Source organism: Coregonus clupeaformis, unplaced genomic scaffold (genome assembly GCF_020615455.1).
Source record: "Coregonus clupeaformis isolate EN_2021a unplaced genomic scaffold, ASM2061545v1 scaf0022, whole genome shotgun sequence".
In the NCBI taxonomy this organism is placed as follows: domain Eukaryota; kingdom Metazoa; phylum Chordata; class Actinopteri; order Salmoniformes; family Salmonidae; genus Coregonus; species Coregonus clupeaformis.
The window spans coordinates 910,968-1,055,146 of NW_025533477.1; the positions used below are offsets into that span (position 1 = coordinate 910,968).

The window sequence follows — 144,179 nt, forward strand, 5'->3', positions numbered from 1 at the left end:
GACATTGTCTGGATGGCTGACCATTAATTTAGTCGATTCAAAGCCACGGAGAAGGTGTGTTTGACTCTTGTGATAGCCAACATATGGTCAGCCATAAACATCATGTTATGAGTCAAACGCACCTTATCCGTGGCTTTCTCCAGGGCGGGACGTTCCCACCGACCCTGAGAGTACGAACCCCGTAGGAGGCGTGAAGAGGGATGAAAACTTGAATTGACTAAATTAATGTTAATTAAATTGCCTTGTTTGGTTTGTTTCAAGAGTTCATAAAGAGCTGCGAATTTTAGTATGTTTCGTTGTACTGTAAATACTATGGATTTATTTTTACAGAGTTACTGTATGAAAAATGTATGCACTCACTAACTGTAAGTCGCTCTGGATAAGAGCGTCTGCTAAATGACTATAATGTAATCTGTTCGTCGGACGGTGGTCAGTTCATAGAGTGAGCTACACAGATGCTCTGGTCATTTTAATTGTGATGATTAGATTAAATAATACGTGTGGTGTTTTTATGCCTTTTGTTTGTTTTGGCCAACAAAGCAAAGTGATGTTAATTAGACGATGGGGGTATTGAGATCCGTCGTAGTTAAGGTTTGGTGTTTATACTTACAGTACCAGTCAAAAGTTTGGACACACCTACTCATTCCAGGGTTTGTCTTTATTTTTACTATTTTCTACATTGACTGAAAATATGTCTGGTGTTCAACCTTCCCAAATTCTCTCATGTTACCCCGCTCCTCCGCACACTCCACTGGCTGCATCAGATGACCTGGCCTCCACAATCCCCCGACCTCAACCCAATTTAGATGGTTTGGGATGAGTTGGACCGCAGAGTGAAGGAAAAGCAGCCAACAAGTGCTCAGCATATGTGGGAACTCCTTCAAGACTGTTGGAAAAGCATTCCAGGTGAAGCTGGTTGATAGAATGCCAAGTGTGTGCAAAGCTGTCATCAAGGCAAAGGGTGGCTATTTGAAGAATCTCAAATATAAAATATATTTTGCTTTGTTTAACACTTTTTTGGTTACTACATGATTCCATATGTGTTATTTCAACATTTTGATGTCTTCACTATTATTCTACAATGTACAAATAAAGAAAAGAAGGTTTACTTTATACTATTCCAGGTATTCCTTAAAGAGGTGGGGAAGGTGGTCAGTGACTCCGCTGTCCTGGAGTCGTGAGGGAGCTTGTTCCACCATTGGGGTGCCAGAGCAGCGAACAGTTTTGACTGGGCTGAGCGGGAACTGTGCTTCCGCAGAGGTAGTGGGGCCAGCAGGCCAGAGGTGGAAGAACGCAATGCCCTCGTTTGGGTGTAGGGACTGATCAGAGCCTGAAGGTACGGAGGTGCCGTTCCCCTCACAGCTCTGTAGGCAAGCACCATGGTCTTGTAGCAGATGCGAGCCTCAACTGGAAGCCAGTGGAGTGTGCGGAGGAGCGGGGTAACATGAGAGAACTTGGGAAGGTTGAACACCAGACGAGCTGCAGCGTTCTGGATAAGTTGTAGGGGTTTAATGGCACAGGCAGGGAGCCCAGCCAACAGCGAGTTGCAGTAATCCAGACGGGAGATGACAAGTGCCTGGATTAGGACCTGTGCCGCTTTCTGTGTAAGGTAGGGTCGTACTCTGAGAATGTTGTAAAGCATGAACCTGCAGGATCGGGTCACCGCTTTGATGTTAGCGGAGAACGACAGGGTGTTGTCCAGGGTCACGCCAAGGCTCTTCGCACTCTGGGAGGAGGACACAATGGAGTTGTCAACCGTGATGGCGAGATCATGGAGTGGGCAGTCCTTCCCCGGGAGGAAGAGCAGCTCTGTCTTGCCGAGGTTCAGCTTGAGGTGATGATCCGACATCCACACTGATATGTCTGCCAGACATGCAGAGATGCGATTCGCCATCTGGTTATCAGAAGGGGGAAAGGAGAAAATTAATTGTGTGTCGTCTGCGTAGCAATGATAGGAGAGACCATGTGAGGATATGACAGAGCCAAGTGACTTGGTGTATAGAGAGAATAGGAGAGGGCCTAGAACTGAGCCCTGGGGGACACCAGTAGTGAGAGCTAACTCTCTCTGGCTTTGTTGGCCAAAACAAACAAAATACATAAAAACACCACACGTATGACGAAATGTCGACGTTTTTGTTCACTTTGGTCTACAGCAAAGGTTTTTTCGCTTGTTCGTGCACACCAACTATTTTCTTGAGGCAAGCCGAAGTTCGGTAGCGGAAGGCCAGTGTTGCCAACTTAGCGACTTTGTCGCTATATTTAGCGACTATTCAGACCCCTCTAGCGACACATTTTCAAAAAAGCGACTAGCGACAAATCTATCGACTTTTTCTGGTGTTATTGGAGACTTTTGGAGACTCTGACGTGAAAGCACGTATCGTTCTTACTCTTCTCAACGAGCAGTGGGTGCTGCCGTGGGACCCACCCCACACCCCTGGGCCCCACCCCCGTCCCAAAGCACTCACAGGCGGCGCAGCAGTCCCTCCCAGCTGCAGTCAGAGCAGGAGATGTTCACCCCTCCGCGTCCAGACTGCAAATGAATCTCGCATGCTGGAAGCCGCCACTGGCTGATCCCGCACTGGCTGATCCCACCCTGGCTGATCCCACCCTGGCTGATCCCGCCCTGGCTGATCCCGTCCTGGCTTACATTCAGGGCAGGATGTAAATGTAGGGTATTTTTTACCCACTTTCTGTCTCTCCCACGACGTTATTCCTCTCTCCTACAGCGTTATTCCTCTCTCCTACAGCGTTATTCCTCTCTCCTACAGCGTTATTCCTCTGTCCTACAGCGTTATTCCTCTCTCCTACAGCGTTATTCCTCTGTCCTACAGCGTTATTCCTCTCTCCTACAGCGTTATTCCTCTGTCCTACAGCGTTATTCCTCTCTCCTACAGCGTTATTCCTCTCTCCTACAGCGTTATTCCTCTGTCCTACAGCGTTATTCCTCTCTCCTACAGCGTTATTCCTCTCTCCTACAGCGTTATTCCTCTCTCCTACAGCGTTATTCCTCTCTCCTACAGCGTCCATCACAATTACATGCACATGGCCAATTATGCAAATTAGGTGATGACGTCATTTAGTGACTTCTTGTGACTTTTAGGACAGCCAATAGCTGCTCTCCTTACTGAGGAGTTGGCAACACTGCGGAAGGCTATGGCCCTTCGTCAGTGATTGGTCAACTGTAGGGGTGATGTAAGTTTCTTCTTGATTCAGCCCGAAACTCAACATGGCGAATGACAACAACGATAACTTCAAGAATCGCTTGGACGAGGAGGTAACATGCCGTCTTCACCAGAGGATGATGTATGTTGTATTTTCTATTGTAGTCGAGGAAAAGAGTAGCCATGTTTGCTAACAATAGCTAGCGCTAGCTACTTGGATGGCTAGTGGCTAGCTAGCTTAGCAGCATACTTGTCCAGGGAAAGCAAGCCAACCATCTAAACTAAAGATCTATACAACTTTTGAGCAAACATAATTTTGTCATAGAAAGAAAATCATAAGTTTCCCACATTGGTAACATCAAAGTCAATGTTTGGTAGCAAGGTCCAGCTAGCTAATCATTTGCAACATTATAGTCTATTGTAGTCTCGGTTAATGATATTTGATATGTTGTTTATTGATCATTTTGAATGGTTTGGATATGCGTAATAAATAGCCCTCTACCGTTCATTTTTTTTTTTTTCAAGGCACAAACATCAGTGAATGGGGACTGCCTGTTCACCGGCCCCCAGCCCATCTGCTGCACTGAGCTGCAGTGCAGAATTGGAACCATCTCCATGCAGGACCTGGGCCACCTCCATGCAGGACCTGGGCCACCTCCATGCAGGACCTGGGCCACCTCCATGCAGGACCTGGGCCACCTCCAAGAGCTACTCCACTGGCTTGTTCCTCAGCAGCAGCCGCAGTAGCAGGCTGGGAGGAGAAGGGAGAAAGACCTGCTGACTCAGTCCTTCACACATCAAATAAAAATAAATTGTCACATGCTTTGTGAACAACAGGTGTAGACTAACAGTGAAATGCTTCCTTAAGGACCCTTCCCAACAATACAGAGAGAAAGAAAATAGAGAAATAATGGAAAAGTAAAACATGTAATAATAAAAGTAATAATAGATACACAATGAGTAACGATAACTTGGCTATATACACAGGGTACCAGTACTGAGTCCATGATAACCTGGCTATATACACAGGGTACCAGTACTGAGTCCATGATAACTTGGCTATATACACAGGGTACCAGTACTGAGTCCATGATAACCTGGCTATATACACAGGGTACCAGTACTGAGTCCATGATAACTTGGCTATATACACAGGGTACCAGTACTGAGTCCATGATAACTTGGCTATATACACAGGGTACCAGTACTGAGTCCATGATAACCTGGCTATATACACAGGGTACCAGTACTGAGTCCATGATAACTTGGCTATATACACAGGGTACCAGTACTGAGTCCATGATAACTTGGCTATATACACAGGGTACCAGTACTGAGTCCATGATAACTTGGCTATATACACAGGGTACCAGTACCGAGTCGATGTGCAGGGGTACGAGGTATTGAGGTAGATTAGTACACTGAACAAAAATATAAACGCAACAATTTCACTGAGTTACAGTTCTTATAAGGAAATCAGTCAATTGAAATAAATCCATTAGGCCCTAATCTATGGATTTCACATGACTGGGCAAGGGCTCAGACATGGGTGGGCCTGGGAGGGCATAGGCCCACCCACTTGGCAGCCAGGCCCACCCCACTGGGGAGCCAGGCCCAGCCAATCAGAACGAGTTTTTCCCCACAAAAGGGCTTTATTACAGACAGAAATACTCCTCAGTTTCATCAGCTGTCCAGGTGGCTGGTCTCAGACAGGTGAAGAAGCCGGATGTGGAGGTCCTGGGCTGGCGTGTTTACACATGGTCTGCGGTTGGATGTACTGCCAAATTCCCTAAAACGACGTGTTATCTGGCAACAGCTGGTGGACATTCCTGCAGTCAGCATGCCAATTGCACGCTCCCTCAAAACTTGAGACATCTGTGGCATTGTGTTGTGATAAAACTGCACATTTTAGAGTGGCCTTTTATTGTCCACTGCACAAGGTGCACCTATGTAATGATCATGCTGTTTAATCAGCTTCTTGATATGCTACACCTGTCAGGTGGATGGATTATCTTGGCAAAGGAGAAATGCTCACTAACTGGGATGTAAACAAATTTGTGCACAAATATTCAGCTCATGAAATAAACACTTTACATGTTAGGTCTATATTTTTGTTCAGTGTAGTATGTGAAGGTAGTAACTCTTCTAGTATGTTTATTTTTTATTTAACTAGGCAAGTCAGTTAAGAACAAATTCATATTTACAATGACGGCTTACACCGGCCAAATCCGGACGACGCTGGGCCAATTGTGCGCTGCCCTATGGGACTCCCAATCGCGGCCGGTTGTGATACAGCCTGGAATCGAACCAGGGGGTCTGTAGTGACGCCTCAAGCACTGAGATGCAGTGCCTTAGACCGCTGAGCCACTCGGGAGTGAAGGTAGTAGGAGTCGTAGTAGTAACTCTTTAACAAATAATACAACAAATATTGTGGTTAAACTCAAATATACTAATTGATAAAAAACCATTATTTTTCGACAAATCTTTTTTAAAAGTTATAATCTTTGTAAATGATATCATAAATTGGACTGTTGGAGTTATGTCACACATGCAACTAACAAAAATATATACAAATGTTTGCCCTACCCAAAATTTCAACCAACTAATTGCAGCATTACCGCAAAAATGGAAGAGGCAAGTGGAAGAGGGAGAACTTGTCTGTCGGCCCTGCATTAAAGACCAAAATTGGTTAAAGAAAATTGTGATAAATAAAAAAGTATACCAGTTTCATTTAAGGACCAAAAAATGTACAGCTGTGCCATATAGATTGCAAAATAGTTGGGAAGTGATTTTCGATGTGCCGATTCCATGGCACATGGTTTATGAACTGATACGCAAAGCAATACTGGATTCAAAACTTCGAATTTTTAAATTTAAATTATTATACAAAATTCTTGCAACCAATATAATGTTATATACAGTGGGGAAAAAAAGTATTTAGTCAGCCACCAATTGTGCAAGTTCTCCCACTTAAAAAGATGAGAGAGGCCTGTAATTTTCATCATAGGTACACGTCAACTATGACAGACAAAATGAGATTTCTTTTCTCCAGAAAATCACATTATAGGATTTTTTATGAATTTATTTGCAAATTATGGTGGAAAATAAGTATTTGGTCAATAACAAAAGTTTCTCAATACTTTGTTATATACCCTTTGTTGGCAATGACACAGGTCAAACGTTTTCTTTAAGTTTTCACAAGGTTTTCACACACTGTTGCTGGTATTTTGGCCCATTCCTCCATGCAGATCTCCTCTAGAGCAGTGATGTTTTGGGGCTGTCGCTGGGCAACACGGACTTTCAACTCCCTCCAAAGATTTTCTATGTGGTTGAGATCTGGAGACTGGCTAGGCCACTCCAGGACCTTGAAATGCTTCTTACGAAGCCACTCCTTCGTTGCCCGGGCGGTGTGTTTGGGATCATTGTCATGCTGAAAGACCCAGCCACGTTTCATCTTCAATGCCCTTGCTGATGGAAGGAGGTTTTCACTCAAAATTTCACGATACATGGCCCCATTCATTCTTTCCTTTACACGGATCAGTCGTCCTGGTCCCTTTACAGAAAACAGCCCCAAAGCATGATGTTTCCACCCCCATGCTTCACAGTAGGTATGGTGTTCTTTGGATGCAACTCAGCATTCTTTGTCCTCCAAACACGACGAGTTGAGTTTTTACCAAAAAGTTCTATTTTGGTTTCATCTGACCATATGACATTCTTCCAATCCTCTTCTGGATCATCCAAATGCACTCTAGCAAACTTCAGACAGGCCTGGACATGTACTGGCTTAAGCAGGGGGACACGTCTGGCACTGCAGGATTTGAGTCCCTGGCGGCGTAGTGTGTTACTGATGGTAGGCTTTGTTACTTTGGTCCCAGCTCTCTGCAGGTCATTCACTAGGTCCCCCCGTGTGGTTCTGGGATTTTTGCTCACCGTTCTTGTGATCATTTTGACCCCACGGGGTGAGATCTTGCGTGGAGCCCCAGATCGAGGGAGATTATCAGCGGTCTTGTATGTCTTCCATTTCCTAATAATTGCTCCCACAGTTGATTTCTTCAAACCAAGCTGCTTACCTATTGCAGATTCAGTCTTCCCAGCCTGGTGCAGGTCTACAATTTTGTTTCTGGTGTCCTTTGACAGCTCTTTGGTCTTGGCCATAGTGGAGTTTGGAGTGTGACTGTTTGAGGTTGTGGACAGGTGTCTTTTATACTGATAACAAGTTCAAACAGGTGCCATTAATACAGGTAACGAGTGGAGGACAGAGGAGCCTCTCAAAGAAGAAGTTACAGGTCTGTGAGAGCCAGAAATCTTGCTTGTTTGTAGGTGACCAAATACTTATTTTCCACCATAATTTGCAAATAAATTCATTAAAAATCCTACAATGTGATTTTCTGTGAAAAAAAAATCTCAATTTGTCTGTCATAGTTGACGTGTACCTATGATGAAAATTACAGGCCTCTCTCATCTTTTTAAGTGGGAGAACTTGCACAATTGGTGGCTGACTAAATACTTTTTTTCCCCACTGTATGTAGCTTGTTTTTGGTCGCAGGTCAAGGAATGGTTGCAACGTTTACCTGGAGCTAACTCTGCAGATAGCACTTCCGGGTGATTTGAAAAGTCATAGTCAATCGATCAATAATATAATAATACTTTTAGCAAAAATGTTTATCTTTAATTTACAATCTGTAGAAACAATGAGAATAGAAGGGTTCAGAACTTTTGTGAAACATCACAGCACAGTTGAAAAATATATGGCAAATAGAAATCAAAAATGGATGGTGTTCAGAGATAGATGGGAGGGGTTGAATGGAGCTGAAGGATGAGACTAAACACAAACAAAAGATAACTATTGTAAAATATACTGTGTCCGTAAAATGTATATAGTATGTATAGGCTGGAAGTAGAAGCCTAAGTGTTGTTGTTCATTAGTTTTACTCCAATTAGGGGAGGGGTGGTAGGGTTAGGGGAAAATAATAAAGGACGATATATTTTAAAAAGATGTGTGTGTGTATATATATATATATATATATATATATATATATATATATACACTACCGTTCAAAAGTTTGGGGTCACTTAGAAATGTCCTGTACTGTATATAAAAATGGAGGATTGGAAATGATGCAGACAATTACATAGATGGAATCTACAAACTATCTGCAGTATTAAAGCTGATCTACCCCCTAAAAATATTTATATACACTGCTCAAAAAAATAAAGGGAACACTTAAACAACACAATGTAACTTCAAGTCAATCACACTTCTATGAAATCAAACTGTCCACTTAGGAAGCAACACTGATTGACAATCAATTTCACATGCTGTTGTGCAAATGGAATAGACAACAGGTGGAAATTATAGGCAATTAGCAAGACACCCCCAATAAAGGACTGGTTTTGCAGGTGGTGACCACAGACCACTTCTCAGTTCCTATGCTTCCTGGCTGATGTTTTGGTCACTTTTGAATGCTGGCGGTGCCTTCACTCTAGTGGTATCATGAGACGGAGTCTACAACCCACACAAGTGGCTCAGGTAGTGCAGCTCATCCAGGATGGCACATCAATGCGAGCTGTGGCAAGAAGGTTTGCTGTGTCTGTCAGCGTAGTGTCCAGAGCATGGAGGTGCTACCAGGAGACAGGCCAGTACATCAGGAGACGTGGAGGAGGCCGTAGGAGGGCAACAACCCAGCAGCAGGACTGCTACCTCCGCCTTTGTGCAAGGAGGAGCAGGAGGAGCACTGCCAGAGCCCTGCAAAATGACCTCCAGCAGGCCACAAATGTGCATGTGTTTGCTCAAACGGTCAGAAACAGACTCCATGAGGGTGGGATGAGGGCCCGACGTCCACAGGTGGGGGTTGTGCTTACAGCCCAACACCGTGCAGGACGTTTGGCATTTGCCAGAGAACACCAAGATTGGCAAATTCGCCACTGGCGCCCTGTGCTCTTCACAGACGTGACAGAGTCTGGAGACGCCGTGGAGAACGTTCTGCTGCCTGCAACATCCTCCAGCATGACCGGTTTGGCGGTGGGTCAGTCATGGTGTGGGGTGGCATTTCTTTGGGGGGCCGCACAGCCCTCCATGTGCTCGCCAGAGGTAGCCTGACTGCCATTAGGTACCGAGATGAGATCTTCAGACCCCTTGTGAGACCATATGCTGGTGAGGTTGGCCCTGGGTTCCTAATGCAAGACAATGCTAGACCTCATGTGGCTGGAGTGTGTCAGCAGTTCCTGCAAGAGGAAGGCATTGATGCTATGGACCGCCCATTCCCCAGACCTGAATCCAATTGAGCACATCTGGGACATCATGTCTCGCTCCATCCACCAACGCCACGTTGCACCACAGACTGTCCAGGAGTTGGCGGATGCTTTAGTCCAGGTCTGGGAGGAGATACCTCAGGAGACCATCCGCCACCTCATCAGGAGCATGCCCAGGCGTTGTAGGGAGGTCATACAGGCACGTGGAGGCCACACACACTACTGAGCCTCATTTTGACTTGTTTTAAGGACATTACATCAAAGTTGGATCAGCCTGTAGTGTGGTTTTCCACTTTAATTTGACTCCAAATCCAGACCTCCATGGGTTAATAAATTTGATTTCCATTGATAATTTTTGTGTGATTTTGTTGTCAGCACATTCAACTATGTAAAGAAAAAAGTATTTAATGAGATTATTTCATTCATTCAGATCTAGGATGTGTTATTTTAGTGTTCCCTTTATTTTTTTGAGCAGTGTATATTCTAGTATGTGAAGGTAGTAGTAGTAGTAGTAGTAGTAGTAGTAGTAGTAACTCTTGAAGTACGGGTTAATGAACAGTATCTGTCTGTAGCCCTGGGTTAATGAACAGTATCTGTCTGTAGCCCTGGGTTTGGGCTATATGAGGGGGTTTGGGCTATATGAGGGGGTTTGGGCTATAGGAGGGGGTTTGGGCTATAGGAGGGGGTTTGGGCTATAGGAGGGGTTTGGGCTATATGAGGGGTTTGGGCTATAGGAGGGGGTTTGGGCTATATGAGGGGGGTTTGGGCTATAGGAGGGGTTTGGGCTATAGGAGGGGGTTTGGGCTATATGAGGGGTTTGGGCTATAGGAGGGGTTTGGGCTATAGGAGGGGGTTTGGGCTATAGGAGGGGTTTGGGCTATATGAGGGGGTTTGGGCTATAGGAGGGGGTTTGGGCTATATGAGGGGGTTTGGGCTTTAGGAGGGGTTTGGGCTATATGAGGGGTTTGGGGCTATATGAGGGGGTTTGGGCTATAGGAGGGGGGTTTGGGCTATAGGAGGGGTTTGGGCTATAGGAGGGGGTTTGGGCTATATGAGGGGGTTTGGGCTATAGGAGGGGTTTGGGCTATATGAGGGGGTTTGGGCTATAGGAGGGGGTTTGGGCTATAGGAGGGGTTTGGGCTATAGGAGGGGTTTGGGCTATAGGAGGGGGTTTGGGCTATAGGAGGGGTTTGGGCTATAGGAGGGGTTTGGGCTATAGAGGGGGTTTGGGCTATAGGAGGGGTTTGGGCTATAGGAGGGGTTTGGGCTATAGGAGGGGTTTGGGCTATAGGAGGGGTTTGGGCTATATGAGGGGGTTTGGGCTTTAGGAGGGGTTTGGGCTATAGGAGGGGTTTGGGCTATAGGAGGGGGTTTGGGCTATAGGAGGGGTTTGTGCTATAGGAGGGGTTTGGGCTATAGGAGGGGTTTGGGCTATAGGAGGGGGTTTGGGCTATAGGAGGGGGTTTGGGCTATAGGAGGGGGTTTGGGCTATAGGAGGGGGTTTGGGCTATAGGAGGGGGTTTGGGCTATAGGAGGGGGTTTGGGCTATAGGAGGAGGTTTGGGCTATAGGAGGGGTTTGGGCTATAGGAGGGGTTTGGGCTATAGGAGGGGGTTTGGGCTATAGGAGGGGGTTTGGGCTATAGGAGGGGGTTTGGGCTATATGAGGGGGTTTGGGCTATAGGAGGGGGTTTGGGCTATAGGAGGGGGTTTGGGCTATATGAGGGGGTTTGGGCTATATGAGGGGGTTTGGGCTATAGGAGGGGGTTTGGGCTATAGGAGGGGGTTTGGGCTATATGAGGGGGTTTGGGCTATAGGAGGGGTTTGGGCTATAGGAGGGGTTTGGGCTATATGAGGGGGGTTTGGGCTATAGGAGGGGGTTTGGGCTATAGGAGGGGTTTGGGCTATATGAGGGGGTTTGGGCTATAGGAGGGGGTTTGGGCTATAGGAGGGGGTTTGGGCTATATGAGGGGGTTTGGGCTATAGGAGGGGGTTTGGGCTATATGAGGGTACTGATGGGTTTCCTCAGAATGTCAGCAACAACAGTATTGGCAGGCGTTATAGGCAGGCCTTAGGGGGCCTGGCGCGACCTACCGTACCTCCTTGCCCGTCCAAATAAAATATTGAAATATTGATCATTTATTTGACCGAGACGCGCGCCGACAGAAAGACTCACCAATCTCAGATAAAACATCTAAGCAACAAACAGCACCTCTCTCTGTATGTGTAGACCATGTATCTGATGCTGTGTGGACAGTGGAACAGCACCTCTCTCTGTATGTGTAGACCATGTATCTGATGCTGTGTGGACAGTGGAACAGCACCTCTCTCTCTCTCTCTCTGTATGTGTAGACCATGTATCTGATGCTGTGTGGACAGTGGAACAGCACCTCTCTCTCTCTCTCTCAGTATGTGTAGACCATGAATCTGATGCTGTGTGGACAGTGGAACAGCACCTCTCTCTCTCTCTCTCTGTATGTGTAGACCATGTATCTGATGCTGTGTGGACAGTGAAACAGCGCCCCTCTGTCTCTGTATGTGTAGACCATGTATCTGATGCTGTGTGGACAGTGGAACAGCACCTCTCTCTCTCTCTCTCAGTATGTGTAGACCATGAATCTGATGCTGTGTGGACAGTGGAACAGCACTCTCTCTCTCTCTGTATGTGTAGACCATGTATCTGATGCTGTGTGGACAGTGAAACAGCGCCCCTCTGTCTCTGTATGTGTAGACCATGTATCTGATGCTGTGTGGACAGTGGAACAGCACCTCTCTCTGTATGTGTAGACCATGTATCTGATGCTGTGTGGACAGTGAAACAGCACCTCTCTCTGTATGTGTAGACCATGTATCTGATGCTGTGTGGACAGTGAAACAGCGCCCCTCTGTCTCAGTATGTGTAGACCATGTATCTGATGCTGTGTGGACAGTGGAACAGCACCTCTCTCTGTATGTGTAGACCATGTGTCTGATGCTGTCTGGACAGTGAAACAGCACCCCTCTGTCTCTGTATGTGTAGACCATGTATCTGATGCTGTGTGGACAGTGAAACAGCGCCCCTCTGTCTCTGTATGTGTAGACCATGTATCTGATGCTGTGTGGACAGTGAAACAGCGCCTCTCTCAGTATGTGTAGACCATGTGTCTGATGCTGTCTGGACAGTGAAACAGCACCCCTCTGTCTCTGTATGTGTAGACCATGTATCTGATGCTGTGTGGACAGTGAAACAGCGCCCCTCTGTCTCTGTATGTGTAGACCATGTATCTGATGCTGTGTGGACAGTGGAACAGCACCTCTCTCTGTATGTGTAGACCATGTATCTGATGCTGTGTGGACAGTGGAACAGCACCTCTCTCTGTATGTGTAGACCATGTATCTGATGCTGTGTGGACAGTGAAACAGCACCTCTCTCTGTATGTGTAGACCATGTATCTGATGCTCTGTGGACAGTGGAACAGCACCTCTCTGTCTCAGTATGTGTAGACCATGTATCTGATGCTGTGTGGACAGTGGAACAGCACCTCTCTCTCTCTCTCTCAGTATGTGTAGACCATGTATCTGATGCAGTGTGGACAGTGGAACAGCACCTCTCTCTCTCTCTCTCTGTATGTGTAGACCATGTATCTGATGCTATGTGGACAGTGGAACAGCACCTCTCTCTGTATGTGTAGACCATGTATCTGATGCTGTGTGGACAGTGGAACAGCACCTCTCTCTGTATGTGTAGACCATGTATCTGATGCTGTGTGGACAGTGAAACAGCACCTCTCTCTGTATGTGTAGACCATGTATCTGATGCTCTGTGGACAGTGGAACAGCACCTCTCTGTCTCAGTATGTGTAGACCATGTATCTGATGCTGTGTGGACAGTGGAACAGCACTCTCCTCTCTCTCTCAGTATGTGTAGACCATGTATCTGATGCTGTGTGGACAGTGGAACAGCACCTCTCTGTCTCAGTATGTGTAGACCATGTATCTGATGCTGTGTGGACAGTGGAACAGCACCTCTCTCTCTCTCTCTCAGTATGTGTAGACCATGTATCTGATGCTGTGTGGACAGTGGAACAGCACCTCTCTCTCTCTCTCTCTGTATGTGTAGACCATGTATCTGATGCTATGTGGACAGTGGAACAGCACCTCTCTGTCTCAGTATGTGTAGACCATGTATCTGATGCTGTGTGGACAGTGGAACAGCACCCTCTCTCTCTCTCTCTCTGTATGTGTAGACCATGTATCTGATGCTGTGTGGACAGTGGAACAGCACCTCTCTGTCTCAGTATGTGTAGACCATGTATCTGATGCTGTGTGGACAGTGGAACAGCACCTCTCTCTCTCTGTCTCTGTATGTGTAGACCATGTATCTGATGCTGTGTGGACAGTGGAACAGCACCTCTCTCTCTCTGTCTCTGTATGTGTAGACCATGTATCGGATGCTGTGTGGACAGTGAAACAGCACCTCTCTCTGTATGTGTAGACCATGTATCTGATGCTGTGTGGACAGTGAAACAGCACCTCTCTCTGTATGTGTAGACCATGTATCTGATGCTGTGTGGACAGTGGAACAGCACCTCTCTCTCTCTCTCTCTGTATGTGTAGACCATGTATCTGATGCAGTGTGGACAGTGGAACAGCACCCCTCTCTCTCTCTCTCAGTATGTGTAGACCATGTATCTGATGCTCTGTGGACAGTGGAACAGCACCTCTCTCTCTCTCTCTCTGTATGTGTAGACCATGTATCTGATGCTGTGTGGACAGTGGAACAGCACCTCTCTCTCTCTCTCTCTCAGTATGTGTAGACCATGTATCTGATGCAGTGTGGACAGTGGAACAGCACCCCTCTCTCTCTCTCTCTCAGTATGTGTAGACCATGTATCTGATGCAGTGTGGACAGTGAAACAGCACCTCTCTCTGTATGTGTAGACCATGTATCTGATGCTGTGTGGACAGTGGAACAGCACCCCTCTCTCTCTCTCTCTCAGTATGTGTAGACCATGTATCTGATGCAGTGTGGACAGTGAAACAGCGCCCCTCTGTCTCAGTATGTGTAGACCATGTATCTGATGCTGTGTGGACAGATAGAGTATGGCATGTCAGTTCCATGTGTTACATACAGTAAGACAGAGGGGTGCTGTTTGGCTGCTCGGATGCTTTCTCCGGTCAGATAGTTTCAGCCATTGTTCGGATGCTAGAATTATTTTGGACCAAAGTGCGAAGCGAAACTACTTTTTTAAGGGATTTGTTTGACAATCAGATGAAAACAACATAACTGGTTGTGTTCATGTCACATTAAAAGCTAATATAACATAGGTTATTTGTGACGAGCTTCCTATTGGTTGATTCTGATACCTCCCAAGTGGGAAACTCGGGATCCGACTCTTGCGCCTAGGTTAGCAAGTCGGACGTTTCCCAGTTCCGACTAGCACATGAACGTGGCATTAGCACACCTTCAACTCAGTGCAGAGGGCAACATGTTAATATGTGACCCTAGAAAGGTTAAGGACGTTAAATTGAACCATTTGGGCTATATGAGGGTACTATTGGGTTCCCTTAGAATGGGGTCAGACGGGCAGGGTAACACTGCTGTTGGCACAAAGCGTACGAACGTCTCTGCAAGTTATTCTGTTACAAATAAACACTGCCTAGTTGTTTTACGAATAGTTAATTATATAAATAAAATTGCTTTATTTTTCATTGTAATCAATCGATTTCAACAAACTGGCTTGTTGTGGTTGTTATATTTTACATTAATGTGAATATGTCTGCGACCCAAATGGCCCCTGGTCAATAGTAGTGCACTATATAGGGAATAGGGTCAATAGTAGTGCACTATATAGAGAATAGGGTCAATAGTAGTGCACTACATAGAGAATAGGGTCAATAGTAGTGCACTATATAGAGAATAGGGTCAATAGTAGTGCACTATATAGGGAATAGGGTCAATAGTAGTGCACTATATAGAGAATAGGGTCAATAGTAGTGCACTACATAGGGAATAGGGTCAATAGTAGTGCACTATATAGAGAATAGGGTCAATAGTAGTGCACTATATAGAGAATAGGGTCAATAGTAGTGCACTATATAGAAAATAGGGTCAATAGTAGTGCACTATATAGAGAATAGGGTCAATAGTAGTGCACTACATAGAGAATAGGGTCAATAGTAGTGCACTATATAGAAAATAGGGTCAATAGTAGTGCACTATATAGAGAATAGGGTCAATAGTAGTGCACTACATAGAGAATAGGGTCAATAGTAGTGCACTATATAGAGAATAGGGTCAATAGTAGTGCACTATATAGAGAATAGGGTCAATAGTAGTGCACTACATAGGGAATAGGGTCAATAGTAGTGCACTATATAGAGAATAGGGTCAATAGTAGTGCACTATATAGGGAATAGGGTCAATAGTAGTGCACTACATAGGGAATAGGGTCAATAGTAGTGCACTACATAGGGAATAGGGTCAATAGTAGTGCACTATATAGAGAATAGGGTCAATAGTAGTGCACTATATAGGGAATAGGGTCAATAGTAGTGCACTACATAGAGAATAGGGTCAATAGTAGTGCACTATATAGAGAATAGGGTCAATAGTAGTGCACTATATAGAGAATAGGGTCAATAGTAGTGCACTATATAGAGAATAGGGTCAATAGTAGTGCACTACATAGAGAATAGGGTCAATAGTAGTGCACTACATAGAGAATAGGGTCAATAGTAGTGCACTATATAGAGAATAGGGTCAATAGTAGTGCACTACATAGAGAATAGGGTCAATAGTAGTGCACTATATAGGGAATAGGGTCAATAGTAGTGCACTATATAGAGAATAGGGTCAATAGTAGTGCACTATATAGAGAATAGGGTCAATAGTAGTGCACTATATAGAGAATAGGGTCAATAGTAGTGCACTATATAGAGAATAGGGTCAATAGTAGTGCACTATATAGGGAATAGGGTCAATAGTAGTGCACTATATAGAGAATAGGGTCAATAGTAGTGCACTATATAGGGAATAGGGTCAATAGTAGTGCACTATATAGAGAATAGGGTCAATAGTAGTGCACTATATAGAGAATAGGGTCAATAGTAGTGCACTATATAGAGAATAGGGTCAATAGTAGTGCACTATATAGAGAATAGGGTATCATTTGGGACAGACGGTTAAAGTGCATCCAGGGTTAATATTATTCTGAAGAAACACATTAAACATTACATTTTCATTCAAAAAAATGTTTTCCTTGTTTTACTTGGTTCAATAACTAAAAGTCGAATATATCCGCTTTTTCTTCAGTCTGAAATGCACAAAAACGTTCAGTAATAGTTGGATTTAATGTCCTCTAGTCCCATAGACACCAGGAGGGTTTCTGAAAGAGTTTTAAGATGTTGTTGTTTGTCATCTAATATGAAACACAAAGGTCCTTCATAGATCGTGTTTTACAACCGTAACAGTCAATTTATTTGTCCTTCATAGATCATGTTTTACAACCGTAACATTCAACGTTTATTTTTGTGTCCTACAAATATCAAACCCCCCCAGTGAGTCAAAGCTCTGCCATCCACCAGGCTGCCGGGGGGGGGCACAAGGGACTGCGGTCTGTTGGACACATCTGTGAGTCCCAAATGGCACCCTATTCCCTATATAGTGCACTACTTTTGACCAGAGCCCTGGACTGTCTTAGGTTGTCATAGGCCCTGGGCCCTGGTCAAAGGTAGTGCACTACATAGGGAATAGGGTGCCATTTGGGTCTCAACCCTAAGAATGCCTTTCAAGCGACATAAGACCCTGGGCAGCAACCTAAGACATGGTCTCAGCAACCTAAGCCCCTCTCAGATCTTCAGATCGTCTATTCTGGTCTTGTTGCCGTGTTTAGCAGCGTGGTGTCCAGCCCGGGGTAGAGATGGTGAACCTGGCTCCGACCCCCCGCACGTTCCTCCTCCTTTCTTCCCTTTCAGGTGGTCCGGCTGGCTGCCGACGCTCCTCTCCACCGACAGGTTGTCCCTGTTCTGCTTGTTGTGGTAGGGCTGGTAGGTGGAGTCCGTCTCCTCGGATAGAGGGGACATGTTATAGCTGGGGACAGGAGGGTATGCTGGCTGGACCTGGTAGGCTGGCTGGGCCCCGTGGTAGGGGTCGTAGCTGGGAGTGTAGGGCACGGCCTCCTCCGCCTCGCTGGGCTCCTTGGAGTCTGAGCTCAGATCCTCCCGGTGGTACTTGATACCCTGGCGACACTTAGTGGACCCCAGGTGGTACATCTCTATCAGGTTGAGGAACAGAGACAGACTGGCCACTCCTAGCATGAAGATGATGAAGATAGTTTTCTCTGTGGGTCGGGAGATGTAGCAGTTGACTGTGTTGGGGCAGGGCGAGCGGTCGCAGGTGTACATGGGCTGCAGGTGGAAGCCATAGAGTAGGTACTGCATGACGAGGAAGCCCACCTCGAACAGCGTCTTGAAGATGATGTTGAACACGTAGGTCCTCAGTAGTTCCCCCTTCAGTCGAACCCTACCCCTGTCGTCCCTCACCGGGGCCTTACAGGCGTTGCTCTCCGACAGGGGCGGTTTGTCCCCGGCCCGCTCTGCGTCCTTCTCTCTCTGCTTCTGTTTCTCCTCCATCCTCACCAGGTGTAATATATGACCCAGGTAAATGAGGGTGGGAGTGGAGACAAAGATGATCTGGAGGACCCAGAAGCGGACGTGAGAGATGGGGAAGGTGTAGTCATAACAGACGTTCTCACATCCAGGCTGCTTGGTGTCACAGGTGAACCCTGACTGCTCGTCCCCCCACACCTATCAGGACCACAATGGAAATAACAAGTTGCATTCTTTACATTCAAATACATTTTAGTGTGTGTATTGTTGTACTCCAATGGCTGAGGCAACTGTAAATGTATTTTAAAAAGTGTCAAATGAATTGAATTTCTTCACCTTCTCTGCTGCGGCGCTCAGGACAAGGATCCGGAAGATGAAGAGGACAGTGAGCCAGACCTTCCCCACTACGGTGCTGTGTTCCTGGGCTTTCTCCAACAACTTCCCCAACAGGTTCCAGTCACCCATGGTAGTAGCAGATTACTGTGGCTGTGGGGAGGGAGAGCAGGGGGGACTAGTTACTACACTGACAGCCGGATCCAGGAGAGATACTAGACTAGTTAATGTGTCTGAAGTAGAGAGAGACTAGTTAATGTGTCTGAAGTAGAGAGAGACTAGTTAATGTGTCTGGAGGAGAGAGAGACTAGTAAATGTGTCTGGAGGAGAGAGAGACTAGTTAATGTGTCTGGAGGAGAGAGAGACTAGTTAATGTGTCTGGAGGAGAGAGAGACTAGTTAATGTGTCTGGAGGAGAGAGACTAGTTAATGTGTCTGGAGGAGAGAGATACTAGTTAATGTGTCTGGAGGAGAGAGAGACTAGTTAATGTGTCTGGAGGAGAGAGAGACTAGTTAATGTGTCTGGAGGAGAGCAAGACTAGTTAATGTGTCTGGAGGAGAGAGAGACTAGTTAATGTGTTTGAAGGAGAGAGAGAGACTAGTTAATGTGTCTGGAGGAGAGAGAGACTAGTTAATGTGTCTTTAGGAGAGAGACTAGTTAATGTGTGTGGAGGAGAGAGACTAGTTAATGTGTCTGGAGGAGAGAGACTAGTTAATGTGTCTGGAGGAGAGAGACTAGTTAATGTGTCTGGAGGAGAGAGAGACTAGTTAATGTGTCTGGAGGAGAGAGAGACTAGTTAATGTGACTTTAGGAGAGAGACTAGTTAATGTGTGTGGAGGAGAGAGACTAGTTAATGTGTCTGGAGGAGAGCAAGACTAGTTAATGTGTCTGGAGGAGAGAGAGAGACTAGTTAATGTGTCTGGAGGGGAGAGAGACTAGTTAATGTGTGTGGAGGAGAGAGAGACTAGTTAATGTGTCTTAAGTAGAGAGAGAGACTAGTTAATGTGTCTGGAGGAGAGAGAGAGACTAGTTAATGTGTCTGGAGGAGAGAGAGACTAGTTAATGTGTCTGGAGGAGAGCAAGACTAGTTAATGTGTCTGGAGGAGAGAGACGAGTTAATGTGTCTGGAGGAGAGAGACGAGTTAATGTGTCTGGAGGAGAGAGAGACTAGTTAATGTGTCTGGAGGAGAGAGACTAGTTAATGTGTCTGGAGGAGAGAGACTAGTTAATGTGTCTGGAGGAGAGAGAGACTAGTTAATGTGTGTGGAGGAGAGAGAGACTAGTTAATGTGTCTGGAGGAGAGAGAGACTGGTTAATGTGTCTGGAGGAGAGAGAGACTAGTTAATGTGTCTGGAGGAGAGCGAGACTAGTTAATGTGTCTGGAGGAGAGAGAGACTAGTTAATGTGTCTGAAGTAGAGAGAGACTAGTTAATGTGTCTGGAGGAGAGAGAGACTAGTTAATGTGTCTGGAGGAGAGCAAGACTAGTTAATGTGTCTGGAGGAGAGAGAGACTAGTTAATGTGTCTGGAGGAGAGAGAGACTAGTTAATGTGTGTGGAGGAGAGAGAGACTAGTTAATGTGTCTGAAGTAGAGAGAGACTAGTTAATGTGTCTGGAGGAGAGAGAGACTAGTTAATGTGTCTGGAGGAGAGAGACTAGTTAATGTGTCTGGAGGAGAGAGACTAGTTAATGTGTCTGGAGGAGAGAGACTAGTTAATGTGTTTGAAGGAGAGAGAGAGACTAGTTAATGTGTCTGGAGGAGAGAGAGACTAGTTCATGTGTCTGGAGGAGAGAGACTAGTTAATGTGTTTGAAGGAGAGAGAGGGACTAGTTAATGTGTCTGGAGGAGAGAGACTAGTTAATGTGTTTGAAGGAGAGAGAGAGACTAGTTAATGTGTCTGGAGGAGAGAGAGACTAGTTCATGTGTCTGGAGGAGAGAGACTAGTTAATGTGTTTGAAGGAGAGAGAGAGACTAGTTAATGTGTCTGGAGGAGATAGAGACTAGTTCATGTGTCTGGAGGAGAGAGACTAGTTAATGTGTTTGAAGGAGAGAGAGGGACTAGTTAATGTGTCTGGAGGAGAGAGACTAGTTAATGTGTCTGGAGGAGAGAGACTAGTTCATGTGTCTGGAGGAGAGAGAGACTAGTTCATGTGTCTGGAGGAGAGAGACTAGTTAATGTGTTTGAAGGAGAGAGAGAGACTAGTTAATGTGTCTGGAGGAGAGAGACTAGTTAATGTGTCTGGAGGAGAGAGACTAGTTAATGTGTCTGGAGGAGAGAGACTAGTTAATGTGTCTGGAGGAGAGAGACTAGTTAATGTGTCTGGAGGAGAGAGACTAGTTAATGTGTCTGGAGGAGAGAGAGACTAGTTAATGTGTCTGGACTAGAGAGAGACTAGTTAATGTGTCTGGAGGAGAGAGACTAGTTCATGTGTCTGGAGGAGAGAGACTAGTTAATGTGTCTGGAGGAGAGAGACTAGTTAATGTGTTTGAAGGAGAGAGAGGGACTAGTTAATGTGTCTGGAGGAGAGAGACTAGTTAATGTGTCTGGAGGAGAGAGACTAGTTAATGTGTCTGGAGGAGAGAGACTAGTTAATGTGTCTGGAGGAGAGAGAGACTAGTTAATGTGTCTGGACTAGAGAGAGACTAGTTAATGTGTCTGGAGGAGAGAGACTAGTTCATGTGTCTGGAGGAGAGAGACTAGTTCATGTGTCTGGAGGAGAGAGACTAGTTAATGTGTTTGAAGGAGAGAGAGGGACTAGTTAATGTGTCTGGAGGAGAGAGACTAGTTAATGTGTCTGGAGGAGAGAGACTAGTTAATGTGTCTGGAGGAGAGAGACTAGTTAATGTGTCTGGAGGAGAGAGAGAGACTAGTAATGTGTCTGGAGGAGAGAGACTAGTTAATGTGTCTGGAGGAGAGAGGGACTAGTTAATGTGTCTGGAGGAGAGAGACTAGTTAATGTGTCTGGAGGAGAGAGGGACTAGTTAATGTGTCTGGAGCATGATGGGATGTTAATTGCTTAATTAACTGAGGATCTTTTACTTTGTCCCTCCTTTAGTGAAGTGTTCCCTTTATTTTTGGCTTTTAGCTCTATCTGACAGCTCTATGTAACCGTTGTTTTATTGTGTCTGTCCATATAAAAAAAACTGTTACATAAATATGATGGCTGCCTTGTGTGAAAAGAGTGCAGGAGTCAACTGGCTTTCTATAGACTCACAACAGGAGGGCTAAGATCAGATGAGTATCACAAGCCGCAGTGTGTGTGTGTGTGTGTGTGTGTGTGTGTGTGTGTGTGCGTGTGTGTGTGTGTGTGTGTGTGTGTGTGTGTGTGTGTGTGTGTCTTCACACCTCTCACTCACTACAGGGCAGGTAACGACACAGACAGGTTTATATTAGATTTAAGGATGGGGTATATTTGGGGAGTGTAGACAGGGGGACAGCAGGTTGCAGACAGAGAGAGGCATGTGTGTTTATCTAGAGACTAAAGCCTGTCTAACAGTCATTACAGACTGTAGGAATTAGACAGTGTTTAGTTACGTTTACATTTTAGTCATTTAGCAGACGCTCTTATCCAGAGCGACTTACAGTTAGTGAGTGCATACATTATTCATACTGGCCCCCCGTGGGAATCGAACCCACAACCCTGGCGTTGCAAAGCGCCATGCTCTACCAACTGAGAGACTAAAACCTGTCTAACAGTCATTAGACAGCTAGTAGATATTATCCATTACTCAGTTTGGACTGTAATCAACAGGTCTAGCAGTGGAGTCAGTTGGTGAGATTGGGCTGCTACTGTACGGTGTGGGAAAGAGCACCGGTTAATGACCATATCCACTTCTGGAATACAACAATAACATGAATGACCATATCCACTTCTGGAATACAACAATAACATGAATGACCATATCCACTTCTGGAATACAACAATATTAATGACCTGCATATTACTTTACAATACTGGGGTTCATTTGGAGTTCTCAAATCTTTAGGACACTGTATTAATTTAGATCTTATAAGTTACCAATTTGGAGTAACAATTCCCCTCTCAAATAATGAGAATCTCTCAACACTTAAATAAATAAAATATATATTTCAGAATGATTCACAATATATTTCAGAATGATTCACAATATATTTCAGAATGATTCACAATATATTTCAGAATGATTCACAATATATTTCAGAATGATTCACAATATATTTCAGAATGATTCACAATATATTTCAAAGTGATTTTCATACTGTGTATATGGGAGGACTCTTACCAAGATGTATGTTGTGTTTCTGTGTTACGGGGCCAAGTCCCCACCTTCACTTTAAGCTTTCCAACTACATGAGAGTGGAAGTCTGTAACAGAAAGTAGAATATGGAAGTACCTACCTTGTCAACCTACTGTCCCCAGAAGAGTAGCTCCCTGTGGGACTGAGACCATGTGGCTCCTCTCGTAGCCTCCCTCCTCCCCCGTCCCTCTCTCTCTTCAACCCAGTGGGCCCTCTGTGGCAGGCCGCTCCTCTCCGCTGTCTCTCCTCTCCTGTCCAGGTCCCAGCAGATGGAATGCCCTTGAATGGACAGGAAACACCAGACCAGCCGACCGCTGGCCACAAGGCCGTTCCACACTACGGGACACACCAACACACTCCTGTCTTCACTCCTCAGTCAGTCAAGGCTTCAACCGGGACCTAGAGTTCCTCTCCAACCCTCTCTCCCTTCCAACCAGCTGAACACTGCTACTACTGATACTGCTGCTAGCCTCTTCCTCCCGATCCCCTCAGGGTTACGTTTGGCCCAGGGCTGAGGGCGCTCTCTAATGTCAACTATGAGAGCCCCTGGCCCAACTCCCCTGCCTGTTGAGGTGATTGACAGGGCAGCTGGCCAATAAGCTTGACTTCCTGGTCTGTCTGGCATCAAGTGCAGCTCAGTGCTAAATATAGGGAGAGGGTGTCTCTATCACTGTGGGGCAGGGGGGCATGACTCGGGCTGTGTCCCAAATGGCTCCCTATTCCCTATATAGTGCACTACTTTAGACCAGAGAAGGGCACCCTATTCCCTATATAGTGCACTACTTTAGACCAGAGCCCTATGGGTGACTAGTGCCCTATGAGCCCCCCTGGTCAAAAGTAGTGCACTACGTTGGGAACATGCTGCCGTTTGGGACACAGCTTTGGAGAAGAGCAGCCGTGTAGGTCCTGAAGCCACCAATGACAGGCAGGCGAAGACCGTTAAAGCCTCCAATGACAGGCAGGCGAAGACCGTTAAAGCCACCAATGACAGGCAGGCGAAGACCGTTAAAGCCTCCAATGACAGGCAGGCGAAGACCGTTAAAGCCACCAATGACAGGCAGGCGAAGACCGTTAAAGCCTCCAATGACAGGCAGGCGAAGACCGTTAAAGCCTCCAATGACAGGCAGGCGAAGACCGTTAAAGCCACCAATGACAGGCAGGCGAAGACCGTTAAAGCCACCAATGACAGGCAGGCGAAGACCGTTAAAGCCACCAATGACAGGCAGGCGAAGACCGTTAAAGCCACCAATGACAGGCAGGCGAAGACCGTTAAAGCCACCAATGACAGGCAGGCGAAGACCGTTAAAGCCACCAATGACAGGCAGGCGAAGACCGTTAAAGCCTCCAATGACAGGCAGGCGAAGACCGTTAAAGCTCCAATGACAGGCAGGCGAAGACCGTTAAAGCCACCAATGACAGGCAGGCGAAGACCGTTAAAGCCACCAATGACAGGCAGGCGAAGACCGTTAAAGCCACCAATGACAGGCAGGCGAAGACCGTTAAAGCCACCAATGACAGGCAGGCGAAGACCGTTAAAGCCACCAATGACAGGCAGGCGAAGACCGTTAAAGCCACCAATGACAGGCAGGCGAAGACCGTTAAAGCCACCAATGACAGGCAGGCGAAGACCGTTAAAGCCACCAATGACAGGCAGGCGAAGACCGTTAAAGCCTCCAATGACAGGCAGGCGAAGACCGTTAAAGCCACCAATGACAGGCAGGCGAAGACCGTTAAAGCCTCCAATGACAGGCAGGCGAAGACCGTTAAAGCCACCAATGACAGGCAGGCGAAGACCGTTAAAGCCTCCAATGACAGGCAGGTGAAAACTGTTAAAGCCTCCAATGACAGGCAGGCGAAGACCGTTAAAGCCACCAATGACAGGCAGGCGAAGACCGTTAAAGCCACCAATGACAGGCAGGCGAAGACCATTAAAGCCACCAATGACGGGCAGGCGAAGACCGTTAAAGCCACCAATGACAGGCAGGCGAAGACCGTTAAAGCCACCAATGACAGGCAGGCGAAGACCGTTAAAGCCACCAATGACGGAGTGGAACGGAGGGAATGACATCAACTCCAGGAAGGCTGCTATAGGGCGTGCTGGGGACACACACAGGGCATCTACATTTACATTCACGTCATTTAGCAGACGCTCTTATCCAGAGCGACTTACAGTTAAGCGAGTGCATACATTTTCATACTGTGGATTTAGTGTACACTAAGACATGAAACCCGAGGTTAGGACCTACAACAACATACCGGTACTGACACTTTGCAATGTCAGTCAACGTTTTAAAGAATGTCTACACATTTGAGTTGTTCAAATCATTTATGGATTTTATTCCTTAATGTACAATAATATACATATATACACTGTTACAACCTGTTTAATCGGTCAAATATACAGTGGGGAAAAAAAGTATTTAGTCAGCCACCAATTGTGCAAGTTCTCCCACTTAAAAAGATGAGAGAGGCCTGTAATTTTCATCATAGGTACACGTCAACTATGACAGACAAAATGAGAAAAAAATATCCAGAAAATCACATTGTAGGATTTTTAATGATTTTATTTGCAAATTATGGTGGAAAATAAGTATTTGGTCAATAACAAAAGTTTCTCAATACTTTGTTATATACCCTTTGTTGGCAATGACACAGGTCAAACGTTTTCTGTAAGTCTTCACAAGGTTTTCACACACTGTTGCTGGTATTTTGGCCCATTCCTCCATGCAGATCTCCTCTAGAGCAGTGATGTTTTGGGGCTGTCGCTGGGCAACACGGACTTTCAACTCCCTCCAAAGATTTTCTATGGGGGTTGAGATCTGGAGACTGGCTAAGCCACTCCAGGACCTTGAAATGCTTCTTACGAAGCCACTCCTTCGTTGCCCGGGCGGTGTGTTTGGGATCATTGTCATGCTGAAAGACCCAGCCACGTTTCATCTTCAATGCCCTTGCTGATGGAAGGAGGTTTTGACTCAAAATCTCACGATACATGGCCCAATTCATTCTTTCCTTTACACGGATCAGTCGTCCTGGTCCCTTTGCAGAAAAAACAGCCCCAAAGCATGATGTTTCCACCCCATGCTTCACAGCAGGTATGGTGTTCTTTGGATGCAACTCAGCATTCTTTGTCCTCCAAACACGACGAGTTGAGTTTTTACCAAAAAGTTGTATTTTGGTTTCATCTGACCATATAACATTCTCCCCAATCCTCTTCTGGATCATCCAAATGCACTCTAGCAAACTTCAGACGGGCCTGGACATGTACTGGCTTAAGCAGGGGGACACGTCTGGCACTGCAGGATTTGAGTCCCTGGCGGCGTAGTGGTGTTACTGATGGTAGGCTTTGTTACTTTGGTCCCAGCTCTCTGCAGGTCATTCACTAGGTCCCCCGTGTGGTTCTGGGATTTTTGCTCACCGTTCTTGTGATCATTTTGACCCCACGGGGTGATATCTTGCGTGGAGCCCCCAGATCGAGGGAGATTATCAGTGGTCTTGTATGTCTTCCATTTCCTAATAATTGCTCCCACAGTGGATTTCTTCAAACCAAGCTGCTTACCTATTGCAGATTCAGTCTTCCCAGCCTGGTGCAGGTCTACAATTTTGTTTCTGGTGTCCTTTGACAGCTCTTTGGTCTTGGCCATAGTGGAGTTTGGAGTGTGACTGTTTGAGGTTGTGGACAGGTGTCTTTATACTGATAACAAGTTCAAACAGGTGCCATTAATACAGGTAACGAGTGGAGGACAGAGGAGCCTCTTAAAGAAGAAGTTACGGGTCTGTGAGAGCCAGAAATCTTGCTTGTTTGTAGGTGACTAAATACTTATTTTCCACCCTAATTTGCAAATAAATTCATTAAAAATCCTACAATGTGATTTTCTGGATTTTTTTTCTCAATTTGTCTGTCATAGTTGATGAAAATTACAGGCCTCTCTCATCTTTTTAAGTGGGAGAACTTGCACAATTGGTGGCTGACTAAATACATTTTTTCCCCACTGTACACCATGGACTGGATTAGGGTTGCAAAATACAGTTTACTTTTCCCAAATTTCCAGAAATCCCGGTTAAAAAATTCCAGGAATCAAGAGGGAAGAAGCAGGAAATCCGACCGGGATTTCTGGAAAACCAGGACATTTTGGGAAAGTAACTGGAATGTTGCAACCCCAGACTGGAATGTTTACCCATAGTAGATGGACATTAATACTATAATGAGCTGCTGTACAGCTGAATGAAAAGCACAGGTTAAATTCAATATCTTTATCATTCTTGTATTTTTACTGTACAACAATGTATTTGTAGCCTTTTATTACATGTTTAGTCATTTAGCAGACGCTCTTATCCAGAGCGACTTACAGGAGCAATTAGGGTTAAGTGCCTTGCTCAAGGGCACATCGACAGGTTTTTTACCTAGTCGGCTCGGGGATTAGAACCAGCGACCTTTCGGTTACTGGCACAACGCTCTTAACCACTAAGCTTCCTGCTGCCCCAGGTAGCTTTATGAGAACAATGTGTATGATTAAATTGTAAACTGATAAACTGGAAACTAGACAGGAATAAAGAGGGGATGGAGCAGGAATATATTACAGTACAATAAGACAACTTTCCTACATGAAATATGAAAAATAAAGAATATTATGCAAATAAAATGATTTAATGGAATTACAAAACTGTAGGTAAACGTAAAATGGCAGCAGCCTGTTTTCAACCAATCAAAAACCAGGAGGTTATTGGTTAATCTACTTTGCCTGGCAACGCCCAAACCCGAAGAAATAAAAATGAATTATCTCTCTAATCTTGTCTCTTCATAGGATCCACTGCACATCATGTGACTTCTCAACAACGCCACCATGGACTGTTCCAGAATAATGACCAGTTCATTAACATGCTGATGACTGATGTTTAACATGTCTGAGTGTCTAGAAACACCATCAGTAACATGCTGAGATGACTGATGTTTCTTTTAAAAAATCTAGTATATAACACTATAATGTGGGATATGAACATATCATATACAGTGGGGAGAACAAGTATTTGATACACTGCGGATTTTGCAGGTTTTCCTACTTACAAAGCATGTAGAGGTCTGTAATTTTTATCATAGGTACACTTCAACTGTGAGAGACGGAATCTAAAACAAAGATCCAGAAAATCACATTGTATGATTTTTAAGTAATCAATTTGCATTTTATTGCATGACATAAGTATTTGATCACCTAACAAACCAGTAAGAATTCCGGCTCTCACAGACCTGTTAGTTTTTCTTTAAGAAGCCCTCCTGTTCTCCACTCATTACATGTATTAACTGCACCTGTTTGAACTCGTTACCTGTATAAAAGACACCTGTCCACACACTCAATCAAACAGACTCCAACCTCTCCACAATGGCCAAGACCAGAGAGCTGTGTAAGGACATCAGGGATAAAATTGTAGACCTGCACAAGGCTGGGATGGGCTACAGGACAATAGGCAAGCAGCTTGGTGAGAAGGCAACAACTGTTGGTGCAATTATTAGAAAATGGAAGAAGTTCAAGATGACGGTCAATCACCCTCGGTCTGGGGCTCCATTCAAGATCTCACCTCGTGGGGCATCAATGATCATGAGGAAGGTGAGGGATCAGCCCAGAACTACACGGCAGGACCTGGTCAATGACCTGAAGAGAGCTGGGACCACAGTCTCAAAGAAAACCATTAGTAACACACTACGCCGTCATGGATTAAAATCCTGCAGCGCACGCAAGGTCGCCCTGCTCAAGCCAGCGCATGTCCAGGCCCGTCTGAAGTTTGCCAATGACCATCTGGATGATCCAGAGGAGGAATGGGAGAAGGTCATGTGGTCTGATGAGACAAAAATAGAGCTTTTTGGTCTAAACTCCACTCGCCGTGTTTGGAGGAAGAAGAAGGATGAGTACAACGCCAAGAACACCATCCCAACCGTGAAGCATGGAGGTGAAAACATCATTCTTTGGGGATGCTTTTCTGCAAAGGGGACCGGACGATTGCACCATATTGAGGGGAGGATGGATGGAGCCATGTATCGCGAGATCTTGGCCAACAACCTCCTTCCCTCAGTAAGAGCATTGAAGTTGGGTCGTGGCTGGGTCTTCCAGCATGACAACGACCTGAAACACACAGCCAGGGCAACTAAGGAGTGGCTCCGTAAGAAGCATCTCAAGGTCCTGGAGTGGCCTAGCCAGTCTCCAGACCTGAACCCAATAGAAAATCTTTGGAGGGAGCTGAAAGTCCGTATTGCCCAGCGACAGCCCCGAAACCTGAAGGATCTGGAGAAGGTCTTTATGGAGGAGTGGGCCAAAATCCCTGCTGCAGTGTGTGCAAACCTGGTCAAGACCTACAGGAAACATATGATCTCTGTAATTGCAAACAAGATAAAAATTACAGACCTCTACATGCTTTGTAAGTAGGAAAACCTGCTGAATCGGCAGTGTATCAAATACTTGTTCTCCCCACTGTATAACACTATAATGTGGGATATGAACATATCATATATAACACTATAATGTGGGATATGAACATATCATATATAACACTATAATGTGGGATATGAACATATCATATATAACACTATAATGTGGGATATGAACATATTTTACACATTTTTTTTTTCAGCAGACGCTCTTATCCAGAGTGACTTACAGGAGCAATTAGGGTTAAGTGCCTTGCTCAAGGGCACATCGACAGATTTTTCACCTAGTCGGCTCGGGGATTAGAACAAGCGACCTTTCGGTTACTGGCACAACGCTCTTAACCACTAAGCTTCCTGCCGCCCATATCATATATAACAGTATAATTTGGGATATGAACATATCATATATAACAGTATAATTTGGGATATGAACATATCGTATATCTTTGTACTGGTTAACAACCGTTAATGGAAGTTGTAAGTAATCCATTTTAGGACATCCAGTTTTCCACGTCGCTGCTGCTAACCCTCTTGATGCTGATAGTACTAAAACAACGTAGTAAAGCTTCATCGTTTGCTGTTCACCATTAAAAAGACCTTCAATGTCTTAATGAGTGATCCGTTACTGCTGTAGGAGTAGTCTCCGTGCTGTTGGAGTAGTCTACCTACTGTAGGAGTAGTTTCTGTGCTGTAGGAGTAGTCTCCGTGCTGTAGGAATAGTCTACCTACTGTAGGAGTAGTCTCTGTGCTGTTGGAGTAGTCTACGTGCTGTAGGAGTAGTCTCCGTGCTGTAGGAGTAGTCTCTGTGCTGTAGGAGTAGTCTCTGTGCTGTAGGAGTAGTCTACCTACTGTTGGAGTAGTCTCCATGCTGTAGGAATAGTCTCTGTGCTGTAGGAGTAGTCTCTGTGCTGTAGGAGTAGTCTACCTACTGTTGGAGTAGTCTCCATGCTGTAGGAATAGTCTCTGTGCTGTAGGAGTAGTCTCTGTGCTGTAGGAGTAGTCTACCTACTGTAGGAGTAGTCTCCGTGCTGTAGGAGTAGTCTCTGTGCTGTAGGAGTAGTCTACCTACTGTTGGAGTAGTCTCCGTGCTGTAGGAATAGTCTCTGTGCTGTAGGAGTAGTCTCTGTGCTGTAGGAGTAGTCTGCCTACTGTAGGAGTAGTCTCTGTGCTGTAGGAGTAGTCTCTGTGCTGTAGGAGTAGTCTACCTACTGTTGGAGTAGTCTCCGTGCTGTAGGAATAGTCTACCTACTGTAGGAGTAGTCTCCGTGCTGTAGGAGTAGTCTACCTACTGTAGGAGTAGTCTCCGTGCTGTAGGAGTAGTCTACCTACTGTAGGAGTAGTCTCTGTGCTGTAGGAATAGTCTATCTACTGTAGGAGTAGTCTCCGTGCTGTTGGAGTAGTCTACGTGCTGTAGTAGTAGTCTCCGTGCTGTAGGAGTAGTCTCTGTGCTGTAGGAGTAGTCTACCTACTGTTGGAGTAGTCTCCGTGCTGTAGGAGTAGTCTCCGTGCTGTAGGAGTAGTCTACTTACTGTAGGAGTAGTCTCCGTGCTGTAGTAGTAGTCTACGTGCTGTACGAGTAGTCTCTGTGCTGTTGGAGTAGTCTACGTGCTGTACGAGTAGTCTCTGTGCTGTTGGAGTAGTCTACCTACTGTAGGAGTAGTCTCTGTGCTGTAGGAGTAGTCTCCGTGCTGTAGGAATAGTCTCTGTGCTGTAGGAGTAGTCTCTGTGCTGTAGGAGTAGTCTACCTACTGTTGGAGTAGTCTCCATGCTGTAGGAATAGTCTCTGTGCTGTAGGAGTAGTCTCTGTGCTGTAGGAGTAGTCTACCTACTGTAGGAGTAGTCTCCGTGCTGTAGGAGTAGTCTCTGTGCTGTAGGAGTAGTCTACCTACTGTTGGAGTAGTCTCCGTGCTGTAGGAATAGTCTCTGTGCTGTAGGAGTAGTCTCTGTGCTGTAGGGAGTAGTCTGCCTACTGTAGGAGTAGTCTCTGTGCTGTAGGAGTAGTCTCTGTGCTGTAGGAGTAGTCTACCTACTGTTGGAGTAGTCTCCGTGCTGTAGGAATAGTCTACCTACTGTAGGAGTAGTCTCCGTGCTGTAGGAGTAGTCTACCTACTGTAGGAGTAGTCTCCGTGCTGTAGGAGTAGTCTACCTACTGTAGGAGTAGTCTCTGTGCTGTAGGAATAGTCTACCTACTGTAGGAGTAGTCTCCGTGCTGTTGGAGTAGTCTACGTGCTGTAGTAGTAGTCTCCGTGCTGTAGGAGTAGTCTCTGTGCTGTAGGAGTAGTCTACCTACTGTTGGAGTAGTCTCCGTGCTGTAGGAGTAGTCTCCGTGCTGTAGGAGTAGTCTACTTACTGTAGGAGTAGTCTCCGTGCTGTAGTAGTAGTCTACCTACTGTAGGAGTAGTCTCTGTGCTGTTGGAGTAGTCTACGTGCTGTACGAGTAGTCTCTGTGCTGTTGGAGTAGTCTCTGTGCTGTTGGAGTAGTCTCTGTGCTGTAGGAGTAGTCTCTGTGCTGTAGGAGTAGTCTCTGTTCTGTAGGAGTAGTCTCTGTGCTGTTGGAGTAGTCTCCGTGCTGTAGGAGTAGTCTCCGTGCTGTAGGAGTAGTCTCTGTGCTGTAGGAGTAGTCTCTGTGCTGTAGGAGTAGTCTACCTACTGTTGGAGTAGTCTCTGTGCTGTAGGAGTAGTCTCTGTGCTGTAGGAGTAGTCTACCTACTGTAGGAGTAGTTTCTGTGCTGTAGGAGTAGTCTCCGTGCTGTAGGAATAGTCTACCTACTGTAGGAGTAGTCTCTGTGCTGTTGGAGTAGTCTACGTGCTGTAGGAGTAGTCTCCGTGCTGTAGGAGTAGTCTCTGTGCTGTAGGAGTAGTCTCTGTGCTGTAGGAGTAGTCTACCTACTGTTGGAGTAGTCTCCATGCTGTAGGAATAGTCTCTGTGCTGTAGGAGTAGTCTCTGTGCTGTAGGAGTAGTCTACCTACTGTTGGAGTAGTCTCCATGCTGTAGGAATAGTCTCTGTGCTGTAGGAGTAGTCTCTGTGCTGTAGGAGTAGTCTACCTACTGTAGGAGTAGTCTCCGTGCTGTAGGAGTAGTCTCTGTGCTGTAGGAGTAGTCTACCTACTGTTGGAGTAGTCTCCGTGCTGTAGGAATAGTCTCTGTGCTGTAGGAGTAGTCTCTGTGCTGTAGGAGTAGTCTGCCTACTGTAGGAGTAGTCTCTGTGCTGTAGGAGTAGTCTCTGTGCTGTAGGAGTAGTCTACCTACTGTTGGAGTAGTCTCCGTGCTGTAGGAATAGTCTACCTACTGTAGGAGTAGTCTCCGTGCTGTAGGAGTAGTCTACCTACTGTAGGAGTAGTCTCCGTGCTGTAGGAGTAGTCTACCTACTGTAGGAGTAGTCTCTGTGCTGTAGGAATAGTCTATCTACTGTAGGAGTAGTCTCCGTGCTGTTGGAGTAGTCTACGTGCTGTAGTAGTAGTCTCCGTGCTGTAGGAGTAGTCTCTGTGCTGTAGGAGTAGTCTACCTACTGTTGGAGTAGTCTCCGTGCTGTAGGAGTAGTCTCCGTGCTGTAGGAGTAGTCTACTTACTGTAGGAGTAGTCTCCGTGCTGTAGTAGTAGTCTACCTACTGTAGGAGTAGTCTCTGTGCTGTTGGAGTAGTCTACGTGCTGTACGAGTAGTCTCTGTGCTGTTGGAGTAGTCTACCTACTGTAGGAGTAGTCTCTGTGCTGTAGGAGTAGTCTCCGTGCTGTAGGAATAGTCTCTGTGCTGTAGGAGTAGTCTCTGTGCTGTAGGAGTAGTCTACCTACTGTTGGAGTAGTCTCCATGCTGTAGGAATAGTCTCTGTGCTGTAGGAGTAGTCTCTGTGCTGTAGGAGTAGTCTACCTACTGTAGGAGTAGTCTCCGTGCTGTAGGAGTAGTCTCTGTGCTGTAGGAGTAGTCTACCTACTGTTGGAATAGTCTCCGTGCTGTAGGAATAGTCTCTGTGCTGTAGGAGTAGTCTCTGTGCTGTAGGAGTAGTCTGCCTACTGTAGGAGTAGTCTCTGTGCTGTAGGAGTAGTCTCTGTGCTGTAGGAGTAGTCTACCTACTGTTGGAGTAGTCTCCGTGCTGTAGGAATAGTCTACCTACTGTAGGAGTAGTCTCCGTGCTGTAGGAGTAGTCTACCTACTGTAGGAGTAGTCTCCGTGCTGTAGGAGTAGTCTACCTACTGTAGGAGTAGTCTCTGTGCTGTAGGAATAGTCTACCTACTGTAGGAGTAGTCTCCGTGCTGTTGGAGTAGTTTACGTGCTGTAGTAGTAGTCTCCGTGCTGTAGGAGTAGTCTCTGTGCTGTAGGAGTAGTCTACCTACTGTTGGAGTAGTCTCCGTGCTGTAGGAGTAGTCTCCGTGCTGTAGGAGTAGTCTACTTACTGTAGGAGTAGTCTCCGTGCTGTAGTAGTAGTCTACCTACTGTAGGAGTAGTCTCTGTGCTGTTGGAGTAGTCTACGTGCTGTACGAGTAGTCTCTGTGCTGTTGGAGTAGTCTCTGTGCTGTTGGAGTAGTCTCTGTGCTGTAGGAGTAGTCTCTGTGCTGTAGGAGTAGTCTCTGTTCTGTAGGAGTAGTCTCTGTGCTGTTGGAGTAGTCTCCGTGCTGTAGGAGTAGTCTCCGTGCTGTAGGAGTAGTCTCTGTGCTGTAGGAGTAGTCTCTGTGCTGTAGGAGTAGTCTACCTACTGTTGGAGTAGTCTCTGTGCTGTAGGAGTAGTCTCTGTGCTGTAGGAGTAGTCTACCTACTGTAGGAGTAGTCTCCATGCTGTAGGAGTAGTCTCCGTGCTGTTGGAGACTCAGTGAGTTCCAATACAATGGGTTTCTCAAGTCATGTGCTGAAACAAATGTTCCTTTATCCACCAGTTCCTGCCCCAAGGATGTGAGACCTGCCCCAAGACCTTGTCGATCACCATGAAACAAAGTTCTTCCTCCAATCCAGCATTGAGTTTGTCTGGGTTGGTTTGTTCCTCTTCATATCCTACCACAGGAAGGAATGTTGAGAACCTAGCACCATTCACTAGAATAAATGGATGAAGAACTAAATGAGTGAATGATTGATGTTATTACTAGATGGAGCTATTGAGGATTTCCATACAGTATGATTCCAAGCTGGTTACAGTTCATTAGTTTGAAGCAGTGAAAATGAGTGGGAACTAGGACTAGGCAGCCTATCAGAAAGCAGAGCACCGCTCTCCCTTCTCCATAGGCAGCGAATCAGAACAACTCTCTCCCTCCAGGGCAGCCTATTAGAAAGCAGAGCACCTCTCTCCCTTCTCCATAGAGGTCTTCCTAGCTCCAACGTTGAACTTCGACTGGTCAGCGATCATCTGGTTGATTTCATTCTGTTTGTAGGAGGACAGTTTCTGACCGATCCATGCTACTTTTTTCTCGCTCTGGTTTCCATGGATACACCATAGACAGGCTCTGCCAATCAGGTAGGCCACCTCGGCCAGGTTGAGGAGAACACACACCCCCGACACTGAGAGCATGAACACGGTGAAGATGGTTTTCTCCGTGGGTCGCGACACAAAGCAGTCGACAGTGTTGGGGCAGGGGTACGAGTCACACTTGACCAGACGGAACATCTTGAAGTCAGGGTAGATCAGGTAGAATATATAAAGGAAGCCGACTTCCAGAACGATCCTAAACAGCACACTGATCATATAGGTCCACCAGAGGGCGCCTGTGATCTCAAACTTCTGGTTCTTGAGTTGTTCCAGCTCCTTGGGGGAACCGCGCCCGGACTTCTTCAGGATCTTCTTGTTGATGTGTCTGCGATGGGCTACGTGCATGGCCACTAAGAGAGCAGGCGTGGACACCAGGATGAGCTGCAAGGCCCACAGGCGGATGTGTGAGATGGGGAAGAACTGGTCATAGCAGACAGAGTTGCAGCCGGGCTGCTGGGTGTTGCAGGTGAAGCCAGACTTCTCGTCTCCCCAGACCGACTCGGCCGCCACTACGAGGACCAGGATTCGGAAGATGAAGATGACAGACAACCAGATGCGGCCGATGCCGGTGGAATGCCTGTTTACGCCGCTGATCACGGCGTAAAAGGACCCCCAGTTCATTTTCGATTCCAGGTCTGGAGAGGAGAAACAAGAATGGGTTTAGTTCAGAGTGTTTAAAGCCTTTCCCAACCCCAGGCTGGAAAGGAGAAAGGTCAAGCTGATGATCAGGAGAATAACTGCTCTGCCCAGGCTGGAAAGGAGAAATGTCAAGCTGATGATCAGGAGAATAACTGTTCTGCCCAGGCTGGAAAGGAGAAAGGTCAAGCTGATGATCAGGAGAATAACTGTTCTGCCCAGGCTGGAAAGGAGAAAGGTCAAGCTGATGATCAGGAGAATAACTGTTCTGCCCAGGCTGGAAAGGAGAAATGTCAAGCTGATGATCAGGAGAATAACTGTTCTGCCCAGGCTGGAAAGGAGAAAGGTCAAGCTGATGATCAGGAGAATAACTGCTCTGCCCAGGCTGGAAAGGAGAAATGTCAAGCTGATGATCAGGAGAATAACTGTTCTGCCCAGGCTGGAAAGGAGAAAGGTCAAGCTGATGATCAGGAGAATAACTGTTCTGCCCAGGCTGGAAAGGAGAAAGGTCAAGCTGATGATCAGGAGAATAACTGTTCTGCCCAGGCTGGAAAGGAGAAAGGTCAAGCTGATGATCAGGAGAATAACTGTTCTGCCCAGGCTGGAAAGGAGAAAGGTCAAGCTGATGATCAGGAGAATAACTGCTCTGCCCAGGCTGGAAAGGAGAAAGGTCAAGCTGATGATCAGGAGAATAACTGTTCTGCCCAGGCTGGAAAGGAGAAAGGTCAAGCTGATGATCAGGAGAATAACTGTTCTGCCCAGACTGGAAAGGAGAAAGGTCAAGCTGATGATCAGGAGAATAACTGTTCTGTAGAAGAATGTAGGACTTAGGGAACAACTTTATGTTGACAATGTATTGATGACATGTTGACAATGTATTGATGACATGTTGACAATGTATTGATGACATGTTGACAATGTATTGATGACATGTTGACAATGTATTGATGACATGTTGACAATGTATTGATGACATGTTGACAATGTATTGATGACATGTTGACAATGTATTGATGACATGTTGACAATGTATTGAGACAAGCTGACTATCGATCACACTCGGAAGGGTGGTCATTCTTTATGAGAATGACCATCACGTCAAGGAAACATGTAATGAAGGAATTGGGGGACAAATCAAAGTACATAACATGTTGGTAACGTCTTGATACAATCATTGAAACTGTACAATCTCTGAGTCAATTGTTATTAAAGGCAGGCAATCAATCAGACCTGTAGTGAGGAATAAAATAGTTCTTAAAGATAGATATTTTTGTTCACAAAAATAAATCCCACAGGTGTATGTATCCAACCAACAATCATCAGAAATGCTTGAGCTCAAATCCTGCTCCTCACACAAATCTAAAACACCAGACACATCGGACAGAAAATCATTCTCAAACTTACTAATGTAGACTAAAACAGAACTTTTCTCCTACATAGTCAACAACCCCCAACCTAACACACCCTGTCTGTGTCCCAAATGGCACCCCGTTACCTATAAAAGTGCACTACTTTCAACCAGGGCCCACGAAATAGGGTGAGATTTAGGAAGCAGCCCCAGTAGGTCCTACCAGTCTCAGCCGGCGGTGTCAGCAGCACCGGGTCCGTAAACCACCACCGTCAGGTGTAGCCTGGCCATGGTGCTGGAGCGGTCGGGTCACAGCAACGCCAAACAAGACTCAGCCAATCCCTGGCCTGCGCTTTAAGAACCTTGGGCGATGGCCTAACACGACGCAGCGTCACGCCACGTAACGCTCCGATAGCCAATAGCGAAATGATAATGGAGACATGTGATCCATTCAGCAAGTATTAATACTGACTGACCTCGCAACCTGACCTTCAGACAGACGGAAAGACGGACAAGGCTACACCAGACAGACAGACAGGCCAAGATATATTCTCCAAGCAACAACTCAAACATCCATCTCACAACTAACTTCAGACCGACACCGTCTAAGACCTCTACTCTAACTGAAGAGTTATAGCCGTCTTGAAACGTTCTTTAAACTATGCCAATAATAAAATACACCCAGATCCAACCAAGAGAAGTTATTGTATTCAAGTGAACAGATGTTTCATGTCACTAACTACCCTCTTTCTGCAGAACCATTTTAGAATCTAGTCTGGAATTCTAGAATTCTCAGAGAACTCCAGAACACGTCAACCCTCAGATAGTCAGACCCTCTTCTCTTCCTCAGGAATCTCAACATCATCATCATCATCCAAACGGTTAATAAAGAGAATCAGAGATATAATGATGCATTTTACCTTCAGCTGTGGTGGTACACAAAATGTGTACAAAGAAGGGTTAAATTAAATGAAAATGTGTTTATTTTATAATCGAACCAGAAGGCTCTTGGCTTGTGAACACGATGCGTTGGTAAAATGCTAATCATTCCCGCGACGCTAGCCACTACCCTGCACCGTAGCAGAGCCCAGCGCAGCCCAGCGGTCATATGGTCTTATATAAACTATTACCATACAATGCTGCCCTTTATCAGAGCCCCAACAAGACTCTGTGTTATTCTGATTAAAACGCCCTGGTTTCCGCCTACCCCCAGCAGAACACGCAGAAGAAAGAATCTGTGTGGACACAAAAGGCCTGAGCCCCGTGCCACATCATTTATTGTGCTGGGAGGGCAGAGGGGAGGGGAGGGGAGGTGAGGTGAGGGCAGAGGGGAGGGGAGGGGAGGGGAGCAGAATCATTCAAGAAACTATACATCTGAAACATTTCCAGAAGTGGACAGTCAATGTCTTTGTCTTATATACTGGTTGTTTATTTAGGGATTAGATGGTTCTGATTGGCTCGTTCCCCTGATCTATCCAAAGATCTGGATCGTCTACTCACTCCATTCATGCTAAGAACAACTTTCACACCTCAATCTGGTGTTAGAATGGAATGACTCATCACCTGGGGGGAACCACACTACTCATCACCTGGGGGGAACCACACTGCTCATCACCTGGGGGGAACCACACTGCTCATCACCTGGGGGGAACCACACTGCTCATCACCTGGGGGAACCACACTGCTCATCACCTGGGGGAACCACACTGCTCATCACCTGGGGGAACCACACTGCTCATCACCTGGGGGGAACCACACTGCTCATCACCTGGGGGGAACCACACTGCTCATCACCTGGGGGGAACCACACTGCTCATCACCTGGGGGGAACCACACTGCTCATCACCTGGGGGGAACCACACTGCTCATCACCTGGGGGGAACCACCACAGAAAGGCTCCAGGCAAAATGGTAACTTCTTCCCTAAATAGTGCACTACTGAGTCCCATCCTATTCCATTTATAGTGCACTACTTTCAACCAGGGCCCATAGGGAATAGGGTACCATTTTAGACTCAGCCATAAATTCTCAACATGACGGATGCAGAGACAGACAGACTGACATACAGAAATATGGACACACTTCTGACCTGCAAACCAATATTTCATTTCAGCGTTGGTTATAATTAGGTTAGGGATAAGGTAAGGGCAGTGCTTGACTTGGACTGAAATAGGTGCCGGTACTCATTTTGGATACCGATACTGTTTATATTTAGGTGCAGGAGCTCCACAATACTGTTGAGTTAATATTCTATAAGAGGAACAGGAGCTCAAGCAGTAGAACAGTTGAGGTGCCGGTCCTCAGCTCCGGTGATCTCCTGCCCAAGTCAAGCGCTGGTTAAGGGTCAATTTTCGATTTTACATTTTTGGTTTTACAGGTCAGGAGTGTCCTTTTATAGCCATTCCCGAGATACATGCGCATTCGGAAAGTATTCAGACCCCTTCCCCTTTTCCACATTTTGTTACTTTACAGCCTTATTCTAAAATTGATTAAATAAACATTTTTACTCATCAATCTACACACAATACCCCATAATGATAAAGACAAAACAGGTTTTTAGAAATGTCTGCACATTTATTAACACTTAAAATAAAAAATAAAAAAGTATTCAGACCCTTTGCTATGAGACTCAAAATTGAGCTCAGGTGCATCCTGTTTCCATTGATCATCCTTGAGATGTTTCTACAACTTGATTGGAGTCCACCTGTGGATGTGATTTGGAAAGGCACACACCTGTTTATATAAGGTCCCACAGATGACAGTGCATGTCAGCGCAAAAACCAAGCCATGAGGTCGAACGAATTGTCCGTAGAGCTCCGAGACAGGATTGTGTCGAGGCACAGATCTGCGGAAGTGTACCACAACATTTCTGCAGTATTGAAGGTCCCCAATAACACAGTGGCCTCCATCATTCTTAAATGGAAGAAGTTTCGAACTACCAAGACTCTTCCTAGAGCTGGCCGCCCGGTCAAACTGAGCAATTGGGGGAGAAGGGCCTTGGTTAGGGAGGTGACCAAGAACCCGATGGTCTCTCTGACAGAGCTCCAGAGTTCCTCTGTGGAGATGGGAGAACCTTCCAGAAGGACAACCATCTCCGCAGCACTCCACCAATCAGGCCTTTATGGTAGAGTGGCCAGACGGAAGCCACTCTTCAGTAAAAGGCACATGATAGCCCGCTTGGAGTTTGCCAAAAGGTACCTAATGACTCTCAGACCATGACAAACAAGATTCTCTGGTTCTCTGGTCTGATGAAACCAAGATTGAACTCTTTGGCCTGAATGCCAAGTGTCACGTCTGGAGGAAACCTGGCACCATCCCTACGGTGAAGCATGGTGGTGGCAGCATCATGCTGTGGGGATGTTTTTCAGCGGCAGGGACTGGGAGACTAGTCAGGATCGAGGGAAAGATTAACAGAGCAAAGTACAGAGAGATCCTTGATGAAAACCTGCTCCAGAGCGCTCAGGACCTCAGACTGGGGCGAAGGTTCACCTTCCAACAGGACAACGACCCTAAGTACACAGCCAAGACAACACAGGAGTGGCTTCGGGACAAGTCTCTGAATGTCCTTGAGTGGCCCAGCCAGAGCCCGGACTTGAACCTGATCTAACATCTCTGGAGAGACCTGAAAATAGCTGTGCAGCAACGCACCCTGTCCAACCTGACAGAGCTTGAGAGGATCTATAGAGAAGAATGGGAGAAACTCCCCAAATACAGGTGTGCCAAGCTTGTAGCGTCATACCCAAGAAGAGTCGAGGCTGTAATCGCTGCCAAAGGTGCTTCAACAAAGTACTGAGTAAAGGGTCTGAATACTTATGTAAATGTGATATTTCCTTTTTTTATGTTTTATACATTTGCAAAATTTTCTAAAAACCTGTTTTCACTTTGTCATTATGGGGTATTGTGTGTAGATTGATGAGGAATTTTTAAAAAAAAATCAATTTTAGAATAAGGCTGTAAAGTAAAAAAATGTGGAAAAAGTCAAGGGGTCTGAATACTTTCCGAATGCACTGTAGACTGACAGTTGACCTCTGACTTCACTCCTGCGTTGCCACGGCACCATCAGCTCGTCTGAAAGCGTTGATTCTCAGAGTTGATTCATCTCAGACACCCCCGGACCAAAATAGACATTCTGGAACACAAAGATTTACAGTTAAGGGAAAAGCTAGCCTGGTACCAGATCTCTGTGTAACAGGGTTGAAATAGACATCCTTAGTCGTATGAGTTTTGTCATCATTAAGCAGCCAGGTAATGTATATGGATGTATAGACAGACCCGAGTGGCGCAGTGGTCTAAGGTGCCACTAGAGATCCTGGTTCGAGTCCAGGCTCTGTCGCAGCCGTCTGCAACCGGGAGACTCATGGGTGGCACACAATTGGTCCAGCATCGTCCAAGGTAGGGGAGGGTTTGGCCAGCAGGTTGTTTCCCACGGGGGGTGAAAAAAATAAATAATAATAATATGGATGCATTCACTAACTGTAAGTCGCTCTGGATAAGAGCGTCTGCTAAATGACTAAAATGTATAGTTGTGGTGCCACCTGCTGTATTATTTGAGTAACTGCATCCCAGTGTGTATAATATATGTGCACATGATCACGCAGCATCCAGTCAAAGAGTTGTGAAACTTTGATGGAGCTATCTATCGTGGTCCATGCTGCACCCAGTGTTTTCACTTTTAAAATCTAATTTATGGTAGGCTGAAAACCATATTGTTTTATAATCATCATCGATGTTGGCATGTTATGTGATAGTGTTACAGAGTTGTGTCATGGATTTACCATTTTATGGACATTTACAAAATTGGCACGTTGTGTTATGCTAAAGGCTACGTTCGCCTTGTACTTTCTTTGCTAATGAGGCTAGTCACCTCCCGAAGTTAAACGTATTTTTATTTGATGTTATTTCATGTCACTCAGATTCCTTGGTGGGTTTGCAGTTGTTCTGAAGTTTACACAGTGTTCAAATCAAATTTGTCACATGCGCCGAGTACAACAGGTACAACAACCTTACAGTGAAATACTTACTTACAAGCCCTTAACCAACAATGCCGTTTTAAGAAAGAAGACCAAAGATATGTATTTGCAGGTACTTGCTCCCAGATTATACGGAATAATGTTATGTAATAATGTTATGTTACTGTACCCGTGTAGCCCATGTGCTGTGGTGATGTGTTATGGCCGTCAGAGTCATTATAATTTGAGCGTTCCTCTGTAGCCATGTTATAAATGTAATGTATAAAATGTATATTATAAATATACATTTTGATGGGGATTGCTTGGTGGGTTTGCAGTTGTTCTGAAGTTTACACAGTGTTGTGAATGTATTTGCAGAATAAACAGTGAAAGAGAACAGCACCATGTCCTTTGTTGAGCCATATGAGAGCCGTTACTCCATTGCTGTCATTGTCAAGCCAGTTGGCATAACAAGGAGAGACAAGGAGTTGGCATGACAGCAGAAACAGACCAAGGAGTTGGCATGACAGCAGAAACAGACCAAGGAATTGGCATGACAGCAGAAACAGACCAAGGAGTTGGCATGACAGCAGAAACAGACCAAGGAGTTGGCATAACAGCAGAAACAGACCAAGGAGTTGGCATGACAGCAGAAACAGACCAAGGACTTGGCATGACAGCAGAAACAGACCAAGACTGGCACTTAGGCTACAGAAACAACATGTCTGTTTGTCATGCGATATCAGATGACCCAGAATCAGTTTACTGTACCATTATTCTACATCTCAATGCCCAGGGCTGTTCCTGCATCTGTTGTGACAAAGATGTGGTCAGGTTCATCCCTTGACTTAACTAAATGAATTAGTTTATGTTCTCCTCTCCTCCCGTTGTTGGTTTCTATTGGAACTACAAGTTATGGAGACTTGAGAGAATACAGATCATTATGAGTTATGATTGTTTGAGAAATGCGTTTTGGACTGTATGGTAAATATATAATATAATATATATGGACAATATACTGATATATAATAATATATTTGAATTTTTCTGTCAAATACAAATGAAGACCATTTATTATTTAACACACAGAAACACATCAAATATGTCAGAAAAGGAGCTAATAATATGACAGAAGGCAAAACAAATAACTTTTCACATTGCAAACTTAGTGAAGGAAAAATAACAAGCCACAGCATAGTTTGGGTTAAAGTAATAAAAGGCAAGTTCACAGTGAGGATTATGAAATTATGAGGACTGACTAAAGACAGCTAGTCTGTTAGCTGACAGTCATTTACATGCATTATGAGGACTGACTAAAGACAGCTAGTCTGTTGGCTGACAGTCATTTACATGCATTATGAGGACTGACTAAAGACAGCTAGTCTGTTAGCTGACAGTCATTTACATGCATTATGAGGACTGACTAAAGACAGCTAGTCTGTCAGCTGACAGTCATTTACATGCATTATGAGGACTGACTAAAGACAGCTAGTCTGTTAGCTGACAGTCATTTACATGCATTATGAGGACTGACTAAAGACAGCTAGTCTGTTAGCTGACAGTCATTTACATGCATTATGAGGACTGACTAAAGACAGCTAGTCTGTTAGCTGACAGTCATTTACATGCATTATGAGGACTGACGAAAGACAGATAGTCTGTTAGCTGAGAGTCATTTACATGCATTATGAGGACTGACTAAAGACAGCTAGTCTGTTAGCTGACAGTCATTTACATTCCATTATGAGGACTGACTAAAGACAGAGAAAGTATTCAGATGGCGTACTGAACACGGCGGTACGAATCACCTCAAGATCAAAACGTAATATTCAATATCAGGAAGTTAGACTAAATATTAGCACTTCATATACTCGTGGGTAATAACATTAAATCTGGATAATAACACAAAACAAATCATAAGGCTAGAGAAATGTATCGACAAATATTACAACAACAAGCAACACTCAAACATGACGGAGGGTAAACTAGGAGAATCAATCTCCAAGAGAAAACGCGACTCCTCGACGGATACAAATGATTTATGCTTTTCACCACTGGGACTGGTAAGTGTGGAAAGTGATCTGTTGAAGTCGATAAATGACAAACTGGGCATACTTGAATTAGTCAGTAAGGATGTAAAGGAGTTGAAGGCGAGTCTTGAAATTAGTGAAGAAAAAGCTGCGACAATGGAGAAAGAAACATAAAAGCTAAAAGGGACACTAAGACTAAGTCACTAAGACAGAAACGGACTTTAGGGAACTTAAAAAGGAGAAACATTTTCTGAGAGAAGCCTTACTAGACATACAGACTAGATCGAAGAAAGAAAATCGAGTATTTACGGGTATCCAGGAAAGAGAAGGAGAAGTTCCCGAAAAGGTAGTGAAGGAATTCTTTCTTACAGTGCTTCAAATCCCACTCGATGCTGTCGATAAAATCTAACTCGAACGTGTACACCGTTTCGGACAAAGAGGACAGAGATATGAGCGTCCAATCGTTGCCAAATGTGCATTCTTTAAGGATAAAGTAATGGTTAAAAGCCTAGGTAAAAGACTTGCTGGCACGAAAATAGGCATGAATGATCAGTTCCCCAGGGAGATTGCAGAAAGGCGCAAAGTTCTGTACCCAATCTTCAAGGAAAATAGATTAAAAGGGAAGCGTGTTGCTCTCGTTGTCGATAAACTGTATATTGACAACCAAATGTTCCAAGACACAAAGATTATTCCATGGCTATTCTAAACATTTCAAAGTTCTCATAGAGGAGTCGAATAATGGAACACCCAACACTAGCCATGGTAGGGATTGGAATGGAACACCCAACACTAGCCATGGTAGGGATTGGAATGGAACACCCAACACTAGCCATGGTAGGGATTGGAATGGAACACCCAACACTAGCCATGGTAGGGATTGGAATGGAACACCCAACACTAGCCATGGTAGGGATTGGAATGGAACACCCAATACTAGCCATGGTAGGGATTGGAATGGAACACCCAACACTAGCCATGGTAGGGATTGGAATGGAACACCCAATACTAGCCATGGTAGGGATTGGAATGGAACACCCAATACTAGCCATGGTAGGGATTGGAATGGAACATCCAATACTAGCCATGGTAGGGATTGGAATGGAACACCCAATACTAGCCATGGTAGGGATTGGAATGGAACACCCAACACTAGCCATGGTAGGGATTGGAATGGAACACCCAACACTAGCCATGGTAGGGATTGGAATGGAACACCCAACACTAGCCATGGTAGGGATTGGAATGGAACACCCAACACTAGCCATGGTAGGGATTGGAATGGAACACCCAACACTAGCCATGGTAGGGATTGGAATGGAACACCCAATACTAGCCATGGTAGGGATTGGAATGGAACACCCAACACTAGCCATGGTAGGGATTGGAATGGAACACCCAATACTAGCCATGGTAGGGATTGGAATGGAACACCCAATACTAGCCATGGTAGGGATTGGAATGGAACATCCAATACTAGCCATGGTAGGGATTGGAATGGAACACCCAATACTAGCCATGGTAGGGATTGGAATGGAACACCCAACACTAGCCATGGTAGGGATTGGAATGGAACACCCAACACTAGCCATGGTAGGGATTGGAATGGAACACCCAACACTAGCCAGTGTAGGGATTGGAATGGAACACCCAACACTAGCCATGGTAGGGATTAGAATGGAACACCCAACACTAGCCATGGTAGGGATTGGAATGGAACACCCAACACTAGCCATGGTAGGGATTGGAATGGAACACCCAACACTAGCCATGGTAGGGATTGGAATGGAACACCCAACACTAGCCATGGTAGGGATTGGAATGGAACACCCAACACTAGCCATGGTAGGGATTGGAATGGAACACCCAACACTAGCTATGGTAGGGATTGGAATGGAACACCCAACACTAGCCATGGTAGGGATTGGAATGGAACACCCAATACTAGCCATGGTAGGGATTGGAATGGAACACCCAATACTAGCCATGGTAGGGATTGGAATGGAACATCCAATACTAGCCATGGTAGGGATTGGAATGGAACACCCAGCACTAGCCATGGTAGGGATTGGAATGGAACACCCAACACTAGCCATGGTAGGGATTGGAATGGAACACCCAACACTAGCCATGGTAGGGATTGGAATGGAACACCCAACACTAGCCATGGTAGGGATTGGAATGGAACACCCAACACTAGCCATGGTAGGGATTGGAATGGAACACCCAACACTAGCCATGGTAGGGATTGGAATGGAACACCCAATACTAGCCATGGTAGGGATTGGAATGGAACACCCAATACTAGCCATGGTAGGGATTAAAATGGAACACCCAATACTAGCCATGGTAGGGATTGGAATGGAACACCCAATACTAGCCATGGTAGGGATTGGAATGGAACACCCAACACTAGCCATGGTAGGGATTAGAATGGAACACCCAACACTAGCCATGGTAGGGATTGGAATGGAACACCCAACACTAGCCATGGTAGGGATTAGAATGGAACACCCAACACTAGCCATGGTAGGGATTGGAATGGAACACCCAACACTAGCCATGGTAGGGATTGGAATGGAACACCCAACACTAGCCATGATAGGGATTGGAATGGAACACCCAACACTAGCCATGGTAGGGATTGGAATGGAACACCCAACACTAGCCATGGTAGGGATTGGAATGGAACACCCAACACTAGCCATGGTAGGGATTGGAATGGAACACCCAACACTAGCCATGGTAGGGATTAGAATGGAACACCCAACACTAGCCATGGTAGGGATTGGAATGGAACACCCAACACTAGCCATGGTAGGGATTAGAATGGAACACCCAATACTAGCCATGGTAGGGATTGGAATGGAACACCCAATACTAGCCATGGTAGGGATTGGAATGGAACACCCAATACTAGCCATGGTAGGGATTGGAACACCCAACACTAGCCATGGTAGGGATTGGAATGGAACACCCAATACTAGCCATGGTAGGGATTGGAATGGAACACCCAATACTAGCCATGGTAGGGATTGGAATGGAACACCCAATACTAGCCATGGTAAGGATTGGAATGGAACACCCAATACTAGCCATGGTAGGGATTGGAATGGAACACCCAACACTAGCCATGGTAGGGATTGGAATGGAACACCCAACACTAGCCATGGTAGGGATTGGAATGGAACACCCAACACTAGCCATGGTAGGGATTGGAATGGAACATCCAATACTAGCCATGGTAGGGATTGGAATGGAACACCCAACACTAGCCATGGTAGGGATTGGAATGGAACACCCAACACTAGCCATGGTAGGGATTGGAATGGAACACCCAACACTAGCCATGGTAGGGATTGGAATGGAACACCCAACACTAGCCATGGTAGGGATTGGAATGGAACACCCAATACTAGCCATGGTAGGGATTGGAATGGAACACCCAATACTAGCCATGGTAGGGATTGGAATGGAACACCCAATACTAGCCATGGTAGGGATTGGAATGGAACACCCAACACTAGCCATGGTAGGGATTGGAATGGAACACCCAATACTAGCCATGGTAGGGATTGGAATGGAACACCCAATACTAGCCATGGTAGGGATTGGAATGGAACACCCAATACTAGCCATGGTAGGGATTGGAATGGAACACCCAACACTAGCCATGGTAGGGATTGGAATGGAACACCCAACACTAGCCATGGTAGGGATTGGAATCGAACACCCAACACTAGCCAGTGTAGGGATTGGAATGGAACACCCAACACTAGCCATGGTAGGGATTGGAATGGAACACCCAACACTAGCCATGGTAGGGATTGGAATGGAACACCCAACACTAGCCATGGTAGGGATTGGAATGGAACACCCAACACTAGCCATGGTAGGGATTGGAATGGAACACCCAATAATAGCCATGGTAGGGATTGGAATGGAACACCCAATACTAGCCATGGTAGGGATTGGAATGGAACACCCAACACTAGCCATGGTAGGGATTGGAATGGAACACCCAACACTAGCCATGGTAGGGATTGGAACACCCAACACTAGCCATGGTAGGGATTGGAATGGAACACCCAACACTAGCCAGTGTAGGGATTGGAATGGAACACCCAACACTAGCCATGGTAGGGATTGGAATGGAACACCCAACACTAGCCATGGTAGGGATTGGAATGGAACACCCAACACTAGCCATGGTAAGGATTGGAATGGAACACCCAACACTAGCCATGGTAGGGATTGGAATGGAACACCCAATACTAGCCATGGTAGGGATTGGGGAATAATAAAAAAATATAGAGATAGAAAAGCAATAAAATAAACCAATTGTTAAAATATAGTCCAACTACCCTATACTCCAACTACCCTATACTCCAACTACCCTATAGTCCAACTACCCTATAGTCCAACTACCCTATACTCCAACTACCCTATAGTCCAACTACCCTATACTCCAACTACCCTATAGTCCAACTACCCTATACTCCAACTACCCTATAGTCCAACTACCCTATAGTCCAACTACCCTATAGTCCAACTACCCTATACTCCAACTACACTGAACCTTTCAAGACAGGGAACGATGGAAAATAATTAGTATTCCTTTCCATTCATAGTATTTTATAAATGGATAAGACGGCATTAGAAGAAAGGATAACTAGCAAAACAATACATCTTCAAATATAACTAATTAAAACACAAAAGTACTCAATCAACATAGTGGAGATAAAACATAGCGAACAGAAGACATAGAAGGCACAGTATGTTGCATAATCCCAGAACCAATCTGTGTCTGTGAGCAGGGGTTGTGAGAGAGAGCTTTCAATTTTGTGCAGATGAGGGATATACATTTTAAAATAAAGTATACATCTAATTTATGTTTTATTGTCCTATCATGATGGAACAATCCCCAACCCTTTATCCTAGACACCCACCTGAGCGACCCACACACCAAAGGGAAGTCCCCATCTGTTTTATGGCCCTGCTGTGAGTTGCCTATATGCAGCCAAAACAGAAAGATAAATGCGGTCAGAGACCTACTAGAGCAGCACCGCCCCCTCAGGATTCTGAGCCTGCCTGGCAGGGTTGGTCCTACAAAGCCAGAGCCCCCTGATGGGAGAGCATAATATACAAGGAAATTCTCAAAGCTGCTAATGAGAACCTTGACGACCTTGTATCTAGCCGGTGGGGATTCCGGTGGGGTACCCCCACCCAGGTAGTGGCAGTGCTGGCAACACTGGCTGCAGTAACCCTTGGGGAGGGGGTCTCACTCGGACAATCAGAGAGGGGGCATATTATTGTGGCCCTGGTGGCACAAAATAATCAAAGGTCTGACTGCACAGAGATGCTGGGGGAAATGGTCACAACGGGAGACCAGCGTGTGTGTGTTTCAGGGGAAGGGGGTGGATCTGATCTCCATCACCTAGGACTTGACATTGGTTAATCAAATCTCAAATTGTTGCCAATTTTTGCTCAATCTTGCATGCTTTCTCAAACAGCTGTAACTGTATATGCATTCGTAAATCAGGTTCTTTCTTGAGTTGGGCTCTGGGATGTAACAACCGTTCAGCATCTGAGCTTATGGTTGATTGTGGAGGAAAGGGGTTGAGTGTGTTAGAGTATGTGCGTGTGTGTGTGTGTGCGTGCGTGCGTGTGTGCGTGCTGTGTGTGTGTGTGTGTGTGTGTGTGTGTGTGTCCCACATCTGTTGCAAGAGGGTAAGGATGTTAGGGACAATATAGGATGAATCACAATAATTGTTTGTTAAAATAATAATTGATTGACAAAAATGTAATGTAATGCAATGACAATCCAGGCTATAGGTAACAATCCTATGCATGAACTGCCAACATTATTAGGCATATTAATTGTTAATGATGGAAATTAAGATACGCAAGATATTTGAATAGATATATTTTTAATAGCTATAAAGCAAATTGAGGCGAGAGCATTGGAAATACTTTTAGCGGTTGATCTGCTTCTGCTCTGTGGGTGGCACTGTGTGCTGTTTTTGAATGATGGGTCCTGGGCTCTCGGGGGGCCTAGGGATCCGGGGGGACGGGGTGGTCTGCTGATTACCGGGATGACAACCCAACTTGGGATGGGGAGGGGCTTTAGCGGGTGGAATAGAGGAGAACAATTGGAGGGTTACTTAGTAGCAATGCAAATATGGTACAGCTACAGTGGGGAGAACAAGTATTTGATACACTGCCGATTTTGCAGGTTTTCCTACTTACAAAGCATGTAGAGGTCTGTAATTTTTATCATAGGTACACTTCAACTGTGAGAGACGGAATCTAAAACAAAAATCCAGAAAATCACATTGTATGATTTTTAAGTAATGAATTTGCATCTACTTACAGCTTATACATACTACAGTGAGGGAAAAAAGTATTTGATCCCCTGCTGATTTTGTATGTTTGCCCACTGACAAAGAAATGATCAGTCTATAATTTTAATGGTAGGTTTATTTGAACAGTGAGAGACAGAATAACAACAAAAAAATTCAGAAAAACGGATGTCAAAAATGTTATAAATTGATTTGCATTTTAATGAGGGAAATAAGTATTTGACCCCTCTACAAAACATGACTTAGTACTTGGTGGCAAAACCCTTGTTGGCAATCACAGAGGTCAGACGTTTCTTGTAGTTGGCCACCAGGTTTGCACACAGGAGGGATTTTGTCCCACTCCTCTTTGCAGATCTTCTCCAAGTCATTAAGGTTTCGAGGCTGACGTTTGGCAACTCGAACCTTCAGCTCCCTCCACAGATTTTCTATGGGATTAAGGTCTGGAGACTGGCTAGGCCACTCCAGGACCTTAATGTGCTTTTTCTTGAGCCACTTCTTTGTTGCCTTGGCCGGAATACCCATCCACGACCCATTTTCAATCACCCAAGATTTGACGGTACATGGCCCCGTCCATCGTCCCTTTGATGCGGTGAAGTTGTCCTGTCCCCTTAGCAGAAAAACACCCCCAAAGCATAATGTTTCCACCTCCATGTTTGACGGTGGGGATGGTGTTCTTGGGGTCATAGGCAGCATTCCTCCTCCTCCAAACACGGCGAGTTGAGTTGATGCCAAAGAGCTCAATTTTAGTCTCATCTGACCACAACACTTTCACCCAGTTCTCCTCTGAATCATTTAGATGTTCATTGGCAAACTTCAGACGGGCATGTATATGTGCTTTCTTGAGCAGGGGGACCTTACGGGCGCTGCAGGATTTCAGTCCTTCACGGCGTAGAGTGTTACCAATTGTTTTCTTGGTGACTATGGTCCCAGCTGCCTTGAGATCATTGTCAAGATCCTCCCGTGTAGTTATGGGCTGATTCCTCACCGTTCTCATGATCATTGCAACTCCACGAGGTGAGATCTTGCATGGAGCCCCAGGCCGAGGGAGATTGACAGTTCTTTTGTGTTTCTTCCATTTGCGAATAATCGCACCAACTGTTGTCACCTTCTCACCAAGCTGCTTGGCGATGGTCATGTAGCCCATTCCAGCCTTGTGTAGGTCTACAATCTTGTCCCTGACATCCTTGGAGAGCTCTTTGGTCTTGGCCATGGTGGAGAGTTTGGAATCTGATTGATTGATTGCTTCTGTGGACAGGTGTCTTTTATACAGGTAACAAGCTGAGATTAGGAGTACTCCCTTTAAGAGTGTGCTGCTAATCTCAGCTCGTTACCTGTATAAAAGACACCTGGGAGCCAGAAAGCTTTCTGATTGAGAGGAGGTCAAATACTTATTTCCCTCATTAAAATGCAAATCAATTTATAACATTTTTGACATGCGTTTTTCTGGATTTTTTTGTTGTTATTCTGTCTCTCACTGTTCAAATAAATGTACCATTAAAATTATAGACTGATCATTTCTTTGTCAGTGGGCAAACGTACAAAATCAGCAGGGGATCAAATACTTTTTTCCCTCACTGTATATACATCTTATGGACACAGTCAATTTTACAATAATTCTATTTTGTTTGTTTTTACTCCTGAACTCCCTCTACCCTCAACCTCTCCGATCATTTTCATGATGTCCATCCGGTTTGCTTCTATATGCCATATCTTTCTAACTGTGCTCTTTCCCAAAAGCTCTCAACCTATAACCTATATACTTATTATGGACACAGTATGCTTTACATTAGTTATCTAGTTGTTATTAGTTGTTGTTATTAGTCCCATCCTTCAACTCCATTCAACACCTCCCATCTATCTCTTAACACCATCCATATTGGATTTCTATTTGCCATATATCTTTCAACTGTACTGTGATGTTTTACAAAAGTTCTGAACCTTTCTATTCTCATTGTTTCTACAGATTGAAAATAAACATTTTTGCTAAAAGTATTATTATATTATTGATCGATTGACTATGACTTTTCAGATCATCCAGTAGTGCTATCTGCAGGGTTAGCTCCAGGTAAATATTGCAATCCTTCAGCCATTCCTGGACCTGTGACCAGAAACAAGCTACAAATGGACAGTACCAAAACAAATGATCTAATGATTCTGTCTATTCGCAGCACAATCTGCTGAGCTGGGAAGATTGTATCCCCCATATCAATAACATTCTATTGGTAACAAGAATTATATAATAATTGAAATAGAAAAACTACGTTTTGAATCCGGTGATGATTTGTGTATCAGTTCATAAACCATGTGCCATGGAATCGGTACATCGAAAATCTCTTCCCAAATATGTTTTAACCTGTATGGCGCAGCTGTCAATTTTTTGGTCCTTAAATGAAACTGATATACTTTTTTATTTATCACCATTTTCTTTAACCAATTATGGTCTTTAATGCGGCCGACAGACCAGTTCCTTACCTTCTCCCCCTTCCCTCCTCCATTTTTGCGGTCAGTTGGTTGTAATTCTGGTTAGAGCAGACATTTCCATATATTTTTCTTAGCTGCATGTATGACATGACTCCACCAGTCATATTTATGATATCATTAACATAGATTATACCATTTTAAAATACTTTTTTCCAAAAAGTGTTTTTTTTTTATCAATTAGTATATTTGAGTTTAACCATCATATTTATTAAAATTTTTGTTCTGTCTTTTCTGGTGGATTAAACTGAAATTGCAACCAGCTTTCTATAGCTAAAAAAATTCAATATTCTGCAGATTATTTCATTTTCAAATAACCTAAAGTGAGAGGTTGTAATCTGAATAAAGGGAAAAGGGCCGTTCTTGAACATGGGGTTCTTACTAATCTGCTAGAGAACCAGTCGGATTTAAGTATAGCTTTTGTATGACTGAAGCTTTTAGTGATAGGTCTAATGCTTTAATATTTAATAATTTCAGCCCTCCGAATTCACATTCATTATATAAATAGGCCCATGTAATTTTGTCTGGCTTGCCATTCCAAATAAAGTGGAATATTTTTTGCACATATAATTTTAAAAAACTAGTTGTTCGGTGTAGTCAGGGCCGTAAGTAAATAGGTAAACTGGAATATGACTAAATCATTAATCAGGGTGTATTTTCCTTTCCATGGTAGCAAGACCTTAACTATTTTTGCTAACTTTCTATATATATGTATTGTTTTTCAGTCTCTCGGTCCCAGCTTTGATGCACCTGTACTGACCTCGCCTTCTGGATGATAGCAGGGTGAACAGGCAGTCGCTCGGGTGGCTGAGGTCCCTGATGATCTTCTTGGCCTTCCTGTGACACCGGGTGGCTGAGGTCCTTGATGATCTTCTTGGCCTTCCTGTGACATCGGGTGCTGTAGGTGTCCTGGAGGGCAGGTAGTTTGCCCCTGGGGATGTGTTGGGCAGACCACACCACCCTCTGGAGAGCCCTGCGGTTGCGGGCGGTGCAGTTGCCGTACCAGGCGGTGATACAGCCCGACAGGATGCTCTCAATGGTGCATCTGTTAAAATTTTGTGAGTGTCTTAGGGGACAAATCACATTTTTTTCAGTTTCCAGAGGTTGAAGAGGCGCTGTTGGGGCGGCAGGTAGCTTAGTGGTTAAGAGCGTTGTGCCAGTAACCGAAAGGTCGCTGGTTCTAATCCCCGAGCCGACTAGGTGAAAAATCTGTCGATGTGCCCTTGAGCAAGGCACTTAACCCTAATTGCTCATGTAAGTCGCTCTGGATAAGAGCGTCTGCTAAATGACTAAAATGTGTTGCACCTTCTTCACCACACTGTCCATGTGGGTGGACCATTTCAGATTGTCAGTGATGTGTACGCCGAGGAACTTGAAGCTTTTCACATTCTCCACTGCGATCCCGACGATGTGGATAGGGGGGTGTGCTCCCTCTGCTGTTTCCTGAAGTCCACGATCATCTCCTTCGTATGCTTAAAGTACTTTGCTTCCTCTTTCAATATATTGTTTGGTGAATCATGGATGACTAACATTACAGCATTGTTGCGTTAGGTGTTTGTTTAATGTAAATGTTTCCCTTTATGATGATGATCGGGACCTGTTAGTGGTAATTGTGATAACTGCACTGTGATTTTAATTTCGGAAAAAATTAGGTTTGGGATTTTTTTCTAAACATTAACAATCCCAATGTCGTTTAAACATTTAAATGTTCACACCCCTAGTTGGAACTATTTATAAAATAGTATTATTGGTGATTCATGATATGGATGAGAAGTCCAATGTGCCACCTGGTGGGCCAAGACACTACAGTCAAAACACTGAGCTGACAGGGACGTCAACTATTTGATGATAAGAGTTGGTGTAACTCTTTCAGGATGAGTTGTTCTGCATGGTGGTTTAAAAATCATAGACATCATACATATGTCCTGTGGCTCAATTGGTAGAGCATGGTGCTTGCAATGCCGGAGTTGTGGGTTTGATTCCCATTGGGGACCAGTATGAGAAATAAAATGTATGCAGCCCACTACTGTAAGTTGATCTGGATAGGAGCATCAGCTAAATGAGTAAAACAATTTTTATTCAATCTTATGTTTCTACAGTTTATCAAAGTATGGTCATGGATAATTTGATAGATGTAATGTTTCATCATAACAGAACCACTCTGGACTTGAAATGCTCCTCTGACTATAATAATACAGATCTAAGACATCACATTAGAACCAAAAATAAACGTCTACAGACAGTCACACAAAAACACATTCTTTAATGAAAAAATAAATAGAGTCAACTCAAGGAAGGACAGATCCAAACCACAACAGCAGTGGCAACATGATGTCAACATGACGTTGGTCACACAGAACAGAAAACAAAAATGGCACCTTATTCTCTGTATAATGCACTAGTTTTGACCAGAGCCTTACGGGCCTTAAACAGGGAATAGGGTTGGACACAGACAATAGCTCTCCATTTCACAGCCCGTCTCTGGCCGGGTCCAGTTTATGACACAACCTCTAACAGACAGGGGCGGTGTTCAGTCTGTTAAAAAAATAATACACTGAGCTAGCAAAAGCTCACAAAAACACCCAGTATATTATTATCTCTCAACACCAGCAGATGGACTCGGTCTGCACCCCTCCATGGCTGGCAGGCCGTGAGATGCTGGGCTGGGCTGGGGGTTGGAGAGAAGCCGGGTGGGGTGGGGGCTGGAGGTGGTTGGGCCTCCATCTCTTGGTCCATGATTTTCTCTGGGCCAACAGCAGGGCCAGGTTAGGGTTAGTCGTGTTTTCCCTTGCCCTTGGTGGAGCCCTCGTTCCAGGCCACGTAGACAAACAGGGCCAGAACCACGTGTACGGCCAGCACAGCTACGATGGCAGCATAAAAATAACTGTCTGAGTTAGACATCTGTAGGGAACCTGGAGAGAGGAGGAGAGCAAGAGGGGAGGAGGAGGAGAGAGGGGGGTGGAGAGGAGGAGAGAGGGGGGTGGAGAGGAGGAGAGAGGGAGGGGTGGAGAGAAGGAGGGGTGGAGAGGAGGAGGATGAAAGGAGAGGAGGAGAGAGGGGTGAGAGGAGGAGAGGGGTGGAGGGGGAGAATAAATATAAATAAATAAATTTGGCCTTTGATTGGGATATTTTAGGCCTCAGACAATAAATACTGATTTACCTTCAAAGATGTATGCCTTTGATGCGAAGTACAGTCCTATGGGCAGAGTGACCATCAGGATGGTGAAGAAGAGGAGAGTCTTCAGAGCAGAGACCAGAGAACTGTCATTCCTGCAGGACAGACAATATACAACATCACATCATGTCTGGGTGGTGGCTCTGGGTGGTGGCTCTGGGTGGTGGCTCTGGGTGAGTACATTACGTGAACAGCATGCGTTTGATATTATTGAATGCATAGACCCACTGTTAGCTATGGAAAATAATACATGTTGATAGAGCTAGCTAAAATACCTTAGATCAGTGGTTCACAACTGGTTTTACCTGGGGACCCAAATTTGACAATGACAATTGAGTCGCGACCCAGTATTATGGACGGTTGATGATTCCATTTTGTAATGTTGTATTGCAGCTGCCTACTTGGGCAGGCTTCACTTGCAAAATAGACTGTCTCAATGGGCTACTATTATGGTATTAAAGAAAGTCATTACACAGCCATATTAACTGAGAAAACATATATTGTCAATTGAAGAGAATAAGCCATTTAATTAGGCGACCAGTTCAGGTGTAACACATGAGCAAAATAGAAAAAAAAATATATATCATTAGCAATTCTTAAATCATCAATTACCATGTGAATAGTTTCACAACCTTGACGTTTTTTTTAAAGGTCTTAGTTGTTATCCAGTTCAATAAAATGTAATATTAAATGTCAGAATTAATTACCAATAATAATATATTATTATTATTATTAACATAGTGAACAGTAACTCAGGATACTCTCCCACTACACTGCACCAGAACTGTGGCTGTGTCACTTCCGGGAAGCGAATGCTCACTCAGCGATCACATGACAGCTCCACCAGTTGATCCTCTTCGTTGCTTAGCAACATGATGCTTCCCATCTCCACTTGAAAAGGGGGTCCCGTATCCAGTCGTCTTGTCTCCTGTTCTCCTCCAGGAAGTAGTGGCAAAACATTCCATGCAGCTTGACATGATGCTGTTTAATGGGGGATTTTTCAGTGTGTTTCCGTGCGCTTTGTGGTGCCCCTCTCCCTTGCATTGACACATTGAGCGAATTCAGATTATCAACAATATCTGCTAGGTAGGCAACCTGCCATTCCTCACAATTGAAATGTTCGGGCCAGAGGCGACTTGTTTTCCGAAAGAAACGCAGCAATCTCTGCTCGAAGCTCATAAAAAGGTGACCCAACACTTTACCCCTGAAAGCCAGCGGACCTCTGCATGATAAAGCACCTGCTGGTGTTCGCTCCCCATATCCCTGCAGAAGGCCTGGAAACACCTGCTTTTCGTGGAACTCTTTTTGATATTAGTTGACACACTTGACTCACATCCCGGAGAGTGGCGTGGAGCTCAGGCACCATGTCCATCGCTGCCTCCCTGTGTAGGAAGCAGTGGTTCCACGTCTCACTCGGTGCTCTCTCCGGGACCCGCTTTACTAACTCGGGAGTGCTTTCCCGTCATGGCAGCTGCCCCATCAGTGGACACACCGACGCACCCATCCCAGGCCAGTCCCACGGAGCCCAGGTACATATCCATCGTGTTAAAGACAGCCTCTGCAGTGGTGGACAAATCAGCACTAAAATGGAAATGCTCCTCGAAGTTATCCCAGACGTGTCTGACAAAGACCATTTCGAATTGCATGGTTAGCCACATCTGTGGATTCATCAAGCTGTCGTGCGTAGTGGCCATTTGCACTGATGCACTCTGATGTGTAGCTATATCCTCAGATTCTCCTCCTCATGGTGTCATTGGATAGGGGTATGGTTTTAAGTTTGTTGGCGGCTGACTCCCCCAAGATTTCAGTGCACATATCAACCGCAGCAGGTGTGGGATCTTTTTGGACTTAGCAATGCGCTGGGCTACAAGGTGTGATGCGCAAAGAGACTTTTATTGTACCGTGCATACCTTCAAGGAATCTTGTGAGGCCTCCAGATATTTACATTTTCTTTTTAAAAAGTCAGCTGTCTTATCTTTGTGTCTTGGATGCTTGGTGTCCTGATTTATTATTTATTTTTTTCACCTTTATTTAACCAGGTAAGCCAGTTGGTAACACTAACCAGCCAGTTGAGAACAAGTTCTCATTTCCAACTGCGACCTGGCCAAGATAAAGCAAAGCTGATGCCTTTTCATTTAGGAGGGTTTCATGCTCTCATTAGCTAACAGCTCGTTGCATAGGACGCACTGCGGTCTACACTCACCCTGCCTGTACCATATATACACTGCTCAAAAAAATAAAGGGAACACTAAAATAACACATCCTAGATCTGAATGAATGAAATAATCTTATTAAATACTTTTTTCTTTACATAGTTGAATGTGCTGACAACAAAAATCACACAAAAATTATCAATGGAAATCAAATTTATCAACCCATGGAGGTCTGGATTTGGAGTCACCCTCTAAATTAAAGTGGAAAACCACACTACAGGCTGATCCAACTTTGATGTAATGTCCTTAAAACAAGTCAAAATGAGGCTCAGTAGTGTGTGTGGCCTCCACGTGCCTGTATGACCTCCCTACAACGCCTGGGCATGCTCCTGATGAGGTGGCAGATGGTCTCCTGAGGGATCTCCTCCCAGACCTGGACTAAAGCATCCGCCAACTCCTGGACAGTCTGTGGTGCAACGTGGCGTTGGTGGATGGAGCGAGACATGATGTCCCAGATGTGCTCAATTGGATTCAGGTCTGGGGAATGGGCGGGCCAGTCCATAGCATCAATGCCTTCCTCTTGCAGGAACTGCTGACACACTCCAGCCACATGAGGTCTAGCATTGTCTTGCATTAGGAGGAACCCAGGGCCAACCGCACCAGCATATGGTCTCACAAGGGGTCTGAGGATCTCATCTCGGTACCTAATGGCAGTCAGGCTACCTCTGGCGAGCACATGGAGGGCTGTGCGGCCCCCCAAAGAAATGCAGGCAGCAGAACGTTCTCCATGGCGTTTCCAGACTCTGTCACATGTGCTCAGTATGAACCTGCTTTCATCTGTGAAGAGCACAGGGCGCCAGTGGCGAATTTGCCAATCTTGGTGTTCTCTGGCAAATGCCAAACGTCCTGCACGGTGTTGGGCTGTAAGCACAACCCCCACCTGTGGACGTCGGGCCCTCATAGAGTCTGTTTCTGACCGTTTGAGCAGACACGTGCACATTTGTGGCCTGCTGGAGGTCATTTTGCAGGGCTCTGGCAGTGCTCCTCCTGCTCCTCCTTGCACAAAGGCGGAGGTAGCAGTCCTGCTGCTGGGTTGTTGCCCTCCTACGGCCTCCTCCACGTCTCCTGATGTACTGGCCTGTCTCCTGGTAGCGCCTCCATGCTCTGGACACTACGCTGACAGACACAGCAAACCTTCTTGCCACAGCTCGCATTGATGTGCCATCCTGGATGAGCTGCACTACCTGAGCCACTTGTGTGGGTTGTAGACTCCGTCTCATGCTACCACTAGAGTGAAAGCACTGCCAGCATTCAAAAGTGACCAAAACATCAGCCAGGAAGCATAGGAACTGAGAAGTGGTCTGTGGTCACCACCTGCAAAACCAGTCCTTTATTGGGGGTGTCTTGCTAATTGCCTATAATTTCCACCTGTTGTCTATTCCATTTGCACAACAGCATGTGAAATGTATTGTCAATCAGTGTTGCTTCCTAAGTGGACAGTTTGATTTCACAGAAGTGTGATTGACTTGGAGTTACATTGTGTTGTTTAAGTGTTCCCTGTATTTTTTTTGAGCAGTGTATGTAAGACCATATTTGATGAAGTCGGGGTGGTATTTCCTCTTCTTACAGGGACCGGGTTGTCTGCCTTGTTGTTGACATTGGAAGCAGCATTGGATGAAGAGGGAGCTGCACGTTTTAAAAACGGGTCCATGATTTTACTCTGACAGCTAACTATCCACATGTGCAATGCCTGCAGAACATATCTGCGTAGTTAGCTGTCAATCAAGCTAGCTGGCAGAAGAATATCTGTATTATTTGATTGGACGTGTCACATTTACAACAAAACAATGTTGCAGAATGACATTTTTATTGGATCATCGTGTGTGAAGAGAAATCTGTCATTTCATTGGATCAGTGCAACGCGAAAACCCTCCGAGGTCGAACGTAGCCATTTCACCACCGTGGACTCGCTGCACGTGTAAAGTCAGCAACAATAAGCGGTGCGGAGGCATCCTTTCAAAATAAAGGTTTCGGTGCGGAGGCATCCTTTCAAAATAAAGGTTTCGGTGCGGAGGCATCCTTTCAAAATAAAGGTTTCGGTGCGGAGGCATCCTTTCAAAATAATGTATTTTAAAAAAAGAAAATGGTTTATATATATTTTCTTGCACAAGTCCCGCGACCCCTTAAAATCCTCCCACGACACCCCAGTTGAGAATCACTGCATTAGACATCAAAGACGTGCTGGCTAAAGCGCCTAGCTAGCTAGCTATCTAGTTAATGGGCTTACGTTAACTAACTAGCTAGTTACTGTTAGTAACGTCAGCTAACACGACGACAGAATAATTAGCATTCTCTTACCCTCTAAAATCCGGGCCTCCAGCATACGTGGTGCTAAGTGATGTTTTGGCGAATCCTTCCATTTCTGTGAGAAATACAACAAATAAAGCAGCAAAAATGTATATGAAATTGACAGACGGTGGGCTGTAGTCGCGACCGTTATTTTAACACTTCCGCATTTGATCACGGGACAAACACATGACTTCTTTCCCCTCTTTGGCACAAGAACTGGTTCAGTGCGCCACTTACTTGGTTGGAGTGGTTATGGCACTTGATTCACCTGAGAATCAAATCAAATCAAATCAAATTTTATTGGTCACATGCGCCGAATACAACAGGTGCAGACATTACAGTGAAATGCTTACTTACAGCCCTTAACCAACAGTGCATTTATTTTAAACAAAAAAGTAAGAATAAAACAACAACAACAAAAAGTGTTGAGAAAAAAAGAGCAGAAGTCAAATAAAGTGACAGTAGGGAGGCTATATATACAGGGGGGTACCGTTGCAGAGTCAATGTGGCTAGCACCGGCTAGTTGAGGTAGTTGAGGTAATATGTACATGTGGGTAGAGTTAAAGTGACTATGCATAAATACTTAACAGAGTAGCAGCAGCGTAAAAAGGATGGGGTGGGGGGGCAGTGCAAATAGTCCGGGTAGCCATGATTAGCTGTTCAGGAGTCTTATGGCGTGGGGTAGAAGCTGTTGAGAAGTCTTTTGGACCTAGACTTGGCACTCCGGTACCGCTTGCCGTGCGGTAGCAGAGAGAACAGTCTATGACTAGGGTGGCTGGAGTCTTTGACAATTTTGAGGGCCTTCCTGTGTGTGTGTGTGTGTGTGTGTTGTGTGTATGTGTGTGTGTGTGTGTTGTGTGTATGTGTGTGATGTAATCTCTGAAAGAGCTTGTCAGTAAGCATTTCTTCATGTCAGTATGACTGGGTTTAGTTCAGTAAGCATTTCATTACAAGGTCTACACCTGTTGTATTCGACGCATGTGACAAATACAATTTTATTTGATGTCATCTCTGTTGACTTCCAATGCACTAAACATGTTTGCATGAAGTTTTTCAAAAGCCAGACCAATATTTGCCTACCTTCCAAACAGCACCCTATTCCCTATATAGCACAGCCTTGCCCTGGTCAAAAGTAGTGCACTATATAGGGAATATGGTCTCATTTGGGATGCACATAATGTTTAAAGACACAGCAGGCCTATTAATGACAAATCAAACATAAATAAATAAATGTGACCTTTAGAAACATCAGTAACTGGTTTAAATGTTATTTACATAGGCTCCCAAACAGCACCCAACTCCCTATATAGTGCACTTCTGTTGACCAGAGCCTAAAGTAGTGCACTATAAAGGGAATAGGGTGTCATTTGGGATGCAGAAGTATCCTTCCACCACCATCCCTCTGGGATGCAGCAGTATCCTTCCACCACCATCCCTCTGGGATGCAGCAGTATCCTTCCACCACCATCCCTCTGGGATGCAGCAGTATCCTTCCACCACCATCCCTCTGGGACACAGCAGTATCCTTCCACCACCATCCCTCTGGGACACAGCAGTATCCTTCCACCACCATCCCTCTGGGACACAGCAGTATCCTTCCACCACCATCCCTCTGGGACACAGCAGTATCCTTCCACCACCATCCCTCTGGGACGCAGCAGTATCCTTCCACCACCATCCCTCTGGGACGCAGCAGTATCCTTCCACCACCATCCCTCTGGGATGCAGCAGTATCCTTCCACCACCATCCCTCTGGGATGCAGCAGTATCCTTCCACCACCATCCCTCTGGGATGCAGCAGTATCCTTCCACCACCATCCCTCTGGGATGCAGCAGTATCCTTCCACCACCATCCCTCTGGGATGCAGCAGTAGCTCCGCTTTGGAAAGGATCTAACCATAATGGACAAGGAGGCCAGAGCTGCTCTTTGCCCGCAAGGAGGGAAAGAGAGCTTACTTTGTGGGCCCTAGAGCATACATCGATAAGAAGGAAATACGACGGTATTTAACTTGTTCACCTGTTTCTTTTTTAAATCTTAGATTGTTGACATACTCTCAGACTATTTTGACATGATTGACACAATTTAATATGAACGTGTATTGAAACATTAGAAACATTTTTTTTTTACATTAACCAATTACCTGGATGATTCTCATTGACTGACTGACATGTGACAGGTAATTGGTTAATGTAAAAAAAAAATGTTTCTAATGTTTCAATACACGTTAATATTAAATTAGGATAAAATATGACATTTAATAATATGTTCCATTCCGCTTATAAGAGAGTGGGAGTCAAATGTTCAATTCAGTTAAGTAGTTAACTACTTTTATTGTTACAAGTTACTTCTTATATCCGTTAACACGAGGGGTTTACGCGAATTGTAAAAAGAAAAGCTATTTTTTATTTTGTATAGAGGCAAAGTCAGATTTTATTTTCGTACAAGAATGCTATTCATGCTAAGAGGATGTGCAATTTTGGAAAAACCTGTGGGGCATAGATCTATTGTTATCACATGGTGCAGATAATTCTGCAGGGGGCGCTATTCTCAAAGACACGTTTAAAGGAACAGTATCAACAACTGAGACTGATACAAGACGTCACTGGGTCTTTTTAGTAATTGAAACTGTTGGAAAACAGTTCTTACTTTGTAATGTTTATGGTTATAACTCAAGAAATGCAAATGAAAAACTATTAGAAGATAGAGAAGAGAATGCAAATTCACTCGTAGGTCATTTTCCTTCTGCAAATGCTGATATGTGGTAGAGACTTTAAAATGGTCCTACACAAAACCATAGACAGATATCCTCCTACAGCACGATTCAGGTAATAGATTATCTGTATTCTGTAATTGTATGAATGTTATTGATATATGGAGGTATAGAAAACCTATGGTAAAATATTTATCTTGGAGCAACAAAAACTTCACTCTACAGTCCAGAATAGACCTATGGCTGATATCCATTTAGACATGTCTATGTCCTGGAAAGTTTGCTGTTACTTACAACAGTCATGCTAATCACATTAGCGAACTTTAGCTCAACTGTCCCGTATACGTGAAACCGATCCCATAGAGGTTAAACTGGCTGAATTCCACAAACAACAAACCAATGATTAATTGTTGGTCCCTTCAATACAAACATAATTTCCCCCCTCATAAGTAAGTAATATGGAATAATCTTGCCATAAAATATAAAAACAAGTCACTGTTTTTAGAACTTTGGTTTAGGAAGGACATTTTACTTGTGGGCCAGCTGCTCAACTCAGATGGACATCTGTATACATACAATGAGTTTTTAACAACGTACAGTGAGGGAAAAAAGTATTTGATCCCCTGCTGATTTTGTACGTTTGCCCACTGACAAAGAAATGATCAGTCTATAATTTTAATGGTAGGTTTATTTGAACAGTGAGAGACAGAATAACAACAACAAAATCCAGAAAAACACATGTCAAAAATGTTATGAATTGATTTGCATTTTAATGAGGGAAATAAGTATTTGACCCCCTCTCAATCAGAAAGATTTCTGGCTCCCAGGTGTCTTTTATACAGGTAACGAGCTGAGATTAGGAGCACACTCTTAAAGGGAGTGCTCCTAATCTCAGTTTGTTACCTGTATAAAAGACACCTGTCCACAGAAGCAATCAATCAATCAGATTCCAAACTCTCCACCATGGCCAAGACCAAAGAGCTCTCCAAGGATGTCAGGGACAAGATTGTAGACCTACGCAAGGCTGGAATGGGCTACAAGACCATCGCCAAGCAGCTTGGTGAGAAGGTGACAACATTTGGTGCGATTATTCGCAAATGGAAGAAACACAAAAGAACTGTCAATCTCCCTCGGCCTGGGGCTCCATGCAAGATCTCACCTCGTGGACTTGCAATTATCATGAGAACGGTGAGGAATCAGCCCAGAACTACACAGGAGGATCTTGTCAATGATCTCAAGGCAGTTGGGACCATAGTCACCAAGAAAACAATTAGTAACACACTACGCCGTGAATGACTGAAATCCTGCAGCGCCCACAAGGTCCCCCTGCTCAAGAAAGCACATATACAGGCCCGTCTGAAGTTTGCCAATGAACATCTGAATGATTCAGAGGAGAACTGGGTGAAAGTGTTGTGGTCAGATGAGACCAAAATGGAGCTCTTTGGCATCAACTCAACTCGCAGTGTTTGGAGGAGGAGGAATGCTGCCTATGACCCCAAGAACACCATCCCCACCGTCAAACATGGAGGTGGAAACATTATGCTTTGGGGGTGTTTTTCTGCTAAGGGGACAGGACAACTTCACTGCATCAAAGGGACGATGGACGGGGCCATGGACTGTCAAATCTTGGGTGAGAACCTCCTTCTCTCAGCCAGGGCATTGAAAATGGGTCGTGGATGGGTATTCCAGCATGACAATGACCCAAAACACACGGCCAAGGCAACAAAGGAGTGGCTCAAGAAGAAGCACATTAAGGTCCTGGAGTGGCCTAGCCAGTCTCCAGACCTTAATCCCATAGAAAATCTGTGGAGGGAGCTGAAGGTTCGAGTTGCCAAACGTCAGCCTCGAAACCTTAATGACTTGGAGAAGATCTGCAAAGAGGAGTGGGACAAAATCCCTCCTGAGATGTGTGCAAACCTGGTGGCCAACTACAAGAAACGTATGACCCCTGTGATTGCCAACAAGGGTTTTGCCACCAAGTACTAAGTCATGTTTTGCAGAGGGGTCAAATACTTATTTCCCTCATTAAAATGCAAATCAATTTATAACATTTTTGACATACGTTTTTCTGGATTTTTTTGTTGTTATTCTGTCTCTCACTGTTCAAATAAACCTACCATTAAAATTATAGACTGATAATTTCTTTGTCAGTGGACAAACGTACAAAATCAGCAGGGGATCAAATATTGTTTTCCCCTCACTGTAAGTCACTCGTGTTTGCACAACACCCTCACAAAAGGTACAGGACACATTGCGACATGTCTCTCTGAGTTGGATGGTTACGTAGTGGCTGAGTTAGGATGGTTACGTAGTGGCTGAGTTAGGATGGTTACGTAGTGGCTGAGTTTCCACTAGTTTCCAAATTTCATTAAAATGTAAGGTTAAGAGGGTTAGCTACATTTTAAGAAGATAAATTGTAGAAATAGTCGGGGTTAATGACTCTGTGATGGTGGTAGCTAGTGACGAACCTTAGGGGTGGAGACCTACAGGGTATAAATACGGCTCCCATGCCCGGTAGTCACCTGCCTACGCACCTTCACAAAATATAGAATGTGGAACTTTACACAGCTGACGTTCGTCCTTCTCAGCGTTGCCGGTGAGTGTTGTTCAACTTGACTTTTACTTAATTATTGGCAGTCAAATAGTTTAATTAAAAAACAATAAAAAGCAAACTGCCATTGTTAGCACACTCGCACATTTTAAACTAGAGAAAACATGCACAATCTGTCGTTTAGATTGGAAATCAAATCTGCCGTTAAATCATAATTACCCTAAGGCTTGACATCTTTCTCTATTTTAGTTTTGGCCCGAGGAGCGAGTCTCCCAGACGGCACCACAGAGGTAAGCAGGCTAAACTGTTTATGTTTTGGAGTGAAAGGCTGGATTAGTTAGTAATGTAGAACAGTGATATGGGTCTTTCTCAGGACAAAATTAAATTGTTCACCAAGTACACCTGTATGTATACAGTCACTACGTGGTCAACAATTGGTTGACATGACAGTTAGGGGTGTATTCATTAATCGGATTCCGTTGCAAAACGTTTTGCAATTAACCGTTTACTCCAAATATAAAACGTTTTGCAATGAACGAGAATTTCTATTGGACAAATGCCCTGTTTTGTTGCGTTTGATTCCAAGAGTAACTGTAAATGGCTTTGCAAAACGTTTTGCAACAGAATTCGACTAATGAATACACCCCAGGTGCACTACGCCAGTGGAAAGAGCAGGAAACTTATGGTTTGTTCCCTGTTATCTGTTCTGTTCATATTGTGTCATACCAGGGCACCAGTACACTATGTTACCAATACCTCTCTCTATTTGAGACCAAAGTCCTTTATTACATAACCTGTTTTTTTGTCCAACAGGCTGACTGTTCCCAGTACAGCATGCCCATGTGCCCCCGGAACTATGAGCCAGTGTGTGGAAGCGATGGCACCAGCTACTCTAACGAATGCATGCTGTGCTTTGAAAACATGTAAGCAACCAACTAAAGCTTTCAACAACTTGTTTTGCTCTGTGCAAGTCTGCCTGCCTGCCTGTCTGTGCCTGCCTGCCTGCCTGCCTGCCTCGTTTCGCTCTGTGTCTTTTAATTCCGCTCTGTGTGTGTTCCCAGGGAGCAGAAGAGTGACGTTCACATCAGGCGTAAAGGAGAGTGCTGAACCAGACGTGACCGTCCATCGTCTCAGCGACACACCAGGCCCTCAACATTACTTTGAACCATTTCCTGTTGCCTTGTCAAAACACTGACCTCTATTCTATTGCCTTCTAAACGCTGACGAGTCAGTAAGCTGTCTCAATATACTCAACACCTGTTTCCTTCTCCAAACCTTACGTGCTTTGTCAAAGTCTTCTGTAGAGCACTTAACCCTTCACTAGCTAGTCTTTAAGACTTGTGTAGTGTACTTCTTGGTAATAAAATGATCAACTTGTAAAATGGTATTTTAAATAGAGTAGTCTTCATCGTGTTAGCTTCACTTGTCCACCTTTTTATCTGTAATTAAAACTATTTTAACAGTCACTTGTTTCCTTGTCAACTGTAAGGGTCTGGATGAATGGTTGAAATGTGGAGGAACTGGTTCAGCTGTACCCATGATGTTTGTTTTTGTTTAGTCATTATGACATTATACCTACAAAAGGTACAGTGGGAATGGAAAACGATGTCCTTTAAAACAAAAGGTCAAGTGCGGGCTGCTGAGTTAGGATGGTTACATAGGGGCTGAGTTAGGATGGTTACATAGGGGCTGAGTTAGGATGGTTACATAGGGGCTGGCTGTTATCATTTTAATGCAATTCCCTAGGTGTGAATTAACTACAGTGCCTTCGGAAAGTATTGACTTTTTCCACATTTTGTTACGTTACAGCCTTATTCTAAAATTGATTTAACAAACTCAGCAATCGACAATACCCCATAATGACAAAGCGAAAACAGATGTTTTGAAATGTTCGCACATTTATTGAAAAAAAAAAACATACCTTATGTAAATAAGTATTCAGACCCTTTGCTATGAGACTCGAACTTGATCTCAGGTGCATCCTGTTTCCATTGATCATCCTTGATGTTTCTACAACTTGATTGGAGTCCACCTGTGGTAAATTCAATTGATTAGACATGATTTGGAAAGGCATACACCTGTCTATATAAGGTCCCACAGTTGACAGTACATGTCAGAGCAAAAACCAAGCCATGGGGTCGAAGGAATTGTCCGTAGAGCTCCGAGACAGGATTGTGTCGGAACAGATCTGGGGAAGGGTACCAAAACATTTCTGCAGCATTGAAGGTCCCGAAGAACACAGTGGACTCCATCATTCTTAAATGGAAGAAGATTGGAACCACCAAGACTCTTCCTAGAGCTGGCCGCCCGGCCAAACTGAGCAATCAGGAGAGAAGAGCCTTGGTCAGGGAGGTGACCAAGAAACCGCTACACAAGTCTTAAAGAACCCGATGGTCACTCTGACAGAGCTCTAGAGTTCCTCCATGGAGTTGGGAGAACCTTCCAGAAGGACAACCATCTCTGCAGCACTCCACCAATCAGGCCTTTATGGTAGAGTGGCCAGATGGAAGCCACTCCTCAGTAAAAGGCACATGACAGCCCACTTGGAGTTTGCCAAAAGGCACCTAAAGGACTCTGACTATGAGAAACAAGATTCTCTGGTCTGATGAAACCAAGATTGAACTCTGAATGCCAAGCGTCACGTCTGGAGGAAACCTGGCACCATCCCTACGGTGAAGTATTGTGGTGGCAGCATCATGCTGTGGGGATGTTTTTCAGCGGCAGGGACTCAGAGACTAGTCAGGATTGAGGGAAAGATGAACAGAGCAAAGTACAGAGAGATCCTTGATGAAAACCTGCTCAGGACCTCAGACTGGGGCGAAGTTTCACCTTCCAACAGGACAATGATCCTAAGCACACAGCCAAGACAATGCAGGAGTGGCTTCGGGACAAGTCTCTGAATGTCCTTGAGTGGCCCAGCCAGAGCCCGGACTTGAACCCGATCTAACATCTCTGGAGAGACCTGAAAATAGCTGTGCAGCGACGCTACCCATAGAAATTCTGAGGTCTTGGCTGATTTATTTTAATTTTCACATGATGTCAAGCAAAGAGGCACTGAGTTTGAAGGTAGGCCTTGAAATACATCCACAGGTACACCGCCAATTGACTCAAATGATGTCAATTAGCCTATCAGAAGCTTCTAAAGCCATGACATCATTTTCTGGAATTTTCCAAGCTGTTTAAAGGCACAGTCAACTTAGTGTATGTAAACTTCTGACCCACTGGAATTGTGATACAGTGAATTATAAGTGAAATAATCTGTCTGTAAACAATTGTTGGAAAAATTACTTGTCATGCACAAAGTAGATGTCCTAACCGACTTGCCAAAACTATAGTTTGTTAACAAGAAATTTATGGAGTGGTTGAAAAACAAGTTTTAAATGACTCCAACCTAAGAGTATGTAAACTTCAGACTTCAACTGTATCTTTTCCTCATTATTTTTTTTTTTTTATACAGTCTTATTTTGTTGCGTAAGCTGTCTGCTGCGACCAATGGGCTTCTTAATTAACCCCACAACACTTTCAACTGGAAGGTTCTGTTGTTTCCTTGTGATCTGGCAGGTTCTGTTGTTTCCCTGTGAACTGGAAGGTTCTGTTGTTTCCTTGTGATCTGGCAGGTTCTGTTGTTTCCCTGTGAACTGGCAGGTTCTGGATGACAGGCTGAATTGTGGAGGAACTGGTTCTGCAGCACCATTGACATCTGGGTGTTTTTTTTTGTCATAATGATTCCTACAAACGTACAGTGGGAATGGAAAACGATGTCCTTTAAAATAAAGAAGGTCAAGTGAAATGTTGTGATTGCCATAGTGCATTCTCTTGATTTAGGATGGTTATCACTTCTCATTGCAGAGGCTGCCCCCTAGGGGTGAATTAACTAAATACATTTACATTACATTTTAGTCATAGAACAGAAAAGAGAAAGTTGCTAAGGGAAAGGCTGGATTAGAACCAGCTTGTTAAAAGTAATGGACTAAATGCATCCTTCATCTTTCCTCTCACAGAAGCCACGTTAATACTTGGTTCTGACTTCCATCCTTTGTCCTGATCTTGTGCCCACATTCTGATTGTGCCCACATTCTCTGACCGATGTAGAAAGACACATTGTGATCTCATTGTGATCAGATCTTCCTCCAGAGGTAGTCAGACATACAACACGCCAACATAAGGTTATATATTTTTCTCATTTACAAACATTACATAAACAGTCTCTTCTTATTTTGCATAAGCTGTCTGCCGTGACCAATGGGCTTCTTCGTTAACCCCACAACACTTTTATTTACAAATAGGATTGCCGTCATATTTAGAACTTGGACATAAAGACATTGGACAAACATTGTCTAAGGCACAAAGATAGAAGTTACTTGATACTGACAAAGAAGAGTCCCCTCAGTTAAAACCACACAGTTAGAAAACCATGTGACAGACAGACAAACAGGAAAAGGAAAGGTGCAAGGCTTCGTCATGGCAACACACCTCCTTCAGGTAGAGGCTACTTCATAGCAACATGTCATAGCAACAAGTATTGTAGCCCTGCCTCCCTCAGCTAATGTAGAGCGAGTCTCAGGTAGAGAGAGAGAGAGAGAGAGAGAGAGTCTCTGTCAAGTCTGACTCTGCCAGTCTTTTCAGGCAAAAGTCTCCCACGCAAGCGTCCACACTAGTCCTGTAGATAACCTAACACAGGCCCTACAATATGTCTGGTTGTGGATTAGTGTTTGTCCACACCCAACCTAGCTTGAAACATTCACCTACAAAACAAAGGACTGTGGCATACAGGCCTCCCTGTGCCTTACCTGGGGCTGTCATAGACAGACAGACGATGTCTGGGTCCAGGGGTCTGTCTGCTGTCTGTCTGTAATGTCCAGTCTGTCTCTCTCTACTGCTGTAATGTCCAGCCTGTCTGTCTCTCTCTACTGCTGTAATGTCCAGCCTGTCTGTCTCTCTCTACTGCTGTAATGTCCAGCCTGTCTGTCTGTCTCTACTGCTGTAATGTCCAGTCTATCTGTCACCCACCAGGGCTGCAGCATTGTCTGGTCTGTCTCTTTCAGGGCCCTGCCTATCTATCCTCTTTCAGGGCCCTGCCTGTCTATCCTCTTTCAGGGCCCTGCCTGTCTATCCTCTTTCAGGGCCCTGTCTGCCTATCCTCTTTCAGGGCCCTGCCTGCCTATCCTCTTTCAGGGCCCTGTCTGCCTATCCTCTTTCAGGGCCCTGCCTGCCTATCCTCTTTCAGGGCCCTGCCTGCCTATCCTCTTTCAGGGCCCTGCCTGCCTATCCTCTTTCAGGGCCCTGCCTGCCTATCCTCTTTCAGGGCCCTGCCTGCCTATCCTCTTTCAGGGCCCTGCCTATCTATCCTCTTTCAGGGCCCTGCCTGCCTATCCTCTTTCAGGGCCCTGCCTGCCTATCCTCTTTCAGGGCCCTGCCTGCCTGCTGCATTGTGTCCAGTGTGTCTCTGTCTACAGCAGGAGTGTGTCTATCAGGGTCAATATGTCTTGATGAGGGAGGTCCTTGATGGACCTGCTGTAGTGTAGAGTGTCCAGCTTGGTAAGAGACGTGTCTGGGGTGGAGACAGCGCCCTGCCTGCCGGTCCCAGTATTTTCTCCTCTCATGGACGGTAGGTCTTGATGATGACCTTGATGGGCCTGTTGCAATAGTGTTCAGTCTGTCTCCATAGCCCTCAAATTTAAATCTGGACCTCAAAGCCAGTTCCACTGCTTTTTAAAAATTCTTCCCCTCTAAGCAAGGACTGATGTAGACCTGGGACACCAGGTGTGCAATTAATTATCAGGTAGAACAGAAAACCAGCAGTATTTGAATACCCCTGCTCTAGCCTGCCTGCAGTAAGGTCCCAGTCTCTTTCCCCTCATGGTCTATATGTCTTGATGACGTCTTTAATGGGTCTGCGGCATATAGGACAACAGGCATTGACCTGTCTCTTCAGCTTTAGACCACAGTCGTTACAAAGACACATGTGACCGCAGGTGTAGATGACCGTGTCCACTTCCTGGTCGAAACAGACGGTGCACTCCCCGTTTTTACCACCAGGCAGCTCCGGGGCAGACAGGGGGGGGGAGACAGGGGGGCTGAGAGGGGAGCTGGAGGCCGTCACTGAGGAGGAGATGGAGATAGGAGAGGTGTTAGAACGAGAGGAGGCTCTGGGAAAGAGCTAATAAACATCTTAAAATGAGCAAATTGAGTTTTATAACAGTTACATAGAGCCTTCAAATTTATGTGTGTGTGATCACGGTCGTGTGTAACTGACCCAGGGAGGACTCAGAGGAGGATCTGTTGACGCTGAAGGCCGGGTCAGAATCACTGTCATCTGGACCACTACTACTGCTCTGGGAGGAGGGGGAGGAGGGGGAGGAGGGGGAGGACTGGAGCGTACCTGGAACAAAGAGACACACAGTAAACATCAGTTAGGATTCAATCCCACTTTGTCACGCTCCGCGTTCGTGGAGACCGCATTCATGGTAAGCGCTGCATATGTCGGCTCAGTCGGAAATTACCTTTAAATGTCAAGCACGCTATAATGTGGATGGATCTACCGCTGATCAGAATGAATCCAGGCCATACAATCTATTTGACCTCAGACAAACACACAAACACGTGTTACCTTCTATTTTAACTTTGACAACTTTAGACTTTACATTTTAGAATTCAGATGATCTCTTTTTCAAGAGAAGGAAAGAAATATGGACTCGTTCTATATCCGAGTTTGGTTAGAAGAGGGTTACATCTCTTTTTGAAGAGAGAGACCTAGTGGCAGTATAAACGGCTATACAGAACAGCAACAGAGCAATGACAGACTGATGAACTGCATCGTGGGTGATGAGCGTTAGGAGATGGTCATCACTGATAAACATTTACATACATTCCCTTGTTACTGCAGCAGTAAAGCATCACATCACATAACTCATCTGTTCAGTACAGTCATACGATAGCTAATAACACTACATCAGATATTTGTATCATTACGTAATCTGACGGCTAGATTTCAAACATTTAAAGGAAAATACTTTTATTGGAGTTATTTTTACACTGTTAACAAGCCCCTAGAGAGCTGTAATGAGAGAGAGAGAGAGAGAGAGAGAGAGAGAGAGAGAGAGAGAGAGAGAGAGAGAGAGAGAGAGAGAGAGAGAGAGAGAGAGAGAGAGAGAGAGAGAGAGAGAGAGAGAGAGAGAGAGAGAGAGAGAGAGAGAGAGTTTATAAGGGAGCAGTCGGTGGGAGAGGGCAGATAAGTCAGGTCCTAAAATAACCCAGAGAGGACCATGGGGGCCTCATCACTACGGACCAGCATTCCTCTGGGTCTGGGAAAGAATGAAAGAAAGAGAACTGGGAACTGAAGGGGCTGTTGGAATCCAGGAAGCTGAGGGTGTGACTACTGTGTACTGGTATCATTTCTGACCAATCCTTTGTCCGTTGGATAACCCATACGGTACAAGCATTCAATATGGGTATGGGATTTGTGCTGATTTACTGGATGTTTAGTACCCTGCACCTGAAAACATTGCTGGACTGAGTCTGTTGACAGCTCCATGCAGAGTAAAGAAGGGCCAGAGTGACTGTGATACATTGGTTTTTGCTGAGTATTAGATTTATATACAGTATCTATATGATATAGTATACAGTGCCTTCGGAAAGTATTCAGACCCCTCGACTTTGTCCAAATATTGTTATGTTACAGCCTTATTCTAAAATGGATTAAATAAATAAAAATACTCATCAATGTACTCACAATACCCCATAATTTTAGCAAATGTATGAAACAGAAAAACAGAAATATCTTATTTACATAAGTATTCAGACCCTTTGCTATGAGACTCGAAATTGAGCTCAGGTGCATGTTGTTTCCATTGATCATCCTTGAGATGTTTCTACAACTTCATTGGATTCCACCTGTGGTAAATTCAATTGATTGGACATGATTTGGAAAGGCACACAACTGTCTATAAAAGGTCCCACAGTTGACAATGCATGTAACAGCAAAAACCAAGCCATGAGGTCGACCCTAAGCACACAGCCAAGACAACGCAGGAGTGGCTTCGGGACAAGTCTCTGAATGTCCTTGAGTGGCCCAGGCAGAGCCGAACATCTCTGGAGAGACCTGAAAATAGCTGTGCAGCAACGCTCCCCATCCAACCTGACAGAGCTTGCGAGGATCTGCAGAGAAGAATGGGAGAAACTCCCCAAATACAGGTGTGCCAAGCTTGTAGCATCATACCCAAGAAGACTCAAGGCTGTAATCGCTGCCAAAGGTGCTTCAACAAAGTACTGAGTAAAGGGTCTGAATACTTATGTAAATGTGATATTTCCGGAAGGGGTTTTATTATAAATTAGCAGAAATTTATAAAAACCTTTTTTTACTTTGTCATTATGGGGTATTGTGTGTACATTGATGAGAGAAAAAAACAATTTAATCAATGTTAGAATAAGGCTGTAACGTAACAAATGTGGAAAAAGTCAAGGGGTTTGAACTAGTCTGTTTGGTAACATCGCTAATAGATCAAATCAAATCAAATCAAATCAAATTTTATTGGTCACATGCGCCGAATACAACAGGTGCAGACATTACAGTGAAATGCCTACTTACAGCCCTTAACCAACAGTGCATTTATTTTAAACAAAAAAAGTAAAAATAAAACAACAACAAAAAAAGTGTTGAGAAAAAAAAGAGCAGAAGTAAAATAAAGTGACAGTAGGGAGGCTATATATAGAGGGGGGTACCGTTGCAGAGTCAATGTGCGGGAGCACCGGCTAGTTGAGGTAGTTGAGGTAATATGTACATGTGGGTAGAGTTAAAGTGACTATGCATAAATACTTAACAGAGTAGCAGCAGCGTAAAAAGGATGGGGTGGGGGGGCAGTGCAAATAGACCAGACGCTAACTAGAGGTAAGAGACATAACTAGTCTGTTTGGTAACATCGCTAATAGACGAGACACTAACTAGAGCTAAGAGACATAACTAGTCTGTTTGGTAACATCGCTAACAGACCAGACACTAACTAGAGGTAAGAGACATAACTAGTCTGTTTGGTAACATCGCTAATAGACCAGACGCTAACTAGAGGCAAGAGACAGAACTAGTCTGTTTGGTAACATCGCTAACAGACCAGACACTAACTAGAGGTAAGAGACATAACTAGTCTGTTTGGTAACATCGCTAATAGACCAGACACTAACTAGAGGCAAGAGACAGAACTAGTCTGTTTGGTAACATCGCTAATAGACCAGACACTAACTAGAGGTAAGAGACATAACTAGTCTGTTTGGTAACATCACTAACAGACCAGACACTAACTAGAGCTAAGAGACATAACTAGTCTGGTTGGTAACATCGCTAACAGACCAGACGCTAACTAAAGTCTATTATTCTAAAGTGGAAGTTGGGAGAGGTATATTTGAGTGTTTCAGTGAAACGTAAGTGAGGGAGGCCCCGCTCTCTCGCTTTCCCAGATGCTTAGTTCATTTCATTCCGATTTCCTTTGCATTAGTGTAGCCTTTCTCTGTAGCCTGTCAACTATGTGTCTGTCTATTCCTGTTCTCTCCTCTCCGCACAGGCCATACAAACGCTTCACACGGCGTGGCTGCTTCCACTCTAATCTGGTGGTCCCTGCGTGAATGACCCACGTGGAGTTCCAGGTCTCCGCAGCATCTGGAACTGCCGTTCTGCGGCCAACAAGGCAGAGTTCATCTCAGCCTATGCCACCCTCCAGTCCCTCGACTTCTTGCCGTTGACGGAAACATGGATTACCACAGAAAACACTGCTACTCCTACTGCTCTTTCCTCGTCTGATCATGTGTTCTCGCATACCCGAGAGCATCTGGTCAGCGCGGTGGTGGCACAGGAATCCTCATCTCTCCCAAGTGGACATTCTCTCTTTTCCCCCTGTCTATCTCCTCATTTGAATTCCAAGCTGTCACAGTCACTAGCCCATTCAAGCTTAACATCCTTGTCATTTATCGCCCTCCAGGTTCACTTGGAGAGTTCATCAATGAGCTTGATGCCTTGATAAGTTCCTTTCCTGAGGATGGCTCACCCCTCACAGTTCTGGGTGACTTTAACCTCCCTACATCTGCCTTTGACTCATTTCTCTCTGCCTCCTTCTTTCCACTCCTTTCCTCTTTTGACCTCACCCTCACACCGTCCCTCCCTACTCACAAGGCAGGCAATACGCTTGACCTCATCTTTACTAGATGCTGTTCTTCTACTAATCTCACTGCAACTCCCCTCCAAGTCTCCGACCACTACTTCGTATCCTTTTCTCTCTTGCTCTCCTCCAACACTACTCACTCTGCCCCTACTCAGATGGTAATGTGCCGTCGCAACCTTCACGCTCTCTCTCCCGCTACTCTCTCCTCTTCCATCCTATCATCTCTTCCCTCTGCTAAATCCTTCTCCCTCCAATCTCCTGATTCTGCCTCCTCAACCCTCCCCTCCTCCCTCTCTGAATCTTTTGACTCTCTGTCCCCTATCCTCCCGGCCGGCTCGGTCCTCCCCTCCTGCTCCGTGGCTTGACGATTCATTGCAAGCTCATAGAACAGGGCTCTGGGCAGCCGAGTGGAAATGGAGGAAAACTAGACTCCCTGCGGACCTGTCATCTTTCCACTCCCTCCTCTCTACATTCTCTTCCTCCGTTTCTGCTGCTAAAGCCACTTTCTACCACTTCAAGCCTCTGCCTCTAACCCTAGGAAGCTCTTTGCCACCTTCTCCTCCCAGCTGAATCCTCCTCCTCCTCCCCCTCCCTCCTCCCTCTCTGTGGATGACTTCGTCAACCATTTTGAAAAGAAGGTTGACGACATCCGATCCTCATTTATTAAGTAAAATGACACCGCTGATCCTGCTCACACTGCCCTACCCTATGCTTTGACTTCTTTCTCCCCTCTCTCTCCAGATGAAATCTTGCGACTTGTGACGGCCGGCCGCCCAACAACCTGCCCGCTTGACCCTATCCCCTCCTCTCTTCTCCAGACCATTTCCGGAGACCTTCTCCCTTACCTCACCTCGCTCATCAACTCATCCTTGTCCGCTGGCTATGTCCCCTCCTCAAAAAACCTACACTCAATCCCTCCGATGTCAACAACTACAGACCAGTATCCCTTCTTTCTTTTCTCTCCAAAACTCTTGAGCGTGCCGTCTATAGCCAACTCTGCTAATATCTCTCTCAGAATTACCTTCTTGATCCAAACCAGTCAGGTTTCAAGACTGGTCATTCAACTGAGACTGCTCTTCTCTGTGTCACGGAGGCTCTCCGCACTGCTAAAGCTAACTCTCTCTCCTCTGCTCTTGTCCTTCTAGACCTGTCTGCTGCCTTTGATACTGTGAACCATCAGATCCTCCTCTCCACCCTCTCTGAGTTGGGCATCTCCGGCGCGGCTCACTCTTGGATTGCGTCCTACCTGACAGGTCGCTCCTACCAGGTGGCATGGCGAGAATCTGTCTCCGCACCACGTGCTCTCACCTCTGGTGTCCCCCAGGACTCAGTTCTAGGCCCTCTCCTATTCTCTCTATACACCAAGTCACTTGGCTCTGTCATATCCTCACATGGTCACTCCTATCATTGCTCCGCAGACGACACACAATTAATCTTCTCCTTTCCCCCTTCTGATAACCAGGTGGCGAATCGCATCTCTGCATGTCTGGCAGACATATCAGTGTGGATGTCGGATCACCACCTCAAGCTGAACCTCGGCAAGACGGAGCTGCTCTTCCTCCCGGGGAAGGACTGCCCGCTCCATGATCTCGTCATCACGGTTGACAACTCCGTTGTGTCCTCCTCCCAGAGTGCAAAGAACCTTGGCGTGACCCTGGACAACACCCTGTCATTCTCCGCTAACATCAAAGTGGTGCCCTGATCCTGTAGGTTCATGCTCTACAACATTCGCAGAGTATGACCCTACCTTACACAGAAAGCGGCACAGGTCCTAATCCAGGCACTTGTCATCTCCCGTCTGGATTACTGCAACTCGCTGTTGGCTGGGCTCCCTGCCTGTGCCATTAAACCCCTACAACTCATCCAGAACGCTGCAGCCCGTCTGGTGTTCAACCTTCCCAAGTTCTCTCACGTCACCCCGCTCCTCCATACACTCCACTGGCTTCCAGTTGAAGCTCGCATCTGCTACAAGACCATGGTGCTTGCCTATGGAGCTGTGAGGGGAACGGCACCTCCTTACCTTCAGGCTCTGATCAGTCCCTACACCCAAACGAGGGCATTGCGTTCTTCCACCTCTGGCCTGCTGGTCCCCCTACCTCTGCGGAAGCATAGTTCCCGCTCAGCCCAGTCAAAACTGTTCGCTGCTCTGGCACCCCAATGGTGGAACAAGCTCCCCCACGACGCCAGGACAGCGGAGTCACTGACCACCTTCCGGAGACACTTGAAACCCTACCACTTTAAGGAATACCTGGGATATTATAAAAGTAATCCTTCTACCCACCCCCTACCCCACCCCCCCAAAAAATATTATATATAAAACAAATGAAAATTAAAAATATACTCATATTTTAAAAATATATATAAAGTGGTTGTCCCACTGGCTATCATAAGGTGAATGCACCAATTTGTAAGTCTGCTAAATGACGTAAATGTAAATGTCTGAATAACTTCCGAAGGCACTGCCCAGTATCCTGAGTCTGTTGTATAGTATTATATACTGTATGTGTATAACCTTCCCAGTATCCTGAGTCTGTTGTATAGTATTATATACTGTATGTGTATAACCTACCCAGTATCCTGAGTCTGTTGTATAGTATTATATACTGTATGTGTATAACCTACCCAGTATCCTGAGTCTGTTGTATAGTATTATATACTGTATGTGTATAACCTACCCAGTATCCTGAGTCTGTTGTATAGTATTATATACTGTATGTGTATAACCTGCCCAGTATCCTGAGTCTGTTGTATAGTATTATATACTGTATGTGTATAACCTGCCCAGTATCCTGAGTCTGTTGTATAGTATTATATACTGTATGTGTATAACCTTCCCAGTATCCTGAGTCTGTTGTATAGTATTATATACTGTATGTGTATAACCTGCCCAGTATCCTGAGTCTGTTGTATAGTATTATATACTGTATGTGTATAACCTGCCCGGTATCCTGATTCTGTTGTATAGTATTATATACTGTATGTGTATAACCTACCCGGTATCCTGAGTCTGTTGTATAGTATTATATACTGTATGTGTATAACCTACCCAGTATCCTGAGTCTGTTGTATAGTATTATATACTGTATGTGTATAACCTACCCAGTATCCTGAGTCTGTTGTATAGTATTATATACTGTATGTGTATAACCTACCCAGTATCCTGAGTCTGTTGTATAGTATTATATACTGTATGTGTATAACCTACCCAGTATCCTGAGTCTGTTGTATAGTATTATATACTGTATGTGTATAACCTACCCAGTATCCTGAGTCTGTTGTATAGTATTATATACTGTATGTGTATAACCTACCCGGTATCCTGAGTCTGTTGTATAGTATTATATACTGTATGTGTATAACCTACCCGGTATCCTGAGTCTGTTGTATAGTATTATATACTGTATGTGTATAACCTACCCAGTATCCTGAGTCTGTTGTATAGTATTATATACTGTATGTGTATAACCTTCCCAGTATCCTGAGTCTGTTGTATAGTATTATATACTGTATGTGTATAACCTTCCCAGTATCCTGAGTCTGTTGTATAGTATTATATACTGTATGTGTATAACCTTCCCAGTATCCTGAGTCTGTTGTATAGTATTATATACTGTATGTGTATAACCTTCCCAGTATCCTGAGTCTGTTGTATAGTATTATATACTGTATGTGTATAACCTTCCCAGTATCCTGAGTCTGTTGTATAGTATTATATACTGTATGTGTATAACCTACCCAGTATCCTGAGTCTGTTGTATAGTATTATATACTGTATGTGTATAACCTTCCCAGTATCCTGAGTCTGTTGTATAGTATTATATACTGTATGTGTATAACCTGCCCAGTATCCTGACTCTGTTGTATAGTATTATATACTGTATGTGTATAACCTTCCCAGTATCCTGAGTCTGTTGTATAGTATTATATACTGTATGTGTATAACCTACCCAGTATCCTGAGTCTGTTGTATAGTATTATATACTGTATGTGTATAACCTTCCCAGTATCCTGAGTCTGTTGTATAGTATTATATACTGTATGTGTATAACCTGCCCAGTATCCTGAGTCTGTTGTATAGTATTATATACTGTATGTGTATAACCTACCCAGTATCCTGAGTCTGTTGTATAGTATTATATACTGTATGTGTATAACCTACCCAGTATCCTGAGTCTGTTGTATAGTATTATATACTGTATGTGTATAACCTACCCAGTATCCTGAGTCTGTTGTATAGTATTATATACTGTATGTGTATAACCTACCCAGTATCCTGAGTCTGTTGTATAGTATTATATACTGTATGTGTATAACCTACCCAGTATCCTGAGTCTGTTGTATAGTATTATATACTGTATGTGTATAACCTACCCAGTATCCTGAGTCTGTTGTATAGTATTATATACTGTATGTGTATAACCTACCCAGTATCCTGAGTCTGTTGTATAGTATTATATACTGTATGTGTATAACCTACCCAGTATCCTGAGTCTGTTGTATAGTATTATATACTGTATGTGTATAACCTACCCAGTATCCTGAGTCTGTTGTATAGTATTATATACTGTATGTGTATAACCTACCCAGTATCCTGAGTCTGTTTTATAGTATTATATACTGTATGTGTATAACCTACCCAGTATCCTGAGTCTGTTGTATAGTATTATATACTGTATGTGTATAACCTACCCAGTATCCTGAGTCTGTTGTATAGTATTATATACTGTATGTGTATAACCTACCCAGTATCCTGAGTCTGTTGTATAGTATTATATACTGTATGTGTATAACCTACCCAGTATCCTGAGTCTGTTGTATAGTATTATATACTGTATGTGTATAACCTACCCAGTATCCTGAGTCTGTTGTATAGTATTATATACTGTATGTGTATAACCTACCCAGTATCCTGAGTCTGTTGTATAGTATTATATACTGTATGTGTATAACCTACCCAGTATCCTGAGTCTGTTGTATAGTATTATATACTGTATGTGTATAACCTACCCAGTATCCTGAGTCTGTTTTATAGTATTATATACTGTATGTGTATAACCTACCCAGTATCCTGAGTCTGTTGTATAGTATTATATACTGTATGTGTATAACCTACCCAGTATCCTGAGTCTGTTGTATAGTATTATATACTGTATGTGTATAACCTACCCAGTATCCTGAGTCTGTTGTATAGTATTATATACTGTATGTGTATAACCTACCCAGTATCCTGAGTCTGTTTTATAGTATTATATACTGTATGTGTATAACCTACCCAGTATCCTGAGTCTGTTGTATAGTATTATATACTGTATGTGTATAACCTACCCAGTATCCTGAGTCTGTTGTATAGTATTATATACTGTATGTGTATAACCTACCCAGTATCCTGAGTCTGTTGTATAGTATTATATACTGTATGTGTATAACCTGCCCAGTATCCTGAGTCTGTTGTATAGTATTATATACTGTATGTGTATAACCTACCCAGTATCCTGAGTCTGTTGACCGCTCCATGCAGGGTAAAGAAGGCCCAGAGTGTTTGTGATGAATCGACACACAGCAGCCTCCCTCTGGCCGCCCCATTGACCCCATGATGCACCTCACCGCTGGGTGTCAGGCTGAAGGACAGCACGTCCCCGGAGCACGGCATGGGAAAGCCGCGGTACACCACCCAGTACTCCTTCCTGTCCAGCAGCACCTCCGGGTTGGCAGGAAGTTCCCCAGCGTGGAGGGACCCTGGGTCGCAGGAGGTCAGTCCGAAGAGGAGCGCCCCGAAGTAGGGCAGGCCGAGATGACCGACCTCGACGTAGAGCGTCTCCCTGACCCTTAGGGGGCGATCTGAGAACACCAGCGTCCTTGAAGACTCAAGGAAGTGGGTACACACTGCCGTGCGGTCAGCTGACAGGATGACGTCGGGGCCGCGGACTGGATGGAAGTGGAGGTCGGTGTCGAGCGGTGAGGGGAGCCCGGCTCGGACTAACCGGGGGGCGGAGAATGGGACGGATGATGATGATGTTGTGGAGGAGGAATATGTTGTACAGCAGGGGATCAGCTGGCTGTAGTTGTTGAGCTGTAAAGTGTCAGAATCAGAAACACCTATATTCCCCAGGTACATTTGCATTTGACCTGGTGACATGGTGCTGCCACAATAAACAGAATATACAGACAGAATATATAGTCTATAAACACAATATACAGACAGAATATATAGTCTATAAACACAATATACAGACAGAATAGTTAGACAAAGAACTTACAGTATTTGAGCTGTAGTTGTTGAGCTGTAACGTAGCCATCATAGCAGTGGCCTGGTTGTTGAGTTGTAACGTAGATATCTTAGTGGTGGCCTGGTTGTTGAGTTGTAACGTAGCCATCATAGCAGTGGCCTGGTTGTTGAGTTGTAACGTAGCCATATTAGCGGTGGCCTGGCTGTTGAGTTGTAACGTAGCCATATTAGCGGTGGCCTGGCTGTTGAGTTGTAACGTAGCCATATTAGCGGTGGCCTGGCTGTTGAGTTGTAACGTAGCCATATTAGCGGTGGCCTGGCTGTTGAGTTGTAACGTAGCCATCTTAGCGGCGGCCTGGTTGTTCTCTAGCTGGTTGTTGCTGTAGTTTGCGGAGTCGTGGCTGCTCTGAGGGAGGTAGGCACTGAGATGGGCCGCAGACAGACAACTGGACCCAACACTCTCTGCAAACTTGCTCTCTGGGAGGAGAGAGAGAGCATGGAGGAGAGAGAGAGCATGGAGGCGAGAGAGAGCATGAAGGAGAGAGAGAGAGAGAGAGAGAGAGAGAGAGAGAGAGAGAGAGAGAGAGAGAGAGAGAGAGAGAGAGAGAGAGAGAGAGAGAGAGAGAGAGAGAGAGAGAGAGAGAGAGAGAGAGGGAGAGAGGGGAGAGAGAGAAGGGGAGAGAGAGAGAGAGAGAGAGAGAGAGAGAGAGAGAGAGAGAGAGAGAGAGAGAGAGAGAGAGAGAGAGAGAGAGAGAGAGAGAGAGAGAGAGAGAGAGAGAAGTCGGTGGGAGAGGGCAGATGAGCAGTATGTTCTATTAAAGAGACTGGTGTTCACTAGCAACATTGTTCCTTCTGGAGACAAGCAAAGCAGAACAACAATAATCAAGTCATGAGTTTAGTAGAGAACAAACAAACCCATAGAGGTTGCTTCATGTTACTCTAAACTAAGCAACTCCTATGCAAACATGCTTTAGAGGGAGAAGAGCAGCGCTGAGGGAGATGTTCTGGTATGTTCTGGGAACTATTCCTACAGTAGCCTGAAACCCAGAATCCTTTCTCCGTTTCTACAGTGTGATGTCTAGCAGCGAAACACTACTGAGAAAGATCCTCAATTTCAGTGAAACCTAAAATGTTTGCGCTATGAGCCACTTAAAGGCTTAAATTATTGAAGCGATGCCGTCAAATATAACCGTCTCACTCAGCTCCTATCTGCACTCTCCTGATGTCGGCAAGTAGGCTGCGCTTCATTAGAATTGGAAGCACGGCTGAACTGCCCCATACATTATGAGTTTATATACACAACTCTGGCACTAACAGCCTTTCTGTCTTAGCTGAAGGCGACTGTGTGAGGGTGATACCAGAGAAATCTGGGTTTAAATACAATTTCAAATAATTTCAAATACTTTATCTGGTCTAGATTGAGCTTGCCTGTTGCAATGTTACAAATAGAATAGTCTCAAAAGTCCAAACCCCGCCCATCTGGTACTTTAGGCAGACTAGAGCAAATGCTAAAAGAGTTTGAAAGATTTCAAATAGTGTTTGAACCCAGGTCTGATACAATGAGCTGAGGCGCCTGACTGAGTAGCACCAGCAGCCTTTACCAAACATGGTCAGACCAACGATAAACACAGAGAGAGAGAGAGAGAGGGAGAGGGAGAGGGAGAGGGAGAGGGGGAGGAGAGAGAGGGAGTGAGAGGGGGAGGAGAGAGAGGGAGGGAGAGGAGAGAGAGGGCAGGCGGGGGAGGAGAGAGAGGGAGTGAGAGGGGGGAGGAGAGAGAGGGAGGGAGAGGAGAGAGAGGGCAGGCGGGAGAGGGAGAGGAGAGAGAGGGAGAGGGAGAGGGAGAGGGAGAGGGAGAGGGAGAGGGAGAGGGAGAGGGAGAGGGGGGAGGAGAGAGAGGGAGAGAGGGAGGAGAGAGAGATGGAGGGAGGGAGATGGAGAGAGAGGGCAGGCGGGGGAGGAGAGAGAGGGAGTGAGAGGGGGAGGAGAGAGAGGGAGGGAGAGGAGAGAGAGGGCAGGCGGGAGAGGGAGAGAGAGGGAGTGAGAGGGGGAGGAGAGAGAGGGAGGGAGAGGAGAGAGAGGGCAGGCGGGAGAGGGAGAGGAGAGAGAGGGAGAGGGAGAGGGAGAGGGAGAGAGAGAGAGGGAGAGAGGGAGGAGAGAGAGATGGAGGGAGGGAGATGGAGAGGAGAGAGAGGGAGGGAGGGGGAGGAGAGAGAGAGGGAGTGAGAGGGGAGGAGAGAGCGGGAGGGAGAGGAGAGAGAGAGAGGAAGAGGAGAGGGAGAGGGAGAGGGGGAGGAGAGAGAGGAAGGAGAGAGAGGGAGGGAGAGGGGGAGGAGAGAGAGGAAGAGGGGGAGGAGAGAGGGAGAGGGAGAGGGAGAGGGGGAGGAGAGAGAGGGAGAGGGGAGGAGAGAGAGGAAGAGGGGAGGAGAGAGGGAGAGGGGGAGGAGAGAGAGGGAGAGGGGGAGGAGAGAGAGAAAGGGAGAGGGGGAGGAGAGAGAGGGAGAGGAGACGGAGACAGGGCGATTGAGAGAGAGAGAGAGAGAGAGAGAGAGAGGGCCCCTGGTTGTCTTATCTCTCTTTGTATGTTATCAACACCATAGTGCCCTCCAAGGACCCTGGGACTGAACATCTCCCTCTGCAACTGGATCCTGGACTTCCTGATGGGCCGCCCCCAAGCGGCAACAACACATCCGCCACACTGACCCTCAACACGGGGGCCCCTCTGGGGTATGTGCTTAATCCCCTCCTGTACTCCCTGTTCACCCACGACTGTGTGGCCACGCACGACCAATGCCATCATCAAGTTTGCTGACGACACGACAGTGGTTGGACTGATCACAGATGAAGATGAGACAGCCTATAGGGAGGAGGTCAGAGACCTGGCATTGGGGTGCCATGACATCAACCTCTCCCTCAATGTCAGCAAGACAAATGAGCTGATTGGACTACAGGAAACGGAGGGGCGGAGTCCCCATCCACATCGACAAGGTTGGCATGAGCCCTCAGATCCTCCATTTTTTACAGCTGCACCATTGAGAGCATCTTGATTGGCTAAATCACCGCTTGGTATGGCAACTGCTTGGCATCCAGACTGCAAGGTGCTACAGAGGGTAGTGCTTACTGCCCAGTACATCACTGGGGCCGTGCTCCCTGCCATCCAGGACCTCTATACCAGTATCAGTATCGGTGTCAGAGGAAGGCCCTAAAAATTGTCAAAGAAAAGCCATAGACTGTTCTCTCTGCTTCCGCATGGCAAGCGGTACCGGTGCACCAAGTCTGGAACCAACAGGACCCTAAACAGATTCTACCCCCCAAGCTATCAGACTGCTAAACAAGACTGCTAAATAGCTAATCAAATGGCTACCTGCTGCAGCTGATGTTTATTATCTATCCTGTTGCCTCGTCACTTTACCCCAACCTATATGTACATATCTACCTCAATTACCTCGTACCCCTGCACACCGACTCGGTTCTGGCACTCCCTCTATATAGCCATGTTATTTTCTACTCCCTGTATATAGCCATGTTATTACCTACTTCCTGTATATAGCCATGTTATTTTCTACTCCCTGTATATAGCCATGTTATTTTCTACTTCCTGTATAAAGCCATGTTATTACTCCCTGTATATAGCCATGTTATTTTCTACTTCCTGTATATAGCCATGTTATTTTCTACTTCGTGTATATAGCCATGTTATTTTCTACTTCCTGTATATAGCCATGTTATTTTCTACTCCCTGTATATAGCCATGTTATTTTCTACTCCCTGTATATAGCCATGTTATTTTCTACCTCCTGTATATAGCCATGTTATATTCTACTTCCTGTATATAGCCATGTTATTTTCTACTTCGTGTATATAGCCATGTTATTTTACACTCCCTGTAAATAGCCATGTTATTTTCCACTTCCTGTATATAGCCATGTTATTTTCTACTTCCTGTATATAGCCATGTTATTTTCTACTTCCTGTATATAGCCATGTTATTTTCTACTTCCTGTATATAGCCATGTTATTTTCCACCTCCTGTATATAACCGTTATTTTCTACTTCCTGTATATAGCCATGTTATTTTTTACTCCCTGTACATAGCCATGTTTTTTTCCACTTCCTGTATATAGCCATGTTATTTTCCACTTCCTGTATATAGCCATGTTATTTTCTACTTCCTGTATATAACCGTTATTTTCTACTTCCTGTATATAGCCATGTTATTTTCTACTTCCTGTATATAGCCATGTTATTTTCTACTTCCTGTATATAGCCATGTTATTTTCTACTCCCTTTATATAGCCATGATATTTTCTAACTTCCTATATATAGCCATGTTATTTTCTACTTCCTGTATATAGCCATGTTATTTTCTACTTCCTGTATATAGCCATGTTATTTTCTACTTCCTGTATATAGCCATGTTATTTTCTACTCCCTTTATATAGCCATGATATTTTCTAACTTCCTATATATAGCCATGTTATTTTCTACTTCCTGTATATAGCCATGTTATTTTCTACTTCCTGTATATAGCCATGTTATTTTCTACTCCCTTTATATAGCCATGATATTTTCTAACTTCCTATATATAGCCATGTTATTTTCTACTTCCTGAATATAGCCATGTTATTTCCTACTCCCTATATATAGCCATGTTATTTTCTACTTCCTGTATATAGCCATGTTATTTCCTACTCCCTGTATATAGCCATGATATTTTCTAACTTCCTATATATAGCCATGTTATTTTCTACCTCCTGTATATAGCCATGTTATATTCTACTTCCTGTATATAGCCATGTTATTTTCTACTTCGTGTATATAGCCATGTTATTTTACACTCCCTGTAAATAGCCATGTTATTTTCCACTTCCTGTATATAGCCATGTTATTTTCTACTTCCTGTATATAGCCATGTTATTTTCTACTTCCTGTATATAGCCATGTTATTTTCTACTTCCTGTATATAGCCATGTTATTTTCCACCTCCTGTATATAACCGTTATTTTCTACTTCCTGTATATAGCCATGTTATTTTTTACTCCCTGTACATAGCCATGTTTTTTTCCACTTCCTGTATATAGCCATGTTATTTTCCACTTCCTGTATATAGCCATGTTATTTTCTACTTCCTGTATATAGCCATGTTATTTTCTACTTCCTGTATTTAGCCATGTTATTTTCTACTCCCTGTATATAGCCATGTTATTACTCCCTGTATATAGCCATGTTATTTTCTACTTCCTGTATATAGCCATGTTATTTTCTACTTCCTGTATATAGCCATGTTATTTTCTATTCCCTGTATATAGCCATGTTATATTCTACTTCCTGTATATAGCCATGTTATTTTCTACTTCCTGTATATAACCGTTATTTTCTACTCCATGTATATAGCCATGTTATTTTCTACTTCCTGTATATAACCGTTATTTTCTACTTCCTGTATATAGCCATGTTATTTTCTACTTCCTGTATATAGCCATGATATTTTCTACTCCCTGTATATAGCCATGTTATTTTCTACTTCATGTATATAGCCATGTTATTTTCTACTCCCTGTATATAGCCATGTTATTTTCTACTTCCTGTATATAGCCATGTTATTTTCTACTTCCTGTATATAGCCATGTTATTTTCTACTTCCTGTATATAGCCATGTTATTTTCTACTTCCTGTATATAGCCATGTTATTTTCTACTTCCTGTATATAGCCATGTTATTTTCTACTCCCTGTATATAGCCATGTTATTTTCTACTTCCTGTATATAGCCATGTTATTTTTACTCATTATTCACTGCGTATTTATTCCTCGTGTCACAATTTTTTATTTTGTCTTTAACTCTGCATTGTTGGAAAAGGATCCATCAGTAAGCATTTCACTGTTAGTCTACACCTGTTGTTTTACGAAGCATGTGACAAACAAAATTAGATTTTATTTGGTTATTTTTCTCCTGTCTCAGACTCGGGCCTCTCTCAGTGTTGGAGAGCACGTCTGGATTACCTCCCCATAATGTGAGATGAACTGTCTTTCTCTCTGACTCCTACGCTCGTTGTTCTACAGCTGCAGTGTAATATCGCGCTGCTACAGTTCTCTCAGAGAACAACCCTTTGGACAGGAAGGAATTACTCGACAAGTCTCTGTGACAGGTCAACAATAATGATGGGCCAATGTCATGCTGTTAGTGGAAGCCTAAGATATAAATACTATTTAACAAGGCAGAGACTGACCTAGCAGTGTGACCTCCTGGGTGAGACCATAGATGTCTATGATGGCCCAGAGCGGACATCCTGCACTCAGACCACAGTGGAAGAGGATGGGTTCCCCCTCGTTGATGCTGTAGAACACACGGCCGTGTCTGTCGGCCCAGAAGGACAGGATGTTGTCGCGAACGGCCAGGCGTTCCGGCAGGGCTTTGGCCCAGTAACCCGACCGCGTCACCAGGTCCGGACAGGCATACTTTGGGATGTTGGAGCAGTTGAGCTCGCTAGGGTCCAGACTAGTGAAACCGAACCGCAGAGCGCCGCTCCAGCCGTTGTGAACACCGGACAGACGCAGACACACCTGGGAAGGAGTGGGGATTGTCATGATCACGCTCAGTGCTTTTTATACAGGACATACAGAAAGTTGACTCAGAGAAACAGTGTACAGCATTCATGGAACAGTTAGCTGATTGATTTGAAACTATGGAGAGAGATAGAGATCGAAATCAAAAGTGAAATGAGCGAGAAAGACAGAGATGTCTCCAGACAGAGTTGTTACCTTCTCGTAGAGCAGGTCGCTGACTAAAGGTTTGGATTAGGGCATATCAGGGTTAGGGTATATCAGGGTAAGGGTATATCAGGGTTAGTGTATATCAACCAGGTTAGGGTATATCAGGGTTAGGGTTTATCGGGGTTAGGGTATATCAGGGTTAGGGTATATCAAGGTTAGGGTATATCAAGGTTAGGGTTAGGGTATATCAGGGTTAGGAGTTGGGTATATCAGGGTTAGAGTATATCAGGGTTAGGGTTAGGGTATATCAGGGTTAGAGTATTACAGGGTTAGGGTATATCAAGGTTAGGGTATATCAGGGTAAGGGTATATCAGGGTTAGAGTATTACAGGGTTAGGGTATATCAGGGTTATGGTATATCAAGTTTAGGGTATATCAAGCTCAGGGTATATCAGGGTTAGGGTTAGGGTATATCATGGTTAGGGTATATCAGGGTTAAGGTTAGGGTATATCAGGGTTAGAGTTAGGGTATATCAGGGCAAGGGTTAAGGTATATAGTGAGGGAAAAAAGTATTTGATCCCCTGCTGATTTTGTACATTTGCCCACTGACAAAGACATGATCAGTCTATAATTTTAACGGTAGGTTTATTTGAACAGTGAGGAACAGAATAACAACAACAAAAAACAGAAACACGCATGTCAAAAATGTTATAAATTGATTTGCATTTTAATGAGGGAAATAAGTATTTGACCCCTCTGCAAAACATGACTTAGTACTTGGTGGCAAAACCCTTGTTGGCAATCACAGAGGTCAGACGTTTCTTGTAGTTGGCCACCAGGATTGCACACATCTCAGGAGGGATTTTGTCCCACTCCTCTTTGCAGATCTTCTCCAAGTCATTAAAGGTTTCGAGGCTGACGTTTGGCAACTCGAACCTTCAGCTCCCTCCACAGATTTTCTATGGGATTAAGGTCTGGAGACTGGCTAGGCCACTCCAGGACCTTAATGTGCTTCTTCTTGAGCCACTCCTTTGTTGCCTTGGCCGTGTGTTTTCGGTCATTGTCATGCTGGAATACCCATCCACGACCCATTTTCAATGCCCTGGCTGAGGGAAGGAGGTTCTCACCCAAGATTTGATGGTACATGGCCCCGTCCATCGTCCCTTTGATGCGGTGAAGTTGTCCTGTCCCCTTAGCAGAAAAACACCCCCAAAGCATAATGTTTCCACCTCCATGTTTGATGGTGGGGATGGTATTCTTGGGGTCATAGGCAGCATTCCTCCTCCTCCAAACATGGCGAGTTGAGTTGATGCCAAAGAGCTCCATTTTGGTCTCATCTGACCACAATACTTTCACCCAGTTCTCCTCTGAATCATTCAGATGTTAATTGGCAAACTTCAGACGGGCATGTATATGTGCTTTCTTGAGCAGGGGGACCTTGTGGGCGCTGCAGGATTTCAGTCCTTCACGGCGTAGTGTGTTACCAATTGTTTCCTTGGTGACTATGGTCGCAGCTGCCTTGAGATCATTGACAAGATCCTCCCGTGTAGTTCTGGGCTGATTCCTCACCATTCTCATGATCATTGCAACTCCACGAGGTGAGATTTTGCATGGAGCCCCAGGCCGAGGGAGATTGACAGTTCATTTGTGTTTCTTCCATTTGCGAATAATCGCACCAACTGTTGTCACCTTCTCACCAAGCTGCTTGGCGATGGTCTTGTAGCCCATTCCAGCCTTGTGTAGGTCTACAATCTTGTCCCTGACATCCTTGGAGAGCTCTTTGGTCTTGGCCATGGTGGAGAGTTTGGAATCTGATTGATTGATTGCTTCTGTGGACAGGTGTCTTTTATACAGGTAACAAGCTGAGATTAGGAGCACTAGAGTGTTCTCCTAATCTCAGCTCGTTACCTGTATAAAAGACACCTGGGAGCCAGAAATCTTTCTGATTGAGAGGGGGTTAAATACTTATTTCCCTCATTAAAATGCAAATCAATTTATAACATTTTTGACATGCATTTTTCTGGATTTCTTTGTTGTTATTCTGTCTCTCACTGTTCAAATAAATCTACCATTAAAATTATAGACTGATCATTTCTTTGTCAGTGGTCAAACGTACAAAATCAGCAGAGGATCAAATACTTTTTTCCCTCACTGTATCAGGGTTAGGGTATATTAGGGTTAGAGTTGGGGAGAGACAGAGAGGGGTCTTACCTTCTCATAGAGTCTAACAGGTCTTTGGCTAAATGTTAGTGTTAGTGCAGGGATCGGCGACTGGATTTTTATGGGGGTCCCCAAATCACCAGGAATTCAGCAAAAAATTAGTTTAATTTAGGAAATCTGCTCCCAAGTATTCCCACGAATAACAGCTGACTATAGTTGCCTACCCCTGGCCTGTGTTAGGGTATATCAGGGTTAGGGTTAGGGTATATCAGGGTTAGAGTTAGGGTATATCAGGGCAAGGGTTAAGGTAGATCAGGGTTAGGGTATATTAGGGTTAGTGTTGGGGAGAGACAATCAGGGGTCTTACCTTCTCATAGAGTCTAATAGGACGTTGGCTGAAGGTGATGCCATTGCAGAAGCTGTTCTTCCTGGTAGCTCTTCTCAGCTGACCGTCCAGCCTGATGTTCTTTCCCTTAGCCTGAGGGTGGAACCTGGGCGACTCCAGACCGAGGCTCACTGGGGGGGCCGACGTCCGCCTCTTTACCCCCGGACCCTCGCCACCCCCACCGTTGCCACCCTGCGGTGTGTAGTACTGCCTGCTCACCACAGGGCGGGGCTGCAGAGTCACATCTACTGGGAGGAGGCAATAACAGAAGAAGAAGAGAGGACAGGGATTGGTTAATTGGTTAATTGGTTAATGGTTACAGTGGAAGATCAGTGAGTCAGATCAGGATCAGGATCTGTGTTGTATGATAGCTCCAAAAGGTTTTGTTTTGGGGTGAATTTTGCTGGTGTAAGCAGAGAGCATGTCAACATACATGAATGTATTTACTGTTGGTCTCTGACCATTGGTGTAGAAATACACCCTTACCGCAGTAAACTGTTGGTGTAAACTAGACTAGAGTCTGCTAATGCATTAGATACCACAGTCTGAGAATTCCTCTCCCACACTGACACTACATTTACATTTACATTTTAGTCATTTAGCAGACGCTCTTATCCAGAGCGACTTACAGTTAGTGAGTGCATACATTATTATAATTTTTTATTTTTTTTATACTGTCCCCCCGTGGGAAACGAACCCACAACCCTGGCGTTGCAAACGCCATGCTCTACCAACAGAGCTACATCCCTGCCGGCCATTCTCTCCCCTACCCTGGACGACGCTGGGACAATTGTGCGCCGCCCCATGGGTCTCCTGGTCACGGCCGGCTACGACAGAGCCTGGAGTCGAACCAGGATCTCTAGTGGCACAGCTAGCACTGCAATGCAGTGCCTTAGACCACTGCACCACTCGGGAGGCCTATAAGGCCATCCATCCTGTATCCTGTACATTTAAGAGCCTCTTTTAGCCTGTAACCCATACAGCATGTAACCCATACAGCCTGTAACCCATACAGCATGTAACTCATACAGCATGTAACCCATACAGCCTCTAACCCATACAGCCTGTAACCCATACAGCCTCTAACCCATACAGCCTGTAACCCATACAGCCTGTAACCCATACAGCCTGTAACCCATACAGCATGTAACCCATACAGCCTCTAACCCATACAGCCTGTAACCCATACAGCCTGTAACCCATACAGCCTGTAACCCATACAGCATGTAACCCATACAGCCTGTAACCCATACAGCATGTACCCCATACAGCATGTAACCCATACAGCCTGTAACCCATACAGCATGTAACCCATACAGCCTGTAACCCATACAGCATGTAACCCATACAGCCTGTAACCCATACAGCATGTAACCCATACAGCCTGTAACCCATACAGCCTGTAACCCATACAGCATGTAACCCATACAGCCTGTAACCCATACAGCATGTAACCCATACAGCCTGTAACCCATACAGCATGTAACCCATACAGCCTGTAACCCATACAGCCTGTAACCCATACAGCATGTAACCCATACAGCCTGTAACCCATACAGCCTGTAACCCATACAGCCTGTAACCCATACAGCATGTAACCCATACAGCCTGTAACCCATACAGCCTGTAACCCATACAGCCTCTAACCCATACAGCCTGTAACCCATACAGCCTCTTACCCATACAGCCTCTAACCCATACAGCCTGTAACCCATACAGCCTGTAACCCATACAGCCTCTAACCCATACAGCATGTAACCCATACAGCCTGTAACCCATACAGCATGTAACCCATACAGCCTCTAACCCATACAGCCTGTAACCCATACAGCCTGTAACCCATACAGCCTCTAACCCATACAGCCTGTAACCCATACAGCATGTAACCCATACAGCCTGTAACCCATACAGCCTGTAACCCATACAGCCTGTAACCCATACAACATGTAACCCATACAGCCTCTAACCCATACAGCATGTAACCCATACAGCCTCTAACCCATACAGCCTGTAACCCATACAGCCTCTAACCCATACAGCCTGTAACCCATACAGCCTGTAGCCCATACAACCTCTAACCCATACAGCCTGTAACCCATACAGCCTGTAACCCATACAGCCTCTAACCCATACAGTCTGTAACTCATACAGCCTCTAACCCATACAGCCTGTAACCCATACAGCCTCTAACCCATACAGCATGTAACCCATACAGCCTCTAACCCATACAGCCTCTAACCCATACAGCCTCTAACCCATACAGCATGTAACCCATACAGCCTGTAACCCATACAGCCTGTAACCCATACAGCCTGTAACCCATACAGTCTCTAACCCATACAGCCTGTAACCCATACAGCCTGTAACCCATACAGCATGTAACCCATACAGCCTTTAACCCATACAGCCTCTAACCCATACAGCCTGTAACCCATACAGCCTCTAACCCATACAGCCTCTAACCCATACAGCCTGTAACCCATACAGCCTCTAACCCATACAGCATGTAACCCATACAGCCTCTAACCCATACAGCCTGTAACCCATACAGTCTGTAACCCAAACAGCATGTAACCCATACAGCCTCTAACCCATACAGCCTGTAACCCATACAGCCTGTAACCCATACAGCATGTAACCCATATAGCCTCTAACCCATACAGCCTGTAACCCATACAGCCTCTAACCCATACAGCCTCTAACCCATACAGCCTGTAACCCATACAGCCTGTAACCCATACAGCCTCTAACCCATACAGCCTCTAACCCATACAGCCTGTAACCCATACAGCCTGTAGCCCATACAGCCTCTAACCCATACAGCCTGTAACCCATACAGCCTGTAACCCATACAGCCTGTAACCCATACAGCCTCTAACCCATACAGCCTCTAACCCATACAGCCTGTAACCCATACAGCCTGTAACCCATACAGCCTGTAACCCATACAGCCTCTAACCCATACAGCCTGTAACCCATACAGCCTGTAACCCATACAGCCTCTAACCCATACAGCCTCTAACCCATACAGCCTCTAACCCATACAGCCTCTAACCCATACAGCCTGTAACCCATACAGCCTGTAACCCATACAGCCTGTAACCCATACAGCATGTAACCCATACAGCATGTAACCCATACAGCCTGTAACCCATACAGCCTCTAACCCATACAGCCTGTAACCCATACAGCATGTAACCCATACAGCCTGTAACCCATACAGCATGTAACCCATACAGCCTGTAACCCATACAGCCTGTAACCCATACAGCATGTAACCCATACAGCCTCTAACCCATACAGCATGTAACCCATACAGCCTCTAACCCATACAGCCTCTAACCCATACAGCCTGTAACCCATACAGGCTCTAACCCATACAGCCTGTAACCCATACAGCCTCTAACCCATACAGCCTGTAACCCATACAGCATGTAACCCATACAGCATGTAACCCATACAGCCTGTAACCAATACAGCCTGTAACCCATACAGCCTGTAACCCATACAGCCTGTAACCCATACAACATGTAACCCATGTTTACACTTTTTAATCCCCACACTGTCCCAAATCAGAACATCCACTCTCACCACACCACCTCCCTCTAATTATTCTACCTAAACTCTAAACTCACCTAAAATGTGTTTATTCTCTAGACCATGGTTTCACTAACTCCCCCCAACCCCCCAGCCCCCCCACCCCCAATGCACTTGTTTTTTTTTAATCAGCTTTGAAGTGCTAGGGTAAAAACCAAAATGTGCAGCCAGGGGGGGCCCCAGGACCGAGTATGGGAAACCCTGCTCTGCCCCCAAATGAACCACATGAGGAGAACATGTGGCTTTCACCATGAACGTACCCAGTGGCGGCTCCTGAAAAAATTCTCAGGGGGGGCAATTTTTCTGATGATTTAGGTGACCTACACACATTTTAAAAAAGATATGTCCAGCAACAACATGAAGACAGGGGCAGCATATAAGTCAATACCAGAAGCATTTATTGACTGATCTCAAAAGTGTTGGCTTACCAGGGTTGGTGGAGCCCTCAGTTTCATCTTTGCCTCGCAAAGCTAACTCAAACACTCCGCAAAACTTCACACACTGGATTAGCCGGCTGAGGATGTGGCGGTTCTTGCTAATGTCGTAGTAAATATATTTGTTATAGTGAATATGGAATATGATATGTTGAGTAAAATGTTGTGCTAAGATCTATTTAGGTCAGGAGCTGGTTATAAGTTCTGTTCCTATCCAATAACAATGGACAAAAGGGTCCTATCTTGTCAGCCTTGTCAGCAGGTGGCCAAGGACAACACCCACGCCATAGGCCTCTCAGTTCTTCCAACTCACGAGTTCTTGCTCTGAGGACACACACACACACACACAAACACACACACACACACATCATCAATGTTAAAACACACACACACACACACACACACACACACACACACACACACACATCATCACTGTTAAACACACACACACACACACACACACAAAAATCCCCTCTCTTAGGCTGAACATTTGAAGACAGAGAACCCGACTCAGAGCCAATGCAACAGTGACAGTAGCCTGGAGGGGACCTCGCCCAACTCATCAGGACCAATCAGAAGATCAGAACTACTAGATTCAACCTACTTCATTTATTGCATAAAATGTCTGCACACAATGTTTCGGGGCTCTCTTCAGATAATAATAATATGCCATTTAGCAGACGCTTTTATCCAAAGCGACTTACAGTCATGCGTGCATACATTTTTGTGTATGGGTGGTCCCGGGGATCGAACCCACTACCTTGGCGTTACAAGCGCCATGCTCTACCAGCTGAGCTACAGAAAGTGGATACTCATGGATGCGCATCGCAATTGTAAAATGTCAACACAATTGGAGACACCACGTCATTTTTGGAGACGTTATTGACAGTAAACTATTGTAGATGCGACTGCTAACTAAATAAAACATTTTAGCTGGCTAGCTAATCATCTTAGCTAAATGTGGGGCAAACAATTCAGTTATTTACCGTTAATTTGAGGGATTGGGGTGAAAGAAATCGAGTTACATAGTGATACTTTACGATATACTGTATTGACAATATCGCAATATTTTAGCGCTAGTTGGCTGTACCTGCACCAAAACACCATTATTGTTCCTTCATAGCTTGTTCTCAATCTTTTTCACATTGGGAGCCAATTTGTTTTCAGCACTTTTATTTCCATGACTGATCAAAACTCGTTCTCATGGCTTTCTGATCCCTCTGCAACAGACATATGGTGCGCAATAAAATCACAGTATCGAATCGCAATACGTATAGAATCATGAGACTCGCAATGCATATATCTTATCGTGAGGTTCCTGGCAATTCCCAGCCCAAGTTCATTTGCCACAACAAATCTCTTCGCTAGCAAACGCGATGTCTTCTCCAAAACGGCAATGTGTCTCCAGCAATGTTTACTTTTTTGACGTTCTATGGCATCTCCACTTTCCAAGCATATATGACCACATGTAATATTTTGGTAAGTGATGCAAATAGTGAACTATGTAGGGCCAGGATGTAAAATATATGTAGCTGCAGCAATTTCTCTTATCTGATATGGTAAGTAATGGGGCTTAATTTATAGCTCCCTAAGAGTTTGACGAACGGGTCCGTGACGCGATTCCAGATATCTTTACCTCTGAATAAACTGCCTTTATTATACCATATCCACCCTGTCCAAAGTCTCTACTTGGTCTCAGTTCTCCAGTAAACTTGTGATTATCAACACTAACCTCATCGTTGTGGCGGCGGACAGCTAGCCTGTATCCCTCATCAAGTTGAGTGGCAATGTTATTTTTCCGTTCGTACCAATTTTTTGAAAATCCTCGGGTGTAGGACTTTCCGCCTTTAGTAGAAACCTGTTGAATTATTAAATTTGGTCTGGGAGGTCCTAATTGTTTCGTTGCCAATTTATCTTCATTTGTTCGCCGACAAAAAGGAACTTCTTTCAAAGACACAATCCGCTCTTTTCTCAGTTACGTTCATGGTTACGTTACGTTACGTATGACGAAAGCGCGTAAGTGCAAGCCCTCAGACACCCATAGAGATTGTATTGAAGGCTCTGAAATTTGAAAAAAATAGATTTTACATTAGAGGCTATGAGAGACTTCTGGGCGATTTTCAACCTGACTGAAATCGCCCCAAAAAGGGGGGAGCCATTTGAAGCACGACTTTAGCCTGATTCGGCATTTAGTGGCAGTGTGGCACTGTGGCAGATCAGACGTATAGATTACAACACTGATAACTACTGTTGCCGTGATATAATTGATTAGAAAAAAAATCCCTTCCTTTTCCCGTTTGGCAGTGCGTCGCCCATATCGCCCTATTGAACAGGCCGCCCCTGAACGTACCACAGACACAAGGAGAGAGAGAGAGAGAGAGAGAGAGAGAGAGAGAGAGAGATGGAATGAGAGAGAGTAAGAGGAGAGAGACGACATACAGAGAGAGGGTGGGGTTAGAAAGAGAGACAGAGAGAGTTCTTAAGGACACCAAACCGTATCTATGAGGGTAAATAGTCTCTAGGCCCTCCCACCCCTACGGGAGGGCAGCTCCCCCTCAGCCCAGTCCAAGGTCTTCTCTGTCCTGGCACCCCAATGGTGGAACCAGCTTCCCCCTGCAGCTAAGACAGCAGAGTCCCTGCCCATCTTCTGAAAACGTCTGAAACCCTACCTCTTCAAACACTAACTGTAATTGGCTCTGGATAAGAGTAATGATAGTGTCTATGGGGGTAGTTATATTATCTATGAGGGTAGTTAGATAACAATAATGATAGTGTCTATGAGGGTAGTTAGATAACAGTAATGATAGTGTATATGAGGGTAGTTAGATAACAGTAATGATAGTGTCTATGAGGGTAGAAAGATGACAATAATGATAGTGTCTATGAGGGTAGTTAGATAACAGTAATGATGTTGTCTATGAGGGTAGTTAGATAACAGTAATGATAGTGTCTATGAGGGTAGTTAGATTAGTGTAATGATAGTGTCTATGAGGGTAGTTAGATTAGTGTAATGATAGTGTCTATGAGGGTAGTTAGATTAGTGTAATGATAGTGTCTATGAGGGTAGTTAGATTAGTGTAATGATAGTGTCTATGAGGGTAGTTAAATTAGTGTAATGATAGTGTCTATGAGGGTAGTTAGATAACAGTAATGATAGTGTCTATGAGGGTAGTTAGATAACAGTAATGATAGTGTCTATGAGGGTAGTCAGATTAGTGTAATGATAGTGTCTACTTTCACTGTACTGCTGTGGCTGACCCTGTAAAACAACACATTTCTGTGCACCTATCTGGTGCATGACAGTAAAACATATATATACACTTCTGTGAACTTTCATTGTCCTCCCTCCTTATGAGGAAGAGAAATTAGAAAATATCTTAAAGATATGTGGGTTTTTGGTGATGGAATTTCAAGTCACAATGTTTCTTACAATTGCGAAATAAAAAATGCTCCTAAACTAAATGTGTTGATATTAGTTAGGCCTTTTGATTACTGTGCTGTGATATATTTATGATACCTTTTAAGACCCCTTTTCCATCTGTTTGACATGAAATCAAAACATGTGCTTTTTCAAAATTTTTGGGATGGAAAATGGTTGAAAATTTGACACCCAATTTGGCTCCTATGACATTCACATGTTGGTGCTCAGGGGTCCTTTCATTTTTTATTTATTTATGCTAATTACATTTACGTCATTTAGCAGACGCTCTTATCCAGAGCGACTTACAGTTAGTGAGTGCATAAATTTTTTTTAAAATACTGGAATCGAACCCACAACCCTGGCGTTGCAAACGCCATGCTCTACCAACTGAGCTACATCCCTGCCGGCCATTCCCTCCCCTACCCTGGACCAATTGCGCGCCGCCCCATGGGTCTCCCGGTCGCGGCCGGCTACGACAGAGCCTGGATTCGAACCAGGATCTCTAGTGGCACAGCTAGCACTGCGATGCTAGCACTGCGACCTTGTAAACTACTCAAAACATCTCTCTATAGGAAAGACTCTGGCCCTAGTTACAGGCTGTGACCAGGATGAAGGAAAACTCTTGGCCCTAGTTACAGGCTGTGACCAGGATTAAGGAAAACTCTGGGCCCTAGTTACAGCCTGTGACCAGGATGAAGGAAAACTCTGGGCCCTAGTTACAGGCTGTGACCAGGATTAAGGAAAACTCTGGGCCCTAGTTACAGCCTGTGACCAGGATGAAGGAAAACTCTGGGCCCTAGTTATAGGCTGTGACCAGGATGAAGGAAAGACTACAGGCTATGACCAGATCCCAGGTCCCAGAGTTTCTCTGATCAGGTGGTCACACCATTACATAATGAACTATGTAGCTAAACAACCATTTCCAATACAAACTCTGCTACACATTCTAAACATAAATCTTTCCCCTTGGCAGGCAATGTATTGTTAGCTCACGCTTCCATGGAGGCCTGCAGTACCTGTCATCAACTAGCTCGCTGACAGGGTTATGGGAATGGTAGGCCATAGGAATAACATGAGAGAGAGAGAGAGAGAGAGAGAGAGCGAGAGAGAGAGAGAGAGAGAGAGAGCTAAGGGAGGGAGAGAGAGAGAGAGAGAGAGAGAGAGAGAGAGAGAGAGAGAGAGAGAGAGAGAGAGAGAGAGAGAGAGAGAGAGAGAGAGAGAGAGCTAAGGGAGACGGAGACAGACAGAGAGAGAGAGAGAGAGAGAGGAACCTTCGTAGGAGCATCGTTAAAACCATCGTTAGTAAATTTGCACTTGAAAACAATCGTTATTTACCGACTGCCTCAGACCACTAGAACAGCTAAGTGCGTCATTAGATGCTTTTCTGCCCTTTTTTTGCCCTTTCGCGTCACTTTACAAACAGAAGATCTCTGTTAAACACATAATCAAGACGTTTATCTGTCTCCATGGCTGTGTTTACACAGGCAGCCCAATTCTGATATTTTTCCCACTAATTGGTCTTTTGACCCATCACATCAGATCTTTTCACGTCAGATCTTTTTCAGCACTGATCGGATTGGTCAAAATACCAATAAATGAAATAAAGATCAGAATTGGGAAGCCTGTGTAAACGCAGCCCATGAGAGAACGCCGATAACTTCAGAACGAAGTTGACTGTCGATACAAAGTTGCCAATGTCTCTGCAATTGTTACAAACAAGCGAAGGACAAAATGATGCTTCAAATGAAAACCGAGATTATAGACTATACTAATACAGAGCCTTCAGGAAGTATTCAGACCCCTTGATTTATTCCACATTTCGTTGTATTAGAGCTTGAATTCAAAATGGATTCAATTAATTTTTCCCTCCCCACACAACACCCCATAATGATATAAAAACAGGTTTATATTCACACCCCTGAGTCAATACTTTGTAGAATCACCTTTGGCAGCGATTACAGCTGTGAGTCTTTCTGGGTGAGTCTCTAAGAGCACCTGAATTGTACAACATTTGCCCATTATTCTTTTCCGTATTCTACAGATCTGCCAAATTGGTTGTTGATCATTGCTAGACAACCATTTTCCAAGTCTTGCCATAGATTTTCAAGTAGATTTAAGTCAAAACTGTAACTCTGCCACCCAGGAACAATCACTGTCGTATTGGTAAGCAACTCCTGTGTAGATTTGGCCTTGTGTTTTAGGCTATTTTCCTGCTGAAAGGTGAATTAATCTTCCAGTGTCTGGTGGAAAGCAGACTGAATCAGGTTCTCCTCTAGGATTTTGCTTAGCTCCATTATTTATATTTTTTATCCTGAAAAACTCCCAAGTCCTTAACAATGACAAGCATACCCATAACATGATGCAGCCACCACTATGCTTGAAAATATGGAGAGTGGTACTCAGTAATGTGTTGTATTGGATTTGTCCCAAAAATAAAACTTTGTATTCAGGCCAAAAAGTTAATTGCTTTGCCACATTTTTTGCAGTATTACTTTAGTGTCTTGTTGCAAACAGGATGCATGTTATGGAATATTTAACAAGTGGGTGTATTGATACACCATCCAACGTGTTATTAATAACTTCACCATGCTCAAAGGGATATTCAACGTCTGTTTTTTTTTTTTACCCATCTACCAATAGGTCCCCTTCTTTGCGAGGCTTTGGAAAACCTCCCAAGTCTTTGTGGTTGAATCTGTGTTTGAAATGCACTGCTTGGCTGAGAGACGTTACAGATAATTGTATGTGTGTGGTACAGAGATGAGAAAGTCATTCAAAAATCAACACTATTATTGCACACGGAGCGAGACCATGCAACTTATTATGCAACTTATTAAGCAAAGTTTTACTCCTAAACTTATTTAGGCATGCCATAACAAAGGGGTTGAATACTTATTGACTCAAGACATTTCAGCTTTTAATTTTTAATGACAGACAGACAGACAGACAGACAGAGGCGTGAGGAGAGAGGAGAGAGGAGACAGGAGAGAGGAGAGAGGAGAGAGGAGTGAGGAGAGAGGAGGAAATCAAAGGTGTGTGATGTGTTAGAACTGAACTGTTAGGGGAGACTACCATGAAAGGGTTCTACTATGTCAGAGTAGAATACACACATAGATTATGATACTGTATGTGGGTCTTTCTATAAACTAGGGCACCAATGAGGATTTCCTACACTGGACAACTTGTTACAGCTGTTGATAAATCATTCATAATAATCTGGAGAAAAAAAACAACAACTGCTCATTACATTAAGATAGAAGGGGGGATCATAGCTACAGTGGCTTGCGAAAGTATTCACCCCCTTGGCATTTTTCCTATTTTGTTGCCTTACAACCTGGAATTAAAGTGGATTTTTGGGGGGATTGTATCATTTGATTTACACAACATGCCTACCACTTTGAAGATGCAATATTTTTTTTGTGTTAAACAAACAAGAAATACGACAAAAAAACAGAAAACCTGAGCGTGCATAACTATTCACCCCCCCCCCCCCAGTCAATACTTTGTAGAGCCACCCTTTGCAGCAATTACAGCTGCAAGTCTCTTGGGGTATGTCTCTATAAGCTTGGCACATCTACCACTGGAATCTTTGCCTATTCTTCAAGGCAAAACTGCTCCATCTCCTTCAAGTTGGATGAGGTCCGCTGGTGTACAGCAATCTTTAAGTCATACCACAGATTCTAATAATATAATATAAATAATAATATGCCATTTAGCAGACGCTTTTATCCAAAGCAACTTACAGTCATGTGCGCATACATTTTTACGTATGGGATCGAACCCACTACCCTGGCGTTACAAGCGCCATGCTCTACCAATTGAGCTACAGAGGACCACATTGGATTGGTCAATTGGATTGAGGTCTGGGCTTTGACTAGGCCATTCCAAGACATTTAAATGTTTCCCCTTAAACCACTCGAGTGTTTCTTTAGCAGTATGCTTAGGGTCATTGTCTTGCTGGAAGGTGAACCTCCGTCCCAGTCTCAAATCTCTGGAAGACTGAAACAGGTTTCCCTCAAGACCAGTTTTCTTTCCATTGTTTCCTGTTGAGTAGACACTGAGTATACCAAACATTAGGAACATCTTCCTAATATTGAGTTGCACAGCCTCAATTCGTCTGGGGCATGGACTCTACAAGGTGTCTAAAGCATTCCACAGGGATGCTGGCCCATGTTGACTCCAGTTGTGTCAAGTTGGCTGGATGTCCTTTGGGTGGTGGACCATTCTTGACCATTCTTGACACACTCAAACCGTTGCGTCTGGCACCTACTACCATACCCCGTTCAAAGGCACTTAAATCTTTGTCTTGCCCATTCACCCTCTGAATGGGACACAGAGACAATCCATGTATCAATTGTCTCAAGTCTTTAAAAATATTTCTTTAACCTGCTGGTAACACTCAGCTACTCGGTTCGTTGTTTTTGACCATTCTAAGTTAGATATAAATACTGAACTTATTTTTGCATGGATTCTGCGAAGCAGTTAGCTTTTAACAGCTAGGACCACTATTTCTTGTCTCGGAATCCGTTTGGGCTTGTCGAAGGAGCACAGCAAGAGGAGCACGGCAATCAATGATGGTCACATGTCACGAGCCATGGAAGTTGAAGACAGTGGCCTCCCGCAAAGCAGTCTACACTCCCAATGAAAGGCCCGGAGCGGATACAAAACAACAAATAGTTTCGCCTCCCTGGAGCCTGATCTTCCTGAACCTTTGTCAATGGGGGTACCTGTGTCTGCGGCCGCTGTGTCTACTCCTTCCCCTATGATTTCGAAGTCGACGTCGGCAACCTTCCATCCCTGCTCTGGATCGAGCGGGGCTTCTCCATCTGTTGGAGGCCTGCACCAGATGCAATAGATAAATAGTATAGTTATTTTTCCTCTTGCCGGTCCCTAAAGGGTTCTCCGAATCCTGTGAAGCATGGGAGTGGGCGGATTTCCTCATCCTTCTCGCCAGCTGTGATTTTGGGCAGCTCCATGGTAAGATATGTCATTTTTCCTGGTGCAAAAACACTGTGCTATCCCGGAGCTCAAGTAAATTACATTACTAAGCTGCTCCAGAATGTTCTACGCCAGGACATGGAAATCAATTCTATCGTAGTCCATGTGGGTTTTAATGACATTATGAAGGTCAGCTCTGAACAGTTGAAACTGGATTTTAAAGAGCTGATTGACTCTCTGCTAGACACTAAATAAAAGACCCATCATATCTGGCCCTGTGCCCTCTCTGAATCGTGGTATTGAACATTTTAGCAGGATTCTTTCTCTTCACAACTGGCTACGTGATTATTGCAGCTCAATGGGTGTAACTTTTGTTGACAATTTCAATACCTTTTGGAAACAAAACACGTTTTATAAGGAGGATGGGATCCACCCAAATAATTTGGATTCTTGGATCCTTTCACAGTATTAGAAGGCTGCGTTGAGACAATGACTTATCAATGACCCAAGCCCAGCTCAGTTAATCGCTACCATTGGGTCGCTGAGTTGTCATAATGCTTCAGCAAATGTACAATATCCCAGGGGCGTTGGAAGACATCATGTAACTAACCTAATTTATGTCCCTCTAACTGCCCTGAATGCCTCTGCTGATCCTACAGCTATTGGATGCAGTAATCATGTGCCTATGAACCAGAGTTATACTGTTAGCACTGAGGCTGTGTGCCCTAGTAGGAAGTCCACTGTGTGCAGCTCATCCTGCACTAACATAAATAACATGAGAATATCTACTTCTGCTAAGCTTCCCAGAAAAGCAATGAAAACAAGCAAGCATCCCAGAAAAGTGCTAAAAATAGCCCACGTTAAACTATGTAGCTTAAGAAACAAGGTTCATGAAATCAATAACTTGCTAATTACAGTTGAGGTAAACCTTTTTTGATGTACTCAGAGGACCGTTATGGCACCAGAGGGGATGGCTGCCATTTTACGGTTTTACTGTGTGTTTTTACTCCTTGTTTGTAACTTATTTTGTACATAATGTTTCTGCCACCGTCTCTTATAACCGAGAAGAGCTTCTGGATATCAGAACAGTGATTACTCACCTCAGACTGGATGAAGATTTTTTCTTTAACGAGTCGGACGCGAAGAATTTACTGCTGATACCGGACCCTGTCATTCGCATGAAGAAGAGACATCAGGGCATGCAGATCCGGGTGCCTTGTGATAATTCGTCGGCAAGTGGGTAACCCACCTCTACCATCTGTCCTATTGGCCACTGTGCAATCATTGGAGAATAAACTGGATGAGCTCCATTCGAGACTATCCTACCAACAGACATTAAAATCTGTAATATCTTATGTTTCACCGAATTGTGGCTGAACGACGACATGGATAATAAACAGTTGGCTGGGTTTTCCGTGCATCGGCAAGAAAGAACAGCTACCTCCAGTAAGACGAGGGGTGGTGGTCTGTGTCTCTTTGTCAATAACAGCTGGTGAGTGATCTCTAATATAAAGGAGTATAATAAAGTCTCTAGGTTTTGCTCGCCTGAGGTAGAGCATCTCATGATAAGCTGTAGACCACACTATTTAACAAGAGAGTTTTCATCTATGTTTTTTGCAGCTGTCTATTTACCACCACAAACCAATGCTGACACTAAACCTGTACCCAGCAAGCTGTATATGGCCATATGCAAACAAGAAAATACTAATCCAGAGGCGGAGCTCCTAGTGGCCGTGGACTTTAATGCAGGTGAACTTAAATCCGTTTTACCTCATTTCTACCAGCATGTTAAATGTGCAACCAGAGGAGAAAAAACTCTAGACCACCTTTACTCGACACACAGAGACGCGTACAAAGCTCTCCCTCGCCCTCCATTTGGCAAATCTGACCATAATTATATCCTCCTGATTCCTGCTTACAAGCAAAAACGAAAGCAGAAAATACCAGTGACTCGCTCAATACGGAAGTTGTCAGATGACGCAGATGCTAAGCTAAAGGACTGTTTTGCTAACACAGATTGGAATATGTTCCGGGATTCATCCAATGTCATTGAGGAGTACACCACATCAGTCACTGGCTTCATCAATAAGTGCATCGATGATGTCGTCCCCACAGTGACTGTACGTACGTACCCCAACCAGAAGTGATTGATTACAGGCAACATCCGCACTGAGCTAAAGGGTAGAGCTGCCGCTTTCAAGGAGCGGGACTCTAAGCCGGACGCTTATAAGAAATCGTGCTATGCCCTCTGACGAACCATCAAACAGGCAAAGCGTCAATACAGGACTAAGATTTAATCCTACTACACCGGCTCTGACACTGGTCGGATGTGGCAGCGCTTGCAAACTATTACGGACTACAAAGGGAAGCCCAGCTGCGAGCTGCCCAGTGACACGAGCCTACCAGACGAGCTAAATGACTTCTATGCCTGCTTCGAGGCAAGCAACACTGAAGCATGCATGAGAGCACCAGCTGTTCCCGAAGACTGTGTGATGATGCGCTCCGTAGCCGATGTGAGTAAGATTTTTAAACAGGTCAACATTTACGGATCTGAACAACAGACGGATTACCAGGACGTGTACTCAGAGCATGCGCTGGCAAGTTACTCCTGAGTGGCACAGTGGTCTAAGGCACTGCATCGCAGTGCTAACTGTGCCACTAGAGATCCTGGTTCGAATCCAGGCTCTGTCGCAGCCGGCCGCGACCAGGAGACTCATGGGAGGCGCACAATTTGTCCAGGGTAGGGGAGGGAATGGCCGGCAGGGATGTAGCTCAGTTGATAGAGCATGGTGTTGGCAACGCCAGGGTTATGGGTTGGATTCCCACGGGGGGCCAGTATAAAAAAAATATGTATTCACTAACTGTAAGTCGCTCTGGATAAGAGCGTCTGCTAAATGACTAAAATGTAAATGTAAAATGCAAGTGTCTTCACTGAGATTTTCAAGCTGTTCCTGACCGAGCCTGTCTGTAATACCAACATGTTTCAAGCAGACCACCATAGTTCCTGTGCCCAAGAACACTAAGGTAACCTGCCTAAATGACTACTGACCAGTAGCACTCATGTCTGTAGCCATGAAGCGCTTTGAAAGGCTGGTCATTGCGCAATGCATGGCCAGGCACGGCTCCAACACAACGGTGGTAGGCCTGATCACCAACAATGATGAGACAGCCTATAGGGAGGAGGTCAGACCTGGCAGTGTGGTGCCAGAACAACAACCTCTCCCTCAACGTGATCAAGACAAAGGAGATGATCGTGGACTACAGGAAAAGGAGGTCCGAGCACGCCCCCATCCACATCAACGGGGCTGTAGTGGAGCAGGTCAAGAGTTTCAAGTTCCTTGGTGTCCACATCACCAACAAACTAACATGGTCCAAACACACCAAGACAGTCGTGAAGAGGGCACGACAAAGCCTATTCCCCCTCAGGAGACTGAAAAGATTTGGCATGGGTCCTCAGATCCTCAAAAAATTCTACAGCTGCACCATCGAGAGCATCCTGACTGGTTGCATCACCGCCTGGTATGGCAACTGCTTGGCCTCCGACCGCAAGGCACTACAGAGGGTAGTGCGTACGGCCCAGTACATCACTGGGGCCAAGCTTCCTGCCATCCAGGACCTCTATACCAGGCGGTGTCAGAGGAAGGCCCTCAAAATTGTCAAAGACTCCAGCCACCCTAGTCATAGACTGTTCTTTCTGCTACCGCACGGCAAGCGGTACCGGAGTGCCAAGTCTAGGTCCAAAAGACTTCTCAACAGCTTCTACCCCCAAGCCATAAGACTCCTGAACAGCTAATCATGGCTACCCGGACTATTTGCACTGCCCCCCCACCCCATCCTTTTTACGCTGCTGCTACTCTGTTAATTATTTATGCATAGTCACTTTAACTCTACCCACATGTACATATTACCTCAACTACCTCAACTAGCCGGTGCCCCCGCACATTGACTCTGCAACGGTACCCCCCTGTATATATAGCCTCCCTACTGTCACTTTATTTTACTTCTGCTCTTTTTTTTCTCAACGCTTTTTTTGTTGTTGTTTTATTTTTAAAAATAAATGCACTGTTGGTTAAGGGCTGTAAGTAAGCATTTCACTGTAATGTCTGCACCTGTTGTATTCGGCGCATGTGACCAATAAAATTTGATTTGATTTGATTTGAAATGGGTGGTGGATGGGTATTCCAGCATGACAATGACCCAAAACACACGGCCAAGGCAACAAAGGAGTGGCTCAAGAAGAAGCACATTAAGGTCCTGGAGTGGCCTAGCCAGTCTCCAGACCTTAATCCCATAGAAAATCTGTAGAGGGAGCTGAAGGTTCGAGTTGCCAAACGTCAGCCTCTAAACCTTAATGACTTGGAGAAGATCTGCAAAGAGGAGTGGGACAAAATCCCTCCTGAGATGTGTGCAAACCTGGTGGCCAACTACAAGAAACGTCTGACCTCTGTGATTGCCAACAAGGGTTTTGCCACCAAGTACTAAGTCATGTTTTGCAGAGGGGTCAAATACTTATTTCCCTCATTAAAATGCAAATCAATTTATAACATTTTTGACATGCGTTTTTCTGGATTTTTTTGTTGTTATTCTGTCTCTCACTGTTCAAATAAACCTACCATTAAAATTATAGACTGATCATGTCTTTGTCAGTGGACAAACGTACAAAATCAGCAGGGGATCAAATACTTTTTCCCTCACTGTAACTAGTTTTACTATGGGCTACATGAGCTGGGAGGTTAGTTTATAGCAATACGACCAGATGAATATCAGTTGTTATTACAATGTCATAGATATGAATAAAGAAACAACAACATTAAAACCTTTTGGAAAAAGTGCATATAAATAAATACAAAATATAACCGGAAACAATTAGAAATAGAAATAGGAAACACAAGGTTTAACTTCTATTGAATTCATCTGAGACATCTTGGGGATTCTCTGTGTCTCCCACGCATTGGAGATCAAGCCAAATTAAAAAAAATGGATGAACAATACAAAAATATAATGTAAATAAATTCATTAAAAGTTAGGCTAAACCTAGTTTTTCTTATCTCTAAGACATCTTGGGGAATCACGCTCTACTCTCTCCCTGCCTCGAGACCGTTGGCGCCAGGAAGCTGCGTGCTCGAGCTGCTCAGCTCAGTTCTCCAGAAATGAGGAAAACCCTGAACCGTCTTTATCAACACCGCAAAAAGCGCACTGTATTGCCAAATGCTCTCAATTATTAAATAGAGATGGAGAGCAGTGTGTGAACATTCATTATTTTGCTGTTATGATGTTTAAAATCAGAATATCTTAGATCTTACCTAAAGGTTTATGTGTTGTGTTGCCCATTATATCCACTGATGTGTCTCACCGGTTGACAAGTGAATTCTGAATGCAATGTTTCTCTGTCCATCCATTTATGTCCAATACGGTGTGTCAAAGAGCTACTTATTTGCCTTCTAGTCTGGGTATTTCTGAAGCATTTGAACAGCGCTGTGTCTCCCTACTGAAGCGAGGACATTCTCTGTAATGTTATCTCTGCTGCGACAGTCAGTTAGGAAGGCTGCTCTCTCTCTCTCTCTCTCCCCCTCTCTCTCTCCCTCTCTCTCTCTCTCTCGCTCTCTCTCTGTCTCTCTCTCTCTCTCTCTCTCTCTCTCTCTCTCTCTCTCTCTCTCTCTCTCTCTCTCTCTCTCTCTGTCTCCCTCCCTCTCTCTCTCTCTCTCTCTCTCTCTCTCTCTCTCTCTCTCTCTCTCTCTCTCTCTCTCTCTCTCTCTCTCTCTGTCTCTCTGTCTCTCTCTCTCTCTCTCTCTCCCTCCTTCTCTCTCTCTCTCTCTCTCTCTCTCTCTCTCTCTCTCTCTCTCTCTCTCTCTCTCTCTCTCTCTCTCTCTCTCTCTCTCTCTCTCTCTCTCTCTCTCTCTGTCTCTCTCTCTCTCTCTCTCTCTCTCTCGCTCTCTCTCTCTGTCTCTCTCTCTCTCTCCCTCCCTCTCTCTCTCTCTCTCTCTCTCTCTCTCTCTCTCTCTCTCTCTCTCTCTCTCTCTCTCTCTCTCTCTGTCTCTCTCTCTCTCTCTCTCTCTCTCTCTCTCTCTCTCTCTCTCTCTCTCTCTCTCTCTCTCTCTCTCTCTCTAAACAGCAGTGCTAACTGGCGCACTGTGCCTCCCCCTCCTCTCTTTAGTATCATCTCTCTCTATCTTCTGCATGACTTTAAAGAAACAGTAAGCTTCGCTATGCTCCTCTCTCAGGCAGATACAGAATCTAAGACACAGTGGACTAGACTCAGCTAGTTACTCTGCTGTTTTACTTATCCAGAGCGACTTACAGTTAGTGAGTGCATACATTTTCAACTCAGCTGCTCTAAGACAGTGGTTCCCAATCTTTTTCGGTTGCTGTACCACCAACTGAATTCTGCTCTGCCCGGAGTATCCCTGAAGTACCCCCTCTTGTGCATTTTCCCAGTAGGCCTATGGTCTCATGAGTCTTCTCAAGTACCCCTTGTGGATAGACCACGTACCCGCAGGGGTCCTAGTACCCCTGGTTGGGAACTACTGCTCTTAGACGCAGTGAGCAAGACTCCGCTGGTTACTCTGCTGCTCGGAGTCTAATTAACTATCCCTGGGCTACATGACACAGAACTACTGTCTAATGGAATGATTGGAGCAACTCACTCCGAGGTCAACTCATGACCATTCCATTTAATCTCTGTCACATTATACAACATCAGTTTAATATCAAATAACGGAGTTGAAACATTTCCCACATATGGAAATATTGGATTACAGATATTACATCATTACCTAAATACATTATTCAGCTTTCATCTTCAAGTTACATTTGTTTTGGTGGAGTTTCATGAAGGTCAATATCATTCCCATTCATCTCTGTCTCTATACAACATCAAATAAAGGCTTTTAAAGGCACTGAGTTTAGAGACACACCTATACACAGTGGGCTCCAAAATTATTGACCCCTTGATAAAGCTCAACAAAAATGGCTGTATAAAATAAATCATTTTATATACTGAGCTATACGGGCAAATTATATTATTGTATACTAATACAGTCACTCAGAGAAACAGATTTTGTTTAACAAGTAATACTTTTTAATACTGATTGCCACCCCTGTTTTCAATACCTTTCAATACCACACCTCTCGAGGATAACGGCACTGAGCCTTTTTTTCTAAAAAAAAAATATGAGTTGGTGTCACGACTTCCGCAGAGGCTGCCTCCCCTCCTTGTTCGGGCAGGCTTCGGCGTTCGTCGTCACCGGAGAACTAACCACTGCCGCCCCAGTCATCATCACAATTGTCTTGTCTTGTCAATTACACACACCTGGTTCTAATCTCCTCATTAGTCTGTGTATAAGTGTTCCCTCTGCCCCCCTTGTCCTTGTGGGTGATTGTTTGTTTGTGAGAGTAGTGTAGCTCGGTGGAGCTACTCGTACCATTTAGTTGCCAGGGTAGATATTTCCCCTGTGCCTATGTATTGTATGGAGATACCGTTACAGTGTGTTGCCAGGGATGATAGTTTCCCCTGTGCCTGTTTCGTTTGTCGCTAATCCAGCGTATTTTGTGTAATGAAGGAATAAACTCTGTATTCGGTGATTACCCTCCTGCGCCTGACTCCTTCCATCACACGCATCACAGTTGGAGAACACATTGGGAGGAATCGTAGAGTATTCCTCCATACATAATTGTTCCAGATTCTTGATATCCTTCGTCTGCTCTTATGGACTGCCCTCCAATTCAAACCACGGGTTTCCAATGGGTTTTAAGTCCGGAGACTGAGATGGCCTTTGCAAAATATAGATTTTGTGGCCAATTAAAGGCTTGTGCTTTATATATATTCCATCACTATGAGGTTGGAATGAAACTGTGAAATTGTGAAAATGATGATAATGCCTTTTTAATGTAAGAGTTGTTTTGAATTTTCAGCCTGTTTTGGTGGGATGGAGTTTTGGCCTTCCCCAGCTCTCCTCACCCATTATCAGGGTTAACTAGTAAGATCTCACAGGTTTAACAAGTAAGATCTCACAGGGTTAACTAGTAAGGTCTCACAGAGTTAACTAGCAAGGGCTCACAGGGTTAACTAGTAAGGTCTCACAGAGTTAACTAGTAAGGTCTCACCGAGTTAACTAGCAAGGGCTCACAGGGTTAACTAGTAAGGTCTCACAGGGTTAACCAGTAAGGTCTCACAGAGTTAACTAGTAAGGGCTCACAGGGTTAACTAGTAAGGTCTCACAGGGTTAACTATTAAGGTCTCACAGGGTTAACTAGCAAGGGCTCATAGGGTTAACTAGTAAGGTCTCACAGGGTTAACTAGTAAGGGCTCATTGGGTTAACTAGTAAGGTCTCACAGGGTTAACTAGTAAGGTATCACAGGGTTAACTAATAAGGTCTCAAAGGGTTAACTAGTAAGGTCTCACAGGGTTAACTAGTAAGTGTTCACAAAGTTAAGTTGTAGGATCTCACAAGGTTAACTAGTAAGGTCTCACAGGGTTAACTAGTAAGGGCTCACAGGTTTAACAAGTAAGTTCTCACATGGTTAACTAGTAAGGTCTCACAGGGTTAACTAGTAAGGGCTCACAGGGTTAACTATTAAGGTCTCACAGGGTTAACTAGCAAGGGCTCATAGGGTTAACTAGTAAGGTCTCACATAGTTAACTAGTAAGGTCTCACAGGGTTAACTAGTAAGGTCTCAAGGGGTTAATTAGTAAGGTCTCACAGGGTTAACTAGTAAGGGTTCACACAGTTAACTAGTAAGATCTCACAAGGTGAACTAGTAAGATCTCACATGGTTAATTAGTAAGGGCTCACAGGGTTAACTAGCAAGGGCTCATAGGGTTAACTAGTAAGGTCTCACAGGGATAACTACTAAGGGCTCATTGGATTAACTAGTAAGGTCTCACAGGGTTAACTAGTAAGGTCTCACAGGGTTAACTAGTAAGGTCTCACATGGATAACTACTAAGGGCTCATTGGGTAAACTACTAAGGGCTCATTGGGTTAACTAGTAAGGGCTCACATGGTTAATTAGTAAGGTCTTACAGTGATAACTACTAAGGGATCATTGGGTTAACTAGTAAGGGCTCACAGGGTTAACTAGTAAGGTCTCACAGGGTTAACTATTAAGGTCTCACAGGGTTAACTAGCAAGGGCTCATAGGGTTAACTAGTAAGGTCTCACAGGGTTAACTAGTAAGGGCTCATTGGGTTAACTAGTAAGGTCTCACAGGGTTAACTAGTAAGATCTCACAGGGTTAACTAGTAAGGTATCACAGGGTTAACTAATAAGGTCTCACAGGGTTAACTAGTAAGGTCTCACAGGGTTAACTAGTAAGTGTTCACAAAGTTAAGTTGTAGGATCTCACAAGGTTAACTAGTAAGGTCTCACAGGGTTAACTAGTAAGGGCTCACATGGTTAACTAGTAAGGTCTCACAGGGTTAACTAGTAAAGGCTCACAGGGTTAACTATTAAGGTCTCACAGGGTTAACTAGCAAGGGCTCATAGGGTTAACTAGTAAGGTCTCACATAGTTAACTAGTAAGGTATCACAGGGTTAACTAGTAAGGTCTCACAGGGTTGACTAGTAAGGTCTCACAGAGTTAACTAGTAAGGGTTCACAAAGTTAACTAGTAAGATCTCACAAGGTGAACTAGTAAGATCTCACATGGTTAATTAGTAAGGGCTCACAGGGTTAACTAGCAAGGGCTCATAGGGTTAACTAGTAAGGTCTCACAGGGATAACTACTAAGGGCTCATTGGATTAACTAGTAAGGTCTCACAGGTTTAACTAGTAAGGTCTCACAGGGTTAACTAGTAAGGTCTCACATGGATAACTACTAAAGGCTCATTGGGTAAACTACTAAGGTCTCACAGAGTTAAACTAGTAAGGGCTCATTGGGTTAACTAGTAAGGTCTCACAGGGTAAACTAGTAAGACCTCACAGGGTTAACTAGTAAGGTTTCACATGGTTAACTAGTAAGGCATCAAAGGGTTAATTAGTAAGGTCTCACAGGGTTAACTAGTAAGGGCTCATTGGGTTAACTAATAAGGTCTCACATGGTTAGCTAGTAAGTTCTCACATGGTTAACTAGTAAGATCTCACAGGGTTAACTAGTAAGATCTCACAGGGTTAACTAGTAAGGTCTCACATAATGAACTAGTAAGATCTCACAAGGTTAACTAGTAAGGTCTCACAGGGTTAACTAATAAGGTCTCACAGGGTTAACTAGTAAGGTCTCACATGTTTAACTAGTACGGTCTCACAGGGTTAACTAGTAAGGTCTCACAGGGTTAACTAGTAAGGTCTCACAGGGTTAACTAGTAAGGTCTCACAGGATTGTCTAGTAAGGTCTCACAGGGTTAACTAGAAAGGGCTCATTGGTTTAACTAGTAAGGTCTCACAGGGTTAACTAGTAAGGGCTCACAGGGTTAATTAGTAAGGTCTTACAGGGATAACTACTAAGGGCTCATTGGGTTAACTAGTAAGGTCTCACAGGGTTAACTAGTAAGGGATCATAGGGTTAACTAGTAAGGTCTCACAGGGTTAACTAGTAAGGTCTCACAGGGTTAACTACTAATGGCTCACTTGGTTAACTAGTAAGGTCTCACAGGATTGTCTAGTAAGGTCTCACAGGGTTAACTAGAAAGGGCTCATTGGGTTAACTAGTAAGGTCTCACAGGGTTAACTACTAAGTTCTCCCAGGGTTAACTAGTAAGGGCTCACATGGTTAACTAGTAAGGTGTCACAAGGTTAACTAGTAAGGGCTCACAGGTTTAACTAGTAAGGTCTCACAGGGTTAACTATTAAGGTCTCACAGGGTTAACTAGCAAGGGCTCATAGGGTTAACTAGTAAGGTCTCACAGGGTTAACTAGCAAGGGCTCCTAGGGTTAACTAGTAAGGTCTCACAGAGTTAACTAGTAAGGTCTCACAGAGTTAACTAGTAAGGGCTCATTGGGTTAACTAGTAAGGTCTCACAGGGTAAACTAGTAAGACCTCACAGGGTTAACTAGTAAGGTCTCACATGGTTAACTAGTAAGGCCTCAAAGGGTTAATTAGTAAGGTCTCACAGGGTTAACTAGTAAGGGCTCATTGGGTTAACTAATAAGGTCTCACATGGTTAGCTAGTAAGTTCTCACATGGTTAACTAGTAAGGTCTCACAGGGTTAACTAGTAAGATCTCACAGGGTTAACTAGTAAGGTCTCACATAATGAACTAGTAAGATCTCACAAGGTTAACTAGTAAGGTCTCACAGGGTTAACTAGTAAGGTCTCACAGGGTTAACTAGTAAGGTCTCACAGGGTTAACTAGTAAGGTCTCACAGGATTGTCTAGTAAGGTCTCACAGGGTTAACTAGAAAGGGCTCATTGGGTTAACTAGTAAGGTGTCACAAGGTTAACTAGTAAGGTCTCATAGGCTTAACTAGTAAGGGCTCTTTGGGTTAACTAATAAGGTCTCACATAATGAACTAGTAAGATCTCACAAGGTTAACTAGTAAGGTCTCACAGGGTTAACTAATAAGGTATCACAGGGTTAACTAGTAAGATCTCACATGTTTAACTAGTACGGTCTCACAGGGTTAACTAGTAAGATCTCACATGTTTAACTAGTACGGTCTCACAGGGTTAACTAGTAAGGTATCACAGGGTTAACTAGTAAGGTCTCACAGGGTTAGCGGAAAGTATGAGAACCAAAATCTCTGTCAAAGCCAACATCAGTTTACAGTAGCATTACTTAGACTGTGAGTGATTTCAACAACTGACAGATAGACAGACAGACACTTTATTAATTACCAACGGAGGAAACTGGTGTAACTGGTGTAACTGGTGTAATTAATGTAACTGGTTTAACTGGTGTAACTAATGTAACTGGTGTAACTGATGTAACTTGTGTAACTGATGTAACTGGTGTAACTGATGTAACTGGTGTAACTAATGTAACTGGTGTAACTGGTGTAACTGGTGTAACTGATGTAACTGATGTAACTGGTGTAACTGGTGTAACTGGTGTAACTAATGTAACTGGTGTAACTGGTGTAACTGGTGTAACTAATGTAACTGGTGTAACTAATGTAACTGGTGTAACAGATGTAACTTGTGTAACTGATGTAACTGGTGTAAATGATGTAACTGGTGTAACTAATGTAACTGGTGTAACTGGTGTAACTGGTGTAACTGATGTAACTGATGTAACTGGTGTAACTGGTGTAACTGGTGTAACTGGTGTAACTGGTGTAACTGATGTAACTGATGTAACTGGTGTAACTGATGTAACTGATGTAACTGGTGTAACTAATGTAACTGGTGTAACTGGTGTAACTGGTGTAACTAATGTAACTGGTGTAACTAATGTAACTGGTGTAACTGGTGTAACTGATGTAACTGATGTAACTGATGTAACTGATGTAACTGGTGTAACTGGTGTAACTGGTGTAACTGATGTAACTGATGTAACTGGTGTAACTGATGTAACTGATGTAACTGGTGTAACTAATGTAACTGGTGTAACTGGTGTAACTGGTGTAACTAATGTAACTGGTGTAACTAATGTAACTGGTGTAACTGGTGTAACTGATGTAACTGATGTAACTGATGTAACTGATGTAACTGATGTAACTGATGTAACTGATGTAACTGGTGTAACTGGTGTAACTGATGTAACTGATGTAACTGGTGTAACTGATGTAACTGGTGTAACTGGTGTAACTGGTGTAACTGATGTAACTGGTGTAACTGGTGTAACTGATGTAACTGATGTAACTGATGTAACTGGTGTAACTGGTGTAACTGGTGTAACTGGTGTAACTGGTGTAACTGGTGTAACCGATGTAACTGGTGTAACAGATGTAACTTGTGTAACTGATGTAATTGGTGTAACTGATGTAACTGGTGTAACTGGTGTAACTGATGTAACTGATGTAACTGGTGTAACTGGTGTAACTGGGGTAACTGGTGTAACTGGTGTAACTGATGTAACTGGTGTAACTAATGTAACTGGTGTAACTGGTGTAACTGATGTAACTGATGTAACTGGTGTAACTGATGTAACTGGTGTAACTAATGTAACTGGTGTAACTGGTGTAACTGGTGTAACTGGTGTAACTGATGTAACTGGTGTAACTGGTGTAACTGATGTAACTGGTGTAACTGGGTGTAACTGGTGTAACTAATGTAACTGGTGTAACTGGTGTAACTGATGTAACTGATGTAACTGATGCAACTGATGTAACTGATGTAACTGATGTAACTGGTGTAACTGATGTAACTGATGTAACTGATGTAACTGGTGTAACTGATGTAACTGATGTAACTGATGTAACTGGTGTAACTGATGTAACTGATGTAACTGATGTAACTGATGTAACTGGTGTAACTGCTGTAAGTAATGTAACTGGTGTAACTGATGTAACTGATGTAACTGATGTAACTGGTGTAACTGCTGTAAGTAATGTAACTGGTGTAACTGATGTAACTGATGTAACTGATGTAACTGGTGTAACTGCTGTAAGTAATGTAACTGGTGTAACTGATGTAACTGGTGTAACTGATGTAACTGATGTAACTGATGTAACTGATGTAACTGATGTAACTGATGTAACTGATGTAACTGATGTAACTGATGTAACTGGTGTAACTGATGTAACTGATGTAACTGATGTAACTGGTGTAACTGATGTAACTGATGTAACTGATGTAACTGATGTAACTGGTGTAATTAATGTAACTGGTTAACTAATGTAACTGATGTAACTGGTGTAATTAATGTAACTGGTTTAACTGGTGTAACTGATGAAACTGATGTATTTGGTGTAACTAATGTAACTGGTGTAACTAATGTAACTGATGTAACTGGTGTAATTAATGTAACTGGTTTAACTGGTGTAACTGATGTAACTGATGTATTTGGTGTAATTAATGTAACTGGTGTAACTAATGTAACTGGTGTAACTGGTGTAACTGGTGTAACTGGTGTAACTGGTGTAACTGATGTAACTGATGTAACTGATGTATTTGGTGTGACTAATGTAACTGGTGTAACTAATGTAACTGATGTAACTGGTGTAATTAATGTAACTGGTTTAACTGGTGTAACTGATGTAACTAATGTATTTGGTGTAATTAATGTAACTGGTGTAACTAATGTAACTGGTGTAACTGGTGTAATTAATGTAACTGGTGTAACTGGTGTAACTGGTGTAACTGATGTAACTGGTGTAACTGGTGTAATTAATGTAACTGGTGTAACTGGTGTAACTAATGTAACTGGTGTAACTGGTGTAATTAATGTAACTGGTTTAACTGGTGTAACTGATGTAACTGATGTATTTGGTGTAACTGGTGTAACTGGTGTAACTGATGTAACTAATGTAACTGGTGTAACTGGTGTAACTAATGTAACTGGTGTAACTAATGTAACTGATGTAACTGGTGTAACTGATGTAACTGATGTATTTGGTGTAACTGGTGTAACTGGTGTAACTGGTGTAACTGGTGTAACTAATGTAACTGGTGTAACTGATGTAACTGATGTATTTGGTGTAACTGGTGTAACTGATGTAACTGGTTTAACTGGTGTAACTAATGTAACTGATGTAACTGGTTAACTGATGTAACTGGTGTAACTGGTGTAACTGATGTAACTGATGTAACTGATGTAACTGATGTATTTGGTGTAATTAATGTAACTGGTTTAACTGGTGTAACTGATGTAACTGATGTATTTGGTGTAATTAATGTAACTGGTGTAACTAATGTAACTGGTGTAACTGGTGTAACTGATGTAACTGGTGTAACTGATGTAACTGGTGTAACTGATGTAAATGGTGTAACTGGTGTAACTGGTGTAAGTAATGTAACTGGTGTAACTAATGTAACTGGTGTGACTGGTGTAACTAATGTAACTGGTGTAACTGGTGTAACTGGTGTAACTAATGTAACTGGTGTAACTGGTGTAACTGGTGTAACTGGTGTAACTGGTGTAACTGATGTAACTGGTGTAACTGGTGTAACTGGTGTAACTCGTGTAACTAATGTAACTGATGTAACTGATGTATTTGGTGTAACTAATGTAACTGGTGTAACTGGTGTAACTGATGTAACTGATGTAACTGATGTATTTGGTGTAACTAATGTAACTGGTGTAACTAATGTAACTGATGTAACTATTGTATTTGGTGTAACTAATGTAACTGGTGTAACTAATGTAACTGATGTAACTGGTGTAACTGATGTAACTGATGTATTTGGTGTAATTAATGTAACTGGTTTAACTGGTGTAACTGATGTAACTGATGTATTTGGTGTAATTAATGTAACTGGTGTAACTAATGTAACTGGTGTAACTGGTGTAACTGATGTAACTGGTGTAACTGATGTAACTGATGTAACTGATGTAACTAATGTTACTGGTGTGACTGGTGTAACTAATGTAACTGGTGTAACTGATGTAACTGGTGTAACTGATGTAACTGATGTAACTGATGTAACTGATGTGACTGGTGTAACTGGTGTAACTGATGTAACTAATGTAACTGGTGTGACTGGTGTAACTAATGTAACTGGTGTAACTGGTGTAACTGGTGTAACTAATGTAACTGGTGTAACTGGTGTAACTGGTGTAACTGGTGTAACTGGTGTAACTGGTGTAACTGATGTAACTGGTGTAACTGGTGTAACTGGTGTAACTGATGTAACTGATGTAACTGATGTATTTGGTGTAACTAATGTAACTGGTGTAACTAATGTAACTGATGTAACTGGTGTAATTAATGTAACTGGTTTAACTGGTGTAACTGATGTAACTGATGTATTTGGTGTAATTAATGTAACTGGTGTAACTAATGTAACTGGTGTAACTGGTGTAACTGATCTAACTGGTGTAACTAATGTAACTGGTGTAACTGGTGTAACTAATGTAACTGGTGTAATTAATGTAACTGGTTTAACTGGTGTAACTGATGTAACTGATGTATTTGGTGTAATTAATGTAACTGGTGTAATTAATGTAACTGGTGTAACTAATGAAACTGGTGTAACTGGTGTAACTGGTTTAACTGGTGTAACTGATGTAACTGATTTATTTGGTGTAATTAATGTAACTGGTGTAACTAATATAACTGGTGTAACTGGTGTAACTGATGTAACTAATGTAACTGGTGTAACTGGTGTAACTGATGTAACTGGTGTAACTGATGTAACTGATGTAACTGGTGTAACTGGTGTAACTGGTGTAACTGATGTAACTGGTGTAACTGGTGTAACTGGTGTAACTGATGTAACTAATGTAACTGGTGTAACTGGTGTAACTGATGTAACTGATGTAACTGATGTAACTGGTGTAACTAATGTAACTAATGTAACTGGTGTAACTGATGTAACTGGTCTAACTGGTGTAACTGGTGTAACTGGTGTAAGTAATGTAACTGGTGTAACTGATGTAACTGGTGTAACTGGTGTAACTGGTGTAACTGATGTAACTGATGTAACTGGTGTAACTGGTGTAACTGGTGTAACTGATGTAACTGATGTAACTGGTGTAACTGGTGTAACTGGTGTAACTGGTGTAACTGGTGTAACTGGTGTAACTGATGTAACTGGTGTAACTGGTGTAACTGGTGTAACTGGTGTAACTGGTGTAACTGATGTAACTGGTGTAACTGATGTAACTGGTGTAACTGGTGTAACTGGTGTAACTGGTGTAACTGATGTGACTGGTGTAACTGATGTAACTGGTGTAAATGATGTAACTGGTGTAACTGATGTAACTGGTGTAACTGGTGTAACTGGTGTAACTAATGTAACTGGTGTAACTGGTGTAACTGGTGTAACTGGTGTAACTGGTGTAACTGGTGTAACTGATGTGACTGGTGTAACTGATGTAACTGGTGTAACTGATGTAAGTGGTGTAACTGATGTAACTGGTGTAACTGGTGTAACTGGTGTAACTGATGTAACTGGTGTAACTGATGTAACTGATGTAACTGGTGTAACTGATGTAACTGGTGTAACTGATGTAACTGGTGTAACTAATGTAACTGGTGTAACTGATGTAACTGGTGTAACTGGTGTAACTGATGTAACTGATATAACTGGTGTAACTGATGTGACTGGTGTAACTGGTGTAACTGGTGTAACTGATGTGACTGGTGTAACTGGTGTAACTGGTGTAACTGATGTAACTGATGTAACTGATGTAACTGGTGTAACTGATGTAACTGGTGTAACTGGTGTAACTGGTGTAACTGGTGTAACTGGTGTAACTGGTGTAACTGATGTGACTGGTGTAACTGGTGTAACTAATATAACTGGTGTAACTGATGTAACTGATGTAACTGGTGTAACTGGTGTAACTGGTGTAACTGATGTAACTGGTGTAACTGGTGTAACTGGTGTAACTGGTGTAACTGGTGTAACTGGTGTAACTGATGTAACTGGTGTAACTGGTGTAACTGATGTGACTGGTGTAACTGGTGTAACTGGTGTAACTGATGTAACTGATGTAACTGATGTAACTGGTGTAACTGGTGTAACTGATGTAACTGGTGTAACTGGTGTAACTGGTGTAACTGGTGTAACTGGTGTAACTGATGTGACTGGTGTAACTGGTGTAACTGGTGTAACTGATGTAACTGGTGTAACTGATGTAACTGGTGTAACTGATGTAACTGATGTAACTGGTGTAACTGGTGTAACTGGTGTAACTGATGTAACTGGTGTAACTGATGTAACTGGTGTAACTGGTGTAACTGGTGTAACTGGTGTAACTGGTGTAACTGGTGTAACTGATGTAACTGGTGTAACTGGTGTAACTGATGTAACTGGTGTAATTAATGTAACTGGTGTAACTGATGTAACTGATGTAACTGGTGTAACTGATGTAACTGGTGTAACTGATGTAACTGATGTAACTGGTGTAACTGGTGTAACTGATGTAACTGATGTAAGTAATGTAACTAATGTAACTAATATAACTGGTGTAAGTAATGTAACTGGTGTAACTGATGTAACTGATGTAACTGGTGTAACTGCTGTAAGTAATGTAACTGGTGTAACTGGTGTAACTGGTGTAACTAATGTAACTGGTGTAACTGATGTAACTGGTGTAAGTAATGTAACTGGTGTAAGTAATGTAACTAATGTAACTAATGTAACTGGTGTAAGTAATGTAACTGATGTAACTGGTGTAACTGGTGTAAGTAATGTAACTGGTGTAACTGATGTAACTGGTGTAACTAATGTAACTGGTGTAACTGGTGTAACTGATGTAACTGGTGTAACTGATGTAACTGGTGTAACTGGTGTAACTGGTGTAACTGGTGTAACTAATGTAACTGGTGTAACTGGTGTAACTGGTGTAACTGATGTAACTGGTGTAAGTAGTGTAACTGGTGTAACTAATGTAACTGGTGTAACTGATGTAACTGGTGTAACTGGTGTAAGTAATGTAACTGGTGTAACTGATGTAACTGGTGTAACTGGTGTAACTGGTGTAACTGGTGTAACTGATGTAACTGGTGTAACTGATGTAACTGGTGTAACTGGTGTAACTGGTGTAACTGGTGTAACTAATGTAACTGGTGTAACTGGTGTAACTGATGTAACTGGTGTAACTAATGTAACTGGTGTAAGTAATGTAACTAGTGTAACTGATGTAACTGGTGTAACTGGTGTAACTGATGTAACTGGTGTAACTGATGTAACTGGTGTAAGTAATGTAACTGGTGTAACTGATGTAACTGGTGTAACTGGTGTAACTGGTGTAACGTGATGTAACTGGTGTAACTGGTGTAACTGGTGTAACTGATGTAACTGGTGTAACTGGTGTAACTGGTGTAACTGATGTAACTGGTGTAACTGATGTAACTGGTGTAACTGGTGTAACTGATGTAACTGGTGTAACTGATGTAACTGATGTAACTGGTGTAACTGGTGTAACTGATGTAACTGGTGTAACTGATGTAACTGATGTAACTGGTGTAACTGGTGTAACTGGTGTAACTGATGTAACTGTGTAACTGATGTAACTGATGTAACTGATGTAACTGGTGTAAGTAATGTAACTGGTGTAACTGGTGTAACTGATGTAACTGGTGTAACTGGTGTAAGTATGTAACTGGTGTAACTGGTGTAACTGGTGTAACTGATGTAACTGGTGTAACTGATGTAACTGGTGTAAGTAATGTAACTGGTGTAACTGATGTAACTGATGTAACTAATGTAACTGGTGTAAGTAATGTAACTGATGTAACTGGTGTAACTGGTGTAAGTAATGTAACTGGTGTAACTGGTGTAACTGGTGTAACTGGTGTAACTGGTGTAACTGGTGTAACTGATGTAACTGGTGTAACTGGTGTAACTGGTGTAACTGGTGTAACTGGTGTAACTGATGTAACTGGTGTAACTAATGTAACTGGTGTAACTGGTGTAACTGATGTAACTGGTGTAACTGATGTAACTGGTGTAACTGGTGTAACTGGTGTAACTGATGTAAGTGATGTAACTGATGTAACTGGTGTAACTGGTGTAAGTAATGTAACTGGTGTAAGTAGTGTAACTGGTGTAACTAATGTAACTTGTGTAACTGATGTAACTGGGTGTAACTGGTGTAAGTAATGTAACTGGTGTAACTGATGTAACTGGTGTAACTGGGTAACTGGTGTAACTGGTGTAACTGGTGTAACTGGTGTAACTGGTGTAACTGGTGTAACTGGTGTAACTGATGTAACTGATGTAACTGGTGTAACTGGTGTAACTGGTGTAACTGATGTGACTGGTGTAACTGGTGTAACTGGTGTAACTGATGTAACTGGTGTAACTGGTGTAACTGATGTGACTGGTGTAACTGGTGTAACTGGTGTAACTGATGTAACTGATGTAACTGATGTAACTGGTGTAACTGATGTAACTGGTGTAACTGGTGTAACTGGTGTAACTGGTGTAACTGGTGTAACTGATGTGACTGGTGTAACTGGTGTAACTGGTGTAACTGATGTAACTGATGTAACTGATGTAACTGGTGTAACTGCTGTAAGTAATGTAACTGGTGTAACTGGTGTAACTGGTGTAACTAATGTAACTTGTGTAACTGATGTAACTGGTGTAAGTAATGTAACTGGTGTAAGTAATGTAACTAATGTAACTAATGTAACTGGTGTAAGTAATGTAACTGATGTAACTGGTGTAACTGGTGTAAGTAATGTAACTGGTGTAACTGGTGTAACTGGTGTAACTGGTGTAACTGGTGTAACTGATGTAACTGGTGTAACTGGTGTAACTGGTGTAACTGGTGTAACTGATGTAACTGGTGTAACTAATGTAACTGGTGTAACTGGTGTAACTGATGTAACTGGTGTAACTGATGTAACTGGTGTAACTGGTGTAACTGGTGTAACTGCTGTAAGTAATGTAACTGATGTAACTGGTGTAACTGGTGTAACTAATGTTACTGGTGTAAGTAATGTAACTAATGTAACTAATGTAACTAGTGTAACTGATGTAACTGGTGTAACTGGTGTAAGTAATGTAACTGGTGTAACTGATGTAACTGGTGTAACTGGTGTAACTGGTGTAACTGGTGTAACTGGTGTAACTGATGTAACTGGTGTAACTGATGTAACTGGTGTAACTGGTGTAACTGGTGTAACTGGTGTAACTGATGTAACTGGTGTAACTGATGTAACTGGTGTAACTGGTGTAACTGGTGTAACTGGTGTAACTGGTGTAACTAATGTAACTGGTGTAACTGGTGTAACTGATGTAACTGGTGTAACTAATGTAACTGGTGTAAGTAATGTAACTAGTGTAACTGATGTAACTGGTGTAACTGGTGTAAGTAATGTAACTAATGTAACTAATGTAACTGGTGTAAGTAATGTAACTAGTGTAACTGATGTAACTGGTGTAACTGGTGTAACTGGTGTAAGTAATGTAACTGGTGTAACTGGTGTAACTGGTGTAACTAATGTAACTGGTGTAACTGATGTAACTGGTGTAACTAATGTAACTGATGTAACTGGTGTAACTGGTGTAACTGGTGTAACTGATGTAACTGATGTAACTGGTGTAACTGATGTAACTGGTGTAACTGGTGTAAGTAATGTAACTGGTGTAACTGATGTAACTGGTGTAACTGGTGTAAATGGTGTAACTGATGTAACTGGTGTAACTGGTGTAACTGGTGTAACTAATGTAACTGATGTAACTGGTGTAACTGGTGTAACTAATGTAACTGATGTAACTGGTGTAACTAATGTAACTGATGTAACTGGTGTAACTGGTGTAACTGGTGTAACTGATGTAACTGGTGTGACTGGTGTAACTGATGTGACTGGTGTAACTGGTGTAACTGGTGTAACTGATGTAACTGGTGTAACTGGTGTAACTGATGTAACTGATGTAACTGGTGTAACTGATGTAACTGATGTAACTGATGTAACTGGTGTAACTGGTGTAATTGATGTGACTGATGTAACTGGTGTAACTAATGTAACTGATGTAATTGGTGTAACTGATGTAACTGATGTAACTGATGTAACTGGTGTAACTGATGTGACTGGTGTAACTGGTGTAACTGGTGTAACTGATGTAACTGGTGTAACTGGTGTAACTGATGTGACTGGTGTAACTGGTGTAACTGGTGTAACTGATGTAACTGATGTAACTGATGTAACTGATGTTACTGGTGTAACTGGTGTAACTGGTGTAACTGATGTAACTGATGTAACTGGTGTAACTGGTGTAACTGATGTAACTGGTGTAACTGGTGTAACTAATATAACTGGTGTAACTGATGTAACTGATTTGACTGGTGTAACTGGTGTAACTGATGTAACTGGTGTAACTGGTGTAACTGGTGTAACTGATGTAACTGATGTAACTGATGTAACTGGTGTAACTGGTGTAACTGGTGTAACTGATGTAACTGGTGTAACTGATGTAACTGGTGTAACTGGTGTAACTGGTGTAACTGATGTAACTGGTGTAACTGGTGTAACTGATGTGACTGGTGTAACTGGTGTAACTGGTGTAACTGATGTAACTGATGTAACTGATGTAACTGGTGTAACTGGTGTAACTGGTGTAACTGATGTGACTGGTGTAACTGGTGTAACTGATGTAACTGATGTAACTGGTGTAACTGATGTGACTGGTGTAACTGGTGTAACTGGTGTAACTGATGTAACTGATGTAACTGATGTAACTGGTGTAACTGATGTAACTGATGTAACTGGTGTAACTGGTGTAACTGGTGTAACTGATGTAACTGGTGTAACTGGTGTAACTGGTGTAACTAATGTAACTGGTGTAACTGATGTAACTGGTGTAACTAATGTAACTGATGTAACTGGTGTAACTGGTGTAACTGATGTAACTGATGTAACTGGTGTTACTGATGTAACTGGTGTAACTGGTGTAAGTAATGTAACTGGTGTAACTGATGTAACTGGTGTAACTGGTGTAACTGGTGTAACTGATGTAACTGGTGTAACTGGTGTAACTGGTGTAACTAATGTAACTGATGTAACTGGTGTAACTGGTTTAACTAATGTAACTGATGTAACTGGTGTAACTGGTGTAACTGGTGTAACTGATGTAACTGGTGTAACTGATGTAACTGGTGTAACTGGTGTAACTGGTGTAACTGATGTAACTGGTGTAACTGGTGTAACTGATGTGACTGGTGTAACTGGTGTAACTGGTGTAACTGATGTAACTGATGTAACTGATGTAACTGGTGTCCTGGACTATCGGACCACCATTTTATTACATTTGCAATCGCAACAAATAATCTGCTCAGACCCCAACCAAGGAGCATCAAAAGTCGTGCTATAAATTCTCAAACAACACAAAAATTCATTGATGCCCTTCCAGACTCCTTCTGCCTACCCAAGGACGTCAGAGGACAAAAATCAGTTAACCACTTAACTGAGGAACTCAATTTAACCTTGCGCAATACCCTAGATGCAGTTGCACCCCTAAAAACGAAAAACATTTGTCATAAGAAACTAGCTCCCTGGTATACAGAAAATACCCGAGCTTTGAAGCAAGCTTCCAGGAAATTGGAACGGAAATGGCGCCACACCAAACTGGAAGTCTTCCGACTAGCTTGGAAAGACAGTACCGTGCAGTACCGAAGAGCCCTCACTGCTGCTCGATCATCCTACTTTTCCAACTTAATTGAGGAAAATAAGAACAATCCAAAATTTCTTTTTGATACTGTTGCAAAGCTAACTAAAAGCAGCATTCCCCAAGAGAGGATGGCTTTCACTTCAGCAGTGATAAATTCATGAACTTCTTTGAGGAAAAGATCATGACCATTAGAAAGCAAATTACGGACTCCTCTTTGAATCTGCGTATTCCTCCAGGGCTTAGCTGTCCTGGATCTGCACAGCTCTGCGAGGGCCTGGGATCGGGAGAGACACTTAAGTGTTTTAGTACTATATCTCTTGACACAATGATGAAAATAATCATGGCCTCTAAACCTTCAAGCTGCATACTGGATCCTATTCCTACTAAACTGCTGAAGGAGCTGCTTCCTGTGCTTGGCCCTCCTATGTTGAACATAATAAACAGCTCTCTATCCACCGGATGTGTACCAAACTCACTAAAAGTGGCAGTGATAAAGCCTCTCTTGAAAAAGCCAAACCTTGACCCGGAAAATATAAAAAACTATCGGCCTATATCGAATCTTCCATTCCTCTCAAAAATTTTAGAAAAAGCTGTTGCGCAGCAACTCACTGCCTTTCTGAAGACAAACAATGTATACGAAATGCTTCAGTCTGGTTTTAGACCCCATCATAGCACTGAGACTGCACTTGTGAAGGTGGTAAATGACCTTTTAATGGCGTCAGACCGAGGCTCTGCATCTGTCCTCGTGCTACTAGACCTTAGTGCTGCCTTTGACACCATCGATCACCACATTCTTTTGGAGAGACTGGAAACCCAAATTGGTCTACACGGACAAGTTCTGGCCTGGTTTAGATCCTACCTGTCGGAAAGATATCAGTTTGTCTCTGTGAATGGTCTGTCCTCCGACAAATCAACTGTACATTTCGGTGTTCCTCAAGGTTCCGTTTTAGGACCACTATTGTTTTCACTATATATTTTACCTCTTGGGGATGTTATTCGAAAACATAATGTTAACTTTCACTGCTATGCGGATGACACACAGCTGTACATTTCAATGAAACATGGTGAAGCCCCAAAATTGCCCTCGCTAGAAGCCTGTGTTTCAGACATAAGGAAGTGGATGGCTGAAAACTTTTTACTTTTAAACTCGGACAAAACAGAGATGCTTGTTCTAGGTCCCAAGAAACAAAGAGATCTTCTGTTAAATCTGACAATTCATCTAGATGGTTGTAAAGTCGTCTCAAATAAAACTGTGAAGGACCTCGGTGTTACTCTTGACCCTGATCTCTCTTTTGACGAACATATCAAGACTGTTTCAAGGACAGCTTTTTTCCATCTACGTAACATTGCAAAAATCAGAAATTTTCTGTCCAAAAATGATGCAGAAAAAATTAATCCATGCATTTGTTACTTCTAGGTTAGACTACTGCAATGCTCTATTTTCCGGCTACCCGGATAAAGCACTAAATAAACTTCAGTTAGTGCTAAATACGGCTGCTAGAATCCTGACTAGAACCAAGAAATTTGATCATATTACTCCAGTGCTAGCTTCCCTACACTGGCTTCCTGTTAAGGCAAGGGCTGATTTCAAGGTTTTACTGTTAACCTATAAAGCGTTACATGGGCTTGCTCCTACCTATCTTTCCGAGTTGGTCCTGCCGTACATACCAATACGTACGCTACGGTCACAAGACGCAGGCCTCCTAATTGTCCCTAGAATTTCTAAGCAAACAGCGGGAGGCAGGGCTTTCTCCTATAGATCTCCATTTTTATGGAACAGTCTGCCTACCCATGTGAGAGACGCAGACTCGGTCTCAACCTTTAAGTCTTTACTGAAGACTTATCTCTTCAGTAGGTCATATGATTGAGTGTAGTCTGGCCCAGGAGTGTGAAGGTGAACGGAAAGGCTGGAGCAACGAACAGCCCTTGCTGTCTCTGCCGGGCCGGTTCCCCTCTCCACTGGGGTTCTCTGCCTCTAACCCTGTTGCAGGGGCTGAGTCACTGGCTTGCTGGTGCTCTTTCATGCCGTCCCTGGGAGGGGTGCGTCACTTGAGTGGGTTGAGTTACTGACGTGATCTTCCTGTCTGGGTTGGCGCCCCCCTTGGTTTGTGCTGTGGTGGAGACCTCTGTGGGCTATACTCGGCCTTGTCTCAGGATTGTAAGTTGGTGGTTGGGGATATCCCTCTAGTGGTGCGGGGGCTGTGCTTTGGCGGAGTGGGTGGGGTTATATCCTTCCTGTTTGGCCCTGTCCGGGGTTTCTTCGGATGGGGCCACAGTGTCTCCGGACCGCTCCTGTCTCAGCCTCCAGTATTTATGCTGCAGTAGTTTATGTGTCGGGGGGCTGGGGTTAGTTGGTTATACCTGGAGTACTTCTCCTGTCTTATCCATTCTGTGTGAGTTGTTATTTGTTTCTTTTTCTGAGAACGCGACCAACGTCAGGGGCATGATGACACCTTGCTGTCCCCAGTCCGCCTGGCCTTGCTGCTATTCCAGTTTCAACTGTTCTGCCTGCGGCTACGAAACCCCTACCTGTCCCAGACCTGCTGTTTTCAACTCTTTAATGATCGGCTATGAAAAGCCAACTGAGAGACCTGAGCCCTAGGACCATACGTCGGGACTACCGTCCGTGGTGACTCCTTGCTGTCCCCAGTCCGCCTGGCCTTGCTGCTATTCCAGTTTCAACTGTTCTGCCTGCGGTTATGGAACCCCTACCTGTCCCAGACCTGCTGTTTTCAACTCTTAATGATCGGCTATGAAAAGCCAACTGAGATTTATTCCTGATTATTATTTGACCATGCTTGTCACTTATGAACATTTTTGAACATCTTGGCATGGTTCTGTTATAATCTCCACCCGGCACAGCCAGAAGAGGACTGGCCACCCCTCATAGCCTGGTTCCTCTCTAGGTTTCTTCCTAGGCTTTCGCCTTTCTAGGGAGTTTTTCCTAGCCACCGTGCTTCTACACCTGCATTACTAGCTGTTTGGGGTTTTAGGCTGGGTTTCTGTACAGCACTTCGAGATATTAGCTGATGTAAGAAGGGCTATATAAAATAAAATTGATTGATTGATGGTGTAACTGGTGTAACTGGTGTAACTGATGTGACTGGTTTAACTGGTGTAACTGGTGTAACTGATGTAACTGGTGTAACTGGTGTAACTGATGTGACTGGTGTAACTGGTGTAACTGGTGTAACTGATGTAACTGATGTAACTGATGTAACTGGTGTAACTGATGTAACTGATGTAACTGGTGTAACTGGTGTAACTGGTGTAACTGGTGTAACTGATGTAACTGGTGTAACTGGTGTAAGTAATGTAACTGGTGTAACTGATGTAAATGGTGTAACTGGTGTAACTGGTGTAACTAATGTAACTGGTGTAACTGATGTAACTGGTGTAACTAATGTAACTGATGTAACTGGTGTAACTGGTGTAACTGATGTAACTGATGTAACTGGTGTAACTGATGTAACTGGTGTAACTGGTGTAAGTAATGTAACTGGTGTAACTGATGTAACTGGTGTAACTGGTGTAACTGGTGTAACTGATGTAACTGGTGTAACTGGTGTAACTGGTGTAACTAATGTAACTGATGTAACTGGTGTAACTGGTGTAACTAATGTAACTGATGTAACTGGTGTAACTAATGTAACTGATGTAACTGGTGTAACTGGTGTAACTGATGTAACTGATGTAACTGGTGTAACTCATGTGACTGGTGTAACTGGTGTAACTGGTGTAACTGATGTAACTGGTGTAACTGGTGTAACTGATGTGACTGGTGTAACTGGTGTAACTGGTGTAACTGATGTAACTGATGTAACTGATGTAACTGGTGTAACTGATGTAACTGGTGTAACTGGTGTAACTGGTGTAACTGGTGTAACTGATGTGACTGGTTTAACTGGTGTAACTAATATAACTGGTGTAACTGGTGTAACTGATGTAACTGATGTTACTGGTGTAACTGGTGTAACTGATGTAACTGATGTAACTGGTGTAACTGGTGTAACTGATGTAACTGGTGTAACTGGTGTAACTAATATAACTGGTGTAACTGATGTAACTGATTTGACTGGTGTAACTGGTGTAACTGATGTAACTGGTGTAACTGGTGTAACTGGTGTAACTGATGTAACTGATGTAACTGATGTAACTGGTGTAACTGGTGTAACTGGTGTAACTGATGTAACTGGTGTAACTGATGTAACTGGTGTAACTGGTGTAACTGGTGTAACTGATGTAACTGGTGTAACTGGTGTAACTGATGTGACTGGTGTAACTGGTGTAACTGGTGTAACTGATGTAACTGATGTAACTGATGTAACTGGTGTAACTGGTGTAACTGGTGTAACTGATGTGACTGGTGTAACTGGTGTAACTGGTGTAACTGATGTAACTGGTGTAACTGGTGTAACTGATGTGACTGGTGTAACTGGTGTAACTGGTGTAACTGATGTAACTGATGTAACTGATGTAACTGGTGTAACTGATGTAACTGATGTAACTGGTGTAACTGGTGTAACTGGTGTAACTGATGTGACTGGTGTAACTGGTGTAACTGGTGTAACTGATGTAACTGATGTAACTGATGTAACTGGTGTAACTGGTGTAACTAATGTAACTGGTGTAACTGGTGTAACTGGTGTAACTGGTGTAACTGGTGTAACTGATGTGACTGGTGTAACTGGTGTAACCGGTGTAACTGATGTAACTGGTGTAACTGATGTAACTGGTGTAACTGATGTAACTGATGTAACTGATGTAACTGGTGTAACTGGTGTATCTGATGTAACTGGTGTAACTGGTGTAACTGGTGTAACTGATGTGACTGGTGTAACTGGTGTAACTTATGTAACTGGTGTAATTAATGTAACTGGTGTAACTGATGTAACTGATGTAACTGGTGTAACTGATGTAACTGGTGTAACTGATGTAACTGATGTAACTGGTGTAACTGGTGTAACTGATGTAACTGGTGTAACTGGTGTAACTGGTGTAACTGATGTGACTGGTGTAACTGGTGTAACTGGTGTAACTGATGTAACTGGTGTAACTGGTGTAACTGATGTGACTGGTGTAACTGGTGTAACTGGTGTAACTGATGTAACTGATGTAACTGATGTAACTGGTGTAACTGATGTAACTGATGTAACTGGTGTAACTGGTGTAACTGGTGTAACTGATGTGACTGGTGTAACTGGTGTAACTGGTGTAACTGATGTAACTGATGTAAATGATGTAACTGGTGTAACTGGTGTAACTAATGTAACTGGTGTAACTGGTGTAACTAGTGTAACTGGTGTAACTGATGTGACCGGTGTAACTGGTGTAACTGGTGTAACTGATGTAACTGGTGTAACTGATGTAACTGGTGTAACTGATGTAACTGATGTAACTGATGTAACTGGTGTAACTGGTGTAACTGATGTAACTGGTGTAACTGGTGTAACTGGTGTAACTGATGTAACTGGTGTAACTGGTGTAACTAATGTAACTGGTGTAATTAATGTAACTGGTGTAACTGATGTAACTGATGTAACTGGTGTAACTGATGTAACTGGTGTAACTGATGTAACTGATGTAACTGGTGTAACTGGTGTAACTGATGTAACTGGTGTAACTGATGTAACTGGTGTAACTGGTGTAACTGGTGTAACTGGTGTAACTGGTGTAACTGATGTAACTGGTGTAACTGGTGTAACTGGTGTAACTGGTGTAACTGGTGTAACTGGTGTAACTGATGTAACTGGTGTAACTGATGTAACTGGTGTAACTGATGTAACTGGTGTAACTGGTGTAACTGGTGTAACTGGTGTAACTGATGTAACTGGTGTAACTGGTGTAACTGGTGTAACTGATGTAACTGGTGTAACTGATGTAACTGGTGTAACTGGTGTAACTGATGTAACTGGTGTAACTGGTGTAACTGGTGTAACTGGTGTAACTGATGTAACTGGTGTAACTGGTGTAACTGGTGTAACTGGTGTAACTGGTGTAACTGGTGTAACTGATGTAACTGGTGTAACTGGTGTAACTGGTGTAACTGATGTAACTGGTGTAACTGGTGTAACTGATGTGACTGGTGTAACTGGTGTAACTGGTGTAACTGATGTAACTGATGTAACTGATGTAACTGGTGTAACTGATGTAACTGATGTAACTGGTGTAACTGGTGTAACTGGTGTAACTGGTGTAACTGGTGTAACTGGTGTAACTGGTGTAACTGGTGTAACTGGTGTAACTGATGTAACTGGTGTAACTGGTGTAACTGATGTAACTGGTGTAACTGGTGCAACTGATGTAACTGGTGTAACTGATGTAACTGGTGTAACTGGTGTAACTGGTGTAACTGGTGTAACTGGTGTAACTGATGTAACTGGTGTAACTGGTGTAACTGATGTAACTGGTGTAACTGGTGTAACTGGTGTAACTGATGTAACTGGTGTAACTGGTGTAACTGGTGTAACTGGTGTAACTGGTGTAACTGGTGTAACTGGTGTAACTGATGTAACTGGTGTAACTGGTGTAACTGATGTAACTGATGTAACTGGTGTAACTGGTGTAACTGGTGTAACTGATGTGACTGGTGTAACTGGTGTAACTGGTGTAACTGATGTAACTGATGTAAATGATGTAACCGGTGTAACTGGTGTAACTAATGTAACTGATGTAACTGGTGTAACTGATGTAACTGATGTAACTGATGTAACTGGTGTAACTGGTGTAACTGGTGAAACTGATGTAACTGGTGTAACTGATGTAACTGGTGTAACTGATGTAACTGATGTAACTGATGTAACTGGTGTAACTGGTGTATCTGATGTAACTGGTGTAACTGGTGTAACTGGTGTAACTGATGTGACTGGTGTAACTGGTGTAACTTATGTAACTGGTGTAATTAATGTAACTGGTGTAACTGATGTAACTGATGTAACTGGTGTAACTGATGTAACTGGTGTAACTGATGTAACTGATGTAACTGGTGTAACTGGTGTAACTGATGTAACTGATGTAAGTAATGCAACTAATGTAACTAATATAACTGGTGTAAGTAATGTAACTGGTGTAACTGATGTAATTGATGTAACTGGTGTAACTGGTGTAACTGGTGTAACTGGTGTATCTGGTGTAACTGGTGTAACTGGTGTAACTGATGTAACTGGTGTAACTGGTGTATCTGGTGTAACTGGTGTAACTGGTGTAACTGATGTAACTGATGTAACTGGTGTAACTGGTGTAACTGATGTAACTGGTGTAACTGGTGTAACTGGTGTAACTGATGTAACTGATGTAACTGGTGTATCTAATGTAACTGGTGTAACTGGTGTAACTGATGTAACTGATGTAACTGGTGTAACTGGTGTAACTGATGTAACTGGTGTAACTGGTGTAACTGGTGTAACTGGTGTAACTGGTGTAACTGCTGTAAGTAATGTAACTGGTGTAACTGATGTAACTGGTGTAACTAATGTTACTGGTGTAAGTAATGTAACTAATGTAACTAATGTAACTGGTGTAAGTAATGTAACTGATGTAACTGATGTAACTGGTGTAACTGGTGTAACTGATGTAACTGGTGTAACTGGTGTAACTGGTGTAACTGGTGTAACTGGTGTAACTGGTGTAACTGATGTGACTGGTGTAACTGGTGTAACTTATGTAACTGGTGTAATTAATGTAACTGATGTAACTGATGTAACTGATGTAACTGGTGTAACTGATGTAACTGGTGTAACTGATGTAACTGGTGTAACTGGTGTAACTGGTGTAACTGATGTAACTGGTGTAACTGGTGTAACTGGTGTAACTGATGTAACTGGTGTAACTGGTGTAACTGGTGTAACTGATGTAACTGGTGTAACTGGTGTAACTGATGTGACTGGTGTAACTGGTGTAACTGGTGTAACTGATGTAACTGATGTAACTGATGTAACTGGTGTAACTGATGTAACTGATGTAACTGGTGTAACTGGTGTAACTGGTGTAACTGATGTGACTGGTGTAACTGGTGTAACTGGTGTAACTGATGTAACTGATGTAAATGATGTAACCGGTGTAACTGGTGTAACTAATGTAACTGGTGTAACTGGTGTAACTGGTGTAACTGGTGTAACTGATGTGACTGGTGTAACTGGTGTAACTGGTGAAACTGATGTAACTGGTGTAACTGATGTAACTGGTGTAACTGATGTAACTGATGTAACTGATGTAACTGGTGTAACTGGTGTAACTGATGTAACTGGTGTAACTGGTGTAACTGGTGTAACTGATGTGACTGGTGTAACTGGTGTAACTTATGTAACTGGTGTAATTAATGTAACTGGTGTAACTGATGTAACTGATGTAACTGGTGTAACTGATGTAACTGGTGTAACTGATGTAACTGATGTAACTGGTGTAACTGGTGTAACTGATGTAACTGATGTAAGTAATGTAACTAATGTAACTAATATAACTGGTGTAAGTAATGTAACTGGTGTAACTGATGTAATTGATGTAACTGGTGTAACTGCTGTAACTGGTGTAACTGGTGTAACTGGTGTATCTGGTGTAACTGGTGTAACTGGTGTAACTGATGTAACTGGTGTAACTGGTGTATCTGGTGTAACTGGTGTAACTGGTGTAACTGATGTAACTGATGTAACTGGTGTAACTGGTGTAACTGATGTAACTGGTGTAACTGGTGTAACTGGTGTAACTGATGTAACTGATGTAACTGGTGTATCTCGTGTAACTGGTGTAACTGGTGTAACTGATGTAACTGATGTAACTGGTGTAACTGGTGTAACTGATGTAACTGGTGTAACTGGTGTAACTGGTGTAACTGGTGTAACTGGTGTAACTGCTGTAAGTAATGTAACTGGTGTAACTGATGTAACTGGTGTAACTAATGTTACTGGTGTAAGTAATGTAACTAATGTAACTAATGTAACTGGTGTAAGTAATGTAACTGATGTAACTGATGTAACTGGTGTAACTGGTGTAACTGATGTAACTGGTGTAACTGATGTAACTGATGTAACTGGTGTAACTGGTGTAACTGATGTAACTGGTGTAACTGGTGTAACTGATGTAACTGGTGTAACTGGTGTAACTGGTGTAACTGATGTAACTGGTGTAACTGGTGTAACTGATGTAACTGGTGTAACTGGTGTAACTGGTGTAACTGATGTAACTGATGTAACTGATGTAACTGGTGTAACTGATGTAACTGATGTAACTGGTGTAACTGGTGTAACTGGTGTAACTGATGTGACTGGTGTAACTGGTGTAACTGGTGTAACTGATGTAACTGATGTAAATGATGTAACCGGTGTAACTGGTGTAACTAATGTAACTGGTGTAACTGGTGTAACTGGTGTAACTGGTGTAACTGATGTAACTGGTGTAACTGGTGTAACTGGTGTAACTGATGTAACTGGTGTAACTGATGTAACTGGTGTAACTGATGTAACTGATGTAACTGATGTAACTGGTGTAACTGGTGTATCTGATGTAACTGGTGTAACTGGTGTAACTGGTGTAACTGATGTGACTGGTGTAACTGGTGTAACTTATGTAACTGGTGTAATTAATGTAACTGGTGTAACTGATGTAACTGATGTAACTGGTGTAACTGATGTAACTGGTGTAACTGATGTAACTGATGTAACTGGTGTAACTGGTGTAACTGATGTAACTGATGTAAGTAATGTAACTAATGTAACTAATATAACTGGTGTAAGTAATGTAACTGGTGTAACTGATGTAATTGATGTAACTGGTGTAACTGCTGTAACTGGTGTAACTGGTGTAACTGGTGTATCTGGTGTAACTGGTGTAACTGGTGTAACTGATGTAACTGGTGTAACTGGTGTATCTGGTGTAACTGGTGTAACTGGTGTAACTGATGTAACTGGTGTAACTGGTGTAACTGGTGTAACTGGTGTAACTGGTGTAACTGGTGTAACTGGTGTAACTGATGTAACTGGTGTATCTCGTGTAACTGGTGTAACTGGTGTAACTGATGTAACTGATGTAACTGGTGTAACTGGTGTAACTGATGTAACTGGTGTAACTGGTGTAACTGGTGTAACTGGTGTAACTGCTGTAAGTAATGTAACTGGTGTAACTGATGTAACTGGTGTAACTAATGTTACTGGTGTAAGTAATGTAACTAATGTAACTAATGTAACTGGTGTAAGTAATGTAACTGATGTAACTGATGTAACTGGTGTAACTGGTGTAAGTAATGTAACTGGTGTAACTGATGTAACTGGTGTAACTGGTGTAACTGGTGTAACTGGTGTAACTGATGTAACTGGTGTAACTGGTGTAACTGGTGTAACTGGTGTAACTGGTGTAACTGATGTAACTGGTGTAACTGATGTAACTGGTGTAACTAATGTAACTGGTGTAAGTAATGTAACTAATGTAACTAATGTAACTGGTGTAAGTAATGTAACTGATGTAACTGGTGTAACTGGTGTAAGTAATGTAACTGGTGTAACTGGTGTAACTGGTGTAACTGGTGTAACTGGTGTAACTGATGTAACTGGTGTAACTGATGTAACTGGTGTAACTAATGTAACTGGTGTAACTGGTGAAACTGCTGTAAGTAATGTAACTGATGTAACTGGTGTAACTGGTGTAACTAATGTTACTGGTGTAAGTAATGTAACTAATGTAACTAATGTAACTAGTGTAACTGATGTAACTGGTGTAACTGGTGTAACTGGTGTAAGTAATGTAACTGGTGTAACTGATGTAACTGGTGTAACTGGTGTAACTGGTGTAACTGGTGTAACTGGTGTAACTGATGTAACTGGTGTAACTGATGTAACTGGTGTAACTGGTGTAACTGGTGTAACTGGTGTAACTGATGTAACTGGTGTAACTGATGTAACTGGTGTAACTGGTGTAACTGGTGTAACTGGTGTAACTGGTGTAACTAATTTAACTGGTGTAACTGGTGTAACTGATGTAACTGGTGTAACTAATGTAACTGGTGTAAGTAATGTAACTAGTGTAACTGATGTAACTGGTGTAACTGGTGTAAGTAATGTAACTAATGTAACTAATGTAACTGGTGTAAGTAATGTAACTAGTGTAACTGATGTAACTGGTGTAACTGGTGTAACTGGTGTAAGTAATGTAACTGGTGTAACTGGTGTAACTGGTGTAACTAATGTAACTGGTGTAACTGATGTAACTGGTGTAACTAATGTAACTGATGTAACTGGTGTAACTGGTGTAACTGATGTAACTGATGTAACTGGTGTAACTGATGTAACTGGTGTAACTGGTGTAACTAATGTAACTGGTGTAACTGATGTAACTGGTGTAACTGGTGTAACTGGTGTAACTGATGTAACTGGTGTAACTGGTGTAACTGGTGTAACTAATGTAACTGATGTAACTGGTGTAACTGGTGTAACTGGTGTAACTGATGTAACTGGTGTAACTGGTGTAACTGATGTAACTGGTGTAACTGATGTAACTGGTGTAACTGGTGTAACTGATGTAACTGGTGTAACTGATGTAACTGGTGTAACTGGTGTAAGTAATGTAACTGGTGTAACTGATGTAACTGGTGTAACTGGTGTAACTGGTTTAACTGCTGTAAGTAATGTAACTGGTGTAACTGATGTAACTGGTGTAACTGGTGTAACTGGTGTAACTGGTGTAACTGGTGTAACTGGTGTAACTGGTTTAACAGCTGTAAGTAATGTAACTGGTGTAACTGATGTAACTGGTGTAACTGATGTAACTGGTGTAACTGGTGTAAGTAATGTAACTGGTGTAACTGATGTAACTGGTGTAACTGGTGTAACTGATGTAACTGGTGTAACTGGTGTAACTGATGTAACTGGTGTAACTGGTGTAACTGATGTAAGTAATGTAACTGTTGTAACTGATGTAACTGGTGTAACTGGTGTAACTGGTGTAAATGATGTAACTGATGTAACTGATGTGACTGGTGTAACTGGTGTAACTGATGTAACTGGTGTAACTGATGTAACTGATGTAACTGGTGTAACTGGTGTAACTGGTGTAACTGATGTAACTGGTGTAACTGGTGTAACTGATGTAACTGGTGTAACTGGTGTAACTGATGTAACTGGTGTAACTGGTGTAACTGGTGTAACTGATGTAACTGATGTAACTGATGTAACTGGTGTAACTGGTGTAACTGGTGTAACTGATGTAACTGGTGTAACTGGTGTAACTGGTGTAACTGGTGTAACTGGTGTAACTGATGTGACTGGTGTAACTGGTGTAACTGGTGTAACTGATGTAACTGGTGTAACTGGTGTAACTGATGTGACTGGTGTAACTGGTGTAACTGGTGTAACTGGTGTAACTGATGTAACTGATGTAACTGGTGTAACTGATGTAACTGATGTAACTGGTGTAACTGGTGTAACTGGTGTAACTGATGTAACTGATGTAACTGGTGTAACTGATGTAACTGATGTAACTGGTGTAACTGGTGTAACTGGTGTAACTGATGTGACTGGTGTAACTGGTGTAACTGGTGTAACTGATGTAACTGGTGTAACTGATGTAACCGGTGTAACTGGTGTAACTGATGTAACTGGTGTAACTGGTGTAACTGGTGTAACTGGTGTAACTGATGTAACTGGTGTAACTGGTGTAACTGATGTAACTGGTGTAACTGATGTAACTGGTGTAACTGGTGTAACTGGTGTAACTGATGTAACTGGTGTAACTGGTGTAACTGATGTAACTGGTGTAACTGGTGTAACTGGTGTAACTGATGTAACTGGTGTAACTGGTGTAACTGATGTAACTGGTGTAACTAATGTAACTGGTGTAACTGATGTAACTGATGTAACTGGTGTAACTGATGTAACTGGTGTAACTGATGTAACTGATGTAACTGGTGTAACTGGTGTAACTGATGTAACTGGTGTAAGTAATGTAACTGATGTAACTAATGTAACTGGTGTAAGTAATGTAACTGGTGTAACTGATGTAACTGATGTAACTGGTGTAACTGCTGTAACTGATGTAACTGGTGTAACTGGTGTAACTGGTGTAACTGATGTAACTGGTGTAACTGATGTAACTGGTGTAACTGGTGTAACTGGTGTAACTGGTGTAACTGGTGTAACTGATGTAACTGGTGTAACTGGTGTAACTGGTGTAACTGATGTAACTGGTGTAACTGGTGTAACTGGTGTAACTGATGTAACTGATGTAACTGGTGTAACTGGTGTAACTGGTGTAACTGGTGTAACTGATGTAACTGGTGTAACTGGTGTAACTGGTGCAACTGATGTAACTGGTGTAACTGGTGTAACTGGTGTAACTGGTGTAACTGGTGTAACTGGTGTAAGTAATGTAACTGGTGTAACTGGTGTAACTGGTGTAACTAATGTAACTGGTGTAAGTAATGTAACTGATGTAACTGATGTAACTGGTGTAACTAATGTAACTGATGTAACTGATGTAACTGGTGTAACTGGTGTAAGTAATGTAACTGGTGTAACTGATGTAACTGGTGTAACTGGTGTAACTGGTGTAACTGGTGTAACTGGTGTAACTGATGTAACTGGTGTAACTGGTGTAACTGGTGTAACTGATGTAACTGATGTAACTGGTGTAACTGGTGTAACTGGTGTAACTGATGTAACTGGTGTAACTGGTGTAACTGGTGTAACTGGTGTAACTGATGTAACTGGTGTAACTGGTGTAACTGATGTAACTGGTGTAACTGATGTAACTGGTGTAACTGGTGTAACTGGTGTAACTGGTGTAACTGATGTAACTGGTGTAACTGGTGTAACTGGTGTAACTGGTGTAACTGATGTAACTGATGTAACTGGTGTAACTGGTGTAACTGATGTAACTGGTGTAACTGGTGTAACTGGTGTAACTGGTGTAACTGGTGTAACTGCTGTAAGTAATGTAACTGGTGTAACTGATGTAACTGGTGTAACTAATGTTACTGGTGTAAGTAATGTAACTAATGTAACTAATGTAACTGGTGTAAGTAATGTAACTGATGTAACTGATGTAACTGGTGTAACTGGTGTAAGTAATGTAACTAATGTAACTAATGTAACTGGTGTAAGTAATGTAACTGATGTAACTGATGTAACTGGTGTAACTGGTGTAAGTAATGTAACTGGTGTAACTGATGTAACTAATGTAACTTGTGTAAGTAATGTAACTGATGTAACTGATGTAACTAATGTAACTGGTGTAAGTAATGTAACTAATTTAACTAATGTAACTGGTGTAAGTAATGTAACTAATGTAACTAATGTAACTGGTGTAAGTAATGTAACTAATGTAACTAATGTAACTGGTGTAACTAATGTAACTAATGTAACTAATGTAACTGGTGTAAGTAATGTAACTAATGTAACTAATGTAACTGGTGTAACTAATGTAACTGATGTAACTGGTGCAACTGGTGTAACTAATGTTACTGGTGTAAGTAATGTAACTAATGTAACTAATGTAACTGGTGTATGTAATGTAACGAATGTAACTAATGTAACTGGTGTAACTAATGTAACTGGTGTAACTGGTGTAACTGGTGTAACTGGTGTAACTGGTGTAACTAATGTAACTGGTGTAACTGATGTAACTGGTGTAACTGGTGTAACTGATGTAACTGGTGTAACTGGTGTAACTGGTGTAACTGGTGTAACTGATGTAACTGGTGTAACTGGTGTAACTAATGTAACTGGTGTAACTGATGTAACTGGTGTAACTGGTGTAACTGATGTAACTGGTGTAACTGGTGTAACTGGTGTAACTGGTGTAACTGATGTAACTGGTGTAACTGGTGTAACTGGTGTAACTGGTGTAACTGGTGTAACTGGTGTAACTGGTGTAACTGATGTAACTGGTGTAACTGGTGTAACTAATGTAACTGGTGTAACTGATGTAACTGGTGTAACTGGTGTAACTGATGTAACTGGTGTAACTGGTGTAACTAATGTAACTGGTGTAACTGATGTAACTGGTGTAACTGATGTAACTGATGTAACTGGTGTAACTGATGTAACTGGTGTAACTGATGTAACTGGTGTAACTGGTGTAACTGGTGTAACTAATGTAACTGGTGTAACTGATGTAACTGGTGTAACTGGTGTAACTGATGTAACTGGTGTAACTGGTGTAACTGGTGTAACTGGTGTAACTGATGTAACTGATGTAACTGGTGTATCTGGTGTAACTGGTGTAACTGGTGTAACTGATGTAACTGGTGTAACTGGTGTATCTGGTGTAACTGGTGTAACTGGTGTAACTGATGTAACTGATGTAACTGGTGTAACTGGTGTAACTGATGTAACTGGTGTAACTGGTGTAACTGGTGTAACTGGTGTAACTGCTGTAAGTAATGTAACTGGTGTAACTGATGTAACTGGTGTAACTAATGTTACTGGTGTAAGTAATGTAACTAATGTAACTAATGTAACTGGTGTAAGTAATGTAACTGATGTAACTGGTGTAACTGGTGTAAGTAATGTAACTGGTGTAACTGATGTAACTGGTGTAACTAATGTTACTGGTGTAAGTAATGTAACTAATGTAACTAATGTAACTGGTGTAAGTAATGTAACTGATGTAACTGATGTAACTGGTGTAACTGGTGTAAGTAATGTAACTGGTGTAACTGATGTAACTAATGTAACTGGTGTAAGTAATGTAACTGATGTAACTGATGTAACTAATGTAACTGGTGTAAGTAATGTAACTAATTTAACTAATGTAACTGGTGTAAGTAATGTAACTAATGTAACTAATGTAACTGGTGTAAGTAATGTAACTAATGTAACTAATGTAACTGGTGTAACTAATGTAACTAATGTAACTAATGTAACTGGTGTAAGTAATGTAACTAATGTAACTAATGTAACTGGTGTAACTAATGTAACTGGTGTAACTAATGTAACTGGTGTAACTGGTGTAACTGGTGTAACTAATGTAACTGGTGTAACTGGTGTAACTGGTGTAACTAATGTAACTGGTGTAACTGATGTAACTGGTGTAACTGATGTAACTGATGTAACTGGTGTAACTGATGTAACTGGTGTAACTGGTGTAACTGATGTAACTGGTGTAACTGGTGTAACTAATGTAACTGGTGTAACTGATGTAACTGGTGTAACTGGTGTAACTGATGTAACTGGTGTAACTGGTGTAACTGGTGTAACTAATGTAACTGGTGTAACTGATGTAACTGGTGTAGCTGGTGTAACTGATGTAACTGGTGTAACTGGTGTAACTGGTGTAACTGGTGTAACTGATGTAACTGGTGTAACTGGTGTAACTAATGTAACTGGTGTAACTGATGTAACTGGTGTAACTGGTGTAACTGATGTAACTGGTGTAACTGGTGTAACTAATGTAACTGGTGTAACTGATGTAACTGGTGTAACTGGTGTAACTGATGTAACTGGTGTAACTGGTGTAACTGGTGTAACTGATGTAACTGGTGTAACTGGTGTAACTGGTGTAACTAATGTAACTGGTGTAACTGATGTAACTGGTGTAACTGGTGTAACTGATGTAACTGGTGTAACTGGTGTAACTGGTGTAACTGGTGTAACTGATGTAACTGATGTAACTGGTGTAACTGGTGTAACTGGTGTAACTGGTGTAACTGATGTAACTGGTGTAACTGGTGTATCTGGTGTAACTGGTGTAACTGGTGTAACTGATGTAACTGATGTAACTGGTGTAACTGGTGTAACTGATGTAACTGGTGTAACTGGTGTAACTGGTGTAACTGGTGTAACTGCTGTAAGTAATGTAACTGGTGTAACTGATGTAACTGGTGTAACTAATGTTACTGGTGTAAGTAATGTAACTAATGTAACTAATGTAACTGGTGTAAGTAATGTAACTGATGTAACTGATGTAACTGGTGTAACTGGTGTAAGTAATGTAACTGGTGTAACTGATGTAACTGGTGTAACTAATGTTACTGGTGTAAGTAATGTAACTAATGTAACTAATGTAACTGGTGTAAGTAATGTAACTGATGTAACTGATGTAACTGGTGTAACTGGTGTAAGTAATGTAACTGGTGTAACTGATGTAACTAATGTAACTGGTGTAAGTAATGTAACTGATGTAACTGATGTAACTAATGTAACTGGTGTAAGTAATGTAACTAATTTAACTAATGTAACTGGTGTAAGTAATGTAACTAATGTAACTAATGTAACTGGTGTAAGTAATGTAACTAATGTAACTAATGTAACTGGTGTAACTAATGTAACTAATGTAACTAATGTAACTGGTGTAAGTAATGTAACTGATGTAACTGATGTAACTGGTGTAACTAATGTAACTGATGTAACTGGTGTAACTGGTGTAACTAATGTTACTGGTGTAAGTAATGTAACTAATGTAACTAATGTAACTGGTGTAACTGTAATGTAACGAATGTAACTAATGTAACTGGTGTAACTAATGTAACTGGTGTAACTGGTGTAACTGGTGTAACTGGTGTAACTAATGTAACTGGTGTAACTGATGTAACTGGTGTAACTGGTGTAACTGATGTAACTGGTGTAACTGGTGTAACTGGTGTAACTGGTGTAACTGATGTAACTGGTGTAACTGGTGTAACTAATGTAACTGGTGTAACTGATGTAACTGGTGTAACTGGTGTAACTGATGTAACTGGTGTAACTGGTGTAACTGGTGTAACTAATGTAACTGGTGTAACTGATGTAACTGGTGTAACTGGTGTAACTGATGTAACTGGTGTAACTGGTGTAACTGGTGTAACTGGTGTAACTGATGTAACTGGTGTAACTGGTGTAACTAATGTAACTGGTGTAACTGATGTAACTGGTGTAACTG

The 144,179-nt window shown here is 43.5% G+C and overlaps 5 protein-coding genes across 6 annotated transcripts; 1 reads left to right on the forward strand and 4 right to left on the reverse strand.

Moving 5' to 3' along the window:
* Positions 1 to 16,577: 16,577 nt before the first annotated feature.
* On the reverse strand, positions 16,578 to 23,148 carry LOC121555995 (gap junction alpha-3 protein). The gene is made up of 3 exons (XM_041869869.2): positions 22,712 to 23,148; positions 18,337 to 18,486; positions 16,578 to 18,198 (listed from the first exon to the last, which is right to left on the reverse strand). Exons 2-3 carry the CDS (start codon positions 18,463 to 18,465, stop codon positions 17,242 to 17,244), a joined length of 1,086 nt encoding a protein of 361 aa, XP_041725803.1. The 5' UTR covers positions 18,466 to 18,486; positions 22,712 to 23,148; the 3' UTR covers positions 16,578 to 17,241.
* Positions 23,149 to 33,323: 10,175 nt separating this feature from the next.
* On the reverse strand, positions 33,324 to 35,108 carry LOC121555997 (gap junction beta-1 protein-like). Its single transcript, XM_041869870.2, has one exon. The coding sequence runs from the start codon at positions 35,096 to 35,098 to the stop codon at positions 34,277 to 34,279; it is 822 nt and encodes a 273-aa protein (XP_041725804.1). The 5' UTR covers positions 35,099 to 35,108; the 3' UTR covers positions 33,324 to 34,276.
* Positions 35,109 to 54,519: 19,411 nt separating this feature from the next.
* Positions 54,520 to 60,142, reverse strand: LOC121555992 (vacuolar ATPase assembly integral membrane protein vma21). The gene is made up of 3 exons (XM_041869865.2): positions 59,963 to 60,142; positions 55,437 to 55,546; positions 54,520 to 55,188 (listed from the first exon to the last, which is right to left on the reverse strand). Exons 1-3 carry the CDS (start codon positions 60,022 to 60,024, stop codon positions 55,049 to 55,051), a joined length of 312 nt encoding a protein of 103 aa, XP_041725799.1. The 5' UTR covers positions 60,025 to 60,142; the 3' UTR covers positions 54,520 to 55,048.
* A 5,019-nt stretch (positions 60,143 to 65,161) lies between these two features.
* Positions 65,162 to 66,681, forward strand: LOC121555988 (serine protease inhibitor Kazal-type 1). The gene is made up of 4 exons (XM_041869861.1): positions 65,162 to 65,260; positions 65,465 to 65,505; positions 66,029 to 66,138; positions 66,277 to 66,681. Exons 1-4 carry the CDS (start codon positions 65,215 to 65,217, stop codon positions 66,320 to 66,322), a joined length of 243 nt encoding a protein of 80 aa, XP_041725795.1. The 5' UTR covers positions 65,162 to 65,214; the 3' UTR covers positions 66,323 to 66,681.
* A 3,460-nt stretch (positions 66,682 to 70,141) lies between these two features.
* Positions 70,142 to 108,735, reverse strand: neurl1b (neuralized E3 ubiquitin protein ligase 1B). Of its 2 annotated transcripts, none has more exons than XM_041869871.2 (7): positions 108,536 to 108,735; positions 90,828 to 91,090; positions 87,816 to 88,149; positions 81,621 to 82,066; positions 80,848 to 81,433; positions 71,472 to 71,597; positions 70,142 to 71,317 (listed from the first exon to the last, which is right to left on the reverse strand). In XM_041869871.2, exons 1-7 carry the CDS (start codon positions 108,561 to 108,563, stop codon positions 71,073 to 71,075), a joined length of 2,028 nt encoding a protein of 675 aa, XP_041725805.2. In that variant the 5' UTR covers positions 108,564 to 108,735; the 3' UTR covers positions 70,142 to 71,072. The 2 variants fall into 2 exon arrangements, with proteins under 2 accessions (XP_041725805.2, XP_045068487.1); XM_045212552.1 differs by having other exon boundaries at positions 90,828 to 91,093.
* Between the last annotated feature and the right edge of the window lie 35,444 nt (positions 108,736 to 144,179).

Bases quoted from the DNA above. Each gene is read 5' to 3' on its own strand.
- neurl1b (XM_045212552.1), bottom strand. From the start codon at position 108,563: ATGGGCAACACAACACATAAACCTTTAG. The intron at 82,067-87,815 runs GTCAGTCTCTGC...CTCTCCTCCCAG, and splicing joins CCAGGAGGTCACACTGCTAG to AGAGCAAGTTTGCAGAGAGT. The intron at 81,434-81,620 runs GTAAGTTCTTTG...GACACTTTACAG, and splicing joins ACAACTACAGCTCAAATACT to CTCAACAACTACAGCCAGCT.
- LOC121555988 (XM_041869861.1), top strand. From the start codon at position 65,215: ATGTGGAACTTTACACAGCTGACGTTCGTCCTTCTCAGCGTTGCCG. The intron at 65,261-65,464 runs GTGAGTGTTGTT...TCTCTATTTTAG, and splicing joins CGTCCTTCTCAGCGTTGCCG to TTTTGGCCCGAGGAGCGAGT. The intron at 66,139-66,276 runs GTAAGCAACCAA...GTGTGTTCCCAG, and splicing joins ATGCTGTGCTTTGAAAACAT to GGAGCAGAAGAGTGACGTTC.
- LOC121555992 (XM_041869865.2), bottom strand. From the start codon at position 60,024: ATGGAAGGATTCGCCAAAACATCACTTAGCACCACGTATGCTGGAGGC. The intron at 55,547-59,962 runs GTAAGAGAATGC...TCTGTCCTGCAG, and splicing joins GGAGGCCCGGATTTTAGAGG to GAATGACAGTTCTCTGGTCT. The intron at 55,189-55,436 runs GTAAATCAGTAT...TCCTCTCTCCAG, and splicing joins AAAGGCATACATCTTTGAAG to GTTCCCTACAGATGTCTAAC.
- LOC121555995 (XM_041869869.2), bottom strand. From the start codon at position 18,465: ATGGGTGACTGGAACCTGTTGGGGAAGTTGTTGGAGAAAGCCCAGGAA. The intron at 18,199-18,336 runs GTGAAGAAATTC...TGGTCCTGATAG, and splicing joins TGAGCGCCGCAGCAGAGAAG to GTGTGGGGGGACGAGCAGTC.
- LOC121555997 (XM_041869870.2), bottom strand. From the start codon at position 35,098: ATGAACTGGGGGTCCTTTTACGCCGTGATCAGCGGCGTAAACAGGCAT.